This window comes from Miniopterus schreibersii (genome assembly GCF_964146895.1).
Source record: "Miniopterus schreibersii genome assembly, chromosome: 4".
Lineage (NCBI taxonomy): Eukaryota > Metazoa > Chordata > Mammalia > Chiroptera > Miniopteridae > Miniopterus > Miniopterus schreibersii.
The window spans coordinates 68,963,497-69,103,042 of NC_138105.1; the positions used below are offsets into that span (position 1 = coordinate 68,963,497).

General features: G+C 48.7%; 8 protein-coding genes and 1 pseudogene across 21 annotated transcripts; 4 read left to right on the forward strand and 5 right to left on the reverse strand.

Moving 5' to 3' along the window:
• The first annotated feature begins 6,292 nt into the window (after positions 1-6,292).
• Positions 6,293-30,469, forward strand: LOC308556808 (complement C3-like). Of its 2 annotated transcripts, XM_081136428.1 has the most exons (41): positions 6,293-6,431; positions 6,572-6,779; positions 7,251-7,425; positions 7,590-7,660; positions 7,758-7,846; positions 7,935-8,017; positions 8,258-8,345; positions 9,169-9,271; positions 9,372-9,492; positions 9,762-9,877; positions 10,537-10,677; positions 10,758-10,967; positions 11,175-11,384; positions 11,666-11,827; positions 12,090-12,219; positions 13,029-13,106; positions 14,421-14,618; positions 14,807-14,918; positions 15,194-15,282; positions 15,379-15,518; positions 15,929-16,135; positions 16,773-16,824; positions 16,997-17,083; positions 17,255-17,458; positions 18,469-18,544; positions 18,788-18,956; positions 21,187-21,282; positions 21,435-21,588; positions 22,423-22,595; positions 22,767-22,925; positions 24,061-24,120; positions 25,034-25,124; positions 26,396-26,441; positions 27,460-27,547; positions 27,843-27,929; positions 28,130-28,235; positions 28,673-28,762; positions 29,060-29,146; positions 29,230-29,319; positions 29,424-29,562; positions 29,924-30,469. In XM_081136428.1, exons 1-41 carry the CDS (start codon positions 6,361-6,363, stop codon positions 30,054-30,056), a joined length of 4,989 nt encoding a protein of 1,662 aa, XP_080992554.1. In that variant the 5' UTR covers positions 6,293-6,360; the 3' UTR covers positions 30,057-30,469. The 2 variants fall into 2 exon arrangements, with proteins under 2 accessions (XP_080992554.1, XP_080992555.1); XM_081136429.1 differs by lacking the exons at positions 6,293-6,431; positions 6,572-6,779; positions 7,251-7,425; positions 7,590-7,660; positions 7,758-7,846 and having other exon boundaries at positions 7,966-8,017; positions 8,275-8,345.
• LOC308555609 (cytochrome c pseudogene) lies at positions 20,508-21,078 on the reverse strand (annotated as a pseudogene). The gene is made up of 2 exons: positions 21,067-21,078; positions 20,508-20,916 (listed from the first exon to the last, which is right to left on the reverse strand). The product of its transcript is annotated as a cytochrome c pseudogene (transcript).
• An 8,710-nt stretch (positions 30,470-39,179) lies between the features above and the next one.
• SHFL (shiftless antiviral inhibitor of ribosomal frameshifting) lies at positions 39,180-44,102 on the forward strand. 2 transcript variants are annotated; one of them, XM_081135984.1, is made up of 8 exons: positions 39,180-39,787; positions 40,265-40,388; positions 40,581-40,630; positions 42,191-42,229; positions 42,383-42,532; positions 42,935-43,038; positions 43,162-43,316; positions 43,832-44,102. In XM_081135984.1, the coding sequence occupies exons 1-8, from the start codon at positions 39,767-39,769 to the stop codon at positions 44,053-44,055; spliced, it is 867 nt and encodes a 288-aa protein (XP_080992110.1). In that variant the 5' UTR covers positions 39,180-39,766; the 3' UTR covers positions 44,056-44,102. The 2 variants fall into 2 exon arrangements, with proteins under 2 accessions (XP_080992110.1, XP_080992111.1); XM_081135985.1 differs by lacking the exon at positions 39,180-39,787 and adding an exon at positions 39,967-40,060.
• Positions 44,103-44,341: 239 nt separating this feature from the next.
• ANGPTL6 (angiopoietin like 6) lies at positions 44,342-50,519 on the reverse strand (the record flags this gene model as incomplete). 3 transcript variants are annotated; one of them, XM_081135983.1, is made up of 7 exons in its annotated part: positions 50,451-50,519; positions 49,310-49,401; positions 46,966-47,551; positions 46,130-46,289; positions 45,384-45,571; positions 45,034-45,304; positions 44,342-44,532 (listed from the first exon to the last, which is right to left on the reverse strand). In XM_081135983.1, the coding sequence occupies exons 3-7, from the start codon at positions 47,542-47,544 to the stop codon at positions 44,342-44,344; spliced, it is 1,389 nt and encodes a 462-aa protein (XP_080992109.1). In that variant the 5' UTR covers positions 47,545-47,551; positions 49,310-49,401; positions 50,451-50,519. The 3 variants fall into 3 exon arrangements, with proteins under 3 accessions (XP_080992109.1, XP_080992108.1, XP_080992107.1); XM_081135982.1 differs by lacking the exon at positions 50,451-50,519 and having other exon boundaries at positions 49,317-49,361; XM_081135981.1 differs by lacking the exons at positions 49,310-49,401; positions 50,451-50,519 and adding an exon at positions 49,191-49,258.
• Positions 50,520-51,590: 1,071 nt separating this feature from the next.
• LOC308556197 (suppressor of SWI4 1 homolog) lies at positions 51,591-55,305 on the forward strand. Of its 2 annotated transcripts, none has more exons than XM_081135346.1 (12): positions 51,591-51,732; positions 51,816-51,986; positions 52,506-52,607; positions 52,798-52,848; positions 52,956-53,126; positions 53,652-53,728; positions 53,918-54,025; positions 54,115-54,238; positions 54,321-54,399; positions 54,507-54,636; positions 54,707-54,870; positions 54,952-55,305. In XM_081135346.1, the coding sequence occupies exons 2-12, from the start codon at positions 51,957-51,959 to the stop codon at positions 55,158-55,160; spliced, it is 1,245 nt and encodes a 414-aa protein (XP_080991472.1). In that variant the 5' UTR covers positions 51,591-51,732; positions 51,816-51,956; the 3' UTR covers positions 55,161-55,305. The 2 variants fall into 2 exon arrangements, with proteins under 2 accessions (XP_080991472.1, XP_080991471.1); XM_081135345.1 differs by having other exon boundaries at positions 51,648-51,727.
• Positions 55,306-56,021: 716 nt separating this feature from the next.
• P2RY11 (purinergic receptor P2Y11) lies at positions 56,022-58,081 on the forward strand (the record flags this gene model as incomplete). The annotated part of the gene is made up of 2 exons (XM_081135462.1): positions 56,022-56,027; positions 56,824-58,081. 2 exons carry the CDS (start codon positions 56,022-56,024, stop codon positions 57,982-57,984), a joined length of 1,167 nt encoding a protein of 388 aa, XP_080991588.1. The 3' UTR covers positions 57,985-58,081.
• Positions 58,082-58,177: 96 nt separating this feature from the next.
• Positions 58,178-62,535, reverse strand: EIF3G (eukaryotic translation initiation factor 3 subunit G; the record flags this gene model as incomplete). Of its 2 annotated transcripts, XM_081135347.1 has the most annotated exons (11): positions 62,419-62,535; positions 62,234-62,280; positions 61,626-61,709; positions 61,427-61,515; positions 61,234-61,293; positions 60,312-60,416; positions 60,036-60,225; positions 59,076-59,183; positions 58,811-58,947; positions 58,626-58,732; positions 58,178-58,314 (listed from the first exon to the last, which is right to left on the reverse strand). In XM_081135347.1, exons 1-11 carry the CDS (start codon positions 62,436-62,438, stop codon positions 58,299-58,301), a joined length of 963 nt encoding a protein of 320 aa, XP_080991473.1. In that variant the 5' UTR covers positions 62,439-62,535. The 2 variants fall into 2 exon arrangements, with proteins under 2 accessions (XP_080991473.1, XP_080991474.1); XM_081135348.1 differs by lacking the exon at positions 58,178-58,314 and having other exon boundaries at positions 58,622-58,732; positions 62,419-62,490.
• Positions 62,536-75,037: 12,502 nt separating this feature from the next.
• Positions 75,038-117,440, reverse strand: DNMT1 (DNA methyltransferase 1). Of its 2 annotated transcripts, none has more exons than XM_081135083.1 (40): positions 117,179-117,440; positions 110,637-110,673; positions 109,825-109,932; positions 109,411-109,630; positions 108,232-108,307; positions 106,857-106,932; positions 103,662-103,696; positions 103,204-103,288; positions 101,743-101,774; positions 100,671-100,755; positions 98,969-99,003; positions 98,384-98,465; positions 96,809-96,843; positions 96,437-96,482; positions 96,261-96,341; positions 96,076-96,185; positions 93,067-93,185; positions 92,675-92,767; positions 91,897-92,048; positions 91,549-91,736; positions 91,261-91,444; positions 89,407-89,504; positions 89,052-89,199; positions 87,903-88,018; positions 87,514-87,718; positions 87,300-87,433; positions 85,706-85,879; positions 85,295-85,516; positions 83,698-83,890; positions 82,361-82,445; positions 82,033-82,161; positions 81,599-81,881; positions 81,134-81,275; positions 79,658-79,824; positions 79,136-79,313; positions 78,262-78,457; positions 77,763-77,929; positions 77,428-77,544; positions 75,841-75,931; positions 75,038-75,392 (listed from the first exon to the last, which is right to left on the reverse strand). In XM_081135083.1, exons 1-40 carry the CDS (start codon positions 117,391-117,393, stop codon positions 75,361-75,363), a joined length of 4,971 nt encoding a protein of 1,656 aa, XP_080991209.1. In that variant the 5' UTR covers positions 117,394-117,440; the 3' UTR covers positions 75,038-75,360. The 2 variants fall into 2 exon arrangements, with proteins under 2 accessions (XP_080991209.1, XP_080991210.1); XM_081135084.1 differs by lacking the exon at positions 117,179-117,440 and adding an exon at positions 116,648-117,042.
• Positions 117,441-130,612: 13,172 nt separating this feature from the next.
• On the reverse strand, positions 130,613-138,106 carry S1PR2 (sphingosine-1-phosphate receptor 2). 6 transcript variants are annotated; one of them, XM_081135789.1, is made up of 4 exons: positions 137,813-138,005; positions 136,951-137,096; positions 133,739-133,843; positions 130,613-133,110 (listed from the first exon to the last, which is right to left on the reverse strand). In XM_081135789.1, exon 4 carries the CDS (start codon positions 133,066-133,068, stop codon positions 132,010-132,012), a length of 1,059 nt encoding a protein of 352 aa, XP_080991915.1. In that variant the 5' UTR covers positions 133,069-133,110; positions 133,739-133,843; positions 136,951-137,096; positions 137,813-138,005; the 3' UTR covers positions 130,613-132,009. The 6 variants fall into 6 exon arrangements, with proteins under 6 accessions (XP_080991915.1, XP_080991916.1, XP_080991914.1 ...); XM_081135790.1 differs by lacking the exon at positions 136,951-137,096; XM_081135788.1 differs by lacking the exon at positions 133,739-133,843.
• Positions 138,107-139,546: the final 1,440 nt, after the last annotated feature.

Here is a 139,546-nt window from a genome sequence, read left to right on the forward strand (position 1 = left end):
AGGAAGGCAGGGAGGCTTCCTGGAGGAAGGGGCATTGTCTGTGAGACAGACTGTCTCTTAGGATTTCATTATGTGGGGCCTGGGAATGCAGAAATGATCCAGACACCTCATCACCCTCCCCCCCAAACACATGCATAGAGCTGGGTTCACTAGGGGATCTCCACGCACACTCCGCCAGCAAAATGTATTTGTGCACACACCAGTAATGTACATATATTTTTTCACAAAATATAGATTTGTAACCACTAATAATCGCTATATTAAACACTTAATAAAGCTCAACTTCTTGTGTCTAAGTAAAAAAATTAAAAAGCAACAGGGTCCACCTCACACTCAGAATGGCTAATAGCAACAACAACAGACAAAACAAGTGCACCCCCACTTTGTTCCTTTTTTTATTCTCACTCAAGAATATGTTTTATTGATCTCAGAAAAAGAGAAAGGGAGAGAGAGAGAAAGAGAGAAACACTGATCAGTTGCCTCCCACATGCACCCGGACCGGAGGTCAAACCTGCAGCCTAGGTTTGTGCCCTGACCGGGAATTGAACCCCCTGCCTTTTGGTGCACAGACCAGGGTCCAACCAGCTCAGCCACCAGGCCAGGATCCCTTTGTTCCACTTCATCTTCCAAGGCTGGTGATTGCATGAGCCCCCAGTGTCCACCCGATAAATTCCTTTGCAGCTTAAATCACCCTGAGTCAGTTTCAGATGCATTTACGGAAGAATCGTCACCAATCCAGATGGTGACTGTACAAATAAACGCAGTGGTGGGGGTAGGGGGCTCTTATTAAATCTAGCTGGATGCTACTGCTCTTTTATTTTCTGCCACGGAGCTGACAGGTTGGCAGAAGTTCAAAAGATGTTAGAGACACGCTGACCTTTGCCTCTTTATTTCAACACTAGTACCTGGTCCCTGCCTGCCCTATCTTAACAAAGACAATTCGTTCCTCCAGTGGCTCGGGCCAAAAATCTTGGCGTTATCTCTAGTTCCTACCTGTCACACCTCACAGCAATATAGCAGGAGATCTTGTTCACGCGACCTGCAAAATATATTCAGAACCAACCACCTCACACACCTCCTTGGCCTCCACACTAGCCCAGCCCCCATCACGTCTCCCTTGGAGTATTGCAGCAGCCCCTTCCCCTCCCACCTTCTGCATTTGCCCCTAAAACCCATTCTCCACATAGCAGCCCAGAGGATCCTGAAAAAAACATTTTTGAATAAGTAAAATGTTCGCAATGTGTGTGTTTTTTAAAACATAATTAAAGGATATTTTTAAAACAATTCTCCTATTCTCAACTGCCCAATTCCTGATCCCCCACCCCTGCCTGTTATAACTTGCTGGAGTTATCTATCCAGATTTTCTTTCTCATTGTACAAGAAAAAAGACTGCCGAATTGATAAACTGTGGTATATACACACATGCAAAGGAATGTCATTCAGCCTTTGAAAGGAAGAAATTCTGACACAGGCTACAACTTGGGTAAACCTTGAGGACATTAGGCTGAGTGAAATAAGCCAGACACAAAAGGACAAATACTGTGTGATTCCACTCATAGGACGTCCCTAGAGGAGTCGGATCCATAGAGACAGACAGTGGATGATGGGTGAGGGGAAAGGGAGTTAGAGCCTAATGGGGACAGAGTTTCACTTTGGGAAGGCGAGAAAGTTCTGGAGACAGATGGTGGGGATACAACCATGTGAATGTACAACAATGTGAATGTATTTGATGCCACTGAGCTGTACACTCAAGAATGGTTAAAATGGGAAATTTTGTGTTCTGTATATTTTATCACAATTTTTAAAATAAACATTTTAATGGAAAAAAACTGAATATATACTTTTTCTTTTTACTTTTTTACAAAAAGCATCATACCATACACATAGTGCGAACTTGAGTTCCTTCCTTGAATGTCTTAGAAGTTTTCCTTCCATGTCTTAGAAGTTTTTCACATCAGTCCCAGCAGGCAGGTCCAGTCTTCTGCGGAGCTGCAATATTCTATTGCGTAGAAGGACGATAATTTACACAACCAGTCCTGTACTGATGAAGTTTGGATTTCAAGTTATAGTAACAAGGAACATACCCAAAGTGATCCTATTAAAACAGAAAGGTAACATCGCTCCTCTTTTCAAAACTCTCCGACGGTGTCCCCTCTTACTTAGATTCAGATCACCGACCATCAGGTCTCCTACATGATCTCATCCCTGAATACCTGTCTCAAATCATCTCCCACTCTCTCCCCTCCACCTGCTTCATTCCAGGAACACTAAGAACACTGGCCTCCTTGCTGTTTCTCAATCACGCCAAGCGCCCTCCCACCTCAGGGCCTTGGCACTTGTTCCCTCTCCCTAGCCTGCTTTCCCCAGATAGCCACATGGCTCTCTCCTTCACCTCCTTCAGGTGTGCAAATGTCACCAACTCTGAGTGGTCCTCCCTAATCACCACAAGATAGTACCCTGTCACTCTAGCCCCTTAGACTATCTTATTTCTCATCACCGACATATATATGACAGCTATATACACGGTTTGTTTCTTGCCCATCTCCACGCACTAGAATGTCAGCTTCCTGGGGAGGAGATGGTTGTCTGTTTGCTCAGCCGCATTCTCAGTACCTATGTGACACATGATAGACACTCAAATATGTGATGAAGGAAGGAAAGGGTGGGTAAATTAATGCATTAAAATGAGACTTTCCTTGACCTAATAAGAAGGATTTAAAGATCCTTTTCTGCTCCTGAAGCCACCATGCTCCATCTTTCTTCCAGGTCTTTGCACAGGTTGTTCCCTCCCCCAGAAACAAAACTGTCTTCTCTCTCCCACTCCTAACCTTCACCTGATTACTCTTACTTCACTAAGACTTCCAGGTCTCAGCCTAAATGCCACTTCCTTCAGGAAGCCTTCCTTGACTCCCCAGGCTAGTTGGGTTAGGAGGCTCCTCTGGCCCTCACATCTGCTTATTTATGGGTAGTCCTCCTTGATCTGGCTGTGAGTTCTTGGGGCAGATATCATCGTAATTCCACAGTGCTTTTTCAGACCCTATAATCAACCCTAAACCTGACTGCAGAATTATATTTCCTCCAAGACTAGCAACAAGCTTCTTCTGAAAATTCTCACTTCCAGCCAAGACCTTCTTGGACCTGGAGGGAAGGCATGCAATGCCCTTAGGGGTCAGGGAGCAAGGCCAGTTCCTGAAGCCTTGTGGAAACCAAGTGGAATGATCAGAAGCCCTCCGGAACCAAGAAATGACCGGAGGAGCCTGAGCTGGGACTGGAAGTGACCAAGCTGGGCACCTCCTGGCAGCAGCAGCCCAGCTAAGAAGCTCTTTACACTTCCTACCTGAGCCAGAAAGGCCACTTCTCTGAGCCTCGGTTTCCTCATCTGGAAAAGCCTCGGTTTCCAGGATTTGCTGGAGAGAAAATCCCTACTATGTGCCAGAGCTTAGCTGCTGTTTCAGAAATGACAGCTATTCGCTGTGATGTCCATATGGGTACTATTACTTGCCTCCTGGGTCCAGCCCGGCCTTTCCCGGGAAGCCCCGGCTGGAAGCCCTGGACGGGGGGGAGGAGGTGAAAACAGAGGCCACGCGTCCCCGCAAGGCCGCTCCTCCCGCCCCAGCCTCTTTGCTCCAAACCCGGGCTTCCAGGGAAGGGAAGCTGGCGGAATCTGCGCTGAAGCAGCAGCTGGCTCGGGCTCGCAGCCGCGTCCCCGCCCTCCCGCAGCCGCATTCCTGCGGGCGGGGCCCAGAGGCTCTCGCGTCTCACCCGAGGCTGGCTGGCGCCCTCTCGTGGCCAAGCGAGAAACTGAACTTGACCATTAAGGGCTGGGGCGGCCGGGGTGGAGCCCACAGCTCCTCTCCCTACGTCTCGATCTGGCTGTGAGCTCTGCGGGGGGCCCTCCTCCCCCTCCCTCTTAAGCCTCGGTTCAGCAGCTCAGCTCCATCACTTAACTGCTGTGTAACCCTGGGAAAGTCACTTAACCTCCCTGTGCCTGAGTTTCCTAGCTGCAAAATTGGGGGCAGGACGCTTCGCCTTCCAGTGCCTGGGTTCGTTCATCAGCAAAACGAGTCCATAGGTCATTAAGTTGCTGAGAGGATTAAAAGAGACAGTCCTGGTGAACGTGGCTGCAGTAAATGTCTACTCCGAAAGCACGAGGGTTTGTCCTGTTCACTGTTGGGTTCCCAGCGCCTACGACAAGGCCAGGTACACAATAGGTGCCCAACACACCGTAATTGAACAAATGCTTAACCTTCTTCTTTGGGAGGACCTGGGGTTGGGGTGGGGTAGAGGGGACAGCAGTGTGAGTTCCTGCTATTGAGCACTCACCCAATACCCACTTTTGCCTCCATCCATTTGTTCATTGGATGGCAAGGCCGCATCCCAACAGACACCCTCGCCTCGTTTGCTTTCAAAGTGTTTCCTGTCTCCTCGGCTGTTCATAAGCACCCAAGGGCAGTTTTTCCCTTCCTGGGACCCCCCAAGTCATACAAAAACTGAAGGGAGCCACAGGCCTGAGCATGCCTCAGAAAAGGCTCAGATGTGCCTCCCTGGCAAGGATTCCCACTCGGAAGACAGAGCCACTGGAACCGCTGGAGGGAGCCCAGCCTGGAGGGAAGGTGGGAGGAACTGAGGATAGAGCCTCTGCACCACTTGCCTTTGGATGACACCCTGTCCCGGAACCCTGGGAGCCCCCAGGACAGAGGAGGGGGGACATGGACACATGGTGTGGGACAAGGACATGAAGGAGAGAGCTCACCCCAGCCACGGGAGAGCGGAACAGAACTGGTGGAGATTCCCTGAGAGCCTGGAACAGCCACCCCAAATGAACACCAAAGTTCTAGAACCTTCTAAGTAAGATGTCACCTGCTTCACCAATCCAGGCCTTAATTGGATTCTCTTCATTCCTTGCTTCCTAAGAGATTATTGACCACAGCCTTAAGTGCATCACCCATCCTCTTAGCTCATCTGCATGTGGCAGGGCAAGTGGCTCACCCTCCTGGAAACTCAGTTTCCTCATCTTTACAGTGGGTGCTAATTCTTACTCCAGCGTGGCTGTGAGACTTATGTGGATGGACACAGAGCATGTAAAATAGCATCTGGCACATAGGAGGTGCTCAATAAGTGCCTGGAGAATAAAAGACTAGATTCTAGCTGCCGCCCTCGTTTCTAACACACCTGGGTTTCCAGTGCTCTACAAAGACAGTCTGGGAAGTCGGCACGCCCTGAACTCAATTCACGGCAGGCGAGGAGGTTCACGGAGAAAGCGCACCGGAGGCCCTTAGTAAGGCTCCCTTCACTGTGCTCCCCACACAGGTAGGGATTTTGTCTATTGTGGTCACTGCTGCGTCCCCAGCATGTAGATAGGGCTGGGCTCCTAGTAAATACTTAATGAATCTTTGTTGCATAAATGTACATTATCATTGTTTGGGGAGATCTGGGGCCCTCCAATAGGCAAGACTCCTCACTCTAGTGGCATTGACTTCACAAAAGGAAAAACCAGACAACCTTGTCTGCAACCCCGCCTGCTTCTAACAGGCAGACACCACGAAGTGGGCACAGAGCTTTTAATGGGCACTTTAAACAGCCAGAGAGAATTATTTCAGAACAGAAAATGCTTTCTTCCGGGAATGCTTCAAGCATGATGCGTTTTCGTCCCTGGTTTAATATGTATAATTTGCCTTTGGAAAAGGAGCCCAGAGACCTTGGCATGGCTTAGGAACAATGGACAATGGTCACAGTTTACCAAGCATCATTGTCTCCTCCAACCAAGGAGAAAACCCTGCAGGATGTGCTGGGTGCAGAAAGATCAAGAGCAAAAGGATCTGACCGGTGCATTTCTCAGAAGGGCCTATGATGGCGGATCCTGGGACCAGACGGCTGAACGCCACATGCCTGCTCCGTGCTTGGGAAACGAACACATTATTCCCGAAGTGCTTCCAGTAACTCTGGCCAATTTCACAAGGGTGGAGGTGGGGACAGGCTTGTCTCCTCCTGCCCCTTCCAGCCTATCCCCGCCAAGCCCGAGTCCAGTGACCTGACCCACATGGCTTAGGCTTCTTGCTGGGCCAGGGCAGGGCTTCAGAACAGGGCCTCATGGCTCATGGGAAGGACACCCCCCCACTCAGGCCCCCAAGCCGGGAACTGGAACAATGGTCAGTGCAACTGTCCCCAGCCCCCCAATGGAGGCTTGGCTGAGAAGGGAGGAGCAGCCCGCTCTGCTCCCATTGGGTTTATGGGGATCCCCTCCCATATCCGTTTAGATATTAACTAAGCCAGGACAGGCCAAGGCAAACAGACCAGAGCAAGGGCAGACAAGAGGACAGGCATCTGTGGCCAGTGGCCCCACATCATTCTCCCACTGCCATGGACGTGCCCTGGTCCCTGGGGTTGATTCTGTTCCTCTTGGGGATCCCCCTCACCCATGCTGAGCCACTGTGAGTCTGGGAAACCGAGGGGAACCTTCTAACTGCCTACACATCTGTTTTCCTCATGACTCCCTGCATAGGACCCCATCTGTCTCTGCTGTTGTCTCCCCCATTGGAGTCCCCCTGTGCCTGTGTTTGTCTACTGGCAGGTACATCCTGGTGACCCCCCGAGTCCTGCGGGTCAGCAGTCCTGAGAACATCCACGTGCAAGCTCACTCGGACTCCAGGCAGCCCCTTACGGGGACCCTCAAGGTGAACCTCACTGTGTGGGACTTCCCCATGAAGAAGACGGAGGTGGCCAGAAGCCAGCTCATTCTCTCACCAGAAAACCACTTTATGAACCAGGCATCCGTGATGGTAGGCGACAGGCCAGGATGGCTGGCCACAAAGGGAGGCTCTGGGCCAGCAGCAAGAGTGGAGAGGGGCAGACTCTAGCGGGACTTCCCACAAGAGATACTAGGGAATAGATGCAGGGCTTGGATATATTTAGTGCTCCTCTTATGCTCTGTCCATTTAAAAAGCCAAAATCCCTTAAATCTGGGCTCCAAGAAGGTCCACGATTAGCCTATATGATGCCTCTGTGCTAATTAATAAAAAGGCGCCCTCTGCTGGTGACCTGGAAAACTGAGCATGGACTGGATTACATCTCCCCTGGGAGGAATGTCCCTGTGCGGGAGGAAACTGCACAGCCACACAGGGCCACCTGGCTCCCAAAAGCAGAGCCAGAGAGCCTCCGTTCAGTTGCTTCTCCCAAGATCTGGCCCACGGCTCTGCTCCCAGGGGTGGAGAGCCCAGCAGGGCCTGAGGAGTGTGGGCATCTCTCCCCAGATTCCCGAGAGCCTGGTATACCCCCCACAACCAGGGCAGCAGTATGTCATCATCCGGGCAACCTGGGCGCCTGCCTCCACCCCCTCGTCCATGGAGAAGCTTGTGCTGGTGGCCCCCCACGCTGGCTACATCTTCATCCAGACAGACAAGACCATCTACACCCCCGAGCACATAGGTACAGCCTCTGAGCACCTGGCCTGAGGCAAATGTCGACTCTCACCCCCAGCCTCCCCCAGTGCCCCACATATTCCACCTGCCAAGGTCTCCGCACTGCCCAAGATTAGAGTGAATTCACCCCCTCCCCAAACTCTGTCCAACACTCAGCCTTCCCTCCTCCAGTTCAGTACCGGGTGTTCACTGTGAACCACAAGATGGATCCTGTGACCAGGACATTCACTCTGGACATCAAGGTGGCCTCTCTTGTTGGCAGGGTGGATCCCAGGCTCTGGGGTTATATCAGGTGCTGGGGGCCTGGGGGCATGAACCACCTACCCCCTGTCTCTGCAGAACCCAGAAGGGATCACTGTGATCAGCCAGGATCTGCTGGCCAAGGAAGGTTTCTACTCAAGCTCCTTCCACCTCCCAGAGCTCATCAGGTGCCCTACTGGGAAGCCCCAGGGATGGAGGAAGGGAGGGAGGGAGGGTCTCCTCAGTCTCCATCCCTCCCAACTTTCTGTGCCTCAGTCTCGGGACCTGGCGCATTGAAGCCAGTTACCAAAGTGCAACCAAGCAGAAGTTCAAAGCAGCCTTTGACGTGAAGGAGTATGGTGAGCAGGGTGTGAGGGGGGGCGGGGCGGGACACGCCAGAAACAGGGCTGGAGACTCAAAGGAGGCCTTGCGGCACACCTGCTGTGTGCCAGGGCCTGAGCTGGGTGCTGGTGAACAGGGCCACGTGTACCAGCCCTTGGGCCATGTGTGCCAGAGTCACCAGGGATGGAGCAAGACAGGGAGGGGAAGGGGAGGATGGTGAATTGCTGAGGGTGTCCACTGCCTTTTATCCCACCCAGTGCTTCCTTCTTTTGAGGTCCGGCTGATCCCAAAGAAGACCTTCTTCTACCTCAGTAATGAAGCTCTGAGTGTGGAAATCCAAGCCTGGTGAGTGCCCTTACTCTTAGCCCGGCCAGAGGATCAAGGACACCAAGAAACTGAAGGATAGTAAGAAGCAGGCCACTTCTATAGCACTTGGGGTATAATAAAGGCACTTTCTGACACCCCTGAGATATTCTTGGTCACCCACATTGTCCAATGAGGTTGTACAGACCACGCCTGCCACCTGTGAGGCTGGGCAGGCCATCCCTTCAGGCTCTGGCATTGTACAGGCCACCTTGTCCACCCAGTGGAGTGTACCACATCTCATGGCTCGGGCCATCTCTGAAGGTCCACAAGGTGGCACAGGCACCTTCGGCGTCTTGTGAGATTATCCAGATCATCTCTGCAGAACTATGACATTGCAAATGCCATATTTGCTGCCTTACGGGATTTGCTGAGCATCTCCACAGCTCTGTGAGGTTGTATAGGCTATGTTGTCCAGCTAAGCTTCTAAGGGCTGTGTCTTCCACTTCTTAACATTATACAGATCATTCCTGAAGCTTTACCACGCTGCACAGGCCACTTCTGCCACCCCATGGCTTGTCCAGACTTCTGTGTGGCTCCATATGGTTGTACAAACTACCTCTACCATCTCATGAGGTTGCACAAGCCACACCTACAACCCAACAGGCCTTATGTGACATACTTGCCACCTCCCAGGATTTTGTGGGTCAGCAATGAAACCATTGAAGTTTCCAGAGGCCACCTCTGCCCCTCCCAAAGTTACACAGCCATCATTGCAGCCCTGGGAGATGGACGGGCCATCTCTGCAGCCACGTGGGGTTGCGCGGGTGCTTCAGAGCCAGTGGAACAGCTCTTTATCCCCCAGGTACATATTCAACAAGCCGGTGGACGGACACGCCCTGGCCATCTTCGGGGTGACGTTGGATTCCCGCCGGATTTCCATTCAAAGTTCCCTGCAGAGGGTGGAGGTGACCAAGTCCGGACCTCTCCCCAGCCTCCCCTGCCCCCAATCCTCCTTCACTTCCCCCAAGAAACCATCTCCTCTCCTCTCTCCTGCCCTGAGAGCAGATCTCTAAAGGCCAGGGCCACATCTCCCTCCAGAAGGACATGTTGATGGCTGCATTCCAAGGCCCAGAAGAGGACTTCATAGGGGCCTCAATCTTTGTCAACGTCACCGTGTTCTCCTCAGGTGCCACCCTCACCCAGGCCCATGGCTGAGTTCAGGACAGTGTGTTCCTTCCCAGCCCAGACATTCTGCCCACGTGACCTGAGGCAAACTCCTGCCTCAGTTTCCTCATCAGAGAAATAGGAAAATGCCAGAAGGGCTGGCAGGAGCTGAAATTGTGTTACTGTCTTTCCTTGTCATCACCAAGATGGGCCCCCCATACCAGCAGCCCTGCCGCTCACCCAAGAAATTAAACCTGCTCTGCAAACCTCATGTTCCTCCTGTCTCCACAGGGGGCGAGATGGTCCAGGCCGAGACCTCAGGGGTGAAGATCGTCCAGAGCCCATACAACATCAAGTTCATCAGGACACCCCAGTATTTCAAGCCTGGGATGCCCTTCCATTTTAGGGTCAGGGTCTGGGTTCACTCCACCCAAGGACTCAGGGGCCTCACCCTCAAACAACGCCCATTCAGAAAATAAAAACCCACACTGGACTCACCTGCCCCCCACAACTCATCTTTCTGAGAGCTGAGTCTATCATGCCCCCCAGATTAGTCCCAAGGTTTCCTCAAATCTTTACCCAGGTCTCCCCAAAGCACAGTGATGGCTCCACAACGCCTCTCTGGGGGCTTAGGAGTCACAGTCAGGCTGGAACCTGGTACTCGGGAGTTTATCTTGAGCCTACCTTTGCACAGCAGGCATGCTGTTTTCTCCTACATTCATTTGGGGTGACCTTGAGATGTCTGATGGGCATTACTTTAGTATCAGTCCTACTCTGCTTTCCCTCAAGCCCTCCATGTCTCCTCTTCCCTTCTCCTCCCCCAGTTCCACGCTATCCTCCCCCCACGGGCGCATCAGTACCCAGGGCCACCACCTATGGTTGTGCACTGCAGCCGTCTTCGGGGTGCCACTCATAAAGACTGGTATGAATGGTATCCCTGGTGTTGCTCAGTGCACAACACACAGCTCTACAAGGCAGTCCTATCCAGGTCGCGTTCACAGCTCCCACCTCTCACGCCAGGCCACCCCCACGCCTGTCCTTTTTCTCACCCCATGTTCCACCCCAGGTCTTCGTCTCCAATCCTGATGGGTCCCCAGCTTCCAAAGTCCTCGTTCGCTGCAAAAATCACAAAGTGTACACCTCAGACGATGGGGTGGCCACTCTGACCATCAACACAGATGCAAATCTGGAGCAGCTCCCTATCCTGGTACCAACCTGATGGGGCAGAAGTGGTGGGGTTGTGGTAAGTGAAAGGATTGAGAATTAGCTGCCCGTCCATCTCCCCAGGTGCAAACTGATGCAGACCTTCGGCCAGAGGATCAGGCATCAGCCAGGATGACGGCCTTGCCTTACTCAACTCAGAATGGGTCAGGGAACTTCCTGCACATCGATGTGAAGATGCTTGCCACAGAAGTTGGCAGCAACCTCCAGCTGAACCTCAACACAAGGCATCAGAACCCTGCAACCCAGGAGCAGATCACTCACTTCACCATCCTGGTGAGGGACTGAGGACCAGGGCTTGAGCCAAGGAATTCTTTCCCTGGAACAGTCTTGGCTAGCTGAGTTGGAGGAACTATGAACAATGGCATGAAGGTGGGAACCATCCGGGGTGGGCTCAGGCCAAGGAACTGAAGCAAAGGGGCTGAAGACCTCTCCTGTGGGCTGGCCCTACCTTTCTCATCCTTGGCCTCCCTTATTTTTAAGGTCCTGAGTAAGGGTCAGATTGTGTCTGCCAAACATCAGTTAAAAAGTCATGGGAGTATCTACACGTCAACCATTATTGAAGTGACTTCAGAGATGCTGCCCTCCTTCCGCATCGTGGCCTTTTATTTACTGCCCAGAGGAACAGGCCAGGACCCTGAACTGGTGACCGATTCCATATGGATCGATGTGAATGACAGATGCATGGGGACGGTGAGCCAAACTCCCTGAAGTTGTACATCGCCATCATAAATTTTGGGAGAGGGTCTGTCCAAGTTCAAGGGCTCCCAGCCTAGGGGCAGGTGAGTGTAAGAGGAAGAGATGTGGCTTTAAAAGCTTGACTAGGGAGTGGAGATGACGCAAGTAAATGTGTGGAGTTGGGATTGGCCTGGTGGAGTTCCCTAATGCTCCATCAGAGTTGTAGGGAACCTGAAAGTAGACTTGGGGAAGCCCAGAAGCCCCTTTTGATGACATACCTCTTTTTCCTGGCTCAGCTGAAGGTTGGCTTAAATAGTGAAGAATCCTACAGTTCTTTGGAGCCCAACAATCAGGTGGAAATAAAGGTGACAGGTGATGCAGAGGCCACAGTGGGGCTGGTGGCCGTGGACAAGGCTGTCTATGTCTTGAACAGCAAACACAAGCTCACACAGAAGAAGGTGAGAACATGTGGATTTGGGGTCAAAATATTGCCTGGACATTCTAGCTGGAGTTTCAGCTTCTTCAACTGTAAAAAGAACAACATCGATTGCAAAGATTCAAGTAGCTAGTGCACAGTATAGAGACTGGCAGGTGGTAAGGGCTCAATAAATGGGAGATAGTGTGAGAATTGTTGCTTGAGCTAGCGATTACAGCGCACTGCTGCGCCTTTCCTGGAGGGACACACAGCCTCCAAATGCAGGTTCCTCTCTGGACCCCCAGGTCTGGGATGTGGTGGAGGAGCATGACATTGGCTGCACAGCAGGCAGTGGGAAAGACAGGCTTGCCGTGTTCAAGGACGCTGGATTGGACCTGAAGATGAGCACAGGGATGGACACCCTGGCAAGCTCAGGTACAGGCAGGGGACAGGGGGGGACAGGAGGGTGGCAGGAATGGAGGCAACACTGTCTAGTGGTTAAGAACACGGGGTCTGGCATCAAACAGACAGACTAAAATCCAGGATCTTGACACTCACCATGGGCCAGTCACATTTCTTCTCTGAGTCTCAATTTCTCTGTCCATAAAATGGGGGTAACAATACAAGTGTCACTCTGTGTTAGTTAAGATATCAATTTGTCCATGTGTGTCAGAGATAAAGATAATAGTAGCTTAAATAAGATAGAAGTTTATTTCTCACTCTACGCACCTGGAGGCCATTCTGGGACTCAGGTTCCTTCTAGCTTGTCCTGCCGTCGTATTCGGAGCTGACGCCTCATCAGAGCCTCATTCCAGGCAGCAGGGTGAAGGGAAGGGGATGAGAGGACGCTTCTGTCGCACTGGCCGGATCTCAGTCACAGGGCCCCGGCAGGTGCGAGGGAAGCTGGGAAACGTGCTCTTCATTCTGAGTGAGACATAAAGATGGAGGGTTAGTTGCCACAGATGAGGGAAGGAGAATGGACACTGGGGACAACTAGGAGTGTGTTCTTTCAGCGATAAATAGATATTTATCGCTGTCTGGGGAAAGAAACACCCAGACAGCTTGTGACTTGTTGAAGGCCGCGTAACCTTTAGGGGGTGAATCTTGAATCGGAGGTACCCGTAGAGTTAAATGAAGTGATGCACATAAAGCACTGGGCATACAGTGAGCACCTAATTACCTTCATCAGGGGTGTTGATATTGATATGACCTTGAAAACTGTCATTCTCCCCTCTGACCCCCAGACTGGCACTGCCCCCAGAGCCCCCCGCCCAGCCGCCGCCGCCGCTCCCTGAAGAGCCTGGAGACCAAGAGGAATGCAGGTCAGAGCTAAAGCTGGATGTGCCCCTCTTGGCCCCCTAACCCACTGTATTCATCATGGCCTAAGCCGGAAAACTGAAACCATTCTAGGTACTTCAAGCAGGGAGGGGGGATTTAATCGTAGGAGTTCTGTGCTTTCAAAATTATTTGACTGGGCTATAGGAGTGGAAGCTTGAAGGCTGCTTGTTGGGACTCAGGATCACCCCACTGCAGGTCTTGCAATGCGTGAAATCTCAGGAAACTTCTGCTGACACTCCTCATGAGGCTGGTGGCTTGAGAGTGGAACGTGGAATCTTTCCCATTAAACAGACACACAGACTGAGGCCCACTCATTAGCTACCACTGCTGCGGGGGGAGTGGCCCCTGTTTCTATTTCACAGGAGCATTTCAGGGGCAGAATCCAATCCCATCCAGAACTCTAGCAGCGAGAGAGTCTGGGAAACAGCTTTTGGGTGTCAGGCGTCTGTGACACAGGGGGGAATGCAGACAAGAGGAGGACCGGGTGCTGCGTGCCAGCGGGTAACACCCACCCTGAGCCTGGAGTCCGAGGAAGACGGAGGCGCCCTGGTGGGCGTGGGGAGCATGTATCCCAGGAGTGCTAGAGTTTTCTGTCTCTTTGAGCAGGGCTAAGGACTTGGTGGATCCAAATAAAAGCAAAATCCAGTAAAAATCTAGATTAAAACCCTAACTCTAATTTCAATATCAAAAATCATGCTAACCTTCTGGGGGAAGTTTATAATATGAACTGTTGTTTTATTTATGGTAATGATCAGTTATGTTATTTAACTACAGATGTTCTAACCGTGTTATATGGTGGACAATACGTTTGTCAGTGGGTCTAATTTTCTCTGTAAGTGCATTCCTTCGGTCTGCTGATTTAGAAGCATTCAACTTGACATCATGCCTTACAGCGAGCTTTATGTTTTTAAAATACATAATGAAAATTGGGAGCCCAAGTGGCATCTCTTGTGAGTGGCATGGCCTCACCGATCCCTGTCAAAGGGAGGAAAAGGGGAGGAAGGAGGGGGAGGGGAGGGGAAGCAGCAGTAGCATGGATCCTGGGCCCAGCTCTGCCGCTGTGAGGTGTGTGACCCTAGGCCAGTGATTGGCCTCTCTGTCACTCAGCTTCCCGATCAGAACCCCCAATATGGGTTCAATGTGAAGTTTTAGGAGGAAGACACAGGCAAAGTGCCAGGACCAGCATCTGCGAGGGTTATGGCTAAATCAAGGCCAAGTCTACACGCATCGAGGTGGCTGCTCCCAGCCTCCTCAGACCTTGCCCAGCCCCTCTTTGTCCTTCTGACTCTGGCCCGCAGTGAGCAAGTTCAAGACAGAGCTGGAGCAAAAGTGCTGCAAGGCTGGGCTCCAGGAGAACCCTGTGGGGCTGTCGTGCAAGGAGAGGGCCCGGCATGTCCGCCATGGGTCAGCCTGTGTCGCTGCTTTCCTGAGTTGCTGCCATCTGTCCGAGACCCTGACTCGGGAGGACCGGGAGGATCAGCTGCTTCTGGGAACAAGTGAGGGGGACACGGCAGGAAGCAGGGGGTTGGGGGCCTCTACCAAAAGGCAAGGAGTGCCATGGGATGGGTTACGGGGGGACATAGGGGCCATGGGGAAACTGGATGGGAGGACCATTCTAAAGGGCCTGCTGGGCTGACCAAGGGAGAGATGCAAAGGAGATCCCAGCCCACACCTCCCCCTGCAGCCGATGAAGAGGAGGACTTTGAGGACATCTTCCTGGAGGACCTGCCTGTCCGGACCTTGTTCCCAGAAAGTTGGCTCTGGAGGACATTTACTCTGCCAAAAAGTGAATCGCGGTAGGACCACCTCCCCATGCCAACATCTGAATCAGTGGACATCGATCATGGCCAGTGCCCCCAGTGGTGACACTGAGTTTTCAGCATAGTGCCATGATAGCAACCTCCCTGGATGGGAATACAGATTCCAGTGGTTCCCCCAAAATGATGACCCTCTAGTGATGATGCTTCTCATGGGGTGACCCACCGAGCCCTCCACAGTGATTAGGACCCCTGGACAGAGGCTCTGTCCAGGTAGCACCAATTCAGTGATGTCCCCACCCTGCCACTTCCAGGAGCACCTCCCACCACAACATTCTTGTGAACATACCAGACTCCATGACCACGTGGCAGTTTGTGGCCATCAGCCTCAAGGCTGGACAAGGTGACCTTCACAAGCCCAATGCTGAGAGAACGGGGAAACGTCCAGTCCCGGGACAGTGGGCTCCTGCTTAACTTCAACGTGACCTCCTGGTTCCAGGTCTCTGCGTCTCGAAACCCTTTGAGCTGACAGTTAGGAAATCATTCTTCGTGGATCTTAAGCTGCCCTTTTCCGTGGTCAGGAACGAGCAGGTCCAGATCCAAGCTGTGCTGTACAATTTCCTGAGCCGCCCGGTCAAGGTGAAGCCTCCGGCCCTCCCCTTCCTGCCAAAACACCTGTCAGTGTGTTTTATAAAGGGGACAGAGTGTGTCGTTATTCAAAGGGGCCAGCAGAGTGGTGGCCTTTTTGAAAAACTTCTAAGGGATTTTCTTATTTAAGCCTCGCAGTAACCCCAGCAGATGGGTGCGATTCTTGTTCTTCAGAGATGAGGAAACTGAGGCCCAGAAAGGTCAAAGGGCTTTCTGCGATCACACAGCACATAAAAGGCAGAAAGTGTCTGAACCCTACTCAGGCGGGGTCTTTGCTATCAAACCCTCTGCTGTGCTGTCACCTACTCAGGCTTCTCAGGATGGGGGCACGAGGGGAGTATGACTCTAGGGTCCTGGGCCACCCGTGCCTCAGGACCCCCTAACCGCCCACCCTGCCGCAGGTCCGCGTGGAGTTCCCGCACAAGGAGCCGCTGTGCAGCGCATCGAAGCCGGGAGCCCCGTCCCGCCAGGTGGTGGTCATACCCGCCACCTCCTCCAAGATGGTGCCTTTCGTGCTTCTCCCACTTGAGACAGGCAAAGTGGACGTGGAGGTCAAGGTCGTGGGCTATGGCATCCAGGACCACGTGAAGAAGACACTCGTGGTCCAGGTAATGGACACCCCACACTGTGCTTCCCCTGGGTGATCATGGGAGGGGCAGGTGGGCCCCGGACCAACAAACAGGCCTCCCAGGTGGGAGTGAAGTGAGAGGAAGAATATTAAAGTTCAGTCTCAGAGCCCCCACTTCACAACTTTGGAGTCAGGCCTGGGTTCAAATCTTGTCTCGGCTGTGTGACCTTGAGCAACTCACTTAATTTTTCTCAGGCTCCATTTTCTCATTTACAGAATGGGGGTAATCATCATACCCACGAATAATCAGAGAGCTGTGAAAATTACACACGACCCGTGCATGACCCATCGATAATACTTTATTTTCTTAACAAGCACATGTTTAGCCCTTACAATGTAGCACTTTAAGAATATTAACTCATTGAACCCTCAGAACAACCCTAGGAAGTAGAAACTATTCTCTCTCTTTTACAGATGAAACAACTGAGGCACAGAGAGGTTAAGTAATTTGCCTGAGACCACACAGCTAGGAGGCAGACGAGCTAGGATTTGGACCCAGATATTAGGGCTCCAGAGTATGTTCTCTCACTAGCTGAGCAATGCTTCCTCCTATTGTCATTGCGATTGTCATTTTTGCTATTGTTGTTTTTAACTTGCCTCCCCCTTGCCTCCCACAGGAAGGGGGGAAGATAGAAAAAATATCCCATAGCATCGTCCTGAACCCACAAGGTTTGTGGGGTCTGCAAGGGGAATGTGGAACCCTGGGGACATACTAGGGCAGAGGGAGGTCTTAAATGAGGGGCTCAGGCCAGGTGGGCAGTCAGAGCCCCTCCTGTGCTCTGGGCCTTCTGACCTCCCCAGCCCCAGAACCTGCTCGTCACAGAAGGTTGTGTCTGCTCAGGTCGGACCCAGACTGAGCTGGTGCCAAGAAAAGACCTTTTGAACAAGGTGCCCAACACAGAGGCAGAAGTGTTTGTCAGCGTTCAAGGTGCTTAGGGTACCACTGGCTCCTGGGAGGAGGGGAAGGCAGAGAGGGGAGCTGGCTCCTCCAGGGCCCACCTGGGCACAGCAGCGGGAGGGGCTGAGAGTGCCCCCAAGGAGTGATCAGGCAGACATGATGGTGTAGGCCATTCCTGAGGTGACCCTGCCCATCTGACAGGTGACATCCTTGGAGAGACAATCCTGGGCAGCCTGACAGCCAGAGAAACACATGAGCTGCTGAGGCTCCCGACTGGCTGCCCTGAGCAGACGCTAAGCAGCTTGACACCTGTGATCATCCTGGCCCGCTATCTGGATGCCACGGGCCAGTGGGGCAAAATCGGGGTGGAGCACAGGGACCAAGTGATGCAGAACATTGTCAGCGGTGAGAGCGGTGCCCTCCTGTGACCTTGATAAGGGTCTGGGACTCCCTGGGAGGGTGACTAGGGTACCCCCAGGTTTGGGGGAGGCCCCATGGGGTCCTTCCAGACAATAACAACCAAAATCTGACTCCTCTCCCAGATGACAACCTGATACCAACCCACAGGTGATCCCCAACAGTGACCCTTCACCCCTCAGGTTATTCCTTCACCCAGACCCCCTTCCCATGTTACAGTCTGATAACAGACACCCTGGTTTACCCTCAACGCAGCAATCCCCCATGGTATGTTCTAGTCAGACACTGTCCCAGGTTACACTCAGTTAGTGCCAACCCCAGGAAACCCAGGCAGAAAACTCCAGAATAATCCCAGGTGGTGGCCTCCCTCCCAGTTCCACCTGAATGCTGACATTTCCCAGGATGACACCCAAACCTGCAGGTAACAACCAGAGGTGAATGCCTCTAATTCCAACAAGAGGCCTCGAGTTAATTTGGGCATTGGCCCCCTCTTCCTAGTTACTCTCAGGCCCCAGTTCTCCATTCAGGCGCTCTCAACATAATCCCCAGTGACACCCAGATACTGTCACCCCGATGTTGCACTCAAAGAGCAAACCCTCAGGTAACCTTCAGATAACAGGCAAACGGCCATGCTCAGAATACACCTGAGAGGTGTCCCCACCAGACTACATCCAGGTGTGACCTCATTGAGGCTACGCAAACACACCGACACCCTTAGTTTGCAGCCAAAAAAGAGCCCCCAAGAAAATGCCCAGGTGGTGCCCCCTGAGGGTACCCCCTTTCCTCCCTTTCGCCTTCCATGATCCCTCTGAGCGCTTGGTCTGGGCCCTGCCCCTCCCACTTTATACAGTTTATAAGCCCCTCCTCCAGGTTGTATTTAGGGGGAATGCAGTCCCCAAGTCACAGCCACAGCCTGCCCTCCAGATTATGCCTGATAACTTCCCAGCCACACCCAACGTTCATTCTCCCGGCAAGACCGCCTCCACCTGTTTCCCCAGGATACACCCGGATGCTGACCCACCGGAGCCCAGACGGCACCTACCACATCCACAAGGGAAACCCGGGAAGCACCTGGTAAGGAGACTGCTGGCCCGGAGGAGGCTCAAGGGGCCAGCCTAGGGCTTGGTGGCCCGGGGGCACCTGCGCTGCGGGGTCCCGGGGCGGGCAGTGTGCGGGCCAGCGGCACTCCACACAAATGAGGGGTCAGTCAGGAGCACTGTGGTCCATGGTGCAGACGCCACATAGTGTGGATGCCCCATCCTAGAACCCCCTTGGCTGCCCTTCCCAGTAATCACTTACCCCTTGCCAACCCCACAGGCTCACGAGCTACGTGTTCCGAGTTTTCGCCCTGGCCTACACCACCACAACCTTCAGTGTGGTGGACCTGAGCTCTCTCTGTGACATTGCCAAGTGGATCATCACCCAGAGGCAGGCGGAGGACGGGCACTTCTTGGAAAAGGGCCCCATAATCATGGCGTCCATGCAGGTACCCTCCCCCACCCCCAGCCTGCCTTCAGGCCCCTGAGGGCCTCAATAAGGATTTAAGATAGTCTATTTAGGGTTTGCTTTTTCTACACTGTGAGTCCTTCCAGGGAGGGAAACAGGTTAATCTGTTGTAGTTGGTAAATGTTTGCTGAATAAAACTCTGGAAGAATGAATGAACCCAGCAAAGTCAGATTGCACCCTCAGAGGAAGGGAGGGCTTGAGGAGTCAGGACTGTGTGAGCAAGAGCCTGACATGGTACAGGAAGGTGCTACAGAGAGGAGTTTCAAACGCAGCTTTCACGAGCTCATAGATCTGAGTCTCTTCCCACCAATGAACCTTTATCAGGCACCTACAATGTGCCAGGTGCTCCTGTAAGTTCTGGGGACCCCAGGCCAACAAAACAGATGAAAATCCCTGTCCTCATGGGGTAGGCATCCTAGTGAGGGGCAGACAGGCCATAAGCACAATGTAGACACCAATGATATGGCACATTAGAAGTGACATGGGGCAAGATGCAGGAAAGGGGGGAATTGAGGTGATGTGGGTGTAATTTTGGAACATTTCATGCGATGATATTTGTACAAAAACCTGAGGAGGTGAGGGAACAAGTCACGTGACTAACTAGGGAAAGTGTCTTCTAAGCACAGGGAACAGCACGTGCAAAGTCCCTGAGACTGGGCTGTGCCCAATACTTTTGAGGAACAGCAGGGAGGCTTTTGTGGCTCGAACAGAGTGAGCAGGGGTGAGAGGGAGGTAAGGAAAGGAAGATGGTGGGACAGATTGTGCAGGGCCTTGAGGCCTGCAGGAAGGACTTGAACTTCTCCTCTGAGTGAGGTGGGAGCCTTAGAGGGTTCTGAGCAAGGGAGAGACATAACCTGATTCAAGAGCTCACAGGCTTCATTGGCCTGTGAACGAGGCTGTGGGGGTGTATTAGTTTCCTAGGGTTGCTGTAACAAACCCTGACCTTATAGATCATCTAGAAAATGTGAGAAGTTTTAAATATTCTTTATTTGATATTATCCATAAACCACACTAAAATGCCTTTCATTAAGTAAAGGGCAACAGTTTAGATACAGGAATTTTCATTAAATTGGCATAGTTAGGACCAAAAAGATAAAGTGGACATGGCCAGCTCACCGCCAGCCCTTGCCTGTAACAGGCTAATGAGCACAAGTTGAAACACAGGTGAGTCCTGCTGATCTAAGACGGAAGGGACTTCCTCAGTATTCAAACATATTCATACAGCCAGTTATATAAATCTAAATATGAAACCAACCTGCAGGTTTCAAGATGGCACTCACCATCTCTGCAAAAAGTTGAACATTTCGAATCAAGTCCAGCCATATATTTAGAAGGGGAGACCAGTGACAACACTTGCTGAACCCAAATGACCGTCAAAGTTCAAAATGTTGATCACATTCATTTAACCACGAGCCAATACTATTTAACTCAGGACTGCCCCAAAGAAACGTTCTGTCAGCCATTCCTGATCTGACTCTGCTACATAACAAAGTCATGAGACATTTGTAATAAATAAAGCAGTGGCCAACTATTACTCATTAGTAGCTGTTTTGAGATAAGCCATCAAGTCTGCCCTTTCTGCACTCTTCTTAATACCAGCAAAGATCATTTTTGCTCCAGGAATGGACTTCTTGGGATTCCCCAAATACTCCATCAGTGTGGCTTCTCCCCAGGTTATGCCTTTGTTCTCGTTGGCATCTGTGTAAGAAAATCCAGGGGCCTGACCTTTCTTTCACCCAAAAAAAAAAAAAAAAAACAGGGAGATTTGGCCCAGTCTTATGCTTGCCTCCCTTCCCTACAGTATGGCACTGGGCACACTTCTGAACAAAAATCTCCTTGCCTTTCTCAACATTGCACGCAACATGGAGGCTCCTACTTACAAGCCCAGCATCCTGCTCTCTAAACTGACCCTCAGTTTTCTTATCAATAAAATGGAGCTGCTGCAAGAATGCTCTGAGATAGTGTAGCAAGCTTGGCACAGCACTCCCTATGGCTGTTAGCTCTTGTTAGTAAGGCAGATCCCACAGAGGCAAATCTCAAGATTCTCCCTCCCTTCCTCCCTCTCTCTCTCTCTCCCCCCCCCATCCTGCTTTCAGCATCATTTAGCCCAGAGTTGAGCATCTGGGAGCTTTGCAAGGTCAGGCAGGAGAGGTGGGGGAAGGTGTCTCCAAGATGCTAAGGGGGTCATGGGTGTGGTTCTGCATCGACAGGGTGGCTACCGAGGCTCTGAGGCAGATGTATCCCTCACAGCTCTTGTTCTGATTGCCCTGGATGAGGGGAAGGAGTTGTGCAGCGACAAGATACCGGTAGGACCCAAAGAGGAGGGCAGATCCTGCCCTATCCTCTGCACCCAAGGATCACCCCCACCCTCATGTCCCTCTCAGTGCATCTCTCTCTTCTAACTCCCAGACTCTTTTCCTCTGATCCTCCCTCTAGCCTCCTCTCTCTGACTCTCTAGAATTTGATTGCCAGCATGGAGAAAGCCCGCGGCTTCCTGGAGAGACGCCTCCCTGACATTCAGAAAACCTTTGCCGTAGCCATAGCCTCCTATGCCCTGGCCCTCACCAAGAGCCCTCGAGCCAATGACCGCCTGGACAGCTTTGCCAGCCGTAGTGAGTGTGGGGCCACTTCTTCAGCAACTTGTGTATTAACCACAGTCATGGGAGTGGGGGAGGGAGACTGTGTGACCTCAGATCCAGCAATGCACGACTCACCATTTAGCATCTATTGAACACCTATGGTGTGCCATCCCTTGACCTCACACCCTGAGAAGGCGAGGTGAATAAGACTTATATAGTCACTGCCCTCAAAGTTCCCACCATGCCTGGGAGAGTCAGGCAGAAGGCAAATGGATAGAGAATTACAAATTGAGATAAGTGCTGAGAAAAGACATACAAAATGGGTGGGAGAGATGACAAGAGAAGTATGGATTGGGGGGCTGGGATGGCCTCTGTGAGAAGGGGACCTCCTCAGCTGAAATGAAAGATGGGAAGGCTCACCTCTGTGGAAGACCAAGGAATGGCACATGAAAGGCCCAGAAGCGGGAAAGTGCTTGGTATGGTGAAGGATAGAAAGGTCATGAAATGTGGGGAGTTGAGAGGGGCCTGCCTGCTATGGCCTGCCCTATCTGATCCCCAAAGGCCCCTTTCCACCCTCTCCATCCCCCAGTCAAGAGGAGTGGAGTTAGGAGAACTCCCTTTCAGCGAGGCTAGAAGGACCTGGAGAAGCTTCTTTCTAACTCAGTTTCCCCATCTCTAAATAGTCAGAGTCTCTCTCTTAGAGTGATTCAGAAAATACAATGTCCGTGTGCCTCCTCAGAGCTCCACATAAAGTAAGTGCTCAATAAAATCGCAGATGAGAAAAACTGGGCCAGATGACACAAGGAGAGGACAGGTTTAGGTAGGAGGGCCCAGATTTGGGTGACAAGGTGGGCATACATCTTCTAGACAAAAACTACTGGCCAGTAAAGGACAGGGACTGGAACTCCCTGTACACCATTGAGGCCACCGCCTACGCGCTGATGCAGAAGCTGCAGCTGGGTCTGCATAACGAGACGCATGCCATCGCCAAGTGGCTGCTGGAGAAGCGGGAGCTGGGAGGAGGCTTCAAGTCCACCCAGGTGACCCCGGCCTCAGGAGGGTGGGGGCTGGGCAGGGACGGGGGAGGGGGTACGGGTGGGGCGAGCCAAGGTGCTGCCACTGGCTGCCCACTAGGAGCTGTCCGTGGTGCTGACTCGTCTCCCGGGGCGCTGTCTGTGGTGCTGATCTGAGGCCCCCATCCCAACACTCAGACCACGGTGGTGGCCATCGAGGCCCTCACCCGCTTCCGCCAAGCTGTCCCCTTCGAGGGTGCCCAGGATCTCCGCATCCAGATCAGCGCCCCAAAGAGATCCTTGGATGTGGAGTGGGTCATCAATCAGGACAATGCTTACCAGCAGCGGTCAGCAAAGGTAAGGCACTCAGTGGCAGACGAGAATTCCACACAAAGGTGACATGGGGTATGAGGCCAAGAATGATGTCCCTGCCAATCTCCTTCCCCAAGATTATCTCACACCATTGGCTATACTGCCAATGCATTGATTCATTTATTCTACAAACATTTTCTGAGCACCTGCTGTGTGCCAAGCATTCTCCTGAGCAGTGGGGGTACATTATAAAAGATCTGTGGTACCTGCTCTCATGGAATTTACAGTGAAGAAAGAAAGTAAGAAAATAAATATATTCTATTTTAAGCTTTTCTAAAACAAGGGAAAGAAATAAGTATGTAAAGGAGAAAATAAGCTGGTGTATGGAGAAAGGTAATGTCCATGACCTTACTCCATGGAGGAGGTGATACTTACCTTCAATCATTTGATACATCTTTATTGAGCACTACTGTGTGCCTGGCATTGTTCTAGGTACTGGGAATATGGCCTTGAACAAGACAAAAAATCCCTGTCCCTGTAGAATTTTATATCTTGGTGAAGAAGGCAGACAATAAAGAGATGCAAATAAGTAGAATATGTAGTGTGTTAAATGTGCAAGAGCTATGAGGAAAAAATAAGCAGGAAGGGAGATGGAAACATCAAGGAGCTGACATTTTAGATAGGATGGGCTGGGAAGGTCTCACCAAGAAGATAATATTTGAGCAAAGACCTTAAGGAAAGAAAAGAGTGAGCCTTGTGGATATCTAGGCAGAGGAAACAGTAGGTGCAAAGGCCATGAGGCAGGAGTCTCCCAAGAATAGCAATGAGGTTTAAGCTGGGGTGATGTGATTGGATGTGAATTTGTAAAATTTTGATCTGGCTCATGAGGGAAAAATACATGAAAGAAACAAGAGTAGATGCACAGATACCAGGGAGAAGGTCTTCTGGGGGCTTCACACATGGGGAACTTTGGAGACAATGCAAAGTGGACAGATTGGAGAGATGTACATTAGGACACAGCCTGAGTCAGCAGTTGTAGTTGATTTGTGACAGAGTAGACACCACAAATGCTCTATCAAGAAGGAAAAGTAAAACCGTCTTTCCTCCCCACCCCCCACTGCATTTGAGCCATGTTTTGCTGCTTCCTCTGTCCTCAAATCCTCCTCCCTCTTCCCGTCAGTTTTCTTCTCAAGATGACTTGGAGATCAAAGCCAGTGGCAGCGGGAGAGGCACCATCTCGGTAGGTCGGGTGTCCCATCTCTGAGATCATTAGCTGGAGCCCAGGCTCCCCCTAGTTGGTGGGGATAGAGGACAGTCTAGGCTCCAAGACAAGATTAAAATCAGCAAAAAAAATTTAGCTACTACTTAGGACACTGCTACTTGTTATGAACCAAGCTAAGGACACTTCAACTGCACCCCTACTCCGGGAAGTTGGTAAAAATAAAGACCCCATGCAACAGGTGGGGAAATAGAGGGTCAGAAATGTTGTTCACTTGCTGAGTCAAAAGTCAAAGGAGGTAGAGGTCAGAGGTCATTGGACCCCTCTGCCCCTCCCATGCTGAGTCCCTGAAGAAGTGTCTCCTTCCTTGCCCCACCAAGGGAAGAGTCTCCTCCAGGATGTTTCCCAATCCCCAGAGGCTAACTCCGCCCTTGCCCAATATCTGAGCCAGCAGCTCCATTACATATTCCAGCCCCATGCCCTGGGCCCAGGAGAACAGCCCTCTTGTGCACCAAATTTAAGGCAGCCTGTTCTCTTGTTTCCAGCAATACAGTCATGGTTGAATTCCCATCATTGTGTGACTTTGGGCATGTCACACTTCTCCTTGAGACTCAGTTAAATTTAAATTCATTAAAATTAAACTCAACTTAAAATTCATTTCCTCAATCACACTAGCCAAATTTCACATGCTCAGTAGCCACAGGTGGCTAGTGGACAGGACAGGCAGAGACAATTGCCATCATTGCAGAAGATTCTGTTACACAGAACTGGTCTAGACTCTATAGGGTATTCTGGCCACTGCACTCAGGGATTGAGGGGGACAGACTTGACTGTGAATTCCCCACAGAGGCAGAGACCTGGGCAGGCAAGGACTGGACCGAGGAGGAAAGGGAATGGGTACAGATGGGCTCTGACACCTTCCCTGCCTTGTCAGGTCCTGACCATGTACCACAGGTCCCCAGAGTCCTGGGAGGACACTTGCAACCTCTATCACCTGAATGCCACTCTTCACAGTGCCCTGGAAGGTAAGCCTGGACCTGAGGATGCCCAATCCTTCTTTTTTATTTTTTATTTTAGCTATGGTTCAATAAACACATTTATTGCTTTATTCAGCCATTCAGCAAATATTTATTGAACAATTACTATGTGCCACACCCTGTTTCCCGGCCCTGGGAACATAGGCATAAACAAGAAAAATATCCCCTCTTCTCCTATAGTGGAGAGAGACAAGCAATGATACAACAATAAAAATATATTACTCTCCTCCTGTTGTTTATTTATAACATAAATGAATCTACATTATAAAAAATAACTAGCATAATAGCAGTTGGCTGTAAGTATCATATAAACTAAAGCAGGAAGAAATGACACAGACTTGGAGGAGGTCCAGGAGAAACTCTCTGAGGATGTAGCATTTGAGCTGAGACATGAAAGAAGTTGGAGGGTGAGCCATGAAGGATTTGAGAGAATAACTCTCCAGGCAGGCAGAATAGCAGGTGCAAAGGCCCCAAGACAATAATGAGCTCACATGGTTTGAGGAACAGCGAGAAGGTCAGTGTGGCTACAGAGAAGCAAGAGGTAGAATTTTAAGAGAAAAAGTTGGAGAGGTGACAGAAGCAGATGGTGCAGGAGCTTGTGAGCCACGGTGAGGACTTCAGTGTTTGGACAGAGTGCAGTGGAAGCCATAGAGGCTTCTGAGCAGAGGAGGGATAGGACCTAGCACGGGTTTGCATAGGCTCCCTCTGGTGGCTGTGAGGGAAACAGACAGCAGAGGGCAAGGGTAGGAGCTGGGAGACTAAGGAGGAGCTGAACGCACTGGTCCAGTGGAAGATGCTGGGGTCTGTGGATATGATCAGAAATGGTGGGATTCTAGAGTTCCCAGTCTGGGGGACCAAGAAGGAGGAGAGAGGACACTGCCATTAGGAGCTAGGAGCAGGAGGAACAAGTCTCACCAGGCCCAGGACTTTTAAGGCTTTGGTTTGGGCCCCATTTCTTGATATGTAATAATAATAATAATAATAATAATAATAATAATAATAATAATAAATAATAATAATAATAAACAGTTATAAAGCATATATCAGATGCTGTGTTAAGTGCTTTACTCGTATTAACTCGCCTAATCCTTACAACAATCCTAGTGGGTTGGGAATATTATGATCAGATTAGGAAACCAAAGCACAGAGAGGTTAAGCAACTTGCCCTAAGTCACACAGAAGAGTCAAGATTTGAACCCAGAAAGCTAGCTCCAGAGGCTGTGTTAAGCAGCCTCTAAACTTCTGCCTTCTCTCTGCAGAAAATAAAAAAGGGAAAGAGACCTTTCAACTCCGGATGGAAACAAGGTCAGGGCACCAGGATCTTGGATTGGGGGAAAAGAAGGCCTCACTTCTTGGTATCCAGATTCCTTAGCAGCTCTCCCTGTGTCCTAATTGGAGGGTGGGAACCAGCTAAACCTGCCTCTTCATGCCTGTCCCCTCATCTTACCTCCCATCCTGCCCTCCCCTGCATACCCCCCATTCTGCCTCCTACCCTGCCCTCCCATGCTTGTCTACCATCCAGCCCCCTCCTGCCATGTGCTGGGATTGTGGGCTCTATGACAATGAACATGCCCCAGATACCCAGAGCTGGCTGCAAGCCCCATGGCTCTTCCTCACCCTTCATCATCTTTCAACACTCCAGCCCCCAGTCCAGTCTTGCTCTGTCTCCCAAATGTCCTCTCCCAGATAAAAACATGCACTGAGCACCTCCTGAGTGTCAGGCTCTGTTCTAGGAGTTGGGGGCACAGATGTGAGCAAGGCAGCCCCTCCCTGCCTGGTGGAGCTGACAGCTTACCAGGGGAGACAGACAATAACCAAATAATCACCCAGAATCAATGTAAAGTGACAACTGTGATGCAATGTGGCAAAGGAAAGGTCCAAGAAGCTACAGGAGGGCAAGTTAGAGAATGCTCCAGCGAGCAGACTGGAAAAGGCTTACCAGAGGGAGTGATACATCAGCTGAGATTGCAAAAATTAAGGGATGTTTCAGGGCAAAGAGGGAGAAGTGAGGATTCCAGGCTGAGAGAACAACATGTGCAAAGGTCCAGTGGCAAGAGAGACTGACACTTAAGAGCAATCAAATGAGGGCTGGGATGGGAGAAGGTGAGGTGGTAGGGTGAGACAAGGTGTTTGGTAAAGGTTGTTAAGCAAGGAAGGGGCATATCAGATTCCTGTTTGTTAAAGCTGTATGCTTTTGAGGGCAGAGGAGTGATGGGGAGACCCAGGAGGAGGCTACTGCACTGGTCCATGGGAGAGATGATGGCAGTGGAAGCATGGGGGGAGGGGAGGCTGGAGGAAGAGAGACGAGCTGTGAAATTCCCAGGTTCCTGGGTGATCGAGAGGCCACAATGACCATCATGGAGGTTTCCCTGCTCACCGGCTTTTACCCAGATCATGATGACCTCAAACAGGTAATATAGGTCCCACCTGCCCACTGCTGAGCAGGATAGGGTGCGCTGGCAATAGCCCATACTCCCAGTGTTGTCCCAGGGCACAATCTACCCCTTGCCAGTGCCCCCTGGTCACTTCTGGTTATCTCCCTCCCTGACCTTAGCCAAATCCTTGCCGTAATTGTGCCTCAGTTTCCCCAACACTGAGGTTGATTAGACAAAGACTAGGAGTTCTGAGGATTACCTCACTGCCTGGAGCTCCTAGGGCTGCGGGCCTTGGGGGGTCTCTAGCTAGCACTCTTCACCCTGTGCCCAGCTCACCAGCGACGTGGAGATGTATGCTTTCCAGTACGAGACCAAGACGAAATCCAGCGACAGTACCGTTGTCCTTTACCTGGATAAGGTGAGGCTTGTGAGCATCCTGGTGGGCAGGGAACCCCGGTCAGCCAGGTTCTCCTGGGCGGTGTTGCCAGACGGCCATGCCATCTGACGGCAGCGCCTCCCAGCGAAGGCCGCGCGTGTGGTCAGCGGTTAGGAGCCGCCCCGGGGGCAGTGCCCCACGGTCAGTGCCCGGGCCAGCTCAGTGCGGACGCCCTTCCCCAGCTCTCCCACGAGGAAAACACGGTGCTGGGCTTCCGCGTCCACAGGATGCTGCAGGCGGAGTTCCTGCAGGCCGCCCAGGTCACGGTCTATGACTACTACGAGCCCTGTGAGCCGGGCGCCGGGGGGACGCGCCTCCCGCGCGAGGGGCCGGCGCAGGGCGGGGCCCAGAGGGGGGGCGGGGGCGGGGCACGGGAGGGGCACGGGGCGGGGCGGGGAGGACCCCGGGCATGGGGGCGGGGCCTAGCCGGGACCTAAAGGGTGTGGTGACAGGGGCCGTGGCCTTCCTGGATGGTCAAAGCGGTGGGGCCCTGGCAGGGGTTGGGACCCAGTTTGGAAAGAAGTGGGTGTGGCCTGCCGGGTGGGCAAGAAGGGGCGGGGTCCTCAAAAGGGAGGGGCTTATTGAGGGGTGGCCGGGCAGGGCCAGGTGGGGAGGGGTCTGCAGGGGACTTACACGCTGGGGGCGGAGACAGGCGGCCCCCAGCCCCCCCACCCCATCCCCGAAGCCTGGCCCAAGCCAAACCCAGGCACGCGCCCCTCTCGCAGCCCGGAGGTGCAGCGCCTTCTACAACCTTCCCAGTGAGCGATCAGACCTGCGGAAGATCTGCCACAGAGACGTCTGCAGATGTGCTGAGGGTGAGGTCATGGGGACACTCGGTCCGGGGCTGCCAGGCTGGGGTCCCTCCTGAGCGCCCTTTGTCACCTCCTGAGTGCCGGCTGGGCTGAGTTTAGGCGGAGAGAGAGAGGCAGCAAGGTAGAAAGAGAGAGACCAAGAGAGAAAAGTAGACCCAGAGACAGACTGACACACAAACACGCGAGCACCGCGAAGCTGGAGAAAGGCCAGACCCACAGACCTGGGGCCGGATGGGGGTCTGACGGAAGGAAGCCCCCTCCCCCAGTGCAGCCAGAGCAGCTGGTCCCCTCACCCTCCAGAACTGTGCCCGACCCAGATGAAGGACAACAGGTGGCTGAAGCAGGAGGAGCTCCAGGAGGCGGCCTGTGAGGCAGGCGTGGACTTCGGTGAGTTTCTGGTATGGCAGGAAGCAGGAGGCCCACCTGCTGGCCAGGCACCAACACAAGCCCTCCCGCCCTGCCTTCCCCAGTGTACAAGGCCAGGCTGGAGACTGTGGAGGCCTCTGCCTCCAACCCCTACATCTACTACAACATGCAGCTCCAAGGCATCATCAAGAGCGGTACGTCCCAGGTGGCCGAAGAGAGGGGGTGGGTCCCTACTGGGGGGGGGCACTGGGGGGAAATAGCAGGCCTGTGATCGCACACTGGGCTTCCTCTCCTCCAGGCACGGACATTGCTGCCATGCCACTCACCATGAAGAAATTCGTCGCCCACGCCACCTGCCATGACTCCCTAGAGCTGCAAGAACAAGAGACATACCTTATCATGGGCCACACATCAGACCTGTGGAGAATCAAATCTGAGTGCGTGTGGGCTTCCTGCCCTGGGGACTCAGGCCCGGGCCCCCTTCCCTACCACAGCCCAGTCCCTGGTACCAAAATTTCTACTGCATCTGTCAGCAGGAGTCTTGGGTTTGAGAGCTGCACTGAATGGAGGTGCAGGCTGTGCACTGCACAGCTCTAGGGAATGCCATTCATGTAGACATTACAGATGTAGATGTAGACTCGGTTTTCCAACAGAGGGTAGTAAAAAGTCAGAGGAAGGGGAAACTTTTTTAATCCCCAGGTGAGTGAACTAGAGGCTCTGGGAGGCTGCCAGGCAGGGAAGTCTCCATGCCTCTGGGGCACCAGGCTCTCCTCACCTTTCTGTGTCCCTTGCCCACAGTTACACCTATGTCCTGGGCAAGGAGACGTTCCTCATGCATTGGCCGGTGAATGGGGACGTGGAAAAGAAGGATTTGCTGGAGCAGCTGGAGGGATTTTCAGAGTACATGAGCATTCAAGGCTGCAAGTCCTGAGACCCTGAGGCCTCTGCTGCTCTCAGGGTTGTCTCCAAGCAGGCCCAGGCCACTGGGCCTAACCCCAGATAAAGAGCATGGAATATCACACCCAAGCTCCAGACATTTGTTCCTGCTTCAACATTCAGCTGGGGCCTGCACAGCCTGCCCTGGCACTGCTTGCACCTGCCTCCTCCCTCTCTCCTACTCCATTCCAATCACACTAGCCTCTTGTGTCTGTCCAACACCCAAGTTGACTCCTGCCTCAGGACCTTCCCCGCTACCAGGTACACCCTTCCTCCAGATATCTGCATAGCTTGAACCCTTATTTGGAAGAGGTGTTTAAATGTCACCTCCTCAAAGATACTTGCTTTAATATTTACTCTGCTTTATTCCCTCAATAACACTTATAAATATATTGTGTATCATATCTATTGGTTTGTTTGTTAAATGAGTGTTTCCCCTTCCCAACAATGTCATCTGCTTAAGACCAGGGCTGTATCTGTCTTGCTCACTGTGATATTCCCAGTTTCTATATCAGGGACTGCTATACAGTAGGTGCTCAAGAAATTATTGTGAATGAATGGATGAATGAATTGATGAATAAATTTGGTGCTCACCCTGCACCTGGTCCTGATGGAAGCTTGATGGGTGACCCCAGGCAACTGGGAAGACAAGACAAGGGGGGGTTGTGAATGAGTTTCATCAACTTGGACTGGGGTGGGAGTGGGGAACCTGTGAAGCCAAGGCAGCAGCCCAGGGACACGCACCCCAGGAGTGCTGGAGGGACTGCAAGACATCCAGGATGGCTTGAACTTGGTGTATGAAGGAGGGACTGAAGATGAGAGGGAGGAAGAGAAAGATGGGGCTGAAGAGGCTGCCAGGCAGGCTGACTTTATAAAGGACTTTGAATACCAGGCTAAAGGGCTTGGTCATTTCCAGGGCAGCGGGGAGCCATGGAAGGTTTTGAGCTGCAGGGGAATTAACCAGTCCTGAGGTAGAAGGCCCAGCTCAGCTGATGGGTGGAAACTGACTTGATGGCAGAGAACCTGAGGAGGAGAATGGAGATGTAGGGCTCACCTCTCTGTGTTTTGGTTTCCTCATCTCTAACATTACTCCTTTCAGAGAGTTGTTGTGAGTGCCTAGCACATAGTCCGTGTTCAATAAATATTCATTAGTCTTATTATCAATGAGCCAGACAAAAGGCCATGGGGAGGGAGTGGAGTTGCTAGAATGTACACAACAGTCAGAAGAAAATCAGGTCACAGCAACCCCTGCTCAAAGCCCTCCTAGGCTCCCATTGTTCTAATGCTCCAGCCCTAACCAAGGACACTTAAGAGTAAATGTTTTACACTTCTCCTCCCTAACCAGATGGTAAATAGCTTAAATCACCCTACTCCTCGAGGTAGATTAAAACATTCAATTATTGCCATTTGTGCCAACCACACCTAAGGACTGAGGAAGTCAGGGGAATAAATCTCATTTTGATGCATCACCATAAAGCTGATTGAGATCCTCACCTAAGACCTCCCCTAAACTTCCAATCTTTAAAACCCTCAAAACAAGGACCCAGCACTCTCTCCCTTCACTCACCCCCAGAGCACATCCGCTCAGATCTTTTCGAGTGTACTTTCCTAAGCTCCAAGGGCCCTTCTTTTGCCTCTGTAACTTGTTTCCTTAGCCCATTTCTTCTATGGCTCACTTTTAACTACCACTGTAACTTTCAGAATAAACTTTTTCTTATAATTTGAGTTCTAGACTCTGAATTCTTTCTTTGCCAAACTCAAGAATGGAGGTCCAACTTCATCAGTAACAACTGGTGCCATTTTGTGGCCAAAATCACTGGTAACAGGGCCTCCTGGGAGGTGCAAGCCAAGGTTAACTGCCACCTGTGTCCTGCCCTGGGCCACCCGTCATGAGTACAAAGTGATCTGCAGCTGGCTGCTACTTATGCTGGGCTTGGAGGCGCCCAGGAGAGGTCAAGATGCGAACCAAGGCCAGCTAAGGATAGTACTGGGCCTGGGGCCACTTCTCAAAAGGTACAGGGCTTGCCAGATGCTGCTTGTTTGAGAGATTTTAGGAAAGTCTGAAGCCTGAGCCAAGACAAACCATTTGTATGGAAAAGCCACTGGAAACAACTTGGGTGGGCCTGCAAGTTGGATGGGGCGGGGTCTCAAGGGGCAAACAGGGTAGGCCAGGTTGATGGAGACGCGGATATGGCACCCACCTGCGGGCTTTGTGGGTAGGGATTAACAAAAACCAAACAAATGAAAAGAATGGCAACCATAGCTTCCCTGTATGCTGTCTACACATCCACCCGGCCCCATTGTCTCACAGCAGCAGCTCTCAGTAGGTCTTCACATCACTTGCCTCCATTAGAATATCAGCTCCTTGAGGCAAGGGATTTTTGTCTGTTTTCCTCACTACCTGAGTAATTATGGAGAAAAGACTATCCCATGACGTAACCACTGCCTGACCGCTGCCCAACCCTCAGGCTAGGTCCAGTACAGAGATTGCTTCCCATAAATTCCCTCAGAGACTGCCTGGCTCCTACCCTAAACCCCAGACATGCTGCATGCTCGGCCCAGGCACAGGCCCTGGCCCTGCCCTAGGCAAGTATGTAAGGCATTTTCTCCTTAGGTTTTCCCCTTGTCTGGGGCAGCTCAATGCCCCAGGACCCATAGCTATCCTGCCCTGTCCTATATAACCCCTTAGCACCTGCCACATGGCATGGAGGATATCCATGTCATCTTGCCACCACCCACGTATGGAGTTTCCCTTAATAAACTTTTTTTTTTTAATCTTCACCTGAGGATATTTTTCCATTGCTTTTCAGAGAGAATGGAGGGGGGGGGAGAGAGAGAAACATCAATCTGAGAGAGACACCGTTGCCTCCTGTGCGAGCCCCCACCAGAGCAGGGGACAGGGACGTGCCCTTGGCCTGAAGTGAACCAAGGACCCTTCAGTCCGCAGGCCGCAGCTCTAACCACTGAGCCAAACCAACTAGGGCTTTATAAACTCTTGATGTAATGATGGAGTTGTTGGCCTCTTTCTTTGGTCTCTCAGCCCTGGGAAAGTTTATGTAACAGTAATGCCTGGCACTCAGCAGTTATTAAATGGATAAGACCCCATGTCTCTCTGGAGCAAGTGGCTTCTTGCTGCTTCGGCATCTCCAGTAGGTGTGGGATGCGCACTAGAAAGTTGCCTTTTAACAACCCAGTGAGATCCTGAGGCTCTGAAAGTTTGAGAACTCCTAGTCCAGCTTTTCCTCTTCTCTCACCCCCACTCCAGGCCTATAGATTCTCGCACCTCACATGCCACCTCCTTCTGGAATACTGCCCAGATGCTCCCTCTCCCCCAACCAGGATGTCCATGTGGAGCACTGTGATTTTTTGTTGATGTTCCTGGGACACTTTGAAGCAGAGTGGGTATCTCCTGTGTGTCTCATTCTCTCATTTAATCCTACAACAGGCACAAGTGCTATGATCCCATTTTATGGATGAGCAAACAAAAAGCTTCCATGGGCTCAGCCTTGGGCTCAGGGTCATAATTGGCAGAGAAATATCTTGGACTCTGATCTGAATCCGCTTCTTATAACAAGAATCAACACAAACACTTACTGAGCACCTATTAGGGCAGGCTCTGGTCTAAGCACTTCACGCACATTAACGTCGTTTCTTCTCCCAGCAGCTCCATGAGAAGGGGGTTGCTATTCTTCCCATTTTAAAAATGAAAAGACAGAGGCACCAAAATGGTGTCTGTGGAGTGCCCAGCAACAAAGTTCCTCTTCTGACCCCAAATCTGCTTGTTAAAAATCTGGACACATTTTAAAACTATTGTTTTCCTTTGAATAGCATTATTATGAAGTCAGATAGAAAAATAAGTAGCTCAAAGAAAAAAATCTTGATGAATATACATCAGATTTAATGGGGGTTATCCCAGGGGCAAGGGCAATGAGGAGATACCTTCTTCTATTATTATTATTATTATTAAAGAATACATGAAGAAATTCTAGCAAAAGAATTCCCCTGAAAGGAGACATACAGGAAAGAGAACGTGGTGCTCCTCATTACAAGCCCCCACATTTGTCCCTCCCCAGGAACCAGAGCTGTCCACAATTTTCTCACATATCCTGTGTCCCCCTTGCCTCAGCATTTGCAGACATCTCCATGGTCACAAGAAAACAATAACTTAAGGTTTTCTTTTCCTGTGTCTACAGACATCCTCTTTCTAAATCAAACATTTCTTAATGTTTAATTTTAAAAAAAAAAGAAGCATGCTCGCCCTGGCTGCCATGGCTTAGTGGTTGGAGCATTGGCCTGCACACCAAAAGGCCACAGATTAATTGAATCTGCATGTACCTGGGTTGCAGGTTTAATCCCCAGTCCCACCAACCAATTGATGTGTCTCTCTCACCTCTCTCTTTCTCTCTCTCTCTCTCCTCCCCCTTCCACTTTCTCTCTAAAAATCAGTGGAAAAAATATCCTCAGGTAAGGATTAAAAAAAACACACCAAAAAACAAGCATGCTTTACTTTTGCCATCAGGTGGGAAAAAGGTAAAGTATCCTGTTGTTGTTTTGTTTTGTTTTGTTTTGTGTTTTGTTTTGTTTTGTTTTGTTTTGGTGGGGGTAGCTATCCACAATTTTCAATTTTCAAATTTAAAGAGATAAAAAGCTGGCCATTCCAGCTTTCAGAGCTAAGGGGTTGGTGTAGGCGCCTCCTGCACCTTCCCAGTACCTTCCCTGCGAGCTTCCGGAATGTAGAATCAAAGGTTAGCTGTGGATGTTTCTACTGCCAGTAGCAAAGACAGGGCCTCCAGGCCAAGAGCTGGAGCAGAGAACTGTTTCCCACGAGCCACACCTTAGAAAAATCAAGGTGATGTAGTCATTAAAATCGCTACATGCTTTTTAGAGAGTTATTATTTCCTTGGAATCCTCTAAGTCAGCAAAATCCCATAAAAATATAATGCAAATATAATTTTAAATCTTCTGTCACATTTAAAATGTAAAAAGAAATTAGTGAAATTAACTATAATAATTTTATTTAGACCAATATATCCAAAATATTATCACTTCAACACGTAATCAATATAAAAAGTCATTGATGTGTTATTTTACATCTTCCAAATCCAGTGTGCATTTGACACTGGCAGCACATCTGGATTAGGACCTGCCACATTTCAAGGGCTCAAATGCCAGTGGCTACCCTATCAGACAGCACAGGTCTAAGTGGTTTATCTGTATCAACTTGTGGAAACCTCACAATTCTATTTCCATTGTAGATGGCAAAACTGAGGCCCAGAAAGGTTAAGAAATTGATAGAAAAGCTAGCAGTTGACTCAAACCCAGCCTGTCTGGTTCCAAAGTGCACCCCTTGACCTTTACATTTCTCATCCTCAATTTCAGCTTGAAGGAACATTGCAGTCAGCTGGCCTGCGTTCAAGTTCTGGCTATGCCGCTTATAAGCTGGATGTCCTGCACAGTTAGCTTAATTGCTCTGAAACTCAGGTTCTTCATCTGAAAAAGGGACAGTGGCTTAGGAAAAGAAAGAAGGCTTAGGAATGTCTTGATAGGCTTGAGCCCAGAGGACACTCCACAGAGAGCCTGGCATCCAGCAAGCCCTGGATACACACAGGGTATTTTTGCCACTGTGATTTCTCCACTCACCAAATTCATTTGAGCAGAGCCCCAGAGAAGTTACCCAACTTCTGCACATAATGTATTCCTGGAAATGTGTTTGAAGCTGATTTCGCAAAACTCGAACAACAAATTTCTGTGTTGCAAAGGACATTCTATTTACTGAGGACTACGCAATTATAAAATCCCAAATTACTTCTTACTAGTTAAATGTTATTGTAAAAGAGCTTTCCATGGCCTGGCTGGTGTGGCTCAGTTGGTTGGAGTGTATACCAAAAGGTGGCGGGTTTGATCCCCCCCCCTCCCCAGGATCTTTGCACATGCTGCTCCCTCTGCCCTGAACCTCTTCACCTAGGTAACTCCTATACACTCCTTGAGCAGATTCTTGCAATGAGAAAAAAAAAAACACAAGCAAACAAAAATCCACTGCTTTTCCATTTATAAGAATACTACCAGCTTCATAGAGTTACTATGAGGATAAAATGAGATACATAGTTTAAAACACTTGGCACACTGTTTCAGGAAGTGTTCGGATTCAGCTCAAAAGGCATCTCCCCAATGAAGCCCTCCCTGACCACCCTACCCATATGTTCCTACGTGTTATTCTTTCTCATGGGTCTCTCCATTTGGAAAGGGAGGTGGGGGGTTATATACCATAAATATAATTAAATAACTGCTTACAATATTATCTGCTTCATGTTTCTCTTTCCCATTAAGACCATGACTCTGGAAGGGCAGAAATGGTGCCCAGTACCATGCCCTCCCCATTAGAAGCACCTACTACATGTCTGTCACATTAATGAATGGATGGATCAAATAAGCTCCATCTTTGCCCTGGCAGATGTGGCTCAGAGGTTAGAGCATCAGCCCTGGCACCGAAGGGTCATGGGCTCAATTCCCAGTTAAGGGCACATACCTGGGTTGCAGGTTCAATCCCCAGCCCCTGTCAGGGTGTGTGGGGAGGCAATCAATCAATGTCTCTCTCACATCAATGTTCCTCTTTCTCTCTTTCTGTCTCTTCCCTCCCTTTCACTTTCTCTAAAATAAAATAAAAAATCAATGGCAAAAATATCCTCAGGTAAGGATTAACAAAAAAGCAAGCAAACAAACAAAAACATCACTCCATCTTTGACTCAATTATACTAAAGTGTCAGAGGCTACACTGCTTATCACTATTATCAGCATAACCATTTTCTCCCTTTCCACATCTTTTTATAAAGACAAAGGAGAAAATGTAGTAATGCTCACACCACTGTATAAGCCATATCTGGCCAGGTCAAGATGGCTCCAAATCTCAAACAAAATTGTTGGTGGGTAGGCAGCACCCCCATTGATCACTGGGAATGTTTCCTTTTCTGTTTATTGGTTAATATCTAACCAATATTCTGGTTAGATATTCTTTTTGTCCTTCCAGATCAACTCCCACCCTTCTACCTCCAAGTCTGTGTCGCGAAAGACTGACAGCATGACCAGCCCCCTTGCCCTTCTTGCCTTCTGGTGCAGTCAATGAGTCTCCAGCAGGAGATAGGAGGGTGGGAGGAGAGGGCAGGGTCTTTATTCCCTGGCACCTGATCGTAGGCTGGATCTAGTGACTCAATTTTAAAGTTCAGAAGGTGACAGCAGAAGTGATACAATGTAACTTCCCAGGCTAGGTCATAAAAAGATACAACTTCCACCTGGCTTTCCTTCTCTTGGATCACTTGCTCTGTGGGGGGAGGCCCACTGGCAAGATGGGAATATACTCAAGCATCTCAAGTAGGGAGAAATTAAGGCATTCCACCAACAATCAGCATCCACCTGACAGCCGTGTGAGTGAGCCACCTGGGAAGCAGATCCTCCAGCCCCAGTCAGACCTTCAGATGACTGCAGCGCCCACAAACACCTTGACTGCAACCCTGTGAGAGACCCTGAGCTAGAAAAGCCCAGCAAAGCCGCTCTTGGATTCCTGACCCACAAAACTGTATGAAATAATAAGTTTGAGGATTCTTAGGCGGCCATAGAGAACTATTACAACTGCTAACAACAGCCCAATGCTCCCGCCTCAAGGCCTTCGCACTTGCTGTTGGCTCTGTCTAGAACTCTCTTCCCCTTAGATGTCGCTTCCCACCGCCTTCCCTGACCCCCCCTTTCTCCATCTCCCTACCTCAGTTCATGTTTCACCCTAGCACTTATTTCCTGTCCTATTATATATTTGTTCCTTGTCTGTCTCCCCCACTAGAAAGCCAGCTCTTTCTTTTGTTCCATGCTCTGTCTGAAGTACCTGGAACAGTGCCTGGCACAGAATAAGCACTCGATATGGTGGCCATTATTATGAGAATCTAGCAGTCCTGATTCTTGCCATAGTTGGATCAATTTCCCATCTGTTTCCTGTCCACTCAGTGCCTACCCTAGCCAGGGGATAGGACATAGCTGTAACCTCCCCCTCCATTGATTATGTAGTAACTGGCAACTATAATGGGAAAGCTCCTCCAGATCTCCCTACTTCCCTCCAGATAAAATCCCAAGTCCTCCATACAGCCTATAGGCCTCCATCCCTGCCTGAAATTCCACCATTCTGTCACAAAGCACCATGAACCATTTATATTCACGAATAGAGTAGTCTCCACACCCACAAACAAAGATTTGGAGGTCAAATAGAAAAACATTAGAGCACCTATTTTTTAATCTCATTTTTTGTTTGCTAAAGAATATCTATATGTAATAAATATAGTATTATAAAATATTCTACAGAATCTATTGGCATAACTGCATTTGTATATTACTTATAAATAAATATCCATCTGGGAGTGAAGTTTCAACATTTTTACTGATAAGGGTGCACAATTGGAAAAAATTTTTTAAATCATTTATGCTAATGCGATCCTATCCACTCCCCCCACCCCCGCCCAAATCTGGCATTGTCTGAAGACATTTTCAGTTGTCAACCACTGAAGGAGGGGTGTCACTAGAGGGTGGAGGCCAGGGATGCTGTTCAAAATCCTACAATGCACAGAACAGGCCCCAGCACAAAGAACCCTCCAGCCCCAAATGTCAGTAGTGAGGAGGTTGAGAAGCCCTGGTCTAAAGGACCTGGCTCTCTCTTGATGCCGGTGTCTTTGCACGAGCTGCTTCCTTCTCCCCACTCTATTTTTTCACTTAGCTAAAACCTCAAACTTCAAGGGGTCCCCCCCTCCAAGAAGCCATCCCTGTCGCCTATAAGCTGGGCCAGAGCCCCACCTAAGGGCCCCTCCAGCCCCCTGTGCGGGATGGGTTAGAATCGTCTTGGACCCAAGGGTTCTCAACCTTCAGATTTACAATGCAAATCCCTGGAACCGCTGACAGCGGAATTCTGCCTGACTGCTGGGACCAGGAACCTGTATTTTTACAAGCACCTCCCCCATACCCCAAAGCCTCTCCCTTCGGACCAACAGCGTAGGTGGCCCAGTGACTAGTTCACCTACTAGTTTGCATGCCAGGCGCTGCTACTAAGCGTTCTACCCGGGTTTTGAATTCTGGCAAATACACACACACACACACACACACACACAGGAGGTAGTCACTATTATCCCCATTTTACAGAGGATTATACTGAGGTTCAGAGAGTGGGCCTGGCCAGGTAGGAGACGCAGGGGCCAGGTCCTAATTAGCGTCTGATTCCTGGGGAAGGAGAGGGGGGGGGAGCCGGGGAGCGCGAGCTTGAGGGGCTGGGGCGCGGAGGCCTGCTGCGGCCTTCGGATACGGCCCCGCCCCCACGAGGGACGTGAAGACGCGGACCCCGCGCAGCGTGGGGACATGTGACCGACTGCAGAGGCCGCGCCGCCTTCCACACCCGAGGTCTGCGCACTCCGCCGCGGGGTGCAGACCCCAGGAGCCCTCCTGGGTGTGGGGCGCCAGAGCAGAGGCGGAACCTGGGCGGAGCCATTGCATCGACCCCCCCCCCCCCCAAAACCCAGGAAACCGAGAGAAGAGGGGCGGGGGGGGCCGGGAAGGAAGGGCGGAGCCTGCCCGGAGCCCCTCCCCCTGCTCTGAGCGCTGCTCGACCGCCGGGCGCGCCCAAGTGCAGGGGGTGCGGAGCGCGCAGTGCGGACCCTTGCGGGTACCTGCGTAGTCGCCACCATGTCTCAGGAAGGTGTGGAGGTAGGAGATGACTACAGCTGGGCCGGTGGCCCACGAAAGACGCCGAGGAGGGGCCGGGGCCGGGTTCGCGGAGGGGGCTTCGCAGTTACCCGGAACTCCAGCCAAAGCCCACACCTTTCCCCAGCTGGCTCTAGTCCCGCCCCATCCCCGCAGGAAGGAGAGCGACTGCCACCTCCCCCAGGGCGAAGTGAGACCTCCGGGACTAACTGCGGGGACCGCAGTGTCTAGGGTCAAAGGCCAGGGGATGCCTGGCCGGCCTCCTCCTGAGCCTAGGTCACTTGCCCCAGTCCGCACCCTCCCCCAATGCCCGGTGGGGACTTTGGCTTTTTCCAGGAAATGCCATGGAGGGATGGAGGTGGGAGGTGCGGAGGCCAAAACTGAGGGTCAAGTTCTGACCGGGAGAAGGATGCCTAGAAATGGGGGAAGGGCGATCGCTCTTCTCCTTCCCCCATCGGAGCCCCCCTGTCCCCACCCCAGCTGGAGAAGAGTGTCAGGCGCCTCCGAGAGAAGTTTCATGGGAAGGTCTCCTCCAAGAAGGCGGGTACTCTGATGAGGAAATTTGGCAGCGACCACACTGGAGTGGGCCGCTCCATCGTGTATGGTGAGCGGGTGGGCAAGCTGGGGTCCCAGGCCTGGTGGGGGTTCCGTGGGCGGGGGGAGCGTGGTGTGTGAGGAAGGTAGGAAGAGGCGTTGAGATCCTGTCTTGGGGAGGTTCTTTATTGGGGCTCTGGGGACCTGAAACTCCCACAGGATCCTTCAAGGGCCCTTCACTTACACTTGCTCTCCCCACCAGGGGTAAAGCAGAAAGACGGACAGGAACTGAGTAATGACCTGGATGCCCAGGTAAACTGCCTCCCTCTCCTCAAAGGACAGGGTAACTGGGGAGGGAGGACAGAGGGAACCCAGCCCATCCATGGTGAGCCCCCTCAGTGCACTGCCAGTTCACAACTCATGGTCCAACCCCATTTACTTCTCAGTTGTTTGTCAGCCAGGGAGCCTGCAAACAGTAGGTGTTCATTACACACTGATGGTATTAAATATGGGAGAGAGATACGAAACTAGGCAGAGCCAGGATTAATGTCATCACAGAGGAGCCCTAGAGGTCAGGGAAAGCTTCCTGGACGATATGTTGCCAACTCTTCAAGACTGGAGAATAGTGATCCCTGGGGATGGAGGGGTCAGAAAGGGCCTTCCTGGAAGAGGGAATGGCTGAGCAAAGGAACACAAACAGGCTGGGATGAGCAGGCGATGGCGGAAGAGAGAGGGGCAGGGGAGCTCATGTGTTAAATAAATGAGTGAATGAATGAATGAACGAACGAAAGGCTTTGAGGCACAGGAATATCATGGCCACTTAGCTCTTCAGATGGCTTTGGTAACTGCTGCACTGTGGATTTTGCCTGCCTGAAAGGCCCACCATAGAGTTGTTAAAGAGTATAATAAAATATGTATTATACCCTTTACATTTATACCTATAAAGAGTACTATAAAAATAATAGCAAAGAGCCCTGGCTGATGTGGCTCAATTGGTTGACTGTCGCCCTGTGTACCAAAAGGTCACCAGTTTGATTCCAATCAGGGCACATGCCCAGGTTTTGGGTTCCATCCCCAGGCAGATGTCTCTCTCTCACATCAGTGTTTCTCTCTCTCCCTTCCTCTCTCTAAAATCAGTAAAAACATATTTTAAGATACTAAAAATAGCAAAGAGTAGCATTGATTGAGCACTTCCCTTGCAGCAGGACTCCAGGAATTTTACCTGTTGATTCATTTCATTGCCACAGTGGCCCCATGGGACAGGTCCTATTATTTATTGCCCAGTTTTATGGATAAGGAAATGGAGACACAGAGTGATGAAATCACTGGCCAGGATTATACAGCATGCAGGTGGCAGCTACGATTTGAACTCCACTCAGAGTCAGAGTCTGGGCTCTGAGATGCCCCTCATTAGGGACCCAAGGGGGTGGGTTGGCCACATTCCCACAACTGGAAGTAATGGAGCCAGGGACTCAAACATGCTTCTGTCTGAACCCAGAACTGGAACACTTTGCCTAAAGCAGCATGGCCTCAAAGAGGCAACCTGTCCCAATGTCAACAAGGATGGGAGCATGGGGTCCAGTCCTGCTTCACTATACTGACTTGGTGATCTCAGGCAAGCCCTCTCCTGACTCTGGGTCTCAGTTTCCCAATCTGAACAATGGGGACAACAAGTATGTTCACCTCTCAGAACTGCTATAAGGATAACTGAGGTTCATGCACCTGGCTCTCAGTAAGTGAGCACTGCTCAATCAGCTCCTTGTGAGTTAGGGACACTCTATTCTTATATGGGACTGGGACCCTCCCCCAACAAACAAGGTGAAAGAGTCCTGAGCTGAATCCCCAGCCTCTGCCCCTGGTATCTCTATCCAGGACCCACCAGAGAACATGAAGCAGGACCAAGACATCCAGGTGAGTCCAGGATATGGGAATGGGGGAGGTGGAACAGGGAGGACATTCACTGGGGAGAGAGAGGTACATCATAGGGGCAAGAGGGGGGCCATCTGTTGGGAGAGTAGAATTGACATGTTTATGTCTAGTGCTCACCCACCCCCTATTCCCCAGGCAGTAGCGACCTCCCTCCTGCCGCTAACGGAAGCCAACCTACGCATGTTCCAACGTGCCCAGGAAGACCTTATCCCTGCCGTGGACCGGCAGTTTGCCTGCTCTTCCTGTGACCATGTCTGGTGGCGCCGCGTGCCTCAGCGGAAGGAGGTGATAACCCAAACCCTGACCTTGACTCTCTTTGACTCTGTTCTAAACTCCACTTCCAACCCCTATTCTCAGTATGTGAAGCTCTTAAGAACACCAGCCTCTGAGAGCTCAGCCTTGATCTCAGATCCCAATTCCCAACCGTGAGCTGGACTTCTGACCTTCAACTTGAGGAGCTCAACCCTTACCCCAGAGTTTGACAGCTACCACAGAAATCAAACTTGACTCTGCAACCATTACCTCAGACCTGGCTTCTGAACCAATTCTTGAAGGATAGGCCTGGGAGGGACCCCAGATTTGTAGTGTTCACCAATTTCCATGGTGTAAATATTCCCACTGTCGCCAATATCAAGCTACCAGAGCTCCCCTCTGATAGTAAGCCTGCTCCCTTCTCCACACCCACAGGTGTCCCGGTGCAGGAAATGCCGAAAGCGCTATGAGCCAGTACCCAGTGACAAGATGTGGGGTGTGGCTGAGTTCCACTGCCCCAAGTGCAGGCACAACTTCCGGTGAGGGTGCTGACCCCCACCCTGCCCCACCCTTTGGCCCTGCCCCACTCCAGCCCTGCGCTGGCCCCACCCCAGCCAGCCTGACCCTCACCCTCAGACGCTCATGGCCCTGCCCAACTGCAGGGGCTGGGCACAGATGGAGTCCCCATCCCCTTGCTACGGGTGTGGCTTTCCTGTGCATCCAACACGGATCCTCCCACCACGCTGGGACCGGGACACGGATCACCGCAGCACTCACACCCACTCCTGCTCAGCTGCTGACTGCTACAACCGGCGAGGTAAGGGCCTGGTGTGTCCTCCCTGGCCTCCCCCAACTCTGGGCAGTCTACTTGGCCTTGACTCCTAGGACATCAACTTCTGGGGCCTTAAGTACCAAGGTCTCAGTCCCCATGGCCACTTCCCATGACACTGGCCCCTTCTTCCATGTCCTCTGTACCCACCACCCTACAGTCTCTGTGGCCTCCAACACTACCTCCCATGGATCAGCCACCTTCCATGATCTTGCCCTTGAGGCTCCGTAATTTTTCTCCAGTGGCCCACACCCCAGTGGCCTCTGCCTCTGTGTTCTGTGTATTTTTGGCTCCTGTTTTGTCTCTGGAGTTTCAGGTGACGCCCATGTCCCTGGGTCTCCTGTGGCTTTGACACCTGTGACTTTCACCTCTGAATTTACTATAGCTCTGACTCTGTAGCTTCAGCTCCTTCCCTCCCCAGAGCCTCCTTGGCCTCAGCCCCCTTGTCCCCAGAGTCTCATGTGATCTCAAGCCCCAGGACCTCAGAACCCCTCCCTTCCCAGAGCCCCACGTGCCTGGGACATCCTGCGCACACCCCAAGAGCCGGAAGCAGAACCACCTGCCCAAAGTCCTGCACCCCAGCAACCCCCACATCAGCAGTGGCTCCACTGTGGCCACCTGCCTGAGCCAGGGGGGCCTCCTAGAACACCTGGACAACCTCATCCTGGAGGACCTGAAGGAGGAGGAGGAAGAGGAGGAGGAGGAGGAGGGCGGGCACAGGGAGTGACCCCTGCCAGGTGCAGACGCAAACCAGACACAGTCTGTAGATATTTTGTGTTGTTATAAAATATGAGCTCAAACTGAGATCTAAGTGCCCTTGGGGAGCCATCTGGTTTGGAGATGTTGGCAGGGGAATTCCTGGGTCCTATTTTCAGGGTCCTAGGGAGCAGATCCACAGTGGGAAGGCTTTTGGGACATGGCTCATACTGAACCTCAAAGGATGTGTGGCCAGGACAACTTGGGCTCCTGCTGACAAACATCCCCTGAGACCTGGGGGACAGATGAACAGATGGTCACAGCCTCAGGGGCCGGATCAGCATGGCAGCCTTCTTGAGAGAGTAAGCCCCACCACGAAACTCAGCCCAGTAGACGCCGTCCTGGTAGCGGTTGCGGTAGTGGCCACCGTGGTGCCACACACCATTGAGATTGGAGTGTGCACAGGCATGGTACCACCAGCCTCCCCGATGGTACAGGGCACAGTTACCTGAGGGGAGAGAGAGTTCATGTCCTCTCACCAGAATAAAAGCCTCTGCTAGTACCTTACTAGTGCAAGGCTTTAGCTAGATATCCCCTGGCTCCTCACTTCTTCAGAGTAATGGCCTTAATTCCTTCCCTATCCCCTTACCAAAGTACAAGTTACATTATTCCTACCTTTTCTGCAAACTAGGATCTCTACCTCTCATTCCTTTACCGAGGGGGGGGGTGTCTCTACTTCCTTTCTAGAATAAGAGTCCTAGTTCTCACACACTCCCCACATGCATGCCCTGCTTTTCACCAGAACAGGAGTCCTGACTTTTATTGCCTCATCAGAGAATGAATCTGAGCTCCCCAGCCCTTCACCAGAAAAACAGTCCTGTCCTCTGTTCTCTTGCATACCCTGATCCTTACCAGACAGAAATCTTACCCACCCCTTCCATTTTTTCACTAGAAGTACCACCTCCCCTATCACCCACCCTTCCCCTCTACCAGAATAAGAGCTCCTTACCAGAATAGGAGTCTCGGTCCCTATCCACAGTGCTGAAAGGCTTGTCATTGTGCCAGGAAAGAGAGTCTCCCGCATCTCCATGGTACTGGCCAAGCCGTAGGCGGTAGTGGTCACTCTCAGGCTCCAGGGAGAAACCATCATAATGGGCACGTGCACCACGCCCCCCCCAATCCTCCAAGAGCACCAGTAGCTCATGGTCCCCACGGCTGGTCAGCTGATGCACAGGTTCAAGTCCCAGCCAGTATTCTCCATCAGGCTGCCCGAAGCCCGCCTGGCAGGGCAGGAAAGTCAGGAAGTTAGGAGTAGGTCCCTTCCCCTGCCCAGCCCTGCCCCTACAAAACTGCACCCACCCTATAGTGCTGCCAGTTAGTGAAAAAGTTGACTGAGCCATCTTGCCGCCTCTGGATCACAGTCCAGCCTCCACCCTCCAGCTGTTGCTCACACCATGCTGATATCACATGCCGGCGTAGTCGCAGCTCATACACTCCACTCTGCCTGTGGCCTGCCCGGTATGCCTCTGCACAATCTTGCCATGGGCCTGTGGGCACAGAAATATGGGGTAAGTACAGCCTGGATCAACCAACCCCTTATTAGAGTAAGAGTCCTAAATCTGGATTGTTGTCCCCTCACCAGAACAACAATCTTGTCTCTCCCATTCTCTCATCAGAATAAGTAACTCAGTATTGATTTCCTTACCTGAATAAGACTCAGTCACTCTTCTCACTAAGGCACATGTAGATCCTGGAGTTCTTATATCCCGGTTCTATGGTCTCCTTACCAGAATAAGAGTCCTGAATATGGCACTCTGAACCAACCCAAGTTCTCACCAAAGTAGCAATCTTAAATACCCTGACCCCTCCTTAAAATAAAAGTGCCTCCTCTCCTGTTTTCACATCACAGTAAGGATTTTGGTCTTTATCAGTGTAAGAGCCATAGCCCCTTGTTTGGTCACCAGATTAAAAGTATTTCCTCCAGTCCTCTCACTATGAAAGGAATATGCCATTAAAATCCTGACTCCTATTTCCCTCTACTCATGCTGCACTAGAAGTTCCCTGGCTTCTCACCCCCCAGCCCAACAGCCCCGCCCTCATCTTACCAGCTGGTTTGGTGGGGACAGCAGGGTGCCCTGCGGTCATGGCAAAGGCCAAGGGCCCCTGCTGTCTTAGGGTCTGGTCTCTCTGGGACTCTGGGGCTGTGTCATTGGTGCCACCCACCAGACTGACCGGAACCACAGGCACCAGGGGTGGTGGCAGGACCTGGGTGACCAAGAGAATCATGTGATTGCATTAACCCTCAGCCCAAGCCACCCTGGGCTCCTAAATCTCTCAGCATCCAGATGGGTAGGAGGTCAGGGAGGGATATGGATTGATCCTCCCCAAATGCCTAATTCTAGCTGTCAAGAGCAGACAGCTGAGCTTAAATTCCTGCTCTGGTATGCACAATTTAACCAATCCGTGCCTCCAAATCCTTTTCTTTAAAGTATTAATAATATGAGTGCCTGCAACAATGAGTATTAACTTACTGAATGCTCTCAGCAACCTTGTAAGGCAGGGACTGTCCCAGAGCAACAATCTCGTATTCAAAACCCAGGGTCAGACACGTTCCAGAATTCAGAATAATATGGCAGGAGTTAGAAACAGTAATATAGGGTCTGTATTGTACATGACATAACACCTCCATAACATGGGTTTTTATCCACATAATATGCTTGATTGCAAGACTGTAAGAATATTCATATGAAGTGGGTAAGTAAAGACTTTAAGTAGCCACCAGTAGCGTTTTGACCCAAATGAATTCTAGGAGGAGAGGTAGGAATCTGGGTTTTGGAACTTCTCGGATTTGGGAACTGCAGATAAGAGACCTTGGGGGTTGCAGGCCCATCTTCCAGACAACAGGCACAGGAAGTGGCTTCGGGGGTACCGCGTGCATTACCTGCTGCTGCCCGCCCGCGCCCCCGGGACACAGGCGCTCCAGGCGGGCAATAAGGCTGCTCTGCTGGCTGACCAGCTGGGCCAGCTCGCGGAACTTGACGTCCAGCTGATGAAAGCGGGCGGCTGCTCGCCGCGCCTCGGCCGACGCGTTGAGCACGCGCTCGCCGAGCAGAGCCAGCGCCGCAGCAGGCTCCGCCCTCGGGCCCGCCCCCGCCTCCGCGCCCGCCTCGTGCTGCAGCTGGGTGCGCAGCTGGCCCAGGCGCGTGCTCAGCCCGCGGCTCTCCTTGCGCAGCGCGCGCACCTCGCCGGCCACGTCGCCGTCGACCGCCGCCAGCCTCTGAAGTTCCCGCAGCAGCTCCTCGTGGCGGCCCACACGCATGCGCAGAGCCGCCACCTCGCTGGCGTTCACGGCCTCCCGCGCGGGGCGCGCAGGCGCTGGCCCTCTCCAGCACACCGCGCCCGTGAACTTCTGCTGCGGCAGCACGAAGGTGTAGGTGCAGCGCGGGGCGCCCGCCCACGCCCACGCCGCGCCCAGCAGCAGCAGCAGCAGCTGCAGCGTGCGCGGCCCGGGTGCCCACATGACAGACCTGCAGGCAGAGGACGGACGGGAAGGAGAGGGGGTCCCTGGAATGCAGACTCGCCCCCCCCCCCCACTCTCAGGCCAGGCCAAACCCGACTGCTCCCAGTGCGTGTGTTTACACCTGCGTTCATTCAACAAGCATTCATGGAGTGCCTACTGTGTGCCGGCCTCAGTTCAAGGAACTGGGAATACAGTCAGAAACAAAACAAAACACCTGCCCTTGTGTGCAAGGAACAAAATTAAGTATGAAATTAATAAAGTGTTTTAGATAGCACTAAGTGTTAAAGAGCAGAGAGACATGGGGCAATCTGAGAGGAGGGAAGACCTCCTGGAGGAGGTGACGTTTGAACAAAGTCCAGAAGGAGGAAGCCATGGAGATGTTTGGGGGAGAAGAGCGGCACTGGCAGGGGGAAGAGCATGTGCTGAGGCCCTGAGGCTAGATCATGCCTGATGTATTGAAGGAACCTCAGGAGGCTAAAGCAGAAGCAGGGGAAGCATGGGTGGGACGGGGTAAGGTGGGGTGAGGGGCAAGTCTCACTAACTCAGTCTAGTAGTGGACACCCATCTCCCACATCCTCAGATCAAAGCAGTGCCTGGTGGGATATATGCACCCCAACACCCACATGTCCCAGGTCTGCTGTGTCCCCCAGGTGTCCCTCAACTTACACAGGTGACCTACAAGTGTCCTCACTCAAGGGTGTATACTTGTGGCCACCTACCCCTGACCCTACAGGGTCCACACACAGGCCCCCACTGCCCTCATTCCTGGGTTCACAGCCTCTGAGATGGGGACATACATGCCTCCCATGTGCACTTGCCAACACTCAGAATACATCTCACGTGTCGACACATCACCCCTATCTGTACCAAGTCCTACTATAACCTAACCCACATGCCCTGGTGACAACACAAGTATATGTCCCATGGTCTTTATCATCACACACATGGCCTCATTCATACATTCAACAAACACTCTTTGAGTGCCTATTGTGTCCAGGAGCTGTTTCAGGCAATGGGGACACAGGCATGATCAACAGACAAAATCCCTGCCCTGGTGAACTTAACATCCTGGTTGGGAAAATGGACGGTGGATAGGTCAGATGGTGATAAGTGCTTAGGAGAAACCTCAAGCAGTGAAGGGAGTGGGAGTCCTGGGTTGGCAGGGGCCATTTTAAATACAGGGGTCAGGCCTCTATTTAAAGAAAAGATGACACTTGAGTGAAGACCTGAAAGAAGAGAGAGAAAGGGAAGAGCATTTAGGCAAAGGGAACAGCAAGTGCAAAAGCCCTGAGGTGGGAGCTTGCTCAATATGCCAAGGAATAGCAGGGATGCCTGTGAGGCTGGAACAGTGAGCCAGGGGAAGAGTGGAAGGAGGTAAGGTAGAGAGGTGAGGGGACAAAGTATGCAGGACCCTCAGAGCCTCCAGGAGGACTTGGGTTTTACTCTAACTCATGTGGGAACCAGGAGAGGTTCTGAGCTGAAAAAAGGCACATTCAAGACTGAACTACATATCAAGCAGGAGCTCCCAAGGGCAGAGCAAAGTCCTCTCCTAGCCCCCTCCCCCGCCACACTGAAGACACTACACACCCCACTACAGAAATGGACTACATTGCCTGGAGCTAGAGTGTATAACACCCACTGCTTACCAGGATCTCAGCCTGAGGTGAGGAAGAAGCCTGGGAAGGCCCTTAGCCAAGCAGAGGCCCAAGTCTCCCAACAGACAGAATCAGCTTCCACCTGCCCTCCCACCCTCCTGCCCTCTCACCTCTCACAACCAAGATCCTGAATCCAGCAAGGAGGCCTGTAGCAGGCACAGAAGTCGGAGGAGGAGCCAAGGGTCCAGCAGGGGCCTCTGAGCTGGGGAAAGGAAGAGGCCAGTGAGAGAGCAGGGGGGAGGAGACTTGGTAACCCCCCAATCCTCCCAGCCCTCCCCCCTGAGCCTGGGACTAGAGCTATGATGCTGAGCCCAGGAGCTCCAACTGTAAATATTTAGCATTTTCTGCATGAGAACTGAGGCTGAATTGCCAGACCTCCTTGCCCAGGCCACCAGAGCCTGATAACACAGGTCAGTGCCCTGGACATTCCCCCCAAAGCAGAACACAGAGCGTGGGAGGCTGCAAGCCCCAGGAAGCCAGCATCAGACACAGATACATGCACATGCACAGAAAAGGACAACAGCCAATGTCAGCAGTGGCACCTGCTGTGTGTCAGGCATGACTCTAAACTCTTTACACCTTTTATCTCATTTAATCCTTACAACCTGAGCTGGCTTCTGTGCATTGCCTCATTTTACAGCAGGGAAAACAGCCTCAGAGAGGGTCAGTGATTTGCTTATGGTCCCACAGACCAAAAGGGTCCACAATGGGATTTGGCCCAGGTAGCTTGGCTCCAAAACTTGCACATGTGTATCCCCACAGTCACATACTCCCATGTGCGCATAACAAGATATGTAAACCACTGCATGAAGCAGCAAAGGTAGACACATAGAATCTGAGCGTGTGTGTGTGTCTGTGTATTTCCCTAGCACGTGCATGCACAGATTCCTTTTGCCAAAGGCACAACTGGAAAAGCAACACAGATTCAGGCAGCAGTTGTGTGTTCAAAATACGTTCACACACATACACATCACGACTTAAAGGAAAATTCCTGTGGGCTGAGTGTGTCTGTATCTGTGTGTCAGACACATACACATCCAGATACACAGGGTCACACAGACAAGCGCAAAGATGCAGATCAAGTACAGGGTGAGGCACTGATACCTGCCCCTACTCCCACCCCCACCCCGCACATGTTTCCATTTGTCTCCCACACACACTGTCACATCCTCACACTGGGCAAGTCATGCAGGGGCAGAAACAGGCAGAAGTAACCATACAGCCATTTTTCAGGGGTACAAAGAGACTCACGCAGAGCCTCCAGAGCACACGTCTGGGATCTCCAAGCTGTGTGAAAGCCTCTTCAACCAGCAGCCTTCTTCCCAGTTCCTACTGTCCTGAACTGGTAACCTGAGTGGACTCCTGGGCTGAAGGAGGAAATGGTCCTCCCAGATCTAAGAGAGGCTGCCAGGCTGGGCCCCCCACACTGGGCCCCTTGGCACTCCACCCACAGCCCCCTCTGGCTTCCCCCAATGGCAGCAGAGAGAGAAAAAACCTTCTAAGTCAGAGAGAGGCTGACGGGGAGGGGGGGCGTCTGAAAGACAGAGAAGGGGAGAGATGTGGAGAAAACGGGGAGAGACATGGGTAGGCCAGAGAGAGAGGATATGAGAAATGGGGATAGGGACAGAGAGAGAGAAGAGAAAGATGGAAACTTAGAGGTGATGAAAAGAGAATTGATGGCAGAAACAGCTGGAGAGGGAGACAGAGAGCAGGCTAGGATGGGAAGGAGGAGACAAAGTGGGGGAAGAATTGGGGAGGGAGAGACGGACAAGAAGGGAGGCAGATGGGGAGAGGATGCAAATGGGACAGGGAAGGAGATGTTGGGGGTGTTCCTTTGCCTCACCCCAAGGTTCTGGGGAAGAAGCCAAAAGCCTGAGGCCACTCTGGGGCTTTGAGAGGAAACTGGGAGGGGATAAACTTTTCACCAAGCGCCCACAGTGCCCTGAGTTTCCAGAAGGTGAAGTGGAGTTTCCATCCTCAGCCCATACGCAGACAGGGCCCTCTGGGGAAGACAGCTGGCCCTCAGGAGCTGGGGGCCCAAATGAGTAATAGGCCATGGCCCCCTTCTCTCCTTGCTCCCCAAGCGCCTGGAGCCAGTGTACCAAGCACTGTGCATACATCGTCTCTCTTAATGCACGGGTCAGGAATTAAATGATTATCATACCACTTTAGGATACATTAGGAGCCCCAGGGTGCAGAAAGTGGTTCTCAAAATCGCACCAATGTCGGAAATGACGGAGGAGGGATTCGAACCCATGTTTCATAGCTCGGCGATCCTACAAGGTCCCTGAGCAGCGCGGCCCCGCCCAGGTTTCCATAGAAACAGGCACCAGGTGTCTGTCTCCAGAGCCATAGAGCCAATGATTTCCCCCCTCCCCATCCGGTGCGAATGCCCATCTGGTGACGTCACAGCGCAGCGACGCCTCACGTGATCACCTCACAGGTGCCGGAAGTGAACCGCACGGCGCCGGAAGCGGCCGGCAGAAGGGCCTCGTGGAGGAGACGCCAGCATGGGGCAGTCGGGGCGGGTGAGGTGCGGCGACCCGGGAGGTGGGCAGCGGGGATTTGGGTCCCGCGCAGGCCGCAGGGCTCACGTCTCGCCTCTCGCCCCTATAGTCCCGGCACCAGAAGCGCGCTCGCGCCCAGGCTCAGCAACGCAACCTCGAGGCCTACGCCGCGCAGCCGCACTCGTTCGTGTTCGCTCGGGGCCGCACGGGTCGCGGCGTCCGGCAACTCAGCCTGGATCTCCGGCGGGTTATGGAGCCACTCACCGCCACCCGCCTGCAGGTCTGCACCCTCCAGCCCGCCTCCACCTGCCGTGGATCGGGTCTTCGAGGCTGCAGGGGGTGGCTTCAACCTCGCGGGATCTCATTTTCCTTGGCTGGAGAAAGGGACCCTTATGGGGACCATCATTCCTGCCTCTCAGAGCTTTGTGAGGCAGCAGCAGGGGCGTGCGGATGAACACACTCAGTTTAGAGCTTGGCTGAGTGCCTGAGGCTAGTGATTAAGAGGGGACTCTGGAATTGGCAAAGCTGGGTTGGAAACTTGACTTTTCTCAAAGGCCTGCAGTAAGTTAGGTAACCTCGCTGAGCTTCAGTTGGTTCATCTGCAAAACGGGGCGATGCATAGTAAGCAAGGGACAGAGGCGGTACTCGAATTCAAGTCTGATTGACCCTAGAGGCCAAGGCCATTCCATTCCCCCCTTCTCGGAAGGGGTAGATGCAAGAAAGGGCATAACAGTTTAAGCTTATAGTCTTTGCTCAAAAAAGGGATGTCGTTGATCATTTTTTTTTCTCTAATATCCAGATACGAAAGAAAAATTCTCTGAAGGATTGTGTAGCAGTGGCTGGGCCCCTTGGGGTCACACATTTCCTGATATTGAGCAAAACGGAGACCAATATCTACTTTGTGAGTGGATTCCTGCACCCATCTTCCCCACACCCTCCTTCTCCCCCAACTCTCTTGATGAACCAATGTGCCTCTGAGCTGCCATGATTTTGGCTTCAAAGTAAACGCTCTGAAGAGATGGGGCAAAAGTTCCCACTCCTCCTGTTCCCTACCTAGACACCTCCATTTTCATTGTTCCTTTCTTCTTTAGAAGCTAATGCGCCTTCCAGGAGGCCCCACCTTGACCTTCCGAGTCAACAAGGTAAGTCTCGGAGGTGGTATGAGAACCATGTGGGATAGGAGCTGGGTTTGGGAATGATGCCAGCCATGTGTAATTGGCGGGCACCCACTCCTCACCCCACCCTGCAGTACACATTGACGCGTGATGTGGTCTCCTCGCTGCGCCGCCACCGCATGCACGAGCAGCAGTTCGTCCACCCTCCCCTCCTGGTGCTCAACAGCTTTGGTCCCCATGGCATGCACGTGAAGCTCATGGCCACTATGTTCCAGAACCTGTTTCCCTCCATCAACGTGCACAAGGTGGGCAGGGCCTTCCATGGTGGCGGGTGTGGGTGGATGGGGCAGGTAGCAGGTACCACACAGGCCCTAGGGTTGACTGCTCAGTTCTCACCTCTCAGCACTGAGGCTGAGAGCTCTGGCTCCCAAGGTCAAGTCTCACTCCCTATGAGCTACCTTCCCATCTGGCAGGTGGAAAATGCTGATGGTGCTTTATTGAGTGCTAGTTTAAGCAGTATACCTGTGTCATCATGGCCTCATCTTAGGGAAGAAAACAGGCTGACAAGTGAAGTTACTAGTTTGAGGTTAGATATAAGACAGCAGCTCCTAATCCCTGGCACCAGCGGGTCTCAAATTCTGCTTGTTAGATGCGATCATCAGGGAGTCTGGAATGGGTGGCCTTGGTGGGTGCTGGAACCAGGATTTCTAGCCAGCAGTCCATGGATACCACTCGCAGCTCCATCAGTCCCTGCAGGGCTTGGCTTGGGCTCCAGCAATGCAGTGAGGTTTAAAGGCAACTGTTGTACCATGCCCTCATCATCTTTCCAGGTGAACCTGAATACCATCAAGCGCTGCCTTCTCATCAACTACAACCCTGACTCCCAGGATCTGGATTTCCGCCACTAGTGAGTACAGGGGCTGGGGAGGGGGGAGTTTGCTCTGTGTGTGGCTGATGACAATGCTGCTGCTGAGACTCAGTGATTGCTCAGTCTCAAAGTAAACGCCCTGACACACTGTGAAAATGGGAGAGGTTAGGCCTGGCCTCCCACCCTGTGACCCCTAATCCCTCTCCTCACTCACTCTGGCCTCTACAGTAGCATCAAAGTCGTTCCTGTGGGTGCAAGTCGTGGGATGAAGAAGCTTCTCCAAGAGAAGTTCCCCAACATGAGCCGCCTGCAGGACATCAGCGAGCTGCTGGCCACGTGAGAAAGGGGTGGAGTTAGAGGCTACCACAGTCCAGGGGACCCCAGGAGCCTGGGATCCCCTGCTGAGCCGTGTGTCCCCTGCACAGGGGTGCAGGGCTGTCAGAGAGTGAGGCAGAGCCTGATGGAGAGCACAATATTACGGAGCTGCCCCAGGCTATTGCGGGGCGTGGCAACATGCGGGCCCAGCAGAGCGCTGTGAGGCTTACTGAGGTGAGGCCCAGTGGCTGTGATGACTTCCTCTGGCAGCCCCCAGCCCTGAGGAAGGACTGACTCTTTATCCATGTCCCTCCAGATCGGGCCTCGGATGACGCTGCAGCTTATCAAGATCCAGGAGGGCGTTGGGGAGGGGAACGTGCTCTTCCATAGTTTCGGTGAGGACAGGGCTGGGAGGCATGGTGCTTGGGGTCTGAGGCCCTCCAAGGTGGGTTGTTAGATGCAGTGGGCACCCCTGAATCTTGGTGAACCACCTCTTTCTAAGTGCACAAGACAGAAGAGGAATTGCAGGCCATACTGGCAGCCAAGGAGGAGAAGCTGCGACTCAAGGCCCAGAGGCAGGACCAGCAGGCCCAGAATGTCCAGCGTAAGCAGGAACAGCGAGAGGCCCACAGGTGTGTGGTCAGAGGGTGAGGCGGGTCCCTGGTGCAGGCTGCCACACTGATCAACATTCCTCTCCTTCAGGAAGAAGAGCCTAGCAGGCATGAAGCGGGCAAGGGCAGAGGCCGATGGGGATAGTGATGCTGAGGATCCCGGGGCCCCCCCAGAGGCAGAGGGGGCTGTCCAGCAGGAGGAGGAGGATGAAGCTGAGTATTTCCGCCAGGCAGTGGGCGAGGAGCCTGATGAAGGTGTGTGGCAGGGATCAGTGCAGCTGGGCACTGGAACCTGTCTCTGTGCCCTGGTGACCCTGACACAGTCTTTCCTCACAGACATGTTCCCAAAGTCCCGGCGGAGACGGCCCACTGGGCCCCCAAGCAAGAAGCGGCAGGTAAAACAGCGGAGACCAGACCGTAGCAGTGACCAGAGACCTCCAAAAGCCAAGGGCAGGCCCTGGGGGACCCAGGCCAAGCTGGGGCCTCGAGGGGCTGCTCAGGACTGTGGCCGAGGCCGAGCACAGCCACCTAAAAGAGTGGCCTGAGGCTGAGCAGCAGAATGCCCCAGATTGGGGCCCCAGAGATGCTGCCCTGGACTTCTACATGGGCATGCAGGTGCAGCCCTCAGTTTCCTTTCATAAAGGAGCTGGTTCCCCAATCTCCAGTCGAATAAACACTGATTTCCCATGAGTCAGAGGCTGCGTTTGGAATGAGGCAGGGGGACCAGGGGCCAAAGGCACAGAGAGGCCAGTAGCCCCTTGGCCCTTCCCCAGTCTTCCTCAGACTCAGGCTTCCTGCCAGCAGAGAGGCCAAGTCTGGAAAGTCCCATGAGGAAGGAAATGGGTGGCCGGTGCCTGACTAGACCTAACTAGTTTTGCTCTGAGCTGTAGGTGGAGCTGTGAGGGCAGTGGCCAAGAGGCTGCTGTTCACTGGGGGAGGGACCAGGATGCATTGTGGGCCTCAGACCCAAAGGCAGGGCGAGAGCCATGGCAGACACAACCTCAGGTAAGGAGGGAACACAGGGACCCTAGCCCATGTAGCCCAGCCTAGGACTGGGGGTGGAGATGATGTAAGAATCGTTTCTGAAAGGCAGCTTCCTCCCAGAGCCCTGGAACAAAGAGCTGAGATAGTAAGGCAGAAGTGAGAGTAGAAACAGTCTGTAGTAAGGGAGGGTCTGTACCTAGCATAGTAGCCAGCCTGCTGGATCCACTGGGAACAAGCCTTTCTCAGAAAGCTGAGATTAAGTGGGGCAGGGGGGAGTGAGGGAATTAACTGCAGGGCTCTGCTCTCCCCACACTGGAGTGCCCCAGGTACTGTTCTGGGCATTGGGGAGCCCCAAGCCAACACTCCCTGCCTTCAGAAGGGACTCTTCCCTGGGGATTTTACTTGAATGAAACAGCGATCAGATGGAGGTATAGGCTGTTCTGAGAAAAAAATGAGCAGGGAAGGGGTCTAAGAGGTGCCGTGGCAATGTTAGGGAGATAAGAACCAAAGGCGAGAAAGCCTTCAGGATGTCTGTGACTCATGCTTTTGCATGAATCACCAAAGTGCAAAGGCCCAGAGGCAGAATGTGCCTAACGAACATTCATGAAGCTGACTGGAAGTCATGGGGAGCAGGAGATCCCTCAGGGTCTCATGGAATGGAGCAAGCACTGGCTTTTCCTCCCAGGATAGAGGGAGCCCTAGAGTAGTAGCCTGTGAGCAGAGGAATGTGACCTTAGGTGCTCACAGGTGCTCTCCAGAGGCACTGGGGAGAACAGACCTGGTGAGATGGGGAGCTGGGAGACCAGGGCATAGGCCGTTGCTGGTCCAGGTGGGAGGTGACGTGGGTTTGGACACTCATGGTACTAAGGGAATGACAGATGCTGAAGGTGGGGACTTGCTGATGGATTGAGCTTGGAGGGTTGCAGTAGGGTCTGAGATTCCCATGGGTTCCTGTTTCTCCACCCCCCAGCCCTGATAGCTCTGTTTACTACTAGTTTACTTGGGTCCTGCAAGGGCAGCAATTCCCCCATGGTTCTTGAGGGTGCAACACCCTGAGAGAGCCAAGTGAACTCTGGGCTTCTGACCTTTCTAGGCCTGATTCCCTCTGTAAAAAGGACCTGAGGCTGGTGCCCCTCCTGGGAGTAAATAAGACTTAGCAAATATCTGCATACAAAGGGGTCATGTAGGCTGGCACACAGCAGGTACTCAGGACTGATGCCATAGCACAGTGCAGCTCTGAAGGCAGGAGCCACATTGAGGAACAGGGTTCACTCAGCAATACCCTCATCCACAGGTGTCCCACACTGCCCAGCCAACATCTCGGCAGCTGCTGACCAAATCCTCAGTGGCTTCCAGGAAGGTTTCCTGTGGCCTGTGCTGGTGACTGAGTTTCTGGTGGCAGTGGCTGGTAACAGCCTGGCCCTTTACCGCTTCGGCACACAGGAACAGCGCCCATGGCACCCAGCTGTGGTCTTCTCAGCCCAACTGGCTGTCTGCGACCTGCTCTACGCCCTGACATTGCCCCCACTGGCTGCCTACTTCTACCCACCCAAACACTGGCGCTATGGGGAGGCTTTGTGCCGCCTGGAGCGTTTCCTCTTTGTCTGTAACATGCTGGGCAGCGTCATCTTCATCACCTGCATCAGCCTCAACCGTTACCTGGGTGTCGTGCACCCGTTCTTCACCCGCAGTTACCTGCGGCCCAAGCACGCCTGGGCTATTAGTGCTGTAGGCTGGGTGCTGGCAGCCCTGCTGGCTGCACCCACACTCAGCTTCTCCCACCTGACGACACCACAGCAGGAAGGCAACTGCACTGTGGCGAGGCCTGAGGCCTGCATCAAGTGCCTGGGAACTGCGAGTGACAACCAGCTGGAGGCCTACACAGCCTACAGCCTGGTGCTGGTGGCACTGGGCTGTGGGCTGCCACTGCTGCTCACCCTGGCAGCATACAGCGCCCTCGGGCGGGCCATGCTGCGCAGCCATGGCATGACAGCAGCCGAGAAAATGCATGTGGCAGTACTGGTGGCCAGTGGTGTGGTGCTCTATGCTAGCTCCTATGTGCCCTACTATGTCACAAAGGTAATCAACATCTTTGCCCGGAAGCACTGGAGAAACCGCTGCCCATCCTTTGTCGACATAGCTCAGGCTGTGGAGGCACTGGACCTGAGGTCCTATGTGGGCCATCAAGTGACGCGGGGCCTTGTGCCCCTGGCCATCTGCATCCACCCACTGCTCTACATGGCTGTAGCACCCAGCATAGGCTGCTGCCCTGGCTGCAGGGAGGGCCAGGCCCCAGAGAACACTGAGAGCTCTAGCCAAGCCCTGCCCCTAAATGTCACAGCCACCAAAACCTTGGGGCCCCAGTCCCCTGAGCTGAGCCCATGACCCAGCAGCAGAACCCAAGCCACTTATGCAACAAAGGCCTGTCATGGGAGCAGGAAGCACCCAGGCCAAAGTGGCAAGAATTTCTGCCCACAGCACTAACCACGAGCAAGACTGGAGAGCAAACCCACGAAGGGGGAGGATGGAGCCAAGCTGCCGCAAGGTGGTCAATATTCTTATATAAACAGGACACACATAAGGCAGCCATTGGAACCTTTTTATTGCCCTTGTAGTCCCCTGCTTTCGGAGGCCGTCTTCTGTTGCCACAGGATCCTAGGGCCAGGGACCAAACAGCAGCAGCAGCAGTCACAGCTGTCTTAGTTGGTGGATGGCCTGAGAGGAAAACAGGAGTGATGAGAAGGGAAAGTGTGGGGGCTTCAGGCCCCAAAAGGAATCCCCAACCCCCCACACACATACACACACAAAACTGGGGCCTCTGGGGGTAGGGCAAGGGAAAGGACACATGAAGCCAGACCAGCAGCGACCAGCCAGGCCTGGGATGACACTGGCCCCTCCTCAAGATGAAAAGGACAATAAATGACTTGCACCTCAAAACAGGCTTGGTAATTATTAAACTGGTGTGGGGCCGCAATTAGTCCGAGTGTCGACTGTGACATAGTGATTGGACAGGGGAGGGGTCTTACTTGGCCCACTCGACATTGAGGATGAGGTGGTCATAGCCAAAGCCAGACACTCCGGCAATGGCGCGGGCAGCATCCTCACGGCGGTGGAAGCTGATGAAGGCAAAGCCCTGGGGAAGGAGAGGAAGAAGAGTATTCAGGGCACAGCTAGCCAGATGACCCCTCCCCACGGATGGCTGCCAGCCCACCTTGGACTGGCCGGTGGTCTTGTCCTTCGCCAAGTAGATGCGGGAGATGGAGCCGAAGGGCCTAAAGAGCTCTTGTAGGTCTGTCTCACGGGTGTCCTCTGACAGGTTGGTGACGCGGATGGTGGCATTGTCATCAGCTAGGAATCAGGCAAGGAGAATCAGCTGTGAGTGGCCGGGCGAGCTTGGGCCCTACCCACAGGATAATCACTGGGTGTTGGGAGGAGCCTGCCCACAGGCAAGCATCAGGGTGCCCTCACTGCCTCACCTCTGCGGTTGGGCTGCATGGACTCCCCACGGCGGCTGGCCCCGTCCCGCAGGCTCGGTGGCACGTACTTCCCTGTCTTGTTCTGGGCTGCCTGGACAGGCTCCAGCTCTGGAAACCAAAAGCACAGCTGGGTCAGTCCTCACCCTAGCACAGCAGAGGGACAGAACCACCCAGGATGCTGGCAGTTTCAGCCCTGACCCAGCCTAGGCACTGTCTGTCAAAGCCGCAGGCAACCAGTTGGTCCCTCAGAGAACTGGTGGCCATGACAACATAAAGGTCACATCCAGGAAACCGGCAGCACAGAGCAAGAAACCATAGGTGTTGATACAGTCTGAGGAGCCCACAGGGCTGAGAGCTAGAGGAATGCCTCCCTACCCAACATAGAAGAACACAAGCACAGTCAAGGGCAAGGACAGTCTCCAGGTCCCACATACACGGCAGTTAACAAGTATGCCACACACACAAAAGTCAGATGTAGAGTTGTGGGAAACACCATCAGCAAATCATGCTGAAGGACATGGATTGTGGACAGTCACGTTTGTGAGTCTGCTCATAGGTGTCACTTGCACACACAGAAACACATGCACGGGAGGCAGCCATGTTCATGGCAGACAGACACAGAACACAGTGGGAGAGTCTTACATACAAGGGTCCACCATCTCCCAACTATGTAGTGTAGTTACAAACAGGCATTCACACGGGTGGTTCTCACAGCTCCCAACAAAAAGAGACAGGTGACATCACCAGCAGTCACAGCACCTACCTGGTTAGTCTCTAACACACACAAAACAGGGACTGTGATCACAGCTTTTGCAATGGTATGCTGTAGTGTGGAAGATGATAACTACAAAAGGGACAGCCCGCTCACACAAAGCAAGTGACAACCTAGGACTCTCCAGGCACATACAGCACCCCCAACGTCCTCAATGACCTGCCAGCCACACCCCCAGATCATATCACCTCCAGGCAGTTTCTCCTTTTCGCCGGTGGAAAGGCCCAGTTGCTCAGCTAGCTCCTTCTGCATGGGCCCCAGCGTGTCCTTATAAGGGCAGCGGGTGGTCCAGTGGTCACCCTTGCAGATGCGGCAGGACACGATCTTCTGGCCCTTGAGCTTATTCATTGGGTCCTCCTCCTCCTGGCAGTTCAGATCCTGGCAGGGCAGAGGGAGGCAGTTCAGAGGGGCACAGCCCCATCACCACCCTGGCCACCATGACCCCACCCTACTGCACCACTTACCTCCTTGCTGGTGATAAAAGTCATGGACACATCATCACTGACTGTGGTGGTGGCCACATTGGGCCCTGGTGGGTCAAACTCTGAGTTCCCAAACTTCTTCCAGTTCTGGGCTCAGGGCAGAGTGGGGGACAGGTCAGGGCAACAGTAGCATCACTCTGCACCCCAGACCTACAGTAGCCCCTTTCAGGGTGTCTTGAACTTAAATCCCATTCTCCACCCTCTCCAAATGTCCAGTCCCCATCTCCCCCCAACCAGTGACAATGACAGTTCCTCTTTCCTGAGAGCATGCCAGGCCCTAGTTTCATGTCAGCTCCAAGACACCAAGCAGGTCTCAGCCCCAAGTTCTAAATGAGAGAAGAGAGGCTCAGGGGGAAACAGCTACACAGCCAACAATTCCTGGGGGACCATGCAGGTGGTAGGCCAAGGAGTGATGCTCAGGGGTGTGCAGGGGTCACCCAACCTCAAGGGGCCTAGGGCTAGCTGAACAACCTAAGCCTCAGCTTCCTCTTCTATAAAGTGGGGACCATAAATGCTCCCCACCTCCCTGCATTGCTATGGGGACCAAACGAGAAAACTCCTCCTACAAAGCATATGGCATGAGGCCTGGCACAAAGTGCACAGATAACTGTGCCAGATCTACTTATTGCTATCGCTTCTTCTGCTATGACCACCTTAGGGGAGCGCTTGGCTCTGTTCCTCATGGTACAGAAGCCAAGTAGAGTAAGAAACAACCTCACCCATTCCTGCATCCTGGACTTTTTGGGACCCCAACAGAGTGCAAACCCCCTAGGCCTCAGTTCTCCTCAAACAAAATAGGTAAATGAGTTATACCTCACTTCTGAAAATAAAGGCACTGGGAAAAAGAATTAATTCCTCTGAGTCAGCCCTCAGGGACCCCCAAGAAAAGGGAGCGGGGTCTCACCTTCCTTCTTGCAACAGCCTTTGAGGCCTTCCGGGTCTCAATTCTGAAGGTACGGACAATCTGGATGGGAGAGGAGAGGTTTGGGCTTCCTGTACCTCAAGGATCCTGGGCCCAGGGGATGTTCCTCACCAACCCACCCAACACATGCCACCCCCTCCTGGTCCAAGTACCCCACCTCCTCACCCAGCCTCACCTTGAACTTCTTGCCATCCTCATCTATCTTATACTCGGTCACTGTCTTGATGTTTCCACTGACCACCTCCTTGGGAGGCGGAAGTGGAGCTGGGACAGGAAAAGAGGTGAAAGGAACTGAGCCATATGCAATGGGGGTTAGGGAGGAATGTGGTTAGGGAGAGAGGTGGCTCAGGGATGGAGTGGAGGTTGTCACTCACCTCCTGGTAGTAGCTCAGGCTCTGGGCTCCTGTCGCCAGTGGCCAAAGGGATCCCCTTGAGGAGCTCACTAGTGACACATTTGTCTGTGAAAGGGAGTGTGGGGAGAGGGATGAGGTGGTGGAGCAGGAGTTCCCAAGCTAAAAAGAAGGGACCTTTGGGATGATGCCCATACCAGGAGCTCACAAAGGCAGGGCCAAGGCCAGAGGACTGGCCAGGAAGTGCCTTGGGACAGCCGTGCGGGGGACACCTGAGCTGGCTGTAATAACCTCAAGCAATGGCAAGGACAGGGTACCCTTGGCAAGAAGGCAGGGGCGGGCCACCAAGGAATCCGGGTGCTGGCACAAAAGCAGGAGGTAGACTGTTACAACTTCTTCCCCGGAGTAGAGGAGTGGCTGTGGGGACTTGGGCGGTGGCATGGAAGAAAGGGGCTGGCCAGTGCACATCTGGAATTGGCGATAGCCTGGCCCATATAAGAATGGCGCGGCAGAGGCGTCCGTGAAGGGAAATGCGGGGTCGGACGGAGGTGCCAAGGTGGGGGGCTGGAGCAGGCGGTAGTTAGCGGGCTGGGGGCTGGCCGCGGTGACCCGAGGCGACCAGGCATACTCACCGTCCTCTACCTCCTCCTCCACCTGGTCGGCCCAGCTGGGCTTCGAACTGCCGGGACAAGTTTGTGGAGGAAAAGGGGTGAGTCAGCGAAGCCCGCCTCCGGCAGCCTGGGCGCACCCAGGCCCATAACACCCCCTAGGACCCCCAAATCGCCTCCGGAGCCCTTCTCCCCGACCCTCAACTCACTCAAAGTCTCCAGTAGGCATTGCAAAATCTCCTCCACGCAGCCCAAGCCTGGGCCAGAGACCGGAAGGAGAGAACGAGACTTCCGGTTCGTGGCCTACACCAGCCCGCCGGGTGTCCCACAGCGCCCCCTACAGTCAGAGATGTCTGGTATGTAAGCGGCGCATCTCAGGGCTTATCCCATTACCATTAAAAAAAGTTTTAATCCCAGATGAGAAAAAAACTAAAGGAATTTATTACCAGCAAACCAATATTATAAGAAATGTTAGAGGGACTTCTTTAGGAACAAGAAGAAGAAAGATTAAAAATATAATAGAATGGCAATAACCACTTACCTATCGATAACTACTTTATTTTTCTAATCTACCTCTATTATTGAAAGTATTACAGATGTCCCCTTTTTTCTCCCCACTGACGACCCCCTCCTCCCCACTCCCACCCCGTCCTCTGTGTCCGTGGTGTATATATATATATGCATTTAAATTCTTTGGTTGATCTCTTCCTGCCACCCCCCCCCCCCAACACCGAGAATCCTGTCTGGTGCATGCTTCCATGTCTCTGGATCTATTTTGTTTGTCAGTTTATTTTGTTCATTAGATTCCACACATAAGTGATATCATGTGATACTTGTCTTTCTCTGACTGGCTTATTTCACTTAGCATAATGCTCTCCAGGTCCATCCATGTTGTCTTAAAGGGTAAGAGGGCCTTCTTTTTAACAGCTGCATAGTATTCCATGGTGTAAATATACCACAGCTTTTTTATCCACTCATCTACTGATGGACACTTGGGCTGTTTCTAGATTTTAGCTATTGTAAATTGTGCTACCATGAACATAGAGGTGCATAAGTTCTTTCTGATTAGTGTTTCAGGCTTCTCAGGATATATTCCTAGAAGTGGGATCACTGGGTCAAATGGCAGTTCCATTTATAATTTTTTGAGGAAATTCCACACTGTTTTTCATAGTGGCTGTACCAGTCTGCATTTCCACCAGCAGTGTGCTAGGGTTCTTTTTTCTTCACACCCTCGCCAGCACTTGTTTGTTGATTTGTTGATGGTAGCCATTCTGTCAGGTGTGAGATGGTACCTCATTGTTTTAATTTGCAGCTCTCTGATGATTAGTGACGTTGAGCTTTTTTTTTTTTTTATTTCAGAGAGAGGAAAGGAGAGGGAGAGAGAAAGAGAGAGAGAAACATCAATGAAGAGAGTCACTGATCAGCTGCCTCCTGCACACCCCCCACTGGGGATCGAGCCTCCAACCTGGGCATGTGCCCTGACAGGGAATCGAACCGTGATCTCCTGGATCATAGGTCAATGCTCAGCCACTGAGTCATGCCAGCAGGGCGAGCATTTTTTCATGTCTCTTGGCCATTTGTATGTCCTCTTTGGAGAAGTGTCTATTTAGGTCCTTCGCCTTTTTAAAAAATATATATATCTTTATCGATTCAGAGAGAGGAAGGGAGAGGCAGAGAGAGTTGAAACATCAATAATGAGAGAGTTTAAACATCAATGATAAGAGAGTTGTCACTGCTCGGCTGCCTCCTGCATTCCCTGGATTGGGGATCAAGCCTGCAACCCGGGCATGTGCCCTGACCGGAAATCGAACCCAAATCTCCTGGATCCTAGGTCGACGCTCAACAGCTGAGCTACGCCCGGCTGGGCAAAAATATATATATATTTTAAAATGCTATTACCCAATGGTAGCAAAGATGTAGAGAAACAAGACACTCACACACATTGTTAGTACATGAAATTATGCAAACATTTTGGATTGAAATTTGACATCTACTAAACTTAAACTGCACAGATATATTTTCCTTTGAGCCAGCTAGTAATTCAACCTGTGATAAAAACTTGTAAATGTTTGCAAAGATGTGAGAATAAAATATCCATGCAGTATTGTTCATGATACCAAAAACTGGAAACACCTATGTGCCCATTCATAGGGGCTGATTAAATAGATTAAAATGTATTCTGCCATAATCCATGAGATGTTATGCAGTCTTTAAGGAAGTAGATCCGTTTGTGCTCATGTTAAAAAAAAACTCTCCAAGATAAGAGGAGGAAGCAGGATGTAAAATGGCTTATGTTATAGGAATCAATTTGTGTAAATCTTTAATAGCACAGAGATATGTAGATATATGCAAACTATTTTCAGAAAAGAAATAGCAAACTGTTCCTGAGGGATGCTTTGATAGGAAAGCATCAGGGGAGAAAAGCTTATTTTTTAGACTTTTCTGCTACATTTAAAATTTTTACCATGTGTATATATTATTTTGATTTAAATATAAATATATACATAAATATAAATTTTACTTTATGTGCTTTAGATATTAATATGTAGTATGTATTTATGTAATACATGTGAGATGTAACATATAAATGTATTTTACTATGTTTTACATATCTACTAACTTGCATTCTGTCTCCTAGGACTGGCCTAAGGAAATACACATTGAAGTGCATTAACTTCTAAGAAAGTGTCCAGCACAGTTTGGCTTAAAGGATTGGAAAATTGAAAACTACACAGCCATCATGAATAAGGAATTAGCTAAATGTTGCCTCATCCATACAAGCACCACCCCCGGAGAGAAACCGCACTGCCCAGACCACATTAGCCACTCTACATGGACGCTTCCACGTGTTTCGATTTGGCCTCATCTTTACTTCCTTTTTTTATATTTTTCTGTATGGAATACTTTTTTCTTAAATATCAAGCCTGTAACATTTTTATAAAAAGGTGAGCTATTTCACAAGGGTAAGTAAAAGGGGGCCTGAGGGAGCATGGGCCGTGGGGAGAAGCCTGAGTAAGAAGGGATGGGGAAAAGTCCCCGAGCCCGCCTCTGGCTGTTCCTGGCACCAACATTTCCCACCTCCAGCATCTCCATAGGACAGCGGCCAGGGCAAGAGCAACAGCAGCCCTGCAATGCGCACGGGGAGGCACGTCCTCCTCAGGAAGCTACAGCAGCTTCAGGGGCATTGGCTATAACTCATAATATGGATTCCACTTGTGGTCTTCTCCATAAGAAATGGAAATGCATGTCCGGAAAAAAGCCGTGTTACATTATGTACACGAATGTTTATAGCAGCTTTATTCACAATGGCCCAATCCCAGAACAACTTGAATTCGCTTGCTAGGGCTGCCGTAACAATGTACTACAGTCTGTATGGCTTAAACAGCAGAAATTTATTTTCTCACAGTTTCAGAGGATAGAAGTTCAAGATCAAGGTGGCAGCAGGGTTGATTCCTCCTGAGACCTCTTTCCTTGGCTTATTGATGACTGTTTTCCCCATGTCTTCATGTGATCCTTACAAGGACACCATTCATATTGGGTTAATGACCCCATTTTAACTCAATCACTTCTTTAAAGGCCATTTTTTCCAAATATATTCACATTTTGAGGTACTGGGGGTTGGGGCTTCAACATATTAATTTTGGGAGAACACAGTCAGCCCATAACTCGACTCAAAAGTCCACCAACAGATGAAGGGACCAACAAAAATAAACTGTGGTCCATCTGTATGATGGAGTACTATATAGCAATAAAGAAGGGACAACAACTGCTGCACCCAATGACATGGATGCACACCACAGACACAAAAGGCTAGATACTGTAGATTCCCTTTGTGTGAAATTCTCAAACAAGCAAAACTAATCAATAGTAACAGAAATCAGAACTGTGATGATCTCTTAGCAGGGAGGGCATGGATTTGGGAAGGGCACCAGGCATCCTTCCAGAGTAACAGGAATTTTCTACATCTTGATTTTGGTGGTTGGTGACACAGATAAATACACATGTAAAAGGAATCCAGCTGCACATATAAGATCTGGGCACTTCCACCCTGGCTATTGTGGATCAGTTGGTTAAGTGTGGTCCCATGCACCAGGAGGTCACCAGCTCGATTCCCAGTCATGCACATGCCTGGGTTGTGGGCTGGATCCCCAGTAGATCTGCACTAGGGGTCATGCAGGAGGCAGCTGATTGATGTTTCTCTCTCATCAACATTTCTCTCTCTCCCTTCCTCTCTCTCTAAAATCAATGAAAACATATTTAAAAATATACATACCTGTGCACTTTTATCATAAAATTTGGAAGAGAAAAAAGCAAGGTTCAGAGTCACTTATCCCAATTCTGTTTTAATTATTTGTAGCATTTCTCACTCTTAAAAATCACCTCATTTGTTGTGGAGTTTGTCTGCCTGCCTTGTTCTTGAGGCAGTGTGGGAGGTATTGGTGGATCTTATTGCTATGTGTCCAGCCCCAGAACCAGGACTGGAATAGAGTTGGTACTAGGTTAGTGGTTGTCTGATGCTGTCTCCTGTGGACCCTGAGAAAGATGATAGCTACTAAGAAGGGCTCCTTGTAGCTAACTGGGCTCAAATCTTAAAAAACAGAGCCCTAGTAGGGTGGCTCAATTGATTAGAGTGTAGTCCTGCACACTAAAAGACTGTGGATTTAATCCCTGGTTGGGGCATGTACAGGAGGCAACCAATTGATATTTCTCTCTCTCCCTGCCTTCCTATCTCTCTAAAAATCAATAGAAACATATCCTGGCTGAGTTGAAACACCAACAAGTAGAGCAGACAGATACAGTGCCAAGCAGGCTGGCAGGGAGCACAGCAGACCAGTGAGGAGCAGAGCTGTGTACCCAGAATGGGGCCTGGCCCCAGGGCCTCACAGCCCAGTGACTATAAGTTGACATTATGAGTTTTCTATTAGTAGTAGCAGATGGCTACGTGTGAGTGTTGACAAAGCCCACAGGAACATTACACATGTGCATGATAATGGTCACTGTGACAACGACAGGGCATTAGAGAGGCTTCCTCATGGTTCAGAAATGAGAAACAATGCTGACCATTCATTTTGATTGTTGTGGAATTCGTTGTACTTTTTCTACAACTGGTCTTCTCTAAAAACTCCAAACATGCTTGAGGGAGAAAAGCAGGTAGCAGATATGTGTAGTAGAATAGCATTTATTTATTATTTTTATTTTTAAATATATCTTTATTGATTTCAGAGAGAGGAAAGGAGAAGGAGAGAGAGAGAGACAGACAGAAACATCAATGATGAGAGAGTCATTGATCGGCTGCCTCCTGCACGCCCCGACGGGGGATCGAGCCCGCAACCCAGGCATGTGCCCTGACCAGGAATAGAACAGAGATCTCCTGGATCATAGGTCGATGCTCAACCGCTGAGCCATGCTGACTGAGCTATTTATTATTTTTAAAGACAGAATACAGCCCTAGCCGGTTTGGCTCAGTGGTTAGACTGAAGGGTCCCGGGTTTGATTCCAGCCAAGGGCGCATACCTCAGTTGCAGATTCAATCCCTGGCCCTGGTTGAGGTGCGTGCTGGAAGCAGCCTATCAATGTGTCTCTCTCACATCGATGTGTGTGTCTCTCTCTCCCTCTTTCACTCTCTCTGAAAAGCAATGGGAAAAATATCCTTGGGTGAGAATTTTAAAAATAATAATAAATAAATTAATAAATAAATAAATAAGGACACAGAATACAAAGTTAATGGATGTGCAGATGTGGTAATTGCTGAAAACCATGGATGGGAAGGAGACATAGCCACGCTCTTATAGTGGCTGAGTCTGGGGAAGAAGCAGACGAGGATCTGGGAGGCATGCACAGAGGCTTCAGCAGTGCCTTAAAAGTTATTTCATTGAAAACAACCTGCTGCTATGGGAACTCATATGGCAATTCCTCAAAAAATTAAACACAGAAATTCCATATGATCCAGCAATCCCACTTCTAAATAGATAAGCAAAGGAACTAGAAAGCAGGGACATGAACAGGTATTTGTACCCATGTTCATAGCAACATGGTTCGCAATAGCTAAAACATGAAGCAAACCCAGTGTCTACCGAACGATGACTGGGTAAACAAAATGCAGCCTATTTGTATAATGGAATATGACTTAGTCTTTTTTTTAAAATTTATCTTCATTGTTGAAAGTATTACAGATATCCCCTTTTTTTACCCATTGATCCCCTCCACCCCGCATCCACCCCCCACCCCTAGGCCTTCACCTATGTCTGTGTCCATGGGTTATGCGTATATGCATATAAGTTCTTTGATTAATCTCCCCCCACCCAATCCCCCCACTCCTGCCTTCCTACTGAGATTCGTCAGTCTGTTCCATCCTTCTATGTCTCTGGATCTATTTTGTTCATTATATTCCACATATGAGTGATGTCATGTAAAACTGAATCAGGAAAATCAGAATACCTGAATAGGCTAATAACAACTGATGAAATTGAAGCAGTAATAAAATAATCTCTCAGCAAACAAGAGTTCGGGTCTGGATTGCTTCACAGGGGAGCTTTCTAATTCTTTAAGTTGTAGGGTTAGGTAGTTTACTAAAAATTTTTCTTGCCTTTTAAAAAAAATATATCTTTGATATCAGAGAGTGAGAGTGAGAGAGAGTTGAAACATCAATGATGAGAGAGTTGTCATTATTGTTACATTTCACGTTGTCCCACAGCTCCCCTAAACTGTCCTCCTGGTTTTTAACTGTTTTTTTCTTTTTGGATTTCTGATTGAGTGATTTTTTTCTACCCTGTCTTCTAATTTGCTGATCCAATCCTCACCTTCCTCTAATCTGCTGTTTATTCCTTCTAATGTATTCTTTATTTCTGCTATGTCATTCTTAATTTCCTTCATAGTTTCCATATCTTTCTTCATGCTGTTGAGCATGCTTACAATCAGTATTCTGAATTCTATATCTGATAGATTGCTTATCTCCATTTCATTTAGCTCTTTTTCTTTAAACTTCTCTTGCACTTTCATTTGGGTCTCGTTGTGTGTTTTTTATTCTCCCCATTTTAGCTGTCTGTTTGGGTTTGTTTCTATGTACAGGTAGGCCTGCTAGGACTCTCTTTTTGGAGGGTCTCTGGTGCAGGCCGATGTCAGATGAAGTTTGTGACTGGCCCTGAGCACCCTGTTTGGAGCTACCAACAACTCTCGGCTTGAGGTCTCCTCTGCTGGGGCTGGGTGCAGTTGGACAGGACCAAGATGCACACCAAAGTCTGCTTTTCCAAGGCCCAGGTCCAGACAAAGATCAGGCAAAGACTCAAAGCACTCTGAGGTCTGCCTCTGCCTGCAGGCTGATTAATCTGATTCTCTTAATGAGCCTTAGGCTTTAGAAACTTCTTAGGGTAAGGCAAGAGGTTTTCCAGAAGGGTGGGGCAATTGCGTCCCCCCACAGGCAAAAGCAGCAAAATGTCTGCCTAAGAAAGATGTCCTCTGCAGTATGGGGGAATCATTTGGCACAGGAATCCAGAGGGGTGTCCTCCAAGCTCTATCTCCAGAGCCCATAACCCTAGATTCTCCTCACACAGCTCCAGTCCACTCTGCCCTCCCTCTGCTGGAGCCCAAGGTAAATAGCTGCACAGGAAACTTTGTGCATTGGCTCTTTAAGAGGGTGCCTGAATTTCCAGCCGTATCTCCCTGCCAGACAGAAACCGGGCTGCTTTTCACAGCCAGATGTTATGTGGGCATCCCCAGAGTCCTCAGTAGGAACCCCCACAGCTGAAATCTCCTTCCTGACCTTCAGCTGCTGCCTGTGGGAGCCTGTCCAGGCCTCTCGCGCCTCTGCACTTCCTACCGGTCTCTGTGCGGTCTCCACTTTTCCTCCTTGGTTATGAGGGTGCTCTCCAGCTTGTCTTCAGTTGCAGTTGATTATTCAGGATGGTTTTTCTATATTTTAGTTGTAATTCCAGTTTGGTCTGGGGAGAGTGTCAGTGTATCTTCCACTCAGTCCGTCACCATCTTTAATCTCATGACTGTCTTAAAAAGAAGGAAATTCTGACACACGATAAAACATGGTTGACCCTTGAGGACATTATGCTCATGAAATAAGACAGTCACAAAAGGACAAATACTATATGATTCCAATTATAGGAGGTCCCTAGAGGAGTCAGATTCAGAGACACAGAAAGTAGAATGGTGGCTGCCAGGGGCGATAGAGGGGAATGGAGAGTTAGTGTTTAATGGGAACAGTGTTCCAGTTTTGCAAGATGGAAAGAGTTCTGGAAATGGATGCTGGAAGCAGTTCCAAAACAATGTGAATGTATTTAATGTCATTGAACTGTACACTTACAAATGGTTAAGATGGTAGATTTTATTGTATGTAATTTTACAATTTTTTTAAATAAAATTAAGAACACATAAACATACATACAAAAGTCAAAACCAGCCCAGCTGGGCGTGGCTCAGTGGTTGAGCATCGACCTAGGATCCAGGAGATTGTGGTTCGATTCCTGGTCAGGGCACATACCCGGGTTGCGGGCTCAATTCCCAGTCCTGGGTGTGCAGGAGGCAGCCGATCAATGACGACTCTCATCATTGATGTTTCTATCTCTCTCTCTCTCCCTTCCTCTCTCTGAAATCAATAAAGATACATTTAAAATAAATAAATTAGCTTATTTAAAAAAAAGTTACAAAAGTCAAAACCACAGTGAGACCCTGGCCAAGTAGCTGGTTAGAGTGTCATCCCAATATGCTGAGGTTTCAGGTTTGATCCCCATTCAGGGCACATACAAGAATCAACCAGTGAATGTATAAATAAGTGGAACAACAAATTGATGTCTCTCTAAAAAAAAAAAAAAAAAAAAATCAATAAATAAAAAATTCAAAAAACACACACACAATGAGATACTAATTCATCCATTAGGATGATTGTTATTTAAAAAACAAACAAAATAATGTGGCGGAGAAGATGTAGAGAAATTGGAACCCTATACATTGCTTGTAGGAATGTAAAATGGTTTAGTCGTTGTGGAAAAGTTTGGCAGTTTCTTAAAAAGTTAAACATAGAATTTCCGTATGATCCAGCAATTCCACTCCTAGGTATATACTCAAGATAACTGAAATGGAGGTTACCAGGGGCTGTGTGTGGGCAGAATGAGGAGCTAATGTTTAATGGCTAGTTTCTGTTTGGGAAGATAAAAATGTTCTGGAAATAGTAGTAATGGTTGTACAATAATGCGAATGCAGTGAATTGTGCACTTAAAAGTGGTTTATATGGTTAAAAACAAAAACAAAAAACCCAGTCATGATTCTTGGCTGAATAACCTAGATCATTAGGGGTTGCAGAATGGTTATCTAAATCTATTCTTTCGCCTGAATTTATAAACTGCCATTCTATTGGAAATAGAGCTTTCTCTTTATCGGCAGGCACCGTCTGGTTATGATTAAATACAATTCCTGCTGGAAAGAGAATAAAGGCTTGGGTTTCCCCCTATTAATGATTTCAAAGTGTGGCATTTAATAATAGTCACCTCAAATGGTAACAAGGCTTTCAACATCAGTAGATTTTGTTGGTTAATGTACATCAATCTACTACAATCACTATTTTAACTTCCCCAACAGTTATGGAATATAGCTTTATTTATAGAATCTTACATAAATCACCCTGGGAAAACCACCTTCAAGATCATGGTATCTCCTCTGCCAGATAAGTATACAATCATTATTCTTGTCAATGTTCCAATTCCACCAGGTTTTTCTTCCTGGGAAAAGGTTGAACTTGAACCCAGATGAAAAGAAGAACTTCCCTGCCAGCAGGCCAGGGAGCAGAAGTTGCTGGAAGCTGTGTCCCTTCCCTCTTCTCCACCCAAGCACTTCAGTGCCCTGCCTTGGCCCACAGCCTGGCCCAGGCCAGTGCTCTAGGGGTACATGGAAGCAGATATACCTCACAGGCAGCCAGTCACTTGGGCTACCCCTGGAACTTCACCCACCACCCAGCTGAGACCCATGGCTGAGCCACAGCAGGAAACATATGGTTTCCACTCTTTACGCTACAGTGAATCCTCAAATTGTTCTTGGTAGCGTCTTATATATCTGAAATGACCTCAACTATAAAAGTACCACAAAATAAGATAAATCAGTAAGTTGGCTAGGTTAAAATACATAATCAATATACAAAGTCAATAATCAATACAAGTCAATTATCCTTCTGTGGGCAAAAGACCACCATTTGGAAAATAACATCCCCTTTACGCTAGTAATGAAAGGACTAAATACCTATAAATCAAGTTAAGAAATTTACAATATCTACATGAAAACTTGAAAATGCCATGAGGAATATAAAGAAATATCTGAAGAACCAGAAGTACCAACCCTGTTCTCAGAAAGGATTCTCATTCAGATGTCAATTTTCCGCCTGAAGTCTGTGAAGCCACATGGATGAATCCTAAAAACATGCCGAGCGAAAAGCCAGACACAAATGCCCATATGGAGACAGAACTGGACCAGAGAGGTTGCATGTAGGTGGGGGAAGGGAAGTGATTAACTGAGCGTCAGCCTGTACACTGAAGGGTTATCAGTTCGATTCCTGGTCAAGGACACATACCTGGGTTGCAGGTTCGATCCCCAGCCCCGGTTGGGACACGTGCAGGAGGCAACCAATCTATGTGTCTCTCTCACATTGATGTTTCTCCTTCCCTTCCACTCTAAAAAAATCAATGGAAAAAATATCCTTGGGTGAGGATTAACCAAAAATAAATAATCAGGGAACTGATGAGATTCCTAAGCAGAACAGCCTTCAAGGTGCAAAGCAGTTTAATCCTCACCCAAGGATATTTTTTCCACTGTTTTTTCAGAGAGTAGAAGAGAGAGGGAGGGAGAGAAACATTGATGTGAGAGAGACACATCGACTGGCTGCCTCCCACACATGTCCCGTCCAGCACTGGGGGATCCAGCCTACAATCGAGGTACATGCCCTTGACCATAATTGAACCTGGGACCCTTCAGTCTGAGGGCCAACACTCCAGCCGCTGAGCAAGACTGGCCAGGGCACAAAGCAGTTTTAATCAATGCTATCATTTGTAGCAGAGACATGAGTTTGTACTTAGGCACAGAATCACTTTGGAAGGAAATAAGGATTCAGTTGTCTCAAGGTGCCTGGGATGCAGAAAAGAGGATAATTTTCACCATACTAACAATATACTTTTGAGATTTTAGCTTTAAAAAAAAAAAAAAAAGAAGAAGATATAGCTAAAAAGTCTCCAATGGGGGAACTTTACCAGATACCATATTGAACTATTATGTTTACCACATGTACCTATTACCTGTTCAAACACTAAGCCAAGATGCCTGTTTGCATCCTTACAAAAGTGATTCACATTTTAAAAGGAGATGTCATAGAAATACAGAAAACACAAGCTTATGATTAGGGGGCAGGGAAGGCCTTTCTAAATAGGCTCTGAAGCCTGGCCGGGTGCAGCTCAGCAGCTGAACATCCACCTAGGATCCAGGAGATCGCAGTTCGATTCCCGGTCAGGGCACATGCCCAGGTTGCAGGCTCGATTCCCAATGACTCTGATGTTTCTCTCTCTCCCCCCCTCTCCCTTCCTCTCTCTGAAATCAATAAGTATGTTTGTTTGTTTGTTTTTTAAAAAAAGAACCTTTAAAAAAAAAAAAAAAGGCTCTGAAAAACAGAAGCAGACAAATATAACCTAATCCCTAAAAATAAAATCTCATATGGCAAAGATATAACTCAAGGTGAAAATAACACAGGAGAAAAATCTAATGACAGCACAACTCCCAGGGAAGACAAAGTCATGTGTCACCACAGAGAGAAGGAACGAATTCCAGTGGCCACCAGACACATGGAAGTGTTGAATCACTCCTTTAAAAAAGCTAACAAGACTTTCACTACTCCCCTGACAAGGTCTACAGGGGTAAAAGCCAGGGCAGACTAAAGGAAAGTTTGCATTGCTGGAGGAGGAGCGCTAAGGCCTCTCCAGAAGGGTAGGTTGGCCACATGTTTTGAAATGGAAATAAAAAAATGTATACTCAATAATCTCAGAACTTCTTGAGATATTTCCCTGAAGGAAATGATGGAAGAGAATATTTCAGTGTGGTGCGGTTTGCAGCAAAAAGAGGCAAACACCTAACTACTTACTATAAGGGACTTTGTAAAATTTGCATTTCAATTATATTTAGTCCTTTTGTCTTATGACTAAAACATTTGGGACTCATTGAGTGAAGTTTCAGTTGAAATGCCTCTGAGGACACCATTTATTAAAGTACATGTACAGGTGGTGGAGCAGGTGCCACTCAACATCCTAATGGTGGCCCTCTGGGTCTGGAGGCTGGTGACTGATGCTGTAAAATGCCAGCAAAGCAGAAGCAGACAAAGAAGCAAGTCCTTTCCCAAAGACACACCAAAGATAGGCTGAAGGCACAGAAAGCCCACCTAGCAGGTTCTTAAGCAATAAGGGATTTATCTGGGAGTGACAGGCTAGGGCTCCAACTAACTCCTCTCTTATTGCTCCAAGGGGCTTCTGTTCTCATGGTCACAAGATGGCTGCTGCACTGCCAGGCATCACAGCCCACTCCAAAGAAGGCCTACAAGGCCATGGGTTAGGTCAACTAAGACTATTCCTTTAAAAGGCCTTACTGGAAGCCATACTAGCAAGTTCTTCTTGCATCTCATTGACCAAAACTAAGTCTCACAAGTTAACACCCACCCCAACACACACATGGGACACATGAAGTTATCATACAAACACCTCTGTGGGACCACCTTCAGCACTAACAAGCCCATTCTCATCCAGAAGTCATCAAGAGACAGCCAGAAGTCCCTTGTATTTCATGAGTCACCACCCAAAATGATTTATAGGAGAGATTTATTTGAAGAAATATTACAACATATAAAAACTACATAAAGTCTTAATTTCCACTCATACAGTGGTAGATTTAATATAATGCATAATAAAAAACTTTTAAAATTCAGAATGCACAAAGTACTGCACAATTTGATCACTAAGTCATTAGTTGATAAGCAAACCTTACAGAACAGCTTCATGTCAGCCAAGGCCACAAACACCGTGTACAACACATTTGAACTGACAGATTTCAACATGTTAAAAATACAACATCAGTGCACATTGGGGATCCCTGGTGCTAGATACAAGGGCGATGGGAGGGTGAAACTAGTCCTTGGCAGCTTTCTCCTCGATATTAACTGAAGAGAAAGAAAAGGGAAAGTTACTGCAGAGAATATATACAACATCACAATACAACAGGCAAGCATCATAAACAAATGAAGTCAGGAACTACCTTAATGCCCAGGCATCAGTGTTAGTGGCTGACTGTAAAAGAGCCTATAGCAGCTCTGAATGAACATTCAGGGAGAGTGAGTGCTGCTCAAAGTGGTTCCCTAGAAGTTTCCAGACTGCCTAGATTAGAGGCTGAAGCAGGCCCACCTGAGCTAGGCCCACCCAGCAGGACAGGCTAAAGTGCCCTGAGACCCAACAGCTCACTATGTGCTAGGTCTGCTCTGAGCAGTTACCATGTGTGTCATTCCATCTCACAGCAGCCCAGAGAGAAATGAGGCCACTAGGAAGGGTATGTGACTCGCCCTGAGTCCCAGAGCCTAGAGTTCTACCCTGGCTGCCCCCAGCCCACCATACCTGAGGCACTCTCTTGAGCTTTGGCCAACATACAGCACTTGATCTCCAAGCCAATGGCTTTGGCCAGGGGTGGCGGCACAGCGTTACCCACCTGCAGAGAGAAGGAGGGTGATGCCTAGTTTGGCACAGCTAGGATCACCATCAGCCTCCCCTGCAGCACCAGTGCAATGAGGACATTGGGCCCTTGGTCTCATATTCACATGGGTGCCCAAAGCCCTTCCACCACAATGACCCATCGGACCTGCCCATCACCTCATCCACCCCAAACAACAACTTGTCCAGAACCACCCACAGAGAAGGGGGACATTAAAGGGCTTTTGAAAAAGGCAAAGATCCAGACATGGAAGTTACCATGCTTCATTTCTAGCTTAGTGGCTGCTTTCAAAGAAAAGGATTGGGGGTAAGGGATGAAACAGGAGTTTTCCACTATAACCCCCAGGCTCTGCTAGCTTTTTAAGCGAAGTGTGTGCATTACTTAGATAGAAATACATTCATTTAAGAAGCCAACCTAGCCCAGCCAGGAGTGGCTTAGTGGTTGAGCGTCCACCTAGGATCCAGGCGATCGGGGTTTGATTCCTGGTCAAGGCACATGCCCGGGTTGTGGGCTCGATCAATGACTTTCTCATCATTGATGTTTCTGTCTCTCTCTCCCTCTCCTTTCCTTTCTCTGAAATCAATAAATATATATTTTTAAAAAATAAATAAGAAGGCAACCTGCCCTGGCTGGTGTTGCTCAATGGTTAGAGCATCAGCCCATGCACCAAAGGGTCACAGGTTCCATTCCCAGTCAAGCACACGTACCTGGGTTGCAGGTTCAAACCCCAGCCCCAGTCAGGGCGCGTCTGGGAGGAAACCAGTTGATGTCTCTCACATCCATGTCTCTCTCCTCCCCCTTCCCTCCCTTCTACTCTCTAAAAAAAAAAAAAAAAAAAAAAAAAAATCAATGGGAAAAAATATATCCTGGAGTGAAGATTAAAAAAAAAGCTGCCTGGCCGGCCCTGGCTCAGCAGTTGAGCGTCGACCTAGGATCCAGGTGATCGGGGTTCAATTCCCGGTCAGGACACATGCCCGGGTTGCAGGCTCAATCCCCAGTCGAGGGTGTGTAGGAGGCAGCTGATCAATGACTCTCTCATCACTGATGTTTCTATCTCTCTCTCCCTCTCCTTTCCTCTCTCTGAAATCAATAAAGACATATTAAAAAAAAAAAAAAAAAAAGCCAATCTAACACCCTAAGAATCAGTGAGGAATTGTTGGTTCATTTCAACCCTTAGCAATAGTGAATTTTCACCACCACACATTTAGTCTACTACGTCTCTGAAGTTCACTGCACTGAAACTTTCCTTTGGGGTAAATCTGCCTTAGAGCTATAATCAGCAACCAACATGCTTAGGGACTCAGCCTGACCTGTGAGCACACAGGGCCCAGGGACAGGGACCCTCCTTCCTGGTTGTTCCCCTGCTGTGAATGCTGAGGCCAATCAGTGTCCCTGTGTGAATTGTGCTCCCTGCTGAACCACTCTCTACCCTGTGCAGGGGGGCAAGAGGGGCCTCCTTCCCATCTGCCCTTTCTCAAGGCCACTCCACTGACCTGCCGGTGCTTGTCCAGGATATTGCCAAACAGCCTGTAGGTGTCTGGGAAGCCCTGGGAGCGGGCACACTCCCGCACGCTCACAACACGGTGCTGTTCTGGGTGAAGCACACGGCCCTGGGGACGAGAGGCATGGTGGGGCAGGGAAACAAGACCACCCATTGCAGGCAGGGTGGAAAACCATGGAGAAGCCCAGCCTTGGGGCTTGGCCAGTGAGCCTGTCTCCATCAGCATCAAGGCAGGAAGTGAGGAGTGCTGACTCCTGACAGGCCACTCCAATCTGCTGAACCCATGCCTGTCCCCTTCCCAGGCCTGACCTGGGTCCTCCAACCTACCTGCTTGCCCATGGGCTCGGGGTTGGTGACAGTTGTGCTGAAGAACCCATCCCACTCAAGCCGTCCGTAGAGGCCAGCCCAGTGGTTGTGTCTGTTCCCAGTGTGGGGCAAGCACCAGGGGATGAGGGTGTTGAACTGTCTGGCTGTGGAGTCACAGGCCTTGCCCGCTGGAAGAGAGGGCTGCAATGAGGCTAAGGTTACAGAACAGGAGGAAGGCCTGGGAAGATACCTATAGCGTTTGGAGCCCATCCAGGGACAGAGCAGCCAACAGTCCCATTCCCTGGGCACAGCTATTACCATGGGGATACCCAGGCTTGGCATGTGCGCCCTGCCAGGGCCACTGGGTTAGCAGTAGCACCCAGTATCTCCTGCGGGGAAACCCGATAACAGTGCTCCTACACCAGAGCTGACTGCTGTGGGGGAATCAGAACCCAAGGGGGCTAGGGCTTCACAATAAACTTGAGGGAAGCCACATCCAGGGCACAAACAGGGGTCCCACCTTCCACACAGGAGCAGACCCCTCGGAGGGCCCCAGTGCTGCTGCAGCCGTTCTTCTTGTCATGGTAGGTGTACCGCAGCTTCCTGGCCATGGTGCCATCTGAGAGCCGCACCTCGATGTTTGGCAGGTCACGCCAGTCTGAGCCCGGTGCCAGAGGGATATGCCGCATGCGGGCGGCCACCAATGCACTCATGTCCTAAAAGAGTGAGGCAAGGCCGAGCTGTCACCCAGCTCAGGGAGCATCTGAGCATCTGCAGTGGGCTGGGCACCACTGCTCTAGTCACTGGGAACACCACCATAACCAGGAACCCCCAAGGGGCTTATATTCCATTTGGGAAGAGTTACCCAAATGGATAGCCTGGGGATTATACATGTGCCATGAGACAGAGCTGGGATGTGGAATAATGTGGGGAAAACAGGTAACGGGATAGCTTAGGGCAAGTGTGGGGAGGATGCCTGAGCTGAGCCCTGAAGTATGAGGAGCCAGTAGCCGGGGGCACAAAAGGCCAGGTTTGGCCTATTTGGGACAACATGCAGAGAACAGGAATGGCAAGAGAAGTCCGTCAGCAGAGGGCACTGACCAGACACACCATTCCAAGCCTATTCCACGAAGAGCAAAAGCTCTTACTGAAGCTTTCCATAACTATGTGATGCTGTCAGGGGCATGGGCAGCGGGGAAAAGAAGAGAAGCAGGAGGAAGTGAGGCTGGGAGCTCATCAAGACAATGATTTGGGTTAGGGGCCAAGAGCAGAGAAGCTGGAGGGCGGGCTGGGATAAGATCCTGCTTTCCACCCCAAGCCTTGGCTGGGCTCCCCACAGGTCTGTTGTTCCTGTGAGGCAGCGCGAAGGAAGGTCCCCCATTGGGCAATGTTACCTTACAGATGTGGTCCCTGAGGATGGGCTGGTACTGAGAGCCCCGGAGCTGCCTCTGGAACCAGGACTGAGGCTCCCCGTTGTACAAGATCTCCAGTGCTGAAGCTCCGTTCCGGATCTCAGGAAGGTCAGACATCGTGTCACGTACGGTAATAGTTCGGAATGGACCCGAGCTCAGCCTGCAATAAAGTATTGGTACTTCTGGGGACACACATCACTGCTGTTCATCAAATCATAGTTGCCATCCCCTCACTGCTGGCACTGCCCTCTAGCGAGGACAACCCAGCTCAGAGGTCATAGGGCTGCCTGAGGTCACATGGGCAGTATTCTTCTTAGACTCTGTCTGGGAAGGGAATAGGCTATAGTTGGGTTTTGCTGATGACAGCAGCCAGGCCACTGCTCTGTATATAGTACTTACTTGGAGGTCAGAACTTCAGACAAGGTAGCAGAGTGCCAATGCCAAACTTCCTCGGGTAATGCTCACAAACACCGTGACACAGCAGAGTGAGCAGGGGGCTCCTACCTGGTTATGTTGCTGACAAACTTCTTGTCGTCCACCACGACGCTCAGCTGGCAGGCCCGGGGCGCAAACACGTGCAGTGGCTCTGGGAATAGGGGGAGCTTCTCCCCAGGGGCCGCCGCCAGGATAATGGCTCGCCTTCGTGTCTGGGCTACGCCATACTGACCAGCCTGTGCACAGGAGAGCCATAAACACAGGGTCAACTGGCACCTCCGACTGGCTGAATCAAGGTCTGGGGTCAGCAACACCCTACTTTCTGGAGTGGCTGGCTGGTGCACAGCTCACCTGGAAAGGCCCTAATTAAACTGAGCAGGTTTACTCCCAACAAGTAGTGAGACCAGCCCTGGCTGGGTAGCTGCTGGTTAGAGCGTCACCCTGATATGCCAAGGTTGCGGGTTCAATCCCCGGTTGGGACACATAGAAGAATCAACCAATGAATGAATAAATAAGTCGAACAACAAATCGATATTTCTCTCTCCCTAAAATCAATTTTTTAAAAAAAGTGAGGCTAGATGAAAGAACCTCAGATTCCATGTGGTGGCCATTGGAGAAGACAGAAGTGAACCCTGCTGGGGATTCAGCTACCTCTTTATAGAGCACTGTAAGGAACCCCACTGTCTCAGCACTTGTGGAGAAGAGAGGCCAAAAGAGACTGCACAGAGCCTAACCACTTACCTGGCAGCCCATGGATACAGGCAGAACACTGCTGCCAACTAGGCTTGACCAGTGGGCCTAGAGACCACAGAGGCTGAACTGAGGGGAGCCAGGCAGCCTTGGCACTTGCTCACTCATGGCTTTCCAGCCAACCTTCTCTCCCATTTTGATAGTCATCTCAGTATTAGTTATGCCAACAATGAGTGAATGGATACACAGAGTGGCTGCTTTCAGATAAGGCCTACTCCCCATGGGTCATCCCAGATTGCTATCTCTGCAGGCACAGCCACTGGTAGCCACCTGAAATGTGGCCCTTTGCCTTCTCTAGGTGTTTGTATGCACTTGCATTCACCCATAGGAAACACTCGTGTTTTACCCTGTAACATTTTGGTCTATGTGTGGTTTTGCCAACCAGGCCTCACCTACCCCTCCATGGAGATCTAACTGCTGCCTGGAGCATCATACTTGCCCACCACCATGCCCTATCGAGGAAAAAGAACTGGAAACAAAGCAGCCAAGAGCCCCCTTGCATGCAGTCCCTGCTCAGCACATGAGAGGATATAGCTCTCCAGAAGACCCTAAGGGGTCGACCTGCTGGGACACTGGCTGAGCTTTCAGATCTGAATGCTGTGGGCTTCACAGTGGTGAGTGCAGACCTCAGCAGCCATCTCCCTGTCCTTGCCAGCACAGTAGGCTACCACTCTAAGGCCTGACCCTTTGAGCCTTATTTTCAGTTGGAGACAGTTTGCTGCAGTCCAGGGACTGCTGACTTCCCTCCCGTCCACATTCATCCGCCCACCTTTCCCCCTTCCCTGCGAGTCCCACCTGCAACACGCCAAAGGTGCACTGATAACCCATGCGGACCAAGCAGCGGAGAGTGAGCTTTAGGACCATGGAGCGCTTGAAAGAGACAAAGTTCCTGACGTTCTCCAGGAGGAAGTACCTTGGCCGGTAGTAGTCACAGTAGCTGTGGGAGGCAGGAGAGACTACAAGTCATCATTTGGATCTAGATAAAAAAGACCTGCTCTACCAAAAGCCATTCCTGAAAGGTCAATGTCTGGCTATAGAGAAACTGAACCTCCCAACTTCTGAGGTCTCTGCCAAGCAGAAAGTGAGCAGTGAATTTCCTGAAGGCAAAGGCCTGGTGTTTCACCTCAGCACATGGACTTCAGCAGCTGCAAAGGCTACAGCAGTTACCGTTCACCTGGCACACCCAGCACCGCAAGCCCAGGGCAGTCTATCTAGTTACCTATAGGCAGCACTGAACAGAGGGACCTCTGTTCCGTTTACCTGAGGAAAGAGACCACCAGAGAGTTCTTGAACTTGGAGTAGGTACGAGAATTGAAGCGGTTCATGCCACTGAAACCTTGGCAGGGTGGCCCACCACACAACATCTCCACGTCTCCTTTCTGAGGCAGCTTCTGGCCGCGGGAGTTGGTCACCTCCCCAGCCATGACCAGCTTCAGCAGGACATTGCAGTCCTCCATGAACACTGTGGACCTGGGGTTGTTCAACCTGAACGCCTGGGCCGCAGGGTCCCACATCTCAATGGCCCACAGTGTTTCTGAGATGCCTGGCAGATAAAGGGACAAAGATGGGCTCTGAACATCCTGGAATGAGACTCTTGAGTCAGAAAGGTGACCAGAGACAGAAAGCTCTTCCAGACAGAACATGTCCGGTCTGGTTTTACTAGTTGTGCAAAGCAAAAACCTCCTGGCCTTTACCTGCTTGGTGGAATCCTTCCGATAATCCCCCACACCCAGAAAACACATCCAGGGTCCGCAGTTTTGGCAGGTGAATTTCCGTCTTGGGTTCGCTTGGCTCACATGTCTGAGATTTTGCCCTGCCTTTCCCTGGAGGACATAGGCCACAAATTAAATCAGGGCTTTGACTTGCTTTCTTTAAACACCTTATTGATTCAAAGATGGCTTCACTTTGAGTTGTTAACACAGAAAATAAGGCAACATCAGGGGCTGTTCTTTTACACTGATCATAAGTATCACGAGTTATAGAAAATGGACTTGAAAAGAACCCTATGGAATAACAACATACCTTTTCCCTTCCCTTTCCCTTTGTTTCCAGGGCTACGGGCATGGTTGGGAGGATCTTCAAAGCTTTTGCTCTTGGCATTATAGGCCTGGGAAGGGAAGAACCACAATATTCTGGCGGAGAAACACATTGGTCCCCTCTCTAACAAGTTAATTTGATAAAGATCTATTTAACTTCTCCCTGAATATGTCCATAAGCAATTAGCCACTACTAAGTACTTTGATTTTACTATACTGGAAATAAGTTGTATTAGTACAAATATTTTATGTGGTTGACATTGAGATTCCTGCTTTATATAAGTGCCTGGACTGCTCATTCTAAAAATAGGCAAAAGCCGGGCTGGCATGGCTCAGAGGTTGAGCATCAACCTATGATCCAGGAGATCGAGGTTCTATTCCCAGTCAGGGCACATGCCCAGGTTGCAGCTCGATCCCCAGTAGGGGGCGTGCAGGAGGCAGTTAATCAATGACTCTCATCACTGATGTTTCTCTCTCTCTCCCTCTCCCTTCTCTCTGAAATCAATAAAGATATATTTTAAAAAATAATAAATAAAAATAGGCAAGTGTTACACCAAGAAACTACAGTCTCATGAAGCTATCTACACTGGAACCTGGGGAAACAGGCATGTGTCGTTTTTAAGTGCGCCAACAGAGAAAGGCCATGCTCAGACAATTTAAAAGTGATTAGCTTGGTTAACAGACTCCTGGATCTTTTCTCAATAACCAGGGCCAGCTACATGTGTGTGGTCCTGAACTGGATGCACATACCTGGCTGAAGGGACTGAGGGGCAGGACTGTTTCTCCCTGGGAAAGGGGCTCCTTTCCCTAACTCACACTAAGGTTGAGCTAGAAGAGGCGACTTAATAGTCTTCAAATAAATTTTCATTGTATTAGGACACTCAAGTATTATATTTATATCCTTGTACTATTTTCTATATTTATTGATTTTTAGAGAGAGGAAGGGGAAGAGAGAGGAAAAACATTGATGTGAGAGCAGAACATCGATATGCTGCCTCTTGCTTGCTGCACATCCCTCACTGAAGAGCAAGCTGCTACGGGGGCATGTGCCCTGACTGTGAATTGAACTGGTGACCCAACCAACTGAGCCATACCAGCCAGGGATCATTGTACTTTTTAAAAAGCCAAATGTAGGAGCATTTGAGATCACTGGCTTCCCAGCAATTGTCAGTTTGGCTCAAATAGAAGCTAATATGAATAAATAATAAAAAGCCAAAAGTATTAAGTTTCAGACTTGAATGTATAATTAAACTGCTTTCTCAGGGGCTGTGAGAGTTTGACCTGGAGCCCTTACCCCTCCCTCCAATAAGCCCAGAGCATCACCTCAAGGAAGTAGAAGCGGTCTGGGCCTCCAGTTGAGAAGTCCTGCAGGCACTCGGGCAGGTCCTCCCCGTATTCCACAGTGCAGCGGCCCTGCACATCAGTGAAGTCCACCACGGCCTCCTCATCACTCCAGTAAAGCAGGTTGATGTCTGCATGGTAACTTGCTGGAGTGGACTTGTGTGTGTTCTCCGGCCTGTGAGCAGAAGCGTCTTTGTTAGCAATTTTTTTTTTTACTGTTTTTATTGATTTCAAAGAGAGGAAGGGAGAGAGAGAAACATCCATCAGCTGCTTCCTGCATGCCCCCTACTGGGGATTGAGCCCACAACCCAGGCATGTGCCCTGACTGGGAATCAACCGGTGACCTCCTGGTGCATGGGCCATAGCTCAACCAACTGAGCTACACTGGCCAGGGAGCAATTCTGTTTTGCTGTGAGCTGACAAAGAGTTAAATAGTACCACATTCCTGGGGGTGCTCAGAGAATCCATGGGTAAAGATCATGACCCCCCAATCAGGTCAGCTTGATAATTATCTTAGTTGGCACTAGACACTACAAACAGGATTCTTTGCAACAAATGCTCCTTCTGTGGGTGTTTCATAGAACTGGACGGCTTGATGCTGTAGAGAAGCAACCATTATGCGTAACTAAACATTAAACCTTAAGGGAGTTAGGTTTGTTGAATCATTTGCTTGCTCTTCATGTCCCCACTGCAATCCAAACAGACTGGCCCTGTGTCAAGACTGAGCCCGCACCCTGGCCTGTGTGGCTCAGTTGGTTGGGCGTCATCCCATGCACCAAAAGGTTGCCAGTTTGATTCCCAGTCAGGGAACATGCCTGGACTGGGGGCTCAACCCTGGGTAGGAGGCATGCAGGAGGCAGCCAACTGATGTTCTGCTCTTACATTGATGTTTTCTCTCTCCTCCCCTTCTTCTCCCTCTAAAAATAAAAAATAAGTTAAAAAAAAAAAAAAAAAAAAGGCTGTGGCTGTCTAGAGCTTCTTTTTCTCACTTATACTGGTCAAATTTCTTCTTTCTTTCCCATTGCTACAAGTGATTATTACAAGGACTTCAGAAAGTCTTTGATGACTTAATCAAAAAGTGAAGCAATGTTATAACTATCAGTATGTATGGCTTAGTTTCTGCTTAGCTCCTAATCACTACCAGTTACTAGGGTCCCAGAAAAAGACTCAGTGCAGTGAAGACTTTGGGAAAAGTATAGATGGAGAAAAATGCCAGAAACAGGAAGATGAGAGCTGGGAGGGACAAGGGGAAGGGGGTGCAACACAGCTTGTAAATAGAACCCTAGGTTCTCTGGGGGTGCCTCAGGCAAAGCCCAGGACATTCTACCTCTGCCTTTGTCACACTCTGAACTGAAGCTTAAGGATTTCTTTGGAGAGAGAACTCAGCAGCTTTAAAATAAGGTCTAAAAGCAAGGCTAGGAACTATATAATTTGAGTCACTGTCAGCACTAATCAGAAAAACAGCTACTTCTATCTAACTCTTAAAACATCACTGTGTGTGCTATGTTATAACCCTGTTTCAGGCAGAACTTTCTGGAAGAGTCTGCTGCCTCCTGGAAGAGCAGAGGGCATCACTGACCTGTAGAACTTGTTCAGTCTGATCTTGATGTCCGTCTCATTGGGCTTGCCATTGTTCTTCTTGACACAGAAGATCTCTTTGATGCGGCCAATTCGGTATGGCTCAGGGGCATCCAGGTTGCTGCCTTTGATGTAGTCTGAGTATTTCCGGTAGTGTTCTGGATACAGGTCTTCATCCACAGGCTCCTTCCGTGGACGTTTCACAGGACTGGACAGCTTGATGCTGCAGAGAAACAAATGTTACATGTTATTGAACATTAAACCTGAAAAAGTAGGTAATTCAGCACGACTGACCAGTGACAATGGCTCAGGCAACAGCTGGTACAAGGGGTGCAGGGTGGGGGACATTTCAAAGACAACTCTGTACTGGCCCAGGGAGCCTGGCCCTGACCTAGGCAGAGGGGGAACTCACTTGAACGTGAAAGCCTCTGGGAGAAGGTACACGCCATCACCCACTCGATACTGGATGCCATCCTTGGAGGCTGAGCTGTAGAAAACCCGGCCGTCCATGTCGTCGATCTGCTCGAGGACCCTGGGAATTTCCTTTTGTCTCATTTCAGCCAAACGGGCACAGCTTGTGCAGAATCTGAAGGAGTAAAGGACAAAAGCTAAAAGGCCCTGAGGTGGCAGGTAATGACTACAACAGAGCTGCTGGCTTAACCCAGAGACTCTGGTGACCAAGAGAAAATATCTGCAGATGTTTGAAGGAAATGGCTTTCCTGTACTTTATGTTCATACTTTGAAAGCACTTAGTTGGGAACAAAGTCCAGAGATACATACAACACAAGAAAATATCAAGCCTATCCCACTTTTGAGTATTTGCTATAAAAACCGTAAGACATTAATGGAATCTAAAATATGGTGAAAAAGACAGCAGAAGCAAGAATACAAAGAGTGGTTCAGTTAGGAACTCATAATATCCGAGCAGGCTCATACTATCATCTCTATAAAGGCTAAAGAGGTATTCGGTAAAGTTCCTTAAAGGACAGTTAAAGGCTGTCTTTAAAATGGAGATTTAATGCCCTGGCTGGGCATGGCTCAGCAGTTGAGCATCGACCTAGGATCCAGGAGATTATGGTTCGTTTCCTGGTCAGGGCACATGCCCAGGTTGCAGCTCAATCCCCAGCAGGGGGCGTGCAAGAGACAGCCGATCAATGACTCTCTCATTGATGTTTCTATCTCTCTCTTCCCTTCCTCTCTGAAATATATATATTTTTAAAAATAAGAAATGGAGATAAAAAAAAAAAAAAGATCAAGTCAAAGCAGCACCAGGTTAAGTGGGAAAACACCAGAAGCACCTTGCCCCATCAGCCTCACTGCTGCTCTAGAGGTACTGGTGCCACTTTTAGTCAAAAGAAGTGAGGTATAGAGGTTAGAAAGGAAAGTAAGCGGCACTAAACATTTAAAACAAGCGAGACTCCCTAAAAGCAGTCACCCATCAGTTAGAATAAAATAGAATCAAAGATCTCACTTAGAAGATACCTAAGAAACAAAAGAACACACATGACATCTGTGATGCAGACACTGAAGAACATGTAAAAAGGCCGGAAATAGAAAGATAAATCCTGCTCCTGGACATGAGAGCTTCTCATAAAGGTAACTCCGTGCCCAGGCTGTCCATACATCTAAAGCCACTGCAACAAAGGCAGGCTGGGCCCTGGCTGGGTGGCTCAGTTGGTTGGACCATTGTCTCATACACGAAAAAGGTTGCGGGTTCGATTCCCAGTTGGAGAACCTAGAGGAGGCAACCTATCGATCTTTCCCTTCTTCTCTCTAAAAATCAATAAAAACATATCCTTGGGTGAAGATGAAAACAAACAAACAAAAACAACAACAACACAACTTTCAATGCCAGGCTGGTCTTGGGTTAATAAGGAAAACAATCAGATTGAGTCCAGAAAGCAAACCCAGCAGATGGAAGCATGTGAAAAACTAGTGATTCACGCAGAAGCATGGTGTCCTCCCCAAGAAGGGGGACAACACCAGGGGCCAGTATCAGCACTCACTTGTACTTGTTGTCCTCCGTTGGCCGAGTTTTTGGAGGGGACTCAAATCTTGCATAGTTTTGATCGTACCACAGCTGGTAGAAATAGGTCTTCCCATTGTCCTCTGGCATCAGGGCCTCAGGATCCATGCCTCCCTTAGAGGACAAGGATGCTGTGTCAGGCATAAGCCCACACAGTAAGAGAAGAGCACATCTGAGGGGCTCTGGGCACTCACCTCCATGGCCCAGTTTTCCGATGGAGGTTTATAGACGACTGTCACCTTGCTGTGAATGTATGACAGCTGCATGTCCTCACACTCGTCTACCAGGAACAGCTCGAGGGGGTCCGACGTGGCCCCGAGGACTGTGTCTGTGCCAGCACAGAACCAGTGGGCATGAAACATCTGTCCTTGACTGCTGTCCTCCCACAATGCGGTGACCCTAGAGATTAGAAGAGCAAAGGGAAGAACGTTCTAACTTCATTGGCAAATCTACTTAGTTTACTTAGGGGAAGTTTTGTTTCAGTCTAGAACAAAAAGCTGCTGTTGCTATTCTTGCAAACAGGCATCTCCTACCTGTTCAAGAGAAAGTGTGTGCTGAAGTCAGCAAAGGGAAAGATACAAACCTTGCTAAGTACAGTGGTTTTGAGGAGTCATCTGGAATAACAGAGACACAGTCCCCCACTTCCAGGGTTTCCGAGTCAATGCACACCTTCTTATAGTAAGTCTTCTTGCCATCAGTCTGAAAACAAAGCTTATTTCAGGTGGAGATGGGTTTGAAGGTCCATGCTAGGTCTGACCTGCATGGTGTTCTTATTAAGTATAAAGGTATAACCCATAATGATTTCATTAAGAATTCATGGGTTCTACTGGTCTGGCTCCTATAGAAAACATCTACATCCCTATGGTCTCTCTATTGTCAGCTCTGCCCTTGCCAGTCAGCAGCAAATCAGATTCCAGCATTTCGTAACAGCACGGGTACCAACTCTCATTGTGCTCCTAAAGCCACATCCCATTCCCAACTCCTCAGTCACACAGGCCTCTTTCCTTTTCTCCCACAAGGAAAACTGGTTCCCACCTCAGGGCCTCTGCCCGGGTTCTTCCTCACATCTTCATGGGGTGGCTCCTCTCCCACCTTCTGGGTCTCAGCTCAGATGTCACCTCCTAGGGGAAGCCTCACAGCCCCAGCCCCTGTCTACCTCTCCATCCTCCCAGCAGGACATGTGTCTGTCCTCCTGCCCTGGATCATCAGCACCACAGGGCAAGGGTGGAGCCACGTCCAGGCTTGACGCAGAGGGAGCCTCACGCCTGCTAAACGAACAGTCTATATCTTTGGCTTATGAACATCAAGGAAGCAGTGCTGAGACATTCCCTTTCCAGCTCTGGTAAAGGAACTGAGTCTTAGATGGGGAGGTGACCACAGAATGACCAGGAGGGAACCTGCTAGTGTCCTGAAGACACTTGACTCCCAGGCTGGATGTTGACAACTCTCTTCAAAACAAGCTTTAAAGGGGAAGCAGCCCGACTCTTAAACTGTGTCAATTACCCATTTTGGAAGTTAAGGGAAACCAAGTCTTTGGGCAGACAAACAAAAACACATTTCTGGTGTGTGGTCATAGGCCTGGGCCTAGGCCACAGCCTCACAGCCAGCCCTGCTCCTCTCACGAGGCAAGCGACCAGGACTCAGGCTGCTTAAGAGGCCTGGTGGTGAGACACCAGGAGATAACTCACTTCTGGGTGGCAGTACAAAGACAGAGAGCCTCCTCCAGCATTACCTTGATAGCATCTCCAATCCAAGAGATCCGGTTCTTATTCTGTTTCTTTTTCTTCCCCTGATGCATTTTTTTGGGTGACGGCATCTCTGGGATATTGTCATCTACTTCTTCGTCATCATCTGCCTCCTTCATGGCCATATTGGGACACCTACAAAGTCACTTGTATAAGCAAGTCCTCTTTTGTAAGTAAAACCGCCTGGGGCTGTTTGGGTCAGATAATGAGGACAGGCCCGGGGACAATGTGAGATCAAGCACTACTGCCTGCTCTGCACATTTCAACACAGCCATCCACACAGTGTTCAGCCCTCAGCTGGCACTGTCCTCTGCTACCAGAACAAGCGTCGGCCAAGCCTACCTCCTCTCTTGGCAGGCCTGTTTGCTCCGGCCGCTTCCACCAAACTTAACCATATCCTTACAGGCTTTACACTTTCCACACTCGGGTTGCTGACAAACCTGGAAGATATTTAAAAAGTAAACCAAATGGCCATTAGTAACAATTAGTAACCAGGTTTTTGGTGAATTACAATTTTATTTTATTTTTAAAAAATTTTCAATCCTCACCCGAGGATATTTTTTCCATTGCTTTTCAGAGAGAGTAGAGGGAGAGAAAACAAACAAACATCGATATGAAAGACACATGGATTGGTTGTCTCCCGTACACACCCCGACCGGGGCCAGGGATCAAGCCTGCAACCAAGGTACATGCCCTTGACTGGACTAGAACCAGGGACCCTTTAGTCTGCAGGCCGACGCTCTAGCCACTGAGCCAAACCAGCTAGGGGGTGAGTTACAATTTTAGAAATTGTATATTTAGCCTCATTAGAGGTAAGAGAAATAAGAGTCAGGAACAAGGTGCACTAGCCAGTCTGGTTCAGTGGTTAGAGCACCGGCCAACAGACTGAAGGGTAGCCGGTTTGATTCTGATCAAGGGAGCGTACCTTGGTTGCATGCTTGACCCTGGCCCTGGTTGGGGAACATGTGGGAGGCAACTAATCGATGTGACTCTCACATCAATGTTTCTCTCTCCCCCCATCCCCCTTCGACTCTCAAAAAAAAGAAAATAATTCAATGGGAAAAAAAATATCCTCAGGTGAAGATTATCCCCGCAAAAAATACTGAAGGAACAAGGTACCATTCATACGCCCCAGATTAGCAAAGGTTAAGAAGCTGGGCATGTGGTGTTGAAATGTGTGGGGGAAAATGGCTCTGCTCACAGGGTTTAAGTTGCTAGCACCACTTTGGAGAACAGTTTTCTATATCAAAGTTAAGTTTATAACCCGCACCCCAGCAACTCTACTTCAAAATAGAGGCAGTCACAGAAGTCTTGTTTAAGGATGCTGCCACAGCATGATTTATAATATTGAAAGTTGCCCATCATCGAGAGGTAAATTGGGACTGTCATATAATGCAGTACAATGAAACAGCCAAAACAAATTAACTAGATTTACCTATATCAACACATAACATGATTACAAAGAATACCAGTTATGTATATATAAAAAACATTTTAAGGCTTAGATACATGTGCTAGATGAAAAAAAACAAAACAGGAATGGTTTTGCACATTCCTGTTAAGGGCTGCCACTGAAGACAAAAGGAAATGCCCTGAATCCAGTGGACATTGTGAACACAGGGCAGTTCTAAAAGCAGCTGTTGTATTTTTGCACCCAAGTTTTCGTCCAAAATAAGTCAAATAACCGATACCAAAATATATCCGATATCTGGGTCACAGAAGATTAGGATTAATTTCTCCAGAATGAAGTAAAAAAAAAATACTTAAAATTCACAGAAAGGTCTTTTAAGGCCTCAAATTTCAAATCTAAGTTGGATAGACCCCACTCTTCCGGGAAAGTTATAGAATAAGACAAGACAGGCTTCTGGGAGGATGTCCTGCCCTCTGAGGAAGTCACTCCCTCTGCCTTCACACTGAGGCTTTCAGGCACAATGAGATGTAAGCAGAGCAAACGCCACCCAGAGGCTAGGCTTTCTAGTTTGTGACAGTGGCGTTAAGAGCAAAGCATCTGAGCACACCAATTTCAACAGCTGCCTTATCAATCTGTTTTGTGAGGCATGCAGTTCTTCCCAGATCACCAACTTTCTCCAAACTAATGTTTCAGGGGTCACATTTGACCAGTGAGTATCTCAAGCCAGAAAGAGAAAGAAATGAGGTGCTCGAATTACATGGAGAACCCAGCCTAGGTGAGGTTACCTCGCAGACACCACACCGCCGGCGTTTGAAGGAGTTCTCCTTATCTTCTCTGTCATCCTTTTCAATTTGCTCTGCGAAGAAAGTGTCGAAGATCTGGTAGACCAGCTTGGTGGTGGTGGCTTTAGTGGGGCCTTTGTCCTTCTCCTTGGTGGAATGACTGATGGTCTGACGGCTTTTAGCTCGCCTGGGAGAGAGGTTCCCATCATGTTTGCAGGCTGGGGAAGAGTGCATGAGACACTCTGCCTTCCCTGCTCTCAGGTCTTCAATTTTACTCTGTTGTGTCCTTACCTTCTTCCCAGGGTGACCCCAGCCAACTTGATCAGGTCTCTCATGCAGGGGCTCAGGAAGATGGGCTGTTCATCACTGTCCCCAGCTGCATCGTAACTCTCTACTTGTTCCACCACAAACTGAGCATGTCGAAGGAGAGAATCCTCCGTGAATCGATTCAGATTGAGCACCGAAGGAGGAACAGTGGTCTTTAAGAAAAAACACATCAGAAGTTTCTTAGGATTAAGCAAAACTGTTCTAATCGAACTAAAAAAGTTTCTGGTGATTCTAGACACGAGTTTTTCAGCAGTATCTATATTGCATATAAACAGGTGTGAATCCCAGATTACACAGAACCTAACCTCATACCTCAATCTTATTGATCAGGTCTTCATAGGTCGAGTCAGGGTTGCTCTGCAGGAACTCAACGACTATCTTACTTATGTAGATCTTCTCTTGCATTACGCTGAACACTGGTGCATACTCTGGGCTAGGATCCATCAGAATGTATTCAGCAAAGGCTGGAGTGAACAAAAGATATTTTTAAAAAGCAGTTTGAACCGGATGGCAGTTATGGTGGACAAAGGGCAGAGATGAGACTATGAAGTCAATCAGTGTTATTAGCTCATTCAGAAGTGGCCTAGCCCGGCAGGGCGTGGCTCGGCGGTTAGGCGTCGGCCTAGGATCCAGGCGATCAGGGTTCGATTCCCGATCGGGGTACATGCCCGGTTGTGGGCTTGATCAATGACTCTCTCCTCATTATGTTTCTGCCTCTCTCCCTCCCTCTCCTTTCCTCTCTCTGAAATCAATAAAGATATATTAAAAAAAGAAAAAGAAAAAAGAAGTGGCCTATTTGAGCTGATTAGAGAACTGGGTGAGGGGCTTTCATTTAGGTCATCTCTGGTTTTTGAAATTTGGTCTGGGTTAGAGTTGCAAAAATATGACCTACTTGTATTACTAGAGGGTCAGTTCCAAGGCTAGCTATAACTAATATGAGAGGCCACCCCAGAGCCCCACGTGGTTACATGGTTAGTGGTGTTCATATGAGCCTGGTGAGACGTCCCAAAGCCCAACCAAGCCCCAGGGAAGACAGAAGCAAAGGCTCCTTTCATAACCCAGAACAGTCCACAGTTGGCCACATACTTACAGGTGCTGAAGCCAATGAGAGCCTTTTCACCTCCATCAAAGCCAGTGATCCACCATTCATTGATGGGGCCAAGGTTTTTGCCATTAACACCACCTAAGAGATGGAAAAGAAAAACAGTTTCTTGAAAGGAAATGGACTCAGATATGGCTCACATAAAAATCTCAGCAGGGTCAAGTGGCCCTCTAAGTGCCACCTAAGTTGACATCCCTTTATCAGCCAAGCCAGGCAGTCCTCAGAGACAGAGAAATCAGAGAGCATTTCCTTATAGCTGTTCACAGAGCAGCCTCAAGCCCTAACCTGAAGAGGCAGGAGTTCCAGCTGAGATACTTTGTAGGCAAGTTGTTTGTTTTTAAAATATCTGTCCCAAACATAATCAGGGGCATTTCACTTACCTTCAAGAGATGGGTCATCATCATATATTGGTTTTGCTGAACCAGAAAAGAAGAGTTCAACATTCTTCTCAATGAGGCCAGTGTCGATTGGGCACAGGTGACCACGTTTACAGTACACACTAGATGGATGACAAAGAGTGTTAACCAGCTGACCAGTGAAGCCAAGTCACAGCACAGAGTCAAGTTCAGACAAAAGCTGACAGGACTATGTGCAATTCCTAGACTCTTATCTTTCTGGTTTCCAGATCACTAGATGAGTACAGTGTTTTCTCACCCGAACAGCTTCTACCTGATTCTGGTAGAAGTACAACTGCATCAAGTACCTGTGCATCAAGAGTACAAGTGTCTGCAAAGGCAACACTAAGAAATCAGTGAGACAGTGGGATGAGAAATCTGAAAGCAACTCACTGCACCCACCATTAGCATGTTGCTAACAGAAATATCAGCTCTTAAGCACATTCTACTCACAGCTGTGCAACCACCACCTCTACCTAGCTCCAAAACATTTTCATTGCACAAAATAAAACTTCATACCCATTAAGCAGTCAATCCCTGTTCCCTCCCCACCACCAATCACAGATCTGCTTTCTGTTTCTACGGATTTACCTCTTTGAAATATTTCTTATATGGTTAGTTTTGTTATGAGTTTCACCTCAATAAAAAATTTAATAAAATAAAGCATACTGTATAAAAGCATGAAGAGTGAGATATCAGGGATATGGGAAGGAAGGGCTTCTGCCTGCTTCTAGGGGGGGTAAAGCTCAGGTTTAAGGGCATCCACGGTCCCACCATCCAGAAACACTCCTTGACAGCTGGTAGGATGTTCTCATTAAGCAGGATGCCAAACTTAAGAACATGAATCAGGGGTTCTGCTTATGGACCTGCTCATGCTGGCCTCAAGGACTATGCTCCTGCATTGGAGATGCCATGCCATCCCTGAGTCTCCAGCTAGGCCAGACGGGATCTGTGCAGGTCTCCTGAGACCATTTCCTACCACACTCCCACAGCCTAGGGCCTTGGAAGTCATAGATCCTCATCCTGAATCTCACAAAACTTAAAATGGAAATGAACACCTTGAGCTGAGCTCCCCTATTACATGCCAGGTATGGGAGACAGACATGGGTCATAGCCCTGCTCGCAAAACTTGAAGTCCAGTGGGAAAAATGGACACATATCAAGGGAGGGCACATACTGCAAAACCCACAGAAGACGAGGATCCAGAGCCCAGTCCATTGGGCTGTCTCAGTAGAGGTGACATCAAGGAGAAGTTCCAAGTACCACAGGTTCATAGGATGAACCCTGCCTGGACTTGTTTCCACCCACCACATTCAGCTCAAGTACTAGAGGTAAATAGAGTCCCTTAACCAGGGTGGCCTGGCTCTGATGCTAAAAGGGACATTATTTCTGGGAAGTTTGTCCTTACTGCTACCTTTCTACCATATAAGAATGAGTCTATAGCACACCCTGTTTCGAGGACAAGCCAAGAGACTCCAGCCCTGACATTACTGACGACAGCAGCCCTGCCTCCAGCTCCTGGCCTTCTCCCAGCCTCTGGTCCGAGGAATGCTACAGAGAGGCAGCATAAGGGCATGAACACCAGCTACGTCAATACAGCATGTTTGGTTGTGCCAGGCCCTGGGGGTCGCTGGCAGATGAACAGCATCCCCAAACAGATCCGAATCCTGATTGTTTGGAGAGGAGGATACAACCAACCCACCACAGGGAGTATGAAAAGTGCTGCAGAAGAAACACACTGGGTCTTGTCCCAGGACAGGAACCCTCCAACCTGCTGTGGGGCAAGGGTGTCAGGAAGGGCTTTCCAGAACTGATGTCCACCTGAGGCTTACAAGTATTACTGAGGTGATCCACTTGTCCCTACAACATCTCTCCAGGGAGAAAAACAGCACGTGCCTTGGCCTGAAAGGAGATGTAGGCTGGTCCTAGAGCCAAGCTATTTACCACAAAGTTAAGCCTTTGTTTCTGAATAAAGCAACTGCACCTCCAGCAAGAGGGAAAGAACTAAATGAAAGGTGCTAAGGAGCATGGGGACTCTGTTCACTCAAGGGTTCATTTGAGTCTTGTCAAAGAGAGAATCCAGACACCATGGACTATCACTCGAAAAATTCTGGAGTCAGTGCCACAGCCTGCAAAGCCTTATGTGATCTAGCCTTCTCCCTAGCGACCTGCTCCTTGATTATATCCCCTATCACTCACCCCGCCCCCTGCCCTACCACAGCCCCACCAGCCCCACCCTCATCACTGAGTCTTCCACAGACAACACATGCCCGCCTGAGTCTTTGTACCTGCTATTCCCTCCTCCTAAGATATCTTTCCCTAGCTATCCCCTCAGCCTGTTCTCGTCACTGAGTCTTTGCTGAAGTCATTTCCCCACTATTCTTTATTAGTTTTATTTATTTATTTTATTTTTTAGAGAGAGGCAGAGGGAGAGGGAAAGAAACAATGACTAGAGAAACACTGATCAGTTGCCTCCCACATGCACCTGGAAAGGGGATCAAACCAGCAACCTTTTGGTACACGGGACGATGCTCCACCAACTGAGCCACACCAGCCAGGCAGGGCTCCCCACAATTCTAAATACAACTTCTTTCTCTTACCCACTCTGCTTTCCATGCTTTTTACATGTGTTGTAGTCATTACTACCTGACAGGTATAACTTTTGTTCTGCCTCCATGAAAGTAGGGACCTGAAGTGCTATATCCGTAACACCTAGTGCAGTTACCTAGTACAAAGTTGGCCCTTGTTTAAATGAATGACCTCCAGAATATGTACAAACTGAATACTTAACATGTAGTTTTAATAACCCCCTCCAAAAAAACCCAACCCCCAGCAAAGATCTACTATACTTCTACCGGGGCTTTGTGGCTTTTATCCATCAAGTATTAGCAGCGTAAGAAATGTTGCAGGTAAGGTGCTAGAGATATTAAGAACTTATGCACCTTTAGGGAAGTGCCCGAAGTGCCCTGTCACAATGAAGAAGCATATCAGTACCTGAAGCATGTCAGTTTGTGTTGCGGAAGAGCCTCATAACTCTCAAAGCCAGATTCATTGGCATCGAAGATGGACAGTCTTTCATTTGTCAACAACTGTGGCTCATCCACCTGAGAGACATTGGACCATTAAGCAGAAACACAAGAGACAGGAAATAAAAGGCAGAAGATAGGGCTGGAACTTACTGCATCGGTGAGATGATGTTCATACTTTAGTTCAGGGTCATCCAGGTACTGCCCGCACTGAAGGCACCTTTGAAGATGGGTCTGGAGGAACACAACACAAATGGTGCTCAGACAGCCAGCTCTAAGCAACCCCATTAGTGTTACACCACCAGTTTTGTCCCCAGATGCACGTTTACCTTGGAAGACACTACTGTTTTGGTTCGAGCCATTTTTCTCTCAGTCCTGAGAAAAAGACAAAAGATATGCTCTGAAATGACTGAAGAAACTCAGCATCCACTGTCAAAATCATACCTAAACCACCCGACATAGATGAGTACCAGGTGCTGCCTTAAGGCAAGGTGCTAGGTCACAAGTGTCTCTTTACCACATGGAGGGGACCTGCCTCACTGGGAAGAATTTGAGCGTCTTGGTCCTCTGCTCATGAACCCGATCAATCAGATTCAAAGCTAAGGCTGGTCTGGCAATCCACTAAAAACCCCTTTTTCTTTCTAGAATAATTATTTTAATATTATTGTCTGCTACGTATAAAGACAAAAATAAGTTCTTACGGTTCTTTGGATGTAATTTTGCGTCTCTTCTCCTCCTAAATGGAAAAAAAGAATTGGAGTGAAGGGTAAAGAAATATTTTACATCTTCATAATGCTTAAGAGTTAAGAATTTTATATATGTGGTTATCACAAAACCTAGTCAGAGGTAGGGAAGAAGGCAGTCAAAAAACTAGAGAGACCAGAGCCACCTCTAGTATGTAAAGTCCTATAATCAAAATTCTTATAACCAAAAACTTCCTTAAAAGACTTGAGACCAATTTAAAAAATAATAACCTTAGCTTTCCTATACAAACAGTACTTAAAGTAAATAACTGATGAGGGGTACTATGAACTGAATTGTGCCCTCCCCCCGCAATTCATAAGTTGAAGCCCTAACCCCAAGTTTGGAGATGGGGCTTTTAAGAAAGTGACTAAATGAGGCCATATGGGTGGGATACTAATCCAATAGGAATGGTGTCCTTATAAGGGGAAGAGACACCAGAGCTCACTCTCCCTTTGTGCTCATACAGGGAAAGGCCAATGAGGGCCCAGTGAGAAGGCGACTGTCAGCAAGCCAGGAAGAAAGGCTTCACCAGACACTAACCCTGTCAGCATTTTGATCTTAGACTTCCAGTCTCCAGAATTGAAAAAAATGTCTGTTGTTTATACCAACCCAATTGTGGTATTTTGTTATGACAGCGTGAGCAGACTAATATAAGGGGAAACTTATTTCTAGATTTTGGATAAATGAAGGAATGATGGTACTAGACTATCGCCACTTTGAAGCTCCTGGTGAAATAATGGAATTAAGCTATGACTGTTACAAACATTAAGTGAAAAACTGAGGGGGACTTTATAATGAATGGATCTGGTGGACAGCATCTGCGCACAGTAATCAATCTTAACACCACAAAAAGACAAATGTACCTTCTGGTATGATGCAACACCTAAGAAATCCTGTGGAAAACAGAAGACCTGCATCTGATCAAACATATGGACCTATCAGTCTGCAGAGCTAGAGGAAGATGCTAAATGCAACAGGAGTGCAAATGGCAAAATCCAGAATCCAGAAACTACAGATAAATAGGTCCCTTCCACATACTGGAAGTAAAAGGAGAGGGGTGAAACTCTGGTGAGACATTTAGGACAAATATCAACCAAATATACTATATCGACCTTGTTTGGGTCCTGATTCAAATAAACTGTAAAAACACAATGGAGGCAATCAGGGAAGTTTGAAAAAGGCTAGATCTCAATATTATTGTGTTATGATGATGGGATTGTGGTGATGTTTAAAAAGAGTCCTTTCCTTTTACAAGTAGTTCTTCTATAAATACTTTAGTAATATATCTGGGATTGGTTTATCAGCAGGGTAAAGGGAGGGTAAGGAGAATGAGTGGGGCTTGGCTAAAACACACTTTGTCACAAGTCAATAATTGTTGAAGGTTGATGAGAATGTGAGTTTCCTACCCTCTTCTGCCTATTTTTGGGTATGTCTGAATATTTCCATAACAAAGTAACTTTTTAAAAGTCACTTTAACATTCCAGCTAATGGGATGTATAAACTACGGTAAAATTAAAGAACCAAGGCCTTACCTTTTCATCCTCATCTCTTTCATCAGATGCTTGTGGTTTTATTCCTTCAGGCTCTTTCTCTTCAGGTCTCCGTTTGGCAGCTCTGTTGGGTAAACAAATATATGCCGAACATTAGCTCAGAAAAACTATGCGTATCGCCAGCTTGCATCAAAAACAATAAACTAATGCCTCCCTATCAAAAAGCAAAATATTCAGAATACATCTGGGAAACAGATTGTTCCCATCCAAGAGAGCCCATGTCATGGTGGCTCTAAAGGCATGTTGCTAAATCGTAATCCTGAAACAAGGCTTTCAGAAGCCCCATGTGAACCCTCAGATGTGGGAAGGCCTAATGAGAGGTGCTGGAAACTAAGGGACATACATGACTGTGCAGTGACAGGAGCACCACAGACGTGGCAGAAGGTAAGAGGTAAGACAGCCCGGTTTGGTTTCTTATCCAACCCTACCCCAACTAATCCAATCTTCCAATAGCATCAGCAACTCCCTATAAACCTCTAGTCACAGGTCTCTAGAAGTTATTTTAGCAATTAAAACTACACAAAGCACATCACCAAAGTGCAAAGTGCAAGCATTTTAACCACTTACAGATCTTTGTGTTGACTTCTGTGCCTCTTTTCATCCTGAGAGGGGGAAGCAGGGATGGAGAGATAAAGGAGGAAAAATTAGCCTTTGAGAAAGAGCTAGACCAAATCCGAAGTATCAGTTAGTGACTACAGCACTGTGGAACTAGACAACAGGAAAATCTGGGCATATATGGGGTAGAGATGAGGCTTCAAATTTTTAACTCAGCTCCCCACCCCTTACAAACAAGAGTTGATTAGGAGTTGGCAAACTGTTTCTGAAAAAAACCTGAAACAAACATTTTAGATTTGCAAACCACGTGGTCTGTCACAACTACTCAACTCTGCCTCTGTAGCACAAAAACAGACAATAAGTAAATGAAAGGCATGGCTGTGTTCCAATAAAGCTTTATTTACAAAAATAGACAGAGGGCCAGATTTAGCCTGTGGGCCATAGTTTGCCAACCTGTCTCAGAAAAATTCAGTGTAGAAGGAAACAGTAATTTTGCTTATGTTGGCCAAAATGCCTCTAGTTGCATCTGTCATCTGGCCAGGGATGAAGACAGGCACTGGGATAGTGGAGGTAGAAGATGCGGTGGCACATGACTTAGAATCTACTATAGAAAATTAAAAAATAGAAATTTCCAACTCTGTTACCAACTCCTTGTTCTATATGGATAATCTAGTATCTTCTGAGCGTGCAGACAAAAAAAAAACACCTTTTTGACAGTATAACTCATCTTTCTAAAGCAACAAATCTATTAATGGGTCTATTAAAATAGAAGTCAACAATATTAAAAAGGCAAAATGCTGGCTTGTGATCAATATCTCTTGCCAGTCTCTGAGGAGCATGGGTGGTCTGATGATACCACTAAGATCTCTTTAGATCTGAAGGGCAAGTGCTGACAGGGAGGTAGCCAATATCTGGATAGAAAAGGTGAAAGACAGTAAGATGTTAGAGCAAGCTGATGGGAAAACCAAGAGTCATGTGCCATAGGACAAAATTAGACATCTATGGCCAACCAGGTTCGAAGTGAGAATGCTCACAACCCAGTAGTATGTGACCTCAGGCTCCACTCTAGATTTCAACAGACAGGAGACCACAGAGACAACTCTGGGATTCTTCTAGTTCAGCCTGTCAGACAGGGACAAAACTGCTTAAAGAGCTTGAGATTCCTGTCTGTGATCCTCAGCAGATTTATCCCCTTCCCCCAGAATTCAGGTAGCAGGACAGCCCTATGGATAACCTTGCTATCCTGTAGTTTTATGCAGGCCCAGCCCTGTCTCAATGTATAATGTTTAAACCCTAAAACATGTTTACTTAGCTGAACTGGAGGTGAAGAGGCTGGTGGGATTCGGGGGAACTAGACTCAGACTGACTATTAAAGCAGCACAGGCATGGCTGACACACATGTCTGGGTAGACACATGTCAGGACTTCTCTGAGAGATCTTAAAAGCAGAGTAGCTGATTCCAAAGACATCTTAGTCAAGGCACACACAGGCCCTTTTCACCATTATGGATAAACACAACTGAACAACTGAATGCTCACTATGTATCAGGCACTGGCATACAGTGACAACCACCAGCCCCTACAAGAGGGATTAAGTAATTTGCCCAGAGTCACCCTACAGGTAGATGGGGCAGGACTCTGGGTTCATATCCTGCCCTATGTCATTTCTCCCAACCAAATGGGAACAAAGAATAGAGTTAAGACTCAGTCATTACTTTTTCGTCTCCTTCATCCATTTCAGTCTGAAATCTTGATCTTGTTTCTCTATCAGGCTCCTCCTTAGATTTCTGTTTAGGTGTTCTGTCACAAAACAAAAGGCACACAACCGTCACCTCAGGGAGCCTGACACCATTGCAAGCAGCCAATGAGGGCCTATACACAGTCTCCTCCTCAAGTTAGAGCATGGATCGCCTTTCCCATCTGAAAGGCAAGTCTTCACTGCAGGAAACCTGAAAGGCATTGATCACCTCAGAACTTATCTAGAAATGCCATCAACACTTTACTGGCATCTCATCAACATTTATATAGTTTTAAAAAAAGACAGACAAAAGGAATCCACTGATTTCTTGTGACCCGATGGGCATCCAGTGCATGTGTCTAGCCAGAGGCCAACCCTGCGTAGGTAAGCAAGAGTTGGTGCCATCTACATCACAAAGCCAACTGCATACATGAGATCTTCTCCTCTCCCTCTACCAGGGCTCTGCCACTTGGTTTGGGTGTTCTGCCCATCTCCACTCAGGCTCAGTCTCAACATTTGCTTCAGCCAATTGGATGTCAACAGAAGCTTGAAAAAGTGTTCCTTTTCACTTCTGTCCTCATGGTCTGCCACTGCCATGAGATTGTGCCCAGGCTGACCAAATCATGGGGCAGAAGCAGGTTAGCCCAGTCATCCCTGGCCAAGATCAGCCAACAGCCACTTAGCTGTAGACTCGTAAACTCAATAATTGCTTGTTTTAAGCCACTGAGCTTTGGGGCTATTTGTTACACAGCATTTTCATAGCTATGGGTAATAGACATAGTTGCTCACTCCGTGCCCTTTAACCACCACCGGACAACTACTTGCTGTATGATTACCACTGAGGAAGGGCCTAGAGTCAAGATCAGCTGAATCTCAGCTGACCTCAGCCTTCACTGTGGTGGTCTGATCTTCTACAAATAGCAGTCACCCACATACTACACGAAGTTAATGCACCTAATGGTCTGTCCAATCCATCATTTTTACCAGAACACTTATTTTAACAATAAGCTTCAAAACACAAAGTACAAAGAAGTGTTAACTATACTTACAGTTCTTTGGTTTGACTTCTGAGTCTCTTTTCCTAAGTGCAGGGGAAAAAAAGACTAGTTAGTTTCCCCCCATTTGGTCCTGATCTTTCTATTAAAATGTTCTATGAAAATAAAATATGTGAACTGATCCTATAGTCTAGCTGGTGGGAGTAAGAATTGTCTATCTTCAAGACAGTAAAATTTTTTTGGTGGGGTAAGTGGGCAGGAAATTAAAGAAACGGAGAACAGATCCTGCAATTGAGGTATTTACCCTCAAATCCCTGTCACCTGTCATGAGTGCTGACAATCTCATAGATAATAACTTTTATATCAAAACTAGAAATCTGTATAAAGGAATGAAGTAGGATGCCCCAATCCGGACAAAAGTTCTATCTCAAACATAGACCACACATCTTTTTGAGCCCAAGTTTAAAGAACTAAATACACCTCTCCAGAGAATTGCTCAAGTCTAATTCAGCCTCAGAAACCACTTTTTATAAAAAGAGACCACAAAGATCAGTGGTGTTAAGAGAAGCACACTATAAACCTTCCTACTGCAAGAAGAGATCCTAGGAGTCTCACCATCAGCGAGCAACTTCAGTCTTGCCCAAAGCTGCTTCTTTGGAGGGTGATTGAGCTAACCCACTAAAACTGCCTGTTCTAAAAGGAACTTGACATGTATCCCAACTATAACTGCTGTCTAATTTTAACTAGTATCAGGGTAGGGAATGTAATTAAAGACTAGCTTCAGTTATCATGTAGTTCAAGAATTAGCATACATCTTAGTCGATCCTCCATTAGAGCAAAGTAACAGACACCCGTCCTTTAATAGGCTCCCAATAAAGGTACTCACCACCCACCCAAGTTTGTAAGAAACTTCTAATCAATGTCTTAACATGAAAACCAAAACAGAACCCCACACTGCTCCATCACCTGTGACAACCCAACATCAGTCTTTGTCATATGGTAAAGTTTCCAGTGTTGGATCCCCATTCCCTCTCCCACCCTCTTCTCAAGGGGGTTCAGGTGGTACATCTGTGCTTCACAGAAATTTAAACTCTGATTTTACCAAGGAGCTGGAGATCTACTAGTCTGATCAGAAGTAAGAATGAAACTTTATATCTAATTGATGCTGTAGAATTTTAGTACCTCATGTTTAAAAATGAGATCGTCACAAAGACCTCATGGGTGAGAGAGGCAGGTGGGTGAGGGGACAGACTGAAGCTCTCTGATGGACTGATGAGATAGCAAAGGTCCAGCTACCTCAGGCCTTCCACTACTATCAGAGCAGTACAACCCACCTTCCACTTAGAGAATCACCAGAAAAATGAGTTTGAAAAACATTTTAGCCAAAGTTAAGGTCATTTTGATAATTAGTGAAAGTCATTCTGTTCCCACGCACTCCCCACCCCCTTCCTAGAACCAAATGGGGACTGTGAGATTAACATAGAAGTGAAAAACTTGGAGGTGACCATGCTTTACTTTTCCGTCTCTTTCTCCTTCCTCTTCCGTGTGTGTTCCTGGTTTTACTCTTTCCAGTTCTTCTGCAGGGATTGGTCTGGCAACTCTGTCAAGCAAAATAACACCCCTAGAGTGACTTTTGGACTCCTCCCCAGAAGCAGTTTTTATCAGGTCCTGTACTAACCCAAAAAGCAATCTTCATCTCAGGAGCCCTAAAAGGAACATGCTACTTTAACATTTAATATACAATGACCTTTAGATCTGGTTCTGATAACAACTGCCAATTGCCCTCAATTCACTCCCTGCAATGAGAATTCTACCTGAATCAAAAGGTTAATCAGACCCCAAACTCAGCATCCTTAAGCTATCTACAGTTACAATTAACTATATAGTTCTTTTTTAAAGGATTTCTGAAAAGTCATCACAGTAATCAAGATTACACACTGCACAGAACAAAAAGGTATAATAATTATTCTTACAGTTCTCTGGATGTAACTCGACGTCTCTTTTCCTCCTATGTGGAGAGAAGGGAAGAAAAATACAAGAATATTCACTTCAAAAAGATCAAAACCATAAGTCCAAGTACCAAATAAATGCATCTGATATGATTAAAAAGAGGGTGGGAAAGGAGGGTCTGGGTTTGGGGAAGATCTGGGCAACCATCAGTTCAGTACTGACATCCTACCCACAGAACAAAAAGACAGGTGCAGGAGTCAACCCAGCACATGAATGCATACTAGAGATTGTCCAGTGTGGCCACGTAAAAGATCAGAGATCTTCTACTTTGTGTCAGGAATTCTTTAATGTTAGAAAAAAACAAAATGGTAATTCGGGACTCACATCAGGAAGTGATGATGACAACCTAAATTAGACACCAGCTCCTTAGATGGATACCCTAGTATATTAGTTCCCTAAGTTGACAATATTTGCCATCTGCAGAAAAGCTGTATTTATATATTTAAAAGATAAAAATATGTGGTGATAAAACAGATTTGATTCTTGTTTGAGGTGGAGAATACAAAAATTCATACATGTATATATGTGACTATACATTCATATGAAACCTGGTAAAATCTGAATAAAGTCTATAGATTGTACTGATGTCAATTTCCTGGTTTAGCTATTGTATTATATGAGATGTTACCACTGGGGAAAAGTTGGGTAAATTACAAACAACTTCTCTGTACTATATGAAACACATTAAAAAAATCAGAATATATATGTACATACATATATAAAATTCTACCTCCAGATTGCCCTTAGACTCAGGCTGTAACATCAACTCTTCCCTGGGTCTCCAGCCTGTGGCCCTGTCTTGCATAATTCAGACCTGCCAGCCTCATAATCATGTGAACCAATTAATTAAAAATTAATCTCATATATACATGTATACACAGACACCCTATTGGTTGGTTCTCTGGAGAATCTAGAATTAAAATTAATCTCATATATGCATATATACATAGATATCCATCCTATTGGTTGTTTCTCTGGAGAATCGGAATGTAGTATAATATATCTGAATTAGTATAACATGTCAGTATAGATTTTATACTGACATATTATACTAACATATGTAATATATACTAGGGCTCAGGTTACACACACACACACACACACACACACACACACACACACACACTAGTGTAGTATAACTTGAGCCCTGGCTGGTGTGCGCAGTGGTTAGAGTGTGAGCCTGCGCAAAGAAGGGTAGCAGGTTCGATTCCTGGTCAGGGGCAAATACCTGGGTTGCAGGTTCGCTCCCCACCCCCCAACCCCATCGGGGTGAGCTTGGGAGGCAGCCAGTCGATGTGTCTCTCTCACATTGATGTTTCCCTCTCTCCCTAAAAATCAATGGAAAAAAATATCCTCGGGTGAGGATTAAAAAAACCCTGAAACAATATAGAAGAAACAGAATAATGCTTGCGCAAACTGGAGGTTCAAGGGGAAGGGGTAGGAGGGAGATCTATGTAGTGCCCATCCTTTAGTTCTGTTTGAAAGTTTTACCAGATGCATGTAACACCTGTTTTTAAAACATAATAAATTATTAAGACTTTAAATTGACTAAAGATTCTTTATATTACTACTTATTTGACCAATGCCATCTGATAACACTGGTTTGGTACCCTAAGTCTTACTCTAACATATTGGAATAAACACGGTTTTTTTTGTGTGTTTTTTAATTTTAATTTTTTATTTTTTTAAATATAGCTATTGATTTCAGAGAGAGGAAAAGAGAGGGAGAGAGAGAGACATCGATGATGAGAGTCATGGACCCGCTGCCTAGCCCGCAACCCGGGCATGTGCCCTGACCAGGAATCAAACCCTGATCGCCTGGATCCTAGGTCGACACTCAACCACTGAGCCACGCCCGGCCGGGCAACACTGTTTTTACAAGTGTTCATCCATGAAGCCCCCAAGACCCTGCACACTCTGCCAGTGAACTGGCTTCTCATGTGCTTCTTTAGAAGTCAAACAAACAGGGTATGCAAGCCCTCTAAAAGGTTAGAGTATAAGAAACTCTAAAACTGCTGCATTTGCAAAAACAGTTACTAACATTACAAGAGCCAACTTGCTTTCACCTACAAAAATTCTTCCTAGGAGGCAAGAGACTGGGCCACATGATTACGCAAGCTATTTCCCTCTGTGACTCTGTTCCCACTTGAGTGAGTAGTCTGACTAAGCCTACAGGTATCTGAATAAAGACCATGAATAGTGACATAATTTCCAAGAATAAAGTGACATAAGAATTAGTGTCAAGCCTACCTCAATAATACTGGTAGCCCAGTGATCCCCAGGTGACCCCTTAGTCCAGTGCTTCTCACCCAGGGCAATTTTTCCCCCAGAGACATCTGGCAACATTTGAAGATGATTTTGTTGTCACAACTGGGAGGGGAAAGGGGCAATGCTACTGGCATCTAGTGGGTAGAGGTCCAGGATGCTGCTAAACACTCTATAGTGCACAGGACTACCCCACAGTGAAGGATTACATAGCCCCAAAAATCAGTAATGCCATGTTGAACAACCTTGCCTTAGAACAAACCATGGAGACTCATCTTTACTAAGTAGCAGTTAGACATTTACTACCCACACATAAGCCTACATATATTTCCCTTCAACTTCCATAGCTAATCATGTGGCAAAATTGAAATGAAAATCGATAGTGTGTCACCATCTGGTATTACATAGGTTTGGCCTTCCTTAAGTCACATGGGACAGTACCAAAGACTGATATTTTCTACATGGAAGGTCTTCAGCAAGCCACAAGTTTTCTAACCTAAAAAGTCTAAGCACTACTACACTACATATAACCACTGTAAAATTCTGCTTTTACAGAGAAATTAAGGTGTGGAAAGGGACTTATCTGACATCATAAGCAAATGCTTTGAACATGTCATATCTGCTGGTTTGAGGGTTATAACTCTTGTCAGATAGAGGTAGAAGGAAGACAGAGGAACAAAAAGACTGGCGTTATGGGGCTACCTTGGGAGTGGCAGGGCCTGCTGAGCCCTCAGGTCTAACCATGATAGACTTTGTACTGCCCTGGGTCAAGGGATACATTCTAACACCTTCTCAGTCACTAAGTATGTTTAGATAGACCAAATATAGTCACAATTATCAGCAAATGTACCCAAAAAAGGCAGAATAAAGAAACTTTAAAGAGCCAGCCCTACCAGGTCTTTGTCTTCATCGACAGAATCATCCAATTGGGCTCTTTCAGAGTCTTCCTCAGGTTTCCGTTTGGCAGGGCTATCAAACACAGTAAAGCCAACTGTTAGCTCAGCCAAACCCTAGACCTTCAGCAGGTGTGGAATGACTTACATGTCTCCCACCCTCTTTAGGGCAAATTCAGAGCCTGGATGGCCTCTTTCCTACAAGGAGAAGCCCTCATTGTCAGGGTGTTGAAAGAGGTTTCAAGTTTAATATTTTTTGAGTGATAGGTTTAGAATACCTCTATTTTGTAAACCCTAAGAAATTGTGAATCTAGACATTGGTCATTGGCTCTTGGTATCAGAGAAGAGACATTATATGCCTCTGATGAAGTCTATAGAGCCATCTATGAAGATGTCTCAAAAAACAAAGCTGGAATTTCATCAAGCCTCTAGACCTAACTACCAGATTATATGAAATGGAGATAAGGGAACACAATAACCACCATAAGGATACAGTCAGCCATATCTAGAAACTCTATTGGGCAAATGACCCAATTTTTTCAAATAAACGGCAAGAAAATAAGGAGTCTATAACTTGAAAGGCTTAAAGAACAAATCAACCAAACACACTTTTGTTGGCTATACACGGGGAAATGTGAACACTGGCTATGTATATGACAGTAAGGAATTGTTATACTTTATAAGGCATGAAAATAGTATGTTATGTTTTGCCTTTTTAACTAAATGTTAGCAATTATAGTAAAATATGAATTAAAAATTTGTCAGAGAAAGACCTTGTTTCCTAGAAATCTACTGAAATATTTATGAATAAGATAACATGTCTGAGATTTATTTCAAAGTAACCCAGTTGGGGGGACATGGAGGTATATGGAGTTGTAATCCACCTGGAGTAATCCAGTTGAAGTATATAGGGGTATAAATGAAATGATGACCAGGAGCTGTTAACTGGCGACACAAGGTCTTGGGTTATTTGGGGGTTCATTTTACTATCCTCACTAATTTTTTGAGGTTTCCTATAGTAAGAGTAAAAATAGATGAGGTATTCAGAAATGCTGTTCACACAGGGATGTAAAATACAGCATAGGGAACATAGTCAATAATATTGTAATAACTATGTACAGTGCCAAGTGCATACTGAAAATATCAGGGAGAACTGAAAATATAAGAGGGAACACTTTATGACTGTCTAATCACTATGCTGTATACCTGAAACTAAAACAAAATGTTGAATGTAAAAAAATGCTCTTCACAAATGTCTAATGAACAAAACTGCATGATGAAAACCTACGGAATGTTGAAAGTCTAATTCTATACATGTTTTACCAAAAGCAGTTGGCCACTAGAAAAGGCAGCTGTCAATTCATCATATACTGACCCCCTTGTGAAATGAGAGGTGATGGTGGTCTGTCTGGTAGACTGCCTTGTAATCCTGGGGCTAGGTGAGGTTTCAGCTGTTTAAAGAAAAAGAATAAAAGCCCCTATGAATAAAAAAAGTTTAAGCAAAGGTGCAGTTCTTCAGCATCACCAAGTTAATACAGAGGATTAAGTGTCTTACCCCTCTTATTCTAGTCAACAATCTGATAAAGTTGGCAATTAGCACCTACCTGCCAGTTTGTCCAGCCATTTTATATAAGCTCTTATTTGAGGGGCTGACCCCTGAACCAGGCAAGGAAACGGAACCGTCAAAAAATGAACTGGCACCCAGCCGGGCGTGGCTCAGTGGTTGAGCATCAACCTAGGATCCAGGAGATTGCCATTCAACTCCTGGTCAGAGCACATGCCCGGGTTGTGGGCTCGATGCCCAATTGGGGGCATGCAGGAGGCAGCCAATCAATGACGACTCTCTCATCATTGATGTTTCTATCTCTCTTTCCTTCTCCCTTCTTTCTGAAATCAATATATATTTTAAAAAAAAAAATTGGCCCAGCCGGGTGTGGCTCAGCGGTTGAGCACGGACCTAGGATCCAGGAGATCGGGGTTCGATTCCCGGTCAGGGCACATGCCCGGGGTTGCGGGCTAGGCAGCCAATCAATGACTCTCTCATCATTGATGTTTCTCTCTCTCTCTCTCTCTCCCCCTCCTTTCCTCTCTCTGAATCAATAAAGATATGTTTTTAAAAAAAAAAAAAAAAAATTGACCAACCCTACTTTAAAAAAAAAGTGAAGTGGCTGAGAGCGGACCTGAGCTCAAGTCCATGCTCTTTTGTTTGTGAGGATTCCAGAAGAGTTACTTTGACTACAAACTGGGAAGGAGCCTAAAAGTAAATGTTTAGCTTAAATAGGCATATTAACAGAGGTAATAAGTATCAGTAGTTCCTGTTATCTTATACCTCATAAACTTAGCCATGTTTTGGGATCTAATGCTCAAGACTTGGTCAAAGACAAAATTTAGTATATACCTAAGCTAGTTAGGAAGTACATTTACTAGTTAGGGGTATACACAAGAAATAAATCAGAAAGTACTGCCCAGGAGGACCTATGGCTCCAAGTCTGACTGACCCCTTCTTTATGTGGTAACAGTCTCCATCAAGGTCGAACGAGTTAAGGGCTCTTACACTTTGTCTCTCCATCAGACTTGCTTCTCCTGGGCGTGCAAGGTTTGGACATGGATTTGGGCGACTTGTTTTCCTCTGCCATTCCCACTCTGCGGTCCTCACCACTTGAATGGCTCCCGTTTTCTAGATATCCATTCACTTCCCGACTGAAAGCATGAGCTCCGTTCTCCAAGGACAAATCTTTATTTAAAAGGGATTTGACTTTAGCCAGGTAGCCCTCCTACAGCAGGAAAGGATAATTTAAGTAGCAGTGAATGTAAACAAGTGGCAGTAAGAAAATAAGGAAACACATGCATTTCCTTTATAACTATCAGGTAACAAGTAGAAATGGGGATTAGTCCACCTCCCTGCTCAGACAAGCTACATAAGAGAAGACGTTTTTCAAGATGTCGGAATGCTGAAAAATCTGCTTACCTCTGATAACTCTTCTTTATGTAATTTCGTTTCCAAATCACATAACTGATTCTTTATTTCTGTTTGCAGAAATTCATGCAAGAGATTCAATTTCTCCTTCAGACACTCCTAAGGGAAGGATACAGATTTAGAAGTCCTGAAACTCCCAAGCTACTAACCAATGGACAGTATAATACACAAATAATTATGCTGCCTGGTCACATAACAATGACTGAATGGCAAGCAATGCTGACTGCCAAAAAATTTAAGTATCCACCAAGACACTTTCATGATGTTTCTATTAAGATCATATCATACCATCTCCAGAGTGGTGAAAAATGGAAAGCTCAGAGGCGAGACAGGGTCATATATGATGTATTAGAACAAAACTGTGCTTTTGAGAACAGTGTGACCATGACAAGTTATAGTTCAGGACTGATGGTTTGGAACCTAGATTGGGAAACTTGTCAACGAGTTACCAAAAGTCAACCAATATTAGCAGTATATTAACACAACACATTAAACAAGAAGAATACTTCCAAGTTATCTCAAAACTTTATAGAAGAAAGCAGATTCCACTTAAACTTTTTTCAGGGGAGAGCATGAACACAGTCCCCCACTTCTACATATTATGCAGTTGAGTTTCCCAAATTTGGGGAAATTGCAGGCGCCAGCACATCTGGAGTACAATGGATAAGCCTTGCCCTGGGAAAACCACCTTCCTGATCATGGTATCTCCTCTGCCAGGTAAGTATCCACTTAAACTTTTTACAAGCTACAGAGTTATCTGTCAGTCATATTTGGTAATAAAAATTTTTTAAGGTGGAGATTACCTTTTCTGTTAAGCTATCTCTTTCCAAATCCTTGAGCCTGAGGAAAGAAAAGGGAAAAAGAAAAACACTTGTTAAGCAACTTTATTTACCTACAAGAATTAATGCCACAGTTTTAAAGGACTTTGGAAGTAAATTTAACCTACACAAGTGTTAGGGAAAAAAATACATTTCCCCCACCCCATGTCTAGAATGCCTACTGTAATGCCTACACATTAAGAAGTCATTTGTGATTGAAATGAGGTCTCTTTTTGGGGTGTAGTTTTTCCGATGATGGTGAGAGATAATACAAAAGTTCTATAACAATACGGGGGTGGGGAAAAGTAAGGAAAAAGTGTATAGTTGTAATACAAATAAACAATTAAAAGTAATATAAGAATAAACTGTTTCATGTACTCACAACTGTAAACCTCCTTTTGCCCACCTGTATATATAATTTTAAGGGAAAGGAAGCAGGTCAGAGTTGTGGTGCTTCTGTAAATTAAGTGAACTATAAGTGGTCTTTCTCCAGTTGGATCTGAGAAGTCAATAAGAAGGTACATCACAGTGTGGTCGGTGTCAGAATGAGAGGACCAGGGCCACAAGATGCTGTGGGGAACAAGCAACTAACATTCCTAAAGGCTGGGATGGGAGGATGGCAGCATTCTAATGAGGAATGCATGAAATAGGGGAATAAAGGCAGCAGGGGTGCCCACACATAAGGGAGATGCATGAAGTTAGAAGACTTGGTGGGCACCTGTCCCAAAAGCTCATCCTTTGGAATGTTTGTACCTAATCATTCAGAAGTACAGAACTGTCATGAGTCTGGCTGGAAAATCATGGTCTGATTTAATTACTGAAGATTAATATCTTGCCTCTTTGGAGGGGGAAAAAATAAAGGAACAAGAATAGATACCAAGAAAGGAAGGTGAGTGGAGAGGCTGTTCCTAGCCTGAGTGCCAACAGGTCTAACCAGCTGGGCAAGTGACAGTCGGAGTGGGAACACACTGGGCAGGGACTAGGCCTCCACTATTTCTGGATCTTCCTACCCAGCACCCACACAGAATATGTACTTAGTTATCACTAATCCAAAGGACAAGAACAGAGCTTTTCCTGAGGGGAAGTGTTAGCACCAAAGCCAGGAATGCGAGCAACAGGCTTTGTTGGACCAGTATCATACAGAGGCTGCTCCAAGTGCATGTGGACCCTGCTTCTAGTTTTGATCGCCACTCACATCTGTGGGTACCTACTGTATGCCAGGCCCTGTTCCAAGCAACGAGCTGGGTGATTGGACATGGGCATTGCCAAGTAGAGACCTTCTGATTTGGCTGGTCAGGAAAGGTCTTTCTGGAGCAAAGGCTCAGCAGATGGTAGTACAGATGACCCTTAAACAACATGTGTTTGAACTGCGCAGGTCCACTTATACGTGGATTTTTTTCAATATACTGTAAACATATTTCCCCTTCCTCATGATTTTAATAACATGTCCTCTTCTCTAGCTTCCTTTACTGTAGGAATACAGTAATACATATAACATACAACACACGTGTTAACTGATTGTTCACATTATCCATAAGGTTTCTGGTTAACAGTAGGCTTTATTTTTTTTAATATATCTTTATTAATTTCAGAGAGAGGAAGGGAGAGAGAGAGATGGAAACATCAATAATGAGAGTCATCATTCATTGGCTGCCTCCTGCACGTCTCTACTGGGGATCAAGCCCTCAACCCAGGCATGTGCCCTGACCGGAATCAAACCATGATCTCCTGGATCCTAGGTCAATGGTCAACCGCTAAGCCACCTTCGGCTGGGCAACAGTAGGCTGTTAGTAGTTAAGTTTGGAGGAGTCAAAAGTTAAACTCAAGCTCTGGCCAGTGTTGTTCAGTGGTTAGAGCATCAGCCCACGCACCAAAGGGTCATGGGTTCAATTCCCCCAGTTAAGGGCATGTACCTACCTAGGGTGCGTGGGGGAGGCAACCAATCAATGTGTCTCTCACATCACTCTCCCCCCCCTTCCACTCTCAAAAAAAATATTTTCTTTTAAATGGAAAGGATATCTTCAGGAAAAGAAAAGTGAACTTTCAACTCTGCGGGGGGGGGGGGGGGTGTCAGTGCCCCTAATCCCCATGTTGTTCAAGGGCCAACTGTATATATCACTTCCAGTAGCTGAGAAAAACCTTCAGCTTAGAGCCAGCAAGAGAAGAGGAGCCTCATTCTTACCACAAGGAACTGAATTCTACCTTAAAGAGTAGGAAACAGATTCTCCCCTAAAGCCTCTAGAAAGGAATGCAGCCTACTGACACTGATTTTAATCTATGAGACCCATACCAGATTTCTGACCTACAGAACTGTAAGATAATTTGTTTTATTTAAGCCACTAAAATTGTGGTAATTTGTTATGGTAGCAACTGAAAATGAGTACAGTATTGGGGGGAATGGAGTGGGTGGAGGTGAAAGAGGGTATAGGGGGGATAAATGGTGATGAGGGAAAAGAGAAAAATGAATACAGTATCAGAAATTCAGAACTTTTTGGTTGGGGAAAAGGAAAGTAAGCAGGCTATGAGTTTTAGAAGTGATATTTCTGTGAACAGCTATCTAGATGGCTATTCAGCAGCTAGAAATTAGAACTGGTTCTCCAGAGGGCATCAGAACTGGAGGTATATCTCCAGTGGACACCCCAATTGCTGAAAGTAGAAGTCCCATGACCGGAAGAGATAAGGGTCCAAGAATAAAAGAAAGGGGGTGGGGAAGGGGGGAAATCAGGGAGGAAAAAGACTCCCTGGTAGTAGACAGCAACACAAAAACCAAGGATACAAAGAATGAAGTAATATACTGAGTTGAAAGAATGCCACCTCAACCCTAAAGAAAAGAATACCTAAACAAGAGTAGGAGTGGACAGCTGGCACAAAAGCTAAGGTGGCAATAGAAAGAGCAAGTCCAGACCATTCTATGAGAAGCAAGGCAAAGACAAAGTTTGGAATAAGCAGGCATATATCTCATCTCTATACCATATACAATGCTACTACCTGTCTCAGTACAAGATCCACATGTTAGTACTTTATTATTTTTTAAATGTTTTTATTGATTTCAGGGAGAGGAAGGGAGAGAGAAACATCAATGATAAGAGAATCACTGATCAGCTGCCTCCTGCACACCCCCACCGGGGACTGAGCCCACAAACCAGGCATGTGTCCTGACCTGCAATCGAACATCGATCTCCTGGATCATAGATCGATGCTCAACCACCGAGCTATGGCAGCCAGGCTGCATGTTAGTTAAATTTGCTGCCCTAATGGAAGTGAAATATATAGCTCACCACGTGATAAGCACTGAAGGTTTCTGGGCAGGTGCTGTTCTACCACCTATCAGCTCAGTCTTCATAATGCCCTGGTAGAACAGGCACCTCCACCCCATTTTACAGATAAAGCACCAAGAGGTTAGCCACACAGCTGGCAAGTGGCAGGTGGGATTTGAACCCCAGTGGTCTACACCTCTAGAATCCTACTGCAGGGGAGAGCTAGAAAAGCTAAGTCAGTAGCTATTCAATACCCACTCAGCAGGAGCCATGAAACTGGTTAAGAACTTCAAGACCTGGCTTAATCTAATCACAGAATGACTAGCAGATAAGAAAGCTGTCATAATTACAAAAGCTAATCAGAGTTGTTCGAAGGTTGCTAGAATTATGTGTAAACCCAGGCTTCATTAAAGGGAAAGTCTGGCAAGCAAGCATTTGAGACTTTATTGTACACCAAGCTGCAGATCCAATGGATAAGGAAAACATGCTCAACAACAAGTCAACTCCAGGGTTGGAAGGCAGCACGCAAGGTGCACTAACAGAATTCAACACCCTTCTCCAATGTGGGGGAAGGAGGCTGTCTTTCTGAGCAGTCTTAAGAATGAAGGGAGAGAGCCCCGTTGGGGAAGGGGTAGGTGGAGCCCAGCCTCACATCGGTCACTCTGTATGGTCTCAGGCCCTGAGAACCTAAAAGAAGGGCTGAGTCTTGATGACTCAGAATGTAGACAGGAATTCTGAACTTCAGGCCAAGTGTACCAGACAGTGGGGGGCAGGGAGGAGAGGGGCAGGAAAACCACTGGATCCAACTTATGTTGTAAGAGGATCAGTTTCCACTTACAGAAAATGGACCTGCGTGGCAACAAGAAGACAAGTGAGGCAAGTGGAAGACTATCATTTTTCTGTACAAATGATGGCAGCTTGGACTAAGAAAAATCAAGTGGAAAAATGTTTTTTAGAACATTTTTTTCTGAAAGGCATGCTTTTTTAGAAGACTTAGGGTAAATAATATTTCAATAAAGAAGTTAAAGACCAAACATTGAAAACACTTTGTATTATCATTACATATTTAATGGAACTATATGTGTATTTTATTTTATTTTAAATCCTTACCCAAGGATATTTTTCCATTGCTTTTCAAAGAGTGGGAGAGAGAAAGCAGTACGTGCCTTTGTCCAGAATTGAACCCGGGACCCTTTAGCCTGCAGGCTGACGCTCTAACCACTGAGCCAAACTGGCTAGGGCTTATATGTGCATTTTAAAAAGCTGCCATACAAACACAGGTTAGCAGAAGTGACAGAAATTCGTAAATAAGGACCTAAAATTTGCTTCCAGAGTGTCTAATGGACTTAGGTTCCTGTTCTATAATAGAGTGTCTCTAATTTTCATAAGTCAAGAAGAGTAATAACTGCATTTACAAATCTGAGTTTAAGGGAGTGTTGAATTACATGTTTGTGTATTTTGCACACTAAAATTCAAAATAAGAAGAGCTGTTGAGAAGATCTTATAAGCTGACAATTTCAATGTCTACCACATGGTCTAAAGCAGAAATCTCAAACTCCATACCTACAGTAGGCAATTCTAGTTCAAAGTAATATGGAACCTAGGGTAAATGGCAGATTGTAACACTCACCTAACATTCAGATTCAGCCGAACAAAAGTGGTCTGGCCCAATAAAACCCCTGAGCCAGTGAGATCAGCCAATACAATGCTAACACAGGGGCCTTTATGTGTAAGGCATATTCTCACTCCAATACCATTTTATAATGTATATTAATAACCTTAGTCTACAGATGTAGCTTGGTTATGACATATGCCCAAGGTCATAAACAAACCAGTGGAGATAAAGAGTTCTCACAATCAGAATAAAGGCTGGGCCCCACTGTCTCTGTATTGGGTCTAACATGAAGCCAGAGACTTTCATAATTCCATTTCCATTTTAAGTCATGTTATATCTTGGAGGGAATAGAGATGAAGATTCTTCAAAAACGCACCCCCTCTAACTATGCTTAAATAGTGGTGGAACTTTATTACCCTCACCCAAGGATATGCTTTTTTAATTGATTTTTAGAGAGAGGAAGAGAGAAACATTGTTGGGTTACCTCCTGTATGTGCCCTGACCAGGGATCGAACCCGCAACCTAGTTATGTGCCCTGACAGGGAATTGAGCCCACAACCTTTTGGTGTACAGGATGACCGCTCTAACCAACTGAGCAACCTGGCCAGGGCAAAGTGGGTGAACTTTAAACACCTGGTAAGGAGACCCAAATACCCACAACTCACACACTCTCCACCCCCAAAGGCCCAAATCAGAATTGGCCAGGCACAACCATAGGGAAATAGGTAAATGCCAAAGTGTGTTCACTTCTGATTAGAAGTGTTCTGGCCTGGTCCAGGGTATTGTGACTAGTGTTCCAAGTGAGGTGTGCAAGTTTTCAGGAGTGAAATTGGTGCCCTTCACTAACAAAAAGCGGGAGCCCAGTCTTGCCACCTATAGAAGTGTGCACAGAATTTCTATAGCTGTCCCTGACGTTAGCCATCGCACCTCACTCCCTTTCCCCACCCCTCCAGACACATGCTGGAAACTGCAGCCAGTTCTCCCCAGCAAGACTTCCTTGATGCCCAAGGCTCACGGGTGCCAATTTACTAGAAAAGCCCATTCAGTCTTCATGCTGCCTGAGACCTGGCCCTCGTCGCATGGCAAGTTTCTTCCAGAATACGACTTCCCCAGCAGTCGCAAACCTGAGCTGGCCGCGCCCGGGCCCCAACCGGCGACGTCTGTCTCTGGTGGTCGCCATCAGGATGTTGTTGCGGGAACGTCAAGAGGGTCCCCTGAAACACCCCCAACACCAGGCCAGCCAGGCCCCTCGACCCCCCGCAGCATGCACCGGAAGTGGAGGCCAAAGTGCCCGGCCGAGTGGTGTCCTGAGGCCGTGGGCTGCCCACTTCCTGTGCGACCCAGCCGGAGGCAGGAGTAGGGCCTGTGGCTGTTCTGGGAAAAGGATCCCTGAAGCGAGCTTGCTCTACTCCGAGACCAGAGGAGACCAAGTTTCTAGTCACGAGGGAACTGAGGGGCCTTGGCCCATTTTGGCGCCAAACTGCCCCGGACGCGCGCGACCGGAAGTCCCACCCAGCCCGCGCCAACCGCCTCACCACCCCACGCATGCGCGTCCGGCTGTCAGCAGCAGCCAAGGGCTACCCAGAGGGGAAGCAACCCCTGCACCCCCAGCGCCATGCCACCCCACGGAGCTCGCGGTCCCCTGCAGCACCTACCGCCTGCGGACATCGTCCGGCAGTGAGATGGCCCGGGAGGCCAGCGTGGGCACCCGGGCCGGGGCAGTGCGGGCAGGCATCTCGGAAGCTGCAGCTGAGGTGTCGGCAGCACGGGCAGCTCTGGCTTTTCGCGCGGAAACCAACAGGGAGGGGCTGTGAGCAGAGGTGGCGCGTACCACCCCAGCCCGGGCATGGGGGAAGGCGGGACGTACCATGCTGAGAGAGACCCTACCAGTTGCAGGCAGATGGAGTGGAGCCTGCTGTGTGCAGGGGATGCGCATGCGCGGGGCGGGTGTGCACCCCCGCGAGGAGCAGTGGGCTTGTCCAAGATCCACCGTTTGCTTTAAGCTTTTTGCCTGAGGCAGTCATTCATTCATTCTTTCCAGTGTACTGGAGATAAAAAAGGGAGGATCCCAAAGGGATCCAAGCCTGCAGGCCTTCAGTTCAAGGTCTTAGTTCTAATCCCATTTCCACCTATTTGCTGCTATAAGGACCTTGAGCAGGTCATTTGGATCCAGCCTTAGTTTCCTATCTATAAAAAGGGACTAGCACTGGCTAGTGTTCTCTGTAGTTAGAGAGTCGGCCCGTGCCCCAAAGAGTCGCGGGTTCGATTCCAGATCAAGAGCACATACCTGGGTTGCAGGTTGGAGCCCTGCCCCAATCAGGGCGCATGTAGGAGACAACCAATCTATGAACCAATCTGGGTGTCTCCCTCCCTCCCTCTAAAAATCAATGGAAAAACTGGCCCCAAGGATTCCAGTTTAGGGAGATCCGGCCATTTTGACAGCCTATATGTTTAAAAAAAGCACCAGAGCCCAGCCGAGTGACTCGGTTGGTTGAGTGTCCTCAGGTGCACCAGAAGGTTGTCGGTTCATTCCCAGTCTGGGCACATACCTGTGTTGAGGGTTTGATCCCCAATTGGGGAGTGTACAGAAGGCAACCAATCAATGTAATGTCCTCGAGTGAGGACTTAGGTTTTTTTAAAAAAAGCAGCAGAGCCCAGCCAGGCATTGCTCAGCTGTTGAGCATCAATCTAGGATCCAGATCACAGTTCAATTCCCTGTCAGGGCACATGCCTGGGTTGCGGGCTCCATCCCGTCTGGGGCATGCAGGAGGCAGCTGATCAATGATGACTCTTTCATCATTGATGTTTCTCTCTCTCTCTCTCTCTCTCTCTCTCTCTCTCTCTCTCTCTCTCCTTCTCTCCTTCTCTCTGAAATCGATATATTTAAAAAATAAAAATAAATTAAAAATTTTAAAAGCACCAGAACCTGGGGAAAGAATGGTCTTCAACAAATGCTATTGTGAAAACTGGGTATTCATATGCAAAAGAATGAAGTTAGACCCTTACCTTACACCATATATACAAATTAACTCAAAATGGACTAAAGACCTAAACGTAAAGCCCGAAACTATAGAATTCCTAGAAGAAAACATGGAGGACAACTTTACAGCACTGGGCTTGGCAATGATTTCTTGGATATGATACCAAAAGCACAAACAATAAGAACTAAATTGACAAATGGAACTACATCAGACTTAATTTATGCAAAGGAATCAATCAACAAAGTGAAATGGCAACCTATAGAATAGGACCTGGAGATCATTGTGCTGAGTGGAATGGGCCACTCAATTCAATCAATATAAAATATAGATTTTTAAAAGGGGTTTTAAACAAATATGATTTGTGCAATTGTTTTTCTCTAATAACCTATAAACTGTGCTCATTTCAAGATTATTAAAATTAAAAATAAAGGAAATTCTGCCCTTTGAAACAACCTAGATGAACCTTGAGGTCATTATGCTAAGTAAAATAAGCAAGTCTCAGAAGGCAAATACTCTATGATCTGACTTGTTGGGGTATCTAAGGTAGTCAAACTCTTAGGTAGAGAAAGAATTATGGTGATTACCAGGGGCTAGTGGGAGGGGAGAAAAGGGAAGTTGTTCAATAGAAATGGAGTTTCAGTTTTACAAGATGCAAAAGTGCCAGAGATCTGTTGCACAACAAAGTGCATGTAGTTAACAATACTGTACTGTATGTACAGTATTTAGATTATGTATAGTACAGTATTGTAAATACTGTAGGTGCTAAATACTATGGTTTTTTTACCACAATAAAAAAATAAAGTAGGGTCAAGTTTTTTTTTTTTTAAAGAGTACTTTATCTGCCATAACAACAAAAGTTAAAAATAACAAAAGTTAAAAACTGAGTTAAAAATCATGGTACAGTTTTATATTTTTGTATCACAAAATTTATAAGTAAATGTGTTTGTAAACACATACATAAACCTAATTTCCACAACAACTAGTAGGGAAGGGTGGGCCTGGCCAGAAAAGGACCTTAGACCCTCTGGTTGCTATGGGTTACTCACACATGGCAAGATCCAGGAGAACTGAAATATTAGTAGGACCAAAGTTAATAGCTATTAATTTACTATTTAATTAGCACTTATGTACTGTACCAGGCTCTTTAGAGGAGTTATTTAATTTAATTCTTAAGCATCAAGGGAGATATCAGGACCCCATTTCCTGTGGCCTACGATATTTGTTACAAAGGAGCCTGGCTCAGAGGCTGCTTACCCAAGATCATAAACTCAGACCAGTAAGCAGCAGGGACCATGAATTCAGGTGTCTTTAGCTCGAGCCTGAATGCAGAACAGTGACCACAGGGTTCGCCTGCTGTCGGGCCCTGGGATGCCAAAGGGACAACACTAGGGGTACTGGGCTGAGGAGAAGGGTAGAAAGTGGGTAGCAGATAGAAGGCAATCTGACCAGAGTAAGACTCAAGTCCCATAGACCTGTCAGAAACCAGCATCTGGGCCCCTAGCCTACCTTAGGAAAAGGGGTGCTCACAGAACAGGGAGGGGAGGGGAAGGGAGGAGAGGGGAGACATAAGCAAACCTGCTGTTCAGGGGCCTCAGCTCACAAGAGAACACTGCATTTATTCTAGGCTCCCCCTCAGGTGGATTATCTTTATAATCCTTTTGCCAAGAGATAATTGACCCATTTTACAGACAGGGCAAAGGCTCAGAGACAAAAAGATTTGCCCAAGGGTCCAGCAAGTTGATGCTAAAGCTGGGCTTCCAGCCCAACTGGATCTGCTCAAGTTGCTCCGGGGCAAAAAGCCAGACACCGTCTCTTATTCCTCTCCTCCCCACACATACAAGACATGAGGAAGCTGTTAGTTCTTCCTCCAAAATATAACAGGTCTTTCTGCTTATTTACTCTGCCGCCACCTCAGCCCAGAATACCATTCTCACTCACTGTTCTAGCAGCCTCCTCTGATCCCCCAGACCGCTGTATCCAGAGATCTTTAAAAAAAAAAAAATTGGAACATGCCATTTTCCTCTTTCCTACTAAAAGTCCCATTGTCCCATTGCCCTTGAACTAAAATCCAAGTATTTTACTCCAGGGTCCTGCCTGAAGGTGTCTCCTTCTCCCTCTCACAGAGCTCCAGCTTTGCTGACCTACTTTTAGTCCCTCAAGCTCTTCTGTGCCCCAGGGCCTTTGCCTTTGCTGTCACTTCTATCCAGCCCACTTTTTTTTTTAATCCTCACCTGAGGATATGTTTTTTATTGATTTGAGAGAGAGGAAGAGAGAGAGAAACATCAATCCACTGCGTCCCATACACATCTTGACCAGGGATCAAACCCACAACCTGGGTATGTGCCCTGACCTGAAATCAAGCCCACCACCTTTTGGTCATGAGACTATGTATGCTCCAACCAACTGAGTCACACCGGCCAGGGTACCCAGGCCACTCTTCCAGGAGATTCACACAGCTTAAAGTTTGCTGATACCCAGAGGCTTTCCCCTGACCACCTGGAAGCAACCCCTTACTGACACTCTATCCAATTACTCTGATCCTTCGTAGCATTTACTGTCAGAGATTCTCTTTACATCCATTATAGTCTGTCCCACTAGAACAAAGCAGGGATCAGCAAGTTTTTCTATGAAGGATCACATAGTAAATATTTCAGGTCTTGTGGGCCCTATGTCTCTGTTGCAGCTATGCAGTGCTGCCATTATATCATGAGAACAGCCATAGACAATACATAAATGAATAGGTATGGCTGTTCCAATAAAAGTTTATTTACCAAAACAGATGGTGGGCCATATTTAGCCTGTGGACCTTAGAGTGCTGATCCCTGCAAAGGTTATGAGCTCCAGAGGCCAAATACCTGGTCTGCCTCCTTCACAGCCTACGCTCCAAGGACTCATCTATAGAAATCCAAATATCAGTAAAATTAATAAATAGGACAGGGGAGGTAGCACATGGGGGTGCCTGATGCAGAGTGAAAACAAATGTTGGTAGGTATTAAGCTGTTTTCTCCCCCATAACAATGTAATTTCCATTTTACAAACAGAAACTGAGGCCCAAATCAGCTCAGCAATGTCAGGTTTGTCTTTAGTCCATGAGTTACCTGCTTCACTCCAGAGTTTAGTGGTTTTCTAGTGGTTACTTGATCACTAAAGGTGTCAGCTAAATCAACAGGGAAAGGACACTCATGGCTTCAGGAGCCTCCACAGTGACCAGTTGGACTCCAAGAGACCCTCCCCTTCCCCACCTAGAAATGGGCTCATTCCTTTAGCAAAGGGACTGGAACTTCCAGAAGAAACCTAGTTCAGCTCTTATGGGCATTCAGTCTACCTCCACCTCTTGGTAGTGTTCACAAACCCCTCATGAGAAAACACTTGTCAGGCTCAAGCTCCCTGCTTTCCAGGTCACATTCCAGCCTCCAGTTGTAAGGCCACACTCCAGAGGCCGGGAGAGGGAACATTTCACAAAGGCTAGAGAGCCGTACTCCACAGAAGCCAGGAGAAGCCGGTGTCAGCCTACCCAAGATCCAGGCAGCTGAGAGTGTCAGGGCTAGTGGAGGGGTGGTCACACGTCCTAAGCTATGGTCAGTCAGAAGGTCAGCACTGAATCACACCACATGCTGGAGAATTAGTCACAGCCACCAAGGTCCCTTGCCTGGAGCAAGGCCCAGCGGAGGCATGCAGAGGCCCCAGCCCTCAAGGCTTGCTGCCAAGCTTAGTGGTTGTTTTTCCCCCCAAACAGTCCTTGAGTCAGTTAGCTGATCTATCCCAGCCCAGGTCACCTTCACCTCTCTCCTGGACATCCACTCAGGCTCCTTCCTCCGTTGCTATTCAGGCCTCTCCCACCTATTCCACCTATTTGCCACATGACAGTGGGAGGGATCTTCTCAGAATCCTAATCTGATCCTGTCGTCTCCTTCCTAGCCCATCCCACACACCTGAATTGCTTCTCAGTGCACTTAGGATAAACCCAACCCCTACACAGCTTTTTACCACTCCTTTATTCACCCTAGCTGAGCTACATCCTGGATACTTCCAGCCCATTCCTGCCTAAGATCTGTGGTAGCCAGCCTCCAAGGGGGCCCCTAACATCCCTCTCCTCTCAGGATTCATGCCCTTGTGGAGGCATGATTCTCTCCCACAGAATCAAGGCTGGTCTGTATGGCAAAGAGAATATGATAGTAGCAAAGGCATATGACCTCTGAGAATAGGTCATAGAAGCCATCACAACACCAGCTTGTCATGGAGGAAGCGAGCCATCATGTTGCAAGGATGCTCAAGCAGTCCTACAAGGAGGCCCATGGGCAGAGGAACCAATTTTTCAGCCAGGTGAGTAAGCCACTTTGGAAGTGGCTCCTCCAGCCCCAGTCAAGCCTTCAGATGCTGTAGCTCCAGCCAATACCTGGCTTTACCCTCATGAGAGACCTCAAGCTGGAGCTACTCAGTTTTGCTGCTCCCAAATAACCCTGAAGGATAATACATGAGTACTGTTTTAAGCCACTAGACTTTAGGGCTTTTTGTTATGCAGCCGTAGATAATTTTTGCAAGGTTTCCGCACTGCTGTTCTCTTAACTTGCAAAGTCCTGCTGCTCTATGTGCCAACTTCTGCTTGGAGAAACTAATCATTCTTCCTATTTGGTCTTAACCATCACCTTCAAGGAGCCTTTCCTTTCCTCCCCCAGCCCTATTAGGTATCTGCTAGGCTCCTAGAACTACAGCTCTTTCTTTCAGAGCCTTTACCTCAGCTGACAATCGTATTTTGGGGTAATGGCTTATGTCAGTCTTACCCCTACATTATGTCCAGCAAAGTGCCCAGGATATAGTTGGCATGCAATAAAGACTTAGGGAGTATTCAAGGGTTAAGGTATGATGCCTGTTCCATTACATTAAATGCTCAGTATGCAAATATCCATCAAAAAACAAATGCATCCCCTTTTATTCACTTTTTCTACTTCCAAGAATTTCTCCTAAGATCCACTCTCCCACATGTGCAAAATGAGAATCAGACAGCTATTCACTGAGCCTTGCTGATAGCAAAAGAGAGGAAAACCTAGTTTTCCATCAGTGATGATTAGCTAAAGAAATTGTGTTCCATTCATACGACAGACCCCAAAACAAAAACCAAAAGGATATTTTCCCACATAATATCATAGAGATTGTTTCCTATCTGTAAGTGAAAATAAAATACAGATGTAGAACAGAATGCATAGTGTGCTATGTTTATATAAAAAAGGGGAGAGGGGTACAATTATGTGTATACTTGTCTCTGCAGAAAACCCTTGGGAAAGAAACAGATAACATCCTGGAGATAAGGAATGTTAACTAGCAGGGTGGAAGCTGTGGGCAGGAAGAGGACTTTTTCTGAATATATTTTTGCCCTTTTGAATTCTGGAGTATGTGGCTATGTTATTTATATCAAACAAAACCAACTGGCAGAGCAGCAGGGAAAGGATGTTCATTTCAATAAATGGTGCTGGGTCTGTAGGATGGCCATATGGAAGAAAGTGAACTTTGATCCCTACCTCAAACCCTATGCAAAATTCAGTTCCATACATCTTGCAGATCTAAATGGGAAGGCAAAGTCAAGAAAGCTTTTAAGCTCTGGCCAGGTAACTCAGTTGGTTAGAACATCATCCTAATACACCTAGGTTCAATCCCAGGTGAGGGCACATATGAGAAGCACCAATGATGCATAAATAAGTGGGACAACTAATCAGTGTTTCTCTCGCTCTCTCAAAAAAAAAAACAAACAAACAATTTTTTAAAAAGTTTTTTTAAAGAAGGCTTTTAAAATAAGACATCTATATTTTACATCTTTGTGACTTTGGGGTAGGCAAGTGTTTCTTTAACAGGACACAAAGCATGTTAATTATCCAGAAAAATAAAATGAATTTGTTCATTAAAGGTACCCCCTAAAGACAAGCCACACAAATATGCCAACCAATGCACATACTCGTGCCTACAATACACACAGAACTCCTTCAGATTAACAAAACAGACAATTCCTTTTTACTAAGCAGACAAAAGTGTTGAACAAGCATTTCACAAAAGAGGATATCCAAATGGCCAGACTCATACAGAAAGCTGTTCAACCTCATTAGTCATCAGGGAAAAGCAAAATGAAGCCTTAATGCAATATCAGCTCCTACCCACACCCACCCACACCAGAATGGCCAGGATGAAAAAAGATTGGCAAGTGTTAGCAATACCAGAACTCTCCTGTGTTGCTGAGGGAGTCCAAAATGGTATAGTCACTTTGGAAAACAATTTGGCTTTATTTACTAAAGCTAAATATATGCCTGCCCTATGACCCAGCAACTCCACTCCTGGAATATCCACCAAATGACATACAAAAATGTTCATAACAGCTTTATTCACAACAGCCAACAACTGAAGGCCATGTAATGTCTAACACCAATAGAAACAATGACAGTTATCTGTTTGTGCAGTAGAATACTATACACTGGGGTCACAAACTTTCTGTAAGGGGTCGGGTAGTAAATATTTTAGAATTTCTGGGCCATACTCTGTTACAACAACTCAACTCTGCCTTTGTAGTGTGAAAGCAACAACAGATGATTTTGTAAATGAGTGGGCATGGCTGTGTTCCAATAAAACTTTGACATTGAAATTGAAATTTTATGCTCCTTTCACATCACAAAATATTGTTTTCTCTTGATTTTATTCTAATTAAAAATGGAAAAACCATTCTTAGCTTACAGTCCATACAAAAACAGGGTGTGGGGTGAATTTGGCCCATGGGCAGAATGCTGATATTTAGCATCAAGAATGAGCCCTCTGTAACTCCATGCAAAACTATAGACAAATCTCAAAAGCATTAGGCTGTGTGAAAGAAGCCAGGCACAAAAGAATACATATTATCTAATTTTTTTTATAGAAGTCACCAGGATACTTATCCCCATTTCTCTCATGTACTCCAAGCTTGGGCCTCCTTCCTTCCTTCCAAGACATTTATGTATATCCCACCTTGCCTCCCTCAGCCCACCCAACCCTCATCAGCCTGTCTGGGTTCCTACCAGCCATTATAGCCACCAGGCCCTAGAGAAAAACAGTGGTGAGACCTTGGGTGCGTCACCTACCTCCTGGCACAAGAAGTAAAAAGCACAACAGCATCTGCTCCTGAACAGCAAAGAAAATCATCCACACCACACTGAGCAGGGATGAGACCTGGGCCTGCCCTGGCCATTAAATCAGAGAGGCTTCACGTGAAGCTCCTCCTATCTGGAAATAAACACTAATTAACCACAACTGCCTCTCCAAAGGCAATCACCAAGTTATTAAAACTACCTGGCAAAGAGACGTGGACAGAGACTCCAATCAGGGCGTTGGGGATGTCTCTAGAAGCTTCCTCATTCTTTCAGCTGTCGCCTAGCAGTCCTGAACCAGCTGACCAGGTGGAAGGAGCCAGAGGGATGCACACTGTTCTTCAAGTTGAGCACTACTGACATTTGGAACCAAATAATCCTTTGTCATGGGGGGACTGTCCTGTGCATTTCATGGTGATTAGCCACATGTTTGACCTCTGTACCCACTAGATGCCAGTAGCACTCCCATCCCCCAGGTGGGACAACCAAAAATGTCTCCATAATTGCCAAATGTCCCCTGGGGGTGTGGAATCATCCTGGATAAGAATGACTGGTTTAGCCACAAGGAAATGACAAAGCAATGACCTTGTCCTATATTTCCTCAAGGCAGTATCTTATGGCCCTGTATCAGCCTTCAAACAAGCATTTTGAAAACTGTAAGTCATGCATGGTTCACATCAGAAGTGGCACAGAGTAAAAATGCAGAGTCCTGGCCCTGGCCAGGTAGCTGAGTTGGTTAGAGTGTCATCCAAAACACCAGGGTTGTGGGTTTGATTTGGGGGAAAGTACGTTTGCCTTGTAGACAAATGAGAAAACTGGCCAGGATGTGAAGATGGGGAGATAGATTAGAAACCCTCTGAAGACTGCTAATGCAACGATGAGCCCAGGGAACAGTTGTTCATGGATGATCGTACCATTAGAAAACACTTGGATGGGAATTTACAAAGGTGGGATCAGACTGATGGCATCTGAACCCCGATTAGTCTTAGTCATCAGTAAAAGAGAGACATTGAGATATCATATCCTCCTGCTGGAAGCACCACCCGTAAAAAATTTAAGCCAAAAATATCTATGTTAAATCTTGGGGAAGAGGAAGATGACATAAGGGGATACCATCAGCTAATAGCAAATTATGAAACTCTCCAGGACAAACAACCTGTTTCTTCAACAAATGAATTACTCAACCTCAGTTAAACAAGGTTAAATAGGTGGTTAAGTCTATTGCTTAACAAGGAAAGGTTGTTAAACAGTACTTAAGAAACTCACTAACTAGCCCAGCCGGACATGGCTCAGTGGTTGAGCATCGACCTAGGATCCAGGAGATTGTAGTTCGATTCCCGGGCACATGCCCGGGTTGCAGGCCTGATCCCCACTCGGAGACCTGCGGGAGGTGGCTGATCAATGAAGACTCTCTCATCACTGATGTTTCTATCTCTCTCTCCCTCTCCTTCCTCTCTCTGAAATCAATAAAGATTACTCAAAATAGGCAGATGGGGAAATGTTAACACTGATACTTTTGATAAGTATAATTATGGTACTGCACTTACATTGAAAAAAAGTGTTGTTTTCTTTTGAAGATAAAAACTGGCGTATCTACAAATGAAATGATGTGATGTCTTCCTACTCCTTTAACATCCATTCTGTGTGATGCTAAAGGAGTAAGAGTCTGATGAGTAACAGGTTATTTACAGAGTCTCAAAGAACCTCTCCACAAGACAGTTACAAAGGGGGTAATAGTAACTTTAAAGTAGAGAAACTTGGCAGATATCACCAAGTGATCAAAGTTAGCATGGCTGGTAATGAGACTAATTGAGAAAAACATTACTTCTGTGGTATTTTTGCCCCCAAAATGCATAATACATAGCCTGAATATAATGAGGAAGCATCAGCCAAACCCAAGTTGAAGGACATTCTACCAAGTAACTGACCTATATCTTTCTAAAATGTCAAGGTCACAAAAGGTAAAGGTTCAGGAACTGTTATTTATTTGTTAATTAATTAATTTATTTATTATTTATTTTTACTGACTTTTAGAGAGAGAGGAAGGGAGAGAGAGAGGGAAACATCGATGGGCCACCTCCCACACACGCCCCACTGGGATTGAGTCTGCAACTGGCAACCCAGGCTTGTGCTCCAAAACACAACCTTTCAGTGCACGGGATGATGCCCAGCTAATTGAAGGAGGCTGAAAAGATAACTGAATGCAATAGTGGTCTGGGATTTTCTTCTGCTATAAAAGTCAGTAATGGAACAATTGGTGAAATCTGATAAAGGTTTGTAAATTTTCTGATTTTGATAATTTTACTGAGGTTATATAGGAGAATGCTTTATTCTTAGGAAACAAAGTATTTAGGTGGATAGATGTATGATAGATGATAGATGATAGATAGATGATAGATGATGATGATAGATGATAGATAAATAGATAGATGATAGATAGATAGATAGATAGATAGATAGATAGATAGATAGATAGATAGATAGACAGACAGGCTTAGGTAGATGGATGGAAGGATGGATGGATGGACAGGCAGGCAGATAGACAGGAGCCTGGATGCTAATAAGTAGGCATCTGTCCTTACCCACTACCAATTTCCTCTGAAATCCTTTTGTATGAGAAACCCATACATGTGGAAGCTACCATGTCATTTATAATAATGATGGTGAGACTCATGAATTTTTGTTGAATTGGCGGCATAATGCCAAGAGAGTTCAGCTGCTCAGAGGCTGCAGAAACAAGATGCACAATGTAGAACTGTTAATGGCCACACGTGGCTATTTACATTTAAATTAAAGTTAAAATTTAGTTCCTGCATCACACTAGCCAAATTTCAAGTGCCAAGTAGCCCACAATTGGGCAGGGTAGATATGGCATAGTTCCACCAATGCAGAAAGTTCTGAGATTATGGAGTCTAGAATTTTCTTAAACTATGGTCCCAAGATGATGCCTGGAGGCGTTTGGTGAAAAACATGCAATAATGGGGTCACTCCAGACCTACTCAATCAGAATCCCTCACTGCAGAGCCTAAGAATCTGCATTTTAAAGGGTTCTTCCAGATGATTCTGATGCTTCCTAATATCCAACTACCTCATTAGGGAGAAAGGAGGTGAAAGTCATCTTGCATCCCTATACGTTGGTCCCTTCTGTTCCAGGCTCTAAGAGTTAAAGTAGATCTTCAGAACAGGATACTGAGGAGGATCAGATGTGACTGTGATCTTCAATCAAGGATTGCCTGGGTTCAAATCCTGACACTTCCACTCACATTTTACATGACGTTGGGCAGTTCACTTTACCTCTCTGTGCCTCAGTTTCCTTACCTGTTAGAGTGCTGATGATAGTGCCTACTCTACAGAGTACCCCAAAACTGTTGCTTTATTTTATTTTCTTCACAGCACTTAACACTTACTGATATGACCATCATTTGCTTTTGCTTTCATTCATCTCACAAACATCGATCACCTACTGTGTGCTAGTCACTGTTCTGGGGCCAAGCAGTGAAGACAGGCACCAATCCCTGCTGTCGTGGAACTAGTATTCTAGAGGGGGAGATAGAAAATAATCAGGATGAAGCAAAATGTGTTCCACATTAGAGAGCAGCAAGAGAGGCATATAGGAAAAGAAACTCGTGCATGGTGAGGCCAGAGGCCTCGCCCAGGGTGTGATGTTTGAATATAGATCAGAGGGAGGAGAAGCGTCATAAGGATGTCTGGGGGAAGATCATTCCAGGCAGAGGGAACAGCAGATGCAAAGGCCCTGTAGTGGGAACATGCCAAGTGCTGTTTAACATGCTAGAAACACAGTGGTGGAGAAGACAGATGCAATCCTATCTTCAAGGTTCTCATATTCTAATGGGGGAAAACAGATAAACTGTTATATAATACACTGCCAGGTGATAAGCAGGCAAGGAGCTAGACTGAGAGGGAAGGTGGTCAGGGCAGACTTCTACAAGGAGGTGGCATTTGAGCAAAGGCCTGAAGGAGACAGAAGTAGCACGTGGGTACTGGGGGAAATTTTATTGATTCCTGCCTGGCCTATGCCTCTTCCTCCCAATCTCAGCTAGGGCTCAGGTTTCCAAACAGAGGTTGTCTCTGCACTACTGGAGCAAGGGGAATTCCAATGGGGGTGCAGGCCTTTCAGCCTCTGGCTGCTGCCTGCCTCACTCCTCTCCCACTGGCTGCCTTAGTATTTGTGCTGGTGTTGCTAGGTGAGGCTTCAGCTTGGGGCTCTGTGTTCCCAATCAAACCTTGGATCTTCAAAGGAGCCACTGGGCCCTGTGCCTCTGGGCAAAGGAGTGGGGTGTCACCTTAAAGCTGAGCTAGGTACCACCCCTCAACTGTGTTCCGTAGGGCTTTGCCTGGTTCCAGGTGGGGCTGCCTGGAGCCAGCAGCCCACATTTTCATGGCAAAAAGGGGGTTGAGGATCCTTTCTCTTGCCCAGTAGTAGAGCTAGCAGGATCTCGTCAGCCCACCTGAGTTCAAATCCAGACAGGTGCTGCCCCAACTGGCTGTGTGACTCTGAGGAGCTCACTTAACTTCTCTCAACCCACATCTCCATAAAAGGAGCTTATAGTAACTCCCACCACCTCGTGAAGATTCAGGTCTTCATGCCTGGAAAGTGCTTGGTCAGCTATTTCTCTGGGGAATACTGAGCTCTGGAGGGCCATGTGGGCCCATGAGCGGCAAGATCATCTCTCCAGCTCCCAAGGAGAGACACGTACTTGGGATGGAGAAAGGGGACCCCATCACCATCAGATCTTTCTTTGAAGAAAAGGAAGAAGGCCCCGGACAACTGGCCTCGGGAAATGCCAGCGTTGACCACATTTTCTCAGAAGCCACTGCAATCTTGGTCTGGGCAGGGCTAGGGTAGGGGCACAGAATGGGAAGGCTGACAAAGGGTGGTGAGTTGCCTGGGCAGCAGTCACCCTCCCCCATTCCATCCACCCCCAGCCACAGGGTGCTAATGGGAGAACTACCACCTTAAACCTGAAAAGACAACAGACATCAGAAAGAGAAATTGAACCGTTTATTGGCCTGGGCCCAGCCTCAGACATGGGGCATGGGGGCATCTGGGGAGCTTAATGAGGAGAGACAAGCCCCCAACTGGCTCCTGGCCCCCCAAAGACCCTCCCAGCCCTTGCATTCACAAGAAATCATTTTGAGGCATGAGGTTTCCTTCCCCAAGGTGAGCTGCAGCCCAGCTCTCAAGTGGGGAAATAAGCCAGCAATTACGAAGGGGTCTGTGTGGGCCGGACCCCTCTTTGGCAGCTTCAACAGAGACACAGGACGACAGAATAGCATCCATTCTGGGGAAACATGGTGGGGACAGGGTCGCAGACATCACACACGCACACACACAGACACTGACAGACACACATAAATATATGTTTGTACCGCAATGACCCTTCTATCTATCCACAGGATTTAGCAAAGTCCTTCTGGGGAAGGTTGTGGGAGAGCCCCCACAAATGTCCTCGGCACCCTCACTCCCTGCTCCATTCACTACAACTTGAAAGGAGGCACAGTGGACTCAAGGCTGCTCTGCCTTAGGAGAGCTGTACCTCAGCTCAGGCTGGAGGTGGGAGTAGCCTGGGGGTAGTTGTTTTTTTGGGAGGGTGAAAGGGTCCTGGGCTAACAGCTCCCCAGAATTTTCTAAGTTCCATGCTGTGCCACTGAGAACCCAGAGCCCTCCTCAGTTCCCCAGACAGGTTTTTCCAGCCCTTGATGATTTCTCTGTGCCCCAAATAGTGCAACTGGCCAATGAGGTCTGAGAATGGGGTTCAGGCCCCCCCCATCCAGCCTGTGGTTTCCTGGCATCTCGTGGAGTAAAAGGAAAGAAGTGGCCAAAGTGCCAGCTGGTGAAATTTGGGGAAGCTGTGGATTTTGGCCCAGGCAACTGTTAGCTGGGACTGCCCCAACAGTCAAAGAGGAAGTCGCCAGCCTCTTGGGACAGTGGTTCCAGGGAAGTGGCCTGAGGCTGCCAGGAGAAGATGACAAGGGTGGTAAATTCAGAGAGGAGAGTCTGGCACAGGGTGAAGTCTGGCACAGGGTCAGACAGTCGTGAAGTAAAATCCTTTGTACCAGGTTGTAAATTGCTCCTGCCCTGAGTTCCTCTTGAGTGACTGTCTGCTATTACCCAGGCCCTTTCCTGGTAACCTCAGACCTCCCTGTAATCCAGTTCTGAAGGGATCATGCCAGTCACTGCACTGGCCTCTAGGACTCTGCCACAGCTCTTTGTTCCAAAGGTCAGTGCCTCAGCTGGCCATCCCAGGTATAAAATATTTTCAATATTACCCAGGTCTGTGGAGTGGGCCACCTTGCTTGTCAACCCCACATCTCTGTCTGAGGTCACCTGGCACCTCTCCATGGAGCCCTCTGCAATGGCCTGGTTGTCAGCCCACTTGTCCCTCAAACCACTGTGTTGCCCTCTAGAATCGTGGGCGACGTGGGCATGTGGGTGCCCCTCTCCAGGGAGCTAGAGCTGCAAAGGGGCAGGGGGCGGTGGCGCGGGGTCCCAACCTGCCGTCCTTGCACCCCCACCACCTCCCGGCAGCACTGCAGTGGCCTCAGTACCTCCCGCCGCAGGTCCCGGCTGCGCCATGTGTAGATGACAGGGTTGAGCAGCGAGTTCAGGGTGGCAAAAGCAAAAAAGTAGTGGGCCTTGTAGAGGATAGGGCAGGAGCGCACGGCACAGGCATAGTCCAGGAGGAGGATGCTGAAGGCGGGCAGCCAGCAAACAATGAAGACCCCTAGCACGATGGTGACAGTCTTGAGCAGGGCCAGCGTCTGCGGGCCGGCCACATCGCCATGACTGGAGCGGACCACGCAGTAGATGCGGACATACAGAACCACGATGGCCGACAAGATGACGGAGAAGATGGTTACCACACAGAGCACATAGTGCTTGGTGTAGAGTGGCAGAACGGTGGAACAGGTCTCGAGGTGGCCCAGGCAGTTCCAGCCGAGGATGGGCAGGCCACCAAGAACCAGTGAGATGAGCCAGGAGGCCCCAATAAGCAGCAGCATGCGGCAGCTCTTGTCGCTGCCATAGAGCTTGACCTTGGCAATGGCCACGTGCCGCTCAATGGCTATGGCCAGGAGGCTGAAGACAGAGGCGGAGAGTGTGATGAAAGCTGAGCCCTCACGGGCAAACCACTGCACTGGTGTCAGCTGCAGCGTGACAGAGCCCGAGAGCAAGGTATTGGCTATAAAGGCCACGCCCGCCAACAGGTCTGAGGCGGCCAGGTTGCCCAGGAACAGGTACATGGCTGAGTGAAACTTGCTGTTTCGGGCGACTGCGATGAGCACCAGCAGGTTCTCTACTATGATGGCACAGCACAGAATGATGATGAGGGCCGAGGCCACCTGGCGGGAGAGTGTCTCCTGTATGTCTAGTGTCTCCTTGGTGTAATTATAGTGCTCCCGGACCTTGGTGGGGTTTAGGTACTCCGAGTACAGGCTGCCCATGGTGGGGCTCAGTGGCCGGCCGAGGCCATGGAGCTGTCAGAGCTGCAGAGAGAAGAGACAGACAGATAGGTCAGTGCTATGGCTGCTGCCTGGGTTCTGACTTTGGACATCTATGGGCTGAGTCCCGGGGCCATCACTCCTCACTGAGTTGCCACATGAAGTCAGAATTATCATGATCCCTGCTTTACAGATGGGAAACCCAGAGAAGTTAACTCACTTTCCCAAAGCCTCAAAGCTAGTAAGTGGCATAGCCAAAGAGATCCGCTCCAAAGACTCTGTAACCTCTAGGCTACACTGTCTCTCAGAAGCTCCCCCAAATGGCATGAAGGACACAAAGTAGACTTCCAGAAGCTTTGCCCACCTACCCAAAGGTGGAGCTGTGGGCAGGAACTGGAGGGCTTGCCTCTTTTCTCAAATACACTGGAACCTTGGGCCTCATACCACTTGCCAACCTGGGTCAGAGAGATGCTTGCAGCTGATGGCACCATGCCCGCTCATTACCACCCACTGCCCTAGATTTCAGACTGGGTGTAACCCTTGAGGCTATGGGTGCTCCCAAGATAAGGTCCTGGGGAGAAACCAGGGCAGCCTTGAGGTTCCAGCATCCTAGGTCACATCATCTTCAAGGACATAGCCCTTGAAGACAATCTAGTGTTCAACACCACACCACCTCCGACATGCTGGGGGATCTTGGGTAAGTCAATCGACATGCAGCCTCAACGTCCTCATCTGTGCAATGGGGAGGAAGCCCACTTCATAGGGGTGATGATAAATCCTGTTGAATGATGCACAAGGTACCCTTAGCACATAGCAAGCACTTAATAAATATTACTAGCTCTCTTCTTCCTGCCACACTCTGCTTGGGACTACATGCCCTCCACTCAATCTATTGGGAAGGGGTGTTCCCTGAGCCAGCCAAGCAAAATTCCCACAGCCTGTTCTCATCAGCATCATCTAGCCCTGCCCTTGGACAGAGAGGGTCCAGAGGGATAGGCAGGGCGCTGGCACTCCCCTCCCAGGCAGGATGAAATCCAGATGTAAGGTCCCTAGAACAAACAGGGTGGAGGCCTTGCTCCCCAGTCACATCCGCTGTGGGGAAGGCTGGGAGGGAATGATGGTATGGGGGAGACACAGGAGACCAGTCTGGGAGGTCCTGGCTCGGAAGATGGGGCAGCTGTGCTGAAGTCATGTGACAGGTGAGGGGACGTGCAGCCTCGTGGGGAGCAGGAACGGTATTTGTTTCCATGAAAGCCTGAGTCACCCCCCTCTCAAGGAAAACCAAACTGTGGAGGAGGGGGCGGGAAGAAGTGCAGAGAGGATGCAAGGCCACATCAAGGCCTCCCTCCAGCTTAGTGGGGGAGGTGTCTCAGAGGCCCCGGTGCAGTGTCCGCCTTTCATGAGGGGAGTCATTTGCTAAATGGGGGTGGGGGGTGGGGCACAGGAAGAGCCATCCCCAGATCCCTGGAAACACATCTGCCAAGGCCTGGCAAGAACCATGTGTGTGTGGGTCAGGAGCCACCTTCCAGAAAAGTCTGGTTAGGCCGGTTCCTAGTGAGCCCAGAGTGATGTTGGATTTCCGGGGTCGCTCGGCCATCTCCATCCCTGGCACCCCCTCAGAGAGGTGTCCCAGACCTTGGCCTGACAGAGAAGCAGCTGCTCCCCTTGGGTGAAGGGACATCCGTCCTACTTTGGGAACAGAGAAGGGCTTGTGCGTATCCCCAGGGGCTGCTGCCCTGCCCAGATCTCCACACAGAGGCCCCTTGTTCCTGTGCAGGACAGAGCCTCTGGCGCCCTGATGCCCTCTGCCCGCTGCAGAGGCCCAGGAGCTGGCTTGGCCCCACCAGACCCATTGCCGGGCCAGAAACAGCCCACACCCTGATTGGCTTATTTTCAATCCCAGGGCATTGAGCTATTCACTTATTGGCCTGAGCTTTCCATCCTCAGCATCTGATTGGCCCAGCTGGGAGTGCGCTACAGCTACCACCACTGATCTGGTCCTTTCCAGGAGGCTGGAGCTCACTTCTTTCAGAGGATAATTAAAACTATGTGAAAGTCCCTGGGGAGAGTTTGAACTGCAGTCTGACCGCCAGGTCACCCCGACCAGACGCCCCCAGGCTGCCCTGGCCTACTGGGCCCCTCCTGGGGTTTAAAATTGAGAATCAAGGACCCATCACTGGCCTGGGAAGAACCCTTGTTAGTAGGGCCAGAAGCACAGGGTGTGTCCCGTGGCCACCCTCTCTTTCCCTGAAGTGGGGCCACCACCCTCTCCAGTCAGGAGGCCAAGAAAAAGATTTATAACCACTTCCTGGAGAAATAAGAAATGAGTTCAGCCCTTGAACCCCAGGAACTGACCAAAACATCTGTCTTCTTCCCTGGGAAGACTGGGACACTGCACCCTCACTTTCTGCAGCCCCAGGAGGCTTGTAGCCATCCTCAAGAGGTGTGGCTCTCCTAGTAAGAGAAGGGAAAACTGAGGCCCACACTATTTCATCTTCCCAACTAGGGTTTTGCTAAATAAAGCAGGAGCTTAAGGCAGGTTGGTGCTTTCCAGAAAGAGGAAGCCAGCCTGAGGTTGGGGCTAGCAGATGCATGCTCTGCCTGCTTCTCCTCCCTGTGTGGGTTTCCCAGGCCTGGCTACACACAGGACCTGCCTCCTGCTCACCTTTGCCAAGACGACCCTGACTCCCTCCCAGAGGCTAAGTAAGAGGTCACTGGGCTCGAAACCAGGGAATGGCCAGGCCTGAAATGGAGCAAGAGGGACAAGTGACAGGGTTTGGAGGGAAGGGAAGAGAAACAGATGGAGACTGTTCAGGGGGAAATTAGGAGAGAGGAAGGCAGGAGGAAGCTCAGTGGCTTCTAGGAGCTCCTCCCCCAAGCTCCAATGAGGCAGGCCATGTGGTTAAATTCCCTCTAGTCACTTACTGATCCCGTGCCTCTTCGCTCTAGGGCAGCCCCCCACCCTTTCTTTTGGTTTCTCTTCAGCTGTCAGGTCACCCTCCTACACTGCCAGTCTCCATACAGCAGCCAGGGGGAGCTCCAACATGTCACTCAGTTCCAAATTCTTCCATGGCTCCCCACTGCCCCAAATGGCCTGGCCCCTGCCCATTTAGCCTCCTCTCACTCTTCCCCAGGGTCATTCCACTCCAACCACACTGGCCTCCTACCGGCCAACCCCACCTCATAGCTTTTGCCCCTGCTGTTCTTCCATGTGCCATGTCCGTCCCCCAAATCCTGAGTAGTCTTCAGTTCCCTGGACGGGTCTCCTCATCTTTCAAATTTCAGTTTTAAGGTCACTTGCTCTGACCCCCAGTCTATACTAGCCACCTTCACCAGGCCCTTTCCATCACAGTATCTTGCTTTGTCATCTTCACAGCACTTGGCAATTTTGAAAAGTATAATTGTACAATATTTCTAGTTTTCTATCTGGCTTCCATAGTAGAATGTAAGTGTCTGGCACCAAGTCCATTTGCAGCCCCTTGGAAATGATACCTAGCATACACAAGGTGCTCAGAAAACACGTGGGATGGCTGGCTGGATGAATGAATGAGTGAACCAACCAACCAACCAACGAAAAACAAAAGAGGCCCCAGTGGACCGGGGAGAGTGGAGGCTCCTAAACTCAGCCCAGCCCCGATCAGCAAAGGAGGCTGAGACCCCCGGGTCTGCTGGCTGCCCTCCCTACTAGACGAAGCCCAGCCCGCCTAGAAAACAGTGACAGGACCCGCCCCCTCCCTCGGGCCACAGCCTCGGCCTCCTTATCTGGCAGAGGAATGTACGGTATCCACACTCCAGGCTTCTGGGGCGGCACCTCCTCTCCAGCGACAGCCAAACGCGCGCGGGACCTCCATATCTACAAGTGGGGTTGGGGGACTCCTCTCCGACCTGCCAGGTGCCCTGCCTCGATATTCCCAGAGGACTTTGGGGGTGTGGTGGTGTAGATCCCAGCCTCAGCCGCACTTCCGAAGCCACACCAGCGTCGCGCCACGAGAGAAACCGTGGGCTCACCGCGTGGTGCCCGGAGCATCTGACTAGAACAGAGTTGGGGGAGGGAGTGGAAATCCCCGGGTGAGTCAATTCGTGCGGGAGGAGGGGGCGAGGTTCTGAAGCTGTTGGGCCCAGGACCAAGCGGGGCCCGTGCCACGCGCGCCTGCACCCACGCCCCATTCCCGGGCCCCAGGGGAAGGAAGAGGCGCCAGAGCCACACAGTCACGTTCCCTTTCCTTCCGAAACAAAGCCACGTTCCCCGCGGGCGGGGGAACTGAAGACTACTTGAGGAAACTGAGGCAGAGATTCAGATGTGCGGATGAGCGACTGCCCTCTTCGTGGGCCCCGCCCCTTGGCTTGGAAGCTCCGCGGCGCGCAGCACCTTTTGCTCAACTCGAGTCAGCCAAGGGGGCGCCCTACCCACCCACGCACTCCCCAAACTCCCCGGGCACGCTGTCCTGCCTCCCAGTCTCCGGCCAAAAGGGCTTGGATTCCGCCTTCTCGGCGCCAACTTCCTGCCGCTGGGTAAGGCGGTGAGCGCAGTCTGGGGGTTCACGGTCGAGGCCTCGGGGGCCGCCTGGAGTCGGGGAGAGGGCGCACGACGACCACCCCCTCAGTGCAGCAGGAGCCCTGCGGCGCTTGCGCGCGCGGGTGAGCCCCAGACCCCCGGCCGGACCACTCTCCCTCCCGCGGCTGGGATCCCTACACCTGAGAGGACCGGACCCGCCCTTTATACCTCCCCCTAGCCGCGCAAGCTCACCTGGCTCGGCGGGCCAGGGTCCCTGCCCTGGCCGGAGGCGTTCTGGCGTAAGCGTTCCCGGGACGGCCGCGGCTGGGGCGAGGGCTGCCCGCCGGGCTCGGCTGCGTCCCGGGGCCCGGGACTCGAACGGAGAAGGGGGGCAGGGAGAGGCGCCGCCTCGGCCCGCCTCGCCCCGCCCTCCTCTCCTGTTTCAGGCGGCCTCAGCAATGAATTCCAGATGTGGCCTGCTGGCCCTAGGGCGCGGGGATGGCGGGGGTGGTGCGCCGGCCCCTTTGTCCGCGCCCCCCCGGCCCCGCCCCTCCCAGCCCCCTCCCGTGAGAACTGGCTGGCGCTTGACGTCACTCGGCCCCGTGACTTCACGTCCCTCCGGGCCAGGTGGCCTGAACCTGAAACAGCTGTCTCCAAGTACAGGTAGATATACTCTTGGCCCATCCCTGGGACCCTGGAATTGGAGGAGAGCACGTATCCCCTTTATTTACTCAGCAAGGAGCCATGAAGCACCTACTATGTGTCAACGCAGCAAATAGGCATTAAGCACCTATTGTGTGTTCATTTAAAAAATAAGTTCCTACCATGCCGCCACGCCCTGTCCCAAATACAGAACTGTTTTTTGCCTTGATAGGATCCCAGAATTCAGGCGCTGCCCCTTCTGTCCTAGCAGACTGGGCGCAACCAACAACCTACCGTGCCCTTTCTGATGTCTGTCCCGCCCTCGCTGTCATTGACCTGCAGGTCCAGGTTGCACCCTGCCTTCCAAGTTGGGGCCAGTCTTCTATCTGGTTCTTGAGTTTCCCCCTCTTTTCCTCATTCCACCTTTTGGGAGGGTACTAGTTGTGAAAATGCATAAATAAGCTGCTTATATGTTTATTTACCAAATACACTAAACATCTGGTATGTGCCAGACACTATTCTAAAGGATGGAGACAAATCAGGAAACAAAACAGGCAAAACTCCCTGTCCCCCAAAGAGCTGATGTTCTACCGGATGTGTGCGGAATGTCCAAAATACTGTAAGAAGAAATTGGTAAAGTTCCTGGGAGAGGAGGCTGCTTTCACTCTATGACTCCTTTGTACCTTTTGACTGTTGTAAAGTGCATATTATTGTAATGTGTTTAACTTTTCCAACAATAAATTAAATTAAAATTAAGCCTGCTTGCCTGGCTGGCGTGGCTCAGTTGTTTGAGCTTTGTCCCATGCACCAAGAGGTTGCTGGTTGGATTCCAGTCAGGGCACATGCCTGGGTTGCAGGCTTGATCTCAGTAGGGAGTGTGCAGGAGGCAGCCAATTGATGTTTCTCTCTCATTGATGTTTCACTCTCATTCTCCCTTACTCTCTCTCTCTAAAAATCAATAAAAACATATTTTTTAAAAATTAAGCCTGCTTGATACCCAGACAGTGCAATAAAAGGAAGGAAAAGGGTAGGCGCACTCTTCTGTATGTGTATGATACTTCAAAAAAGCAAAATTATGAAAAAGGGTACATATCTACATTCCCATGTTTATTGCAGCATTATTCACAATAGCCAAGACATGGAAACAACCTAAATGCCCCTCAGTGGATGAATGGATAAAGAAAATGTGATATATATTTTTTCATATATATAATTTTCCACTTATATTTCCATATATAAAAAATATATATGAAATATTATCCAGCCTTAAAAGTAGGAAATCCTGTCATTTGCAACAACATGGGTGGACCTTGAGGGCATTATGCTAAGTGAAATAAGCCACAG

Coding starts and splice junctions, on each gene's coding strand:
- LOC308556808 (XM_081136428.1), top strand. CDS start 6,361: ATGGACGTGCCCTGGTCCCTGGGGTTGATTCTGTTCCTCTTGGGGATC. Junction 6,780..7,250: donor TGAACCAGGCATCCGTGATG/GTAGGCGACAGG, acceptor ATCTCTCCCCAG/ATTCCCGAGAGCCTGGTATA. Junction 9,272..9,371: donor GTTCCCTGCAGAGGGTGGAG/GTGACCAAGTCC, acceptor CCCTGAGAGCAG/ATCTCTAAAGGCCAGGGCCA.
- SHFL (XM_081135984.1), top strand. CDS start 39,767: ATGTCTCAGGAAGGTGTGGAG. Junction 40,631..42,190: donor GTAATGACCTGGATGCCCAG/GTAAACTGCCTC, acceptor ATCTCTATCCAG/GACCCACCAGAGAACATGAA. Junction 42,533..42,934: donor GCGTGCCTCAGCGGAAGGAG/GTGATAACCCAA, acceptor CCACACCCACAG/GTGTCCCGGTGCAGGAAATG.
- LOC308556197 (XM_081135345.1), top strand. Junction 51,987..52,505: donor TCACCGCCACCCGCCTGCAG/GTCTGCACCCTC, acceptor TCTAATATCCAG/ATACGAAAGAAAAATTCTCT. Junction 52,849..52,955: donor TGACCTTCCGAGTCAACAAG/GTAAGTCTCGGA, acceptor CCCACCCTGCAG/TACACATTGACGCGTGATGT.
- DNMT1 (XM_081135083.1), bottom strand. CDS start 117,393: ATGGTACGTCCCGCCTTCCCCCATGCCCGGGCTGGGGTGGTACGCGCC. Junction 108,308..109,410: donor GTCTGATGGAGAGACAAAGT/GTAAGAGCCCTT, acceptor TTCTTTAAACAG/CTGAAACCTCACCTAGCCCC. Junction 75,932..77,427: donor TCCTGGACAAGCACCGGCAG/GTCAGTGGAGTG, acceptor TTCTCTCTGCAG/GTGGGTAACGCTGTGCCGCC.
- S1PR2 (XM_081135787.1), bottom strand. CDS start 133,068: ATGGGCAGCCTGTACTCGGAGTACCTAAACCCCACCAAGGTCCGGGAG.